We start from the raw sequence: 110,000 nt of genomic DNA, 5'->3' as shown, positions 1-110,000 counted from the left end.
CCCCCCTCCCCCCCACCCCCAGCCTGCTCTGACTGGCCACTGTCGGGGGAGGGGAGGGGCGTCGTGGGGGGTTGGGGGGAGGGGAGAGGGGGAGGTGAGGAGGGAGGAGGAGAGGTCCAGAAAACGTGACGAGGCGAGCCTGCAGTTCAGCTGCTGTCAGAGGGGGTGTGGAGGATGGAGAGATGAAGAAGAGAAAGACGAAGGGATGGCTGAGAGAAAAGAAGAGACAGGGATGGAGAGAGGAGAGGTGGGTGAGGACAGGGGAGAGGATAGAGAGACGGAGAAAAGGGGAGAGAGATGGAGGGATGAGGATAGAGGTGGAGGGAGGGAGGGAAGGTGGAGAGAGGAGAGATGGATGGAGGGATGAGGATAGAGGTGGAGGGAGGGAGGGAAGGTGGAGAGAGGAGAGATGGATGGAGGGATGAGGATAGAGGTGGAGGGAGGGAGGGAAGGTGGAGAGAGGAGAGATGGATGGAGGGATGAGAGAAAGACGTAGTGCTGCCTCTTTACTCACACACTGACTGCTGAAACAACACAATGATGGAGACACGCGCGTCTTGGAGAGAGTGTGAGAGAAAAAGGGAAAGTGAGAAAGAAAGTGAGCGAGAAAGAGAAAGAGAGAGAAACAGGCGGGAGGTTATTTTGTGCCACACACACACACACACCCTCCTCCCTTTCTCTAGAGAGGATACGAAATGTGAATAAGGGAGGAGAGGAGAGGGAGAGACAGGATGTGGGGCGGGGGCGGGGTTGTGAGAAATGGCCGAATGATGAACGCTCAAAGGCTAATTACAAAACTGGAGGCTGGAAGGAAGGATAGTGAGAAAAAGAGGGGGAGGCAGGAGAGGAGGGCGAGGAGGAGGGGCGGGGGGAAACACACCCTCCCTGCCAACGAGCAGACTGTTGGATGACGCTGTGTGTGCGTGTGTGTTTGTGAGCAGTAATAATGTTAGCTGTTAAGAAATGTGTGTGCGTGTGTTTTTAAAACTCTAAGGTACACATTGTGTATAGTACATATCTGTAAAACTGTCTGGGTGCATCTAAAACATTAGTTTAGTATGTCGGTGAAAGGGCACCAGAAATTGTTTGTGTGTGGTTGTGTGCAGTGTTTTCCATACGCATAGCTCCAGCCCCACAGTTCTCACTTCTCGATAATGATTTTTTTGATTTTCATTTCCACCAGAGGCATCAGGCACACAGTAAACACACACACACACGCACACAGTACACACACACACACACACACACACTCGCACACAGTACACACACACACACACACACACACACTCGCACACAGTACACACACACACCCACACACACGCACACGCACACAGTACACACACACACACACACACACACACTCGCACACAGTACACACACACACACACACGCAGTCCGTAGCCGAGTAAACGCTCCAGGGAGCACAGCCCTGCCCCACCTCTACCTGCATAGACCAGCACAAACTGAGACAACAACACTGTCTCCATCTCCGTCTCTCTCTGCCTTCTCCTCTCATACCTTCCCTCCCTCAATGTCTCGCTTTCTGTTTCCATCGCTCTCTCTCTCTCTCTCTCTCTCTTTCTCTGTGTGTCTCTCCATTTCCATCTCCATCTCTCTCTTTCTTGCTCTCTGTTTCTCTCTCCCTCCCTTCTGTTTTTTTCTCACACAAAGCAAATCCCTAAAAACAATGACTGAAAAATATCTTCAAGCTAATCTCTCACCTTGGTTGCGCAGAACATCCCTAAAGATGTCTCCAGCCTTCCCGACCAGTGCAGCCCTTCAAGGATGCTCCAGCCTTCACAATTCAACCCAGTCCTGTCGCTCTGATCAAGCCCAGATCCAGGCTCTAGTTTGGGCTACGGTGATCCGATCTGGCCAGCCTCTTGGCCCAGACCCAGACCTCCCAGAGCTCCCAATATGAGATGACTCTCTTGCTGGCTTTCTCTCAGCAACTGACGAGCCCTGGTGTATGTGTGTGTATGCATATATGCCTGTGTGTGTGTGTGTGTGTGTGTGTGTGTGTGTGTGTGTGTGTGTGTGTGTGTGTGTATATATATATATATATGTGTGTGTGTGTGTGTGTGTGCCTGTGGGGATGTGTGAATGTGTGTGTGTTTCTGCTCTAGATATCGTCCTATATGGCCCAGGTCTGTCTGCCTGTTCAGCTACTCTGTTCTCCTGTGTTGTGTGTGCTAGCGATAGGATCTGTCCCCACATGACTGGTGCGTGGTCATGTGGACTGGATGGGACCTGACTGAACCACACTGGATTTTCTTGGACTGGACTGGGTTATACTGGACCAGACTGGACTGGATTATACTGGACTGGACTGGACGTACGGTTATGGCTAAGAATATCAACCTTTGCCATGTCCAGGAAAAAGGTTGTAATCGGTGTCTGGGAAAACGTGTAATCTAGAACCAGGCCTAATCTAGAACCAGGCCTAATCTAGAACCAGGCCTAATCTAGAACCAGGCCTAATCTAGAACCAGGCCTAATCTAGAACCAGGCCTAATCTAGAACCACTGAGGCAGTGGATCCAGGAAAGGCAGTAGAGAGATGGAAGGAGAGGCATTAGAGGCAGTAGAGGGGAGGGATTAGAGTCAGTAGAGAAGAGAGGGAGGGAGTAAAAGTAGAGGTTGTTATTAACCAACAGCTGCTGTACCTAGATTGGTTTGCACGTCCACCTACTTACCCTCAGGAAAGAGTAAAGACGAGGCAGTAGAGAGAAGGCGGCAGAGGTAGTAAAGATGAGGCAGTAAAGAGAGCACACCCTATGTGTACCACCCAGATCTGTTTGTGTGTTGTACCTGTTTGTCCATGGTGGGCCTCCGTAGGGCCACGTCAGGAGCGGGAGCCGGGCCTCTGCTGCCTTGGCAACCACTCTCTACAGAGACACAGAACGGATGATTGACAGGGGTTTGGTTTTTGATCCACCCTTGTGTGTGAGACGTTAAGATAAAGTTGTCGTGCTTCTGACCATGCCCCTCTTGATCTGAAGGTGTGCAAGTGCTAAATAAATACATTATTGCCTGTCTGGTGTTAAGTACAAGCACAGAACCATATTTGATAGAGGCCTTCCAGAATGGATACCTGTGTCCTGGTGGTGGGCTGCTATTGGGGGCTCCAGAGAGGGTCGAGGGGCCTCTGGTGGGGGTAGGAGGGTTGGAGGGTCGAACCCAGGTCGTCACACAGCATATTCATCTGGATGACAACCTAGGCTTGGTCTGGCGGGTCATGTAGCAGAGGTGGTTTGGAACCCAAGTCTTGCGATAAATGTCTGATCGGGTCCCATCAATAAGAAATGAAGGCCTTAGTGACAAAGACTAAATGTCAATGTGGTATTTCAGTTATTTTTACCATATTTCATAATAGCAAATATGCAAACTGTTCCAAATGCTTTGTCATTGTGGGGAATTTTGGGTCAATAGTAGAGGAAAAAAATACAATGGATACGATCTCTTTCAGAGTAAAGCTGTGATGTATGAAATGTGTAGAAAGTGAAGGGGTCTGAACATTGTCTGAATGCACGGTGCATACAGCTAGCACAGCACCCGGTAATGGAGTACCACGGAGATTGCAGGGCTATAATGATTGAGTGGCCAACATGAATAACAGAATCACTGATTACAGTAGCGGGATAATGATTACAGTCATAAATCCAGGCCCAGACTGCAGAATAATACTGAGCACTGTAGCATATGGCCATGCAGCATGTAGAAATAGCCCTGGGTGTTTCATGTGCTCACTACTGTGTGTTTGTGTGTGGGTGGGTGTCTAAATGTGTGAGTATACATGTGTTTGTGTGAGACTGTGTGTGTGTGTTTGTGTGAGACTGTGTGTGTGTGTTTGTGTGAGACTGTGTGTGTGTGTGTGTGTGTGTGAGACTGTGTGTGTGTGTGTGTGTGTGTGTGCATGTGTGTGTGTGTGTGTGTGTGTGTGTGTGTGTGTGTGTGTGTGTGTGTGTGTGTGTGTGTGTGTGTGTGTGTGTGTGTGTGTGTGTGTGTGTGTGTGAGAGAGAGAGAGAGTGTGTGCCAAGGTGCAGGCCTTTGCCAGAGAGCTGTGCTGGTGTTTGCACACACACACACACACACACCAGTACACCCCTGTACACACACACACACATCTACACACACACCAGTACACCCCTCTACACACACACACATCTACACACACACCAGTACACCCCTCTACACACACACACACACATCTACACACACACCAGTATACCCCTCTACACACACACACACACCAGTACACCCCTCTACACACACACACACACACATCTACACACACACCAGTACACCCCTCTACACACACACACACACCAGTACACCCCTCTACACACACACACACGCACCAGTACACCCCTCTACACACACACACACATCTACACACACACCAGTACACTCCTCTACACACACACACACACACACACACACCAGTACACTCCTCTACACACACACACACACCAGTACACCCCTCTACACACACACACACTCACAAACAGATACCGTGCTTACACACGCACACACACATGCTCTCACACCAGACAAACCACACACACAGCTGATATGAATCAGTATCAAATGTTTTCTGCCTATTTGTCCTGCTTCTTCACACAGTCTCCAGTGTGGTAAACAGGGTTATTCCCCCATGTTAGCACAGAGAGGGGGTTGGGGGGTTGGAGACCTGGCAACGCCGACACAGTCCTCAGTCTCCAGTGTGGTAAACAGGGTTATTCCCCCATGTTAGCACAGAGAGGGGGTTGGGGGGTTGGAGACCTGGCAACGCTGACCAAGAGAGCCCCAGAAATTACTCATAGTAATGAGTCCTCCGAGTCCGTATTCCCTAGAGGCAGATGTGGATACTATGGTAACAAAACGGACCTCAGAGAGAGTTGGTGATGCTGTGTCCCTTTCACTCCCTCTCATCAGATCACACATCACTGAGATGGGCTCTGGCTGTCACCTGGAGACTGAACCTGTTGACTATTCCTATTTTCAAGTATTTGGAAATCTGAAGGGGTATATTTACTGGGGGGTGGGATAACTGGTACGGTATATTTGGTTGGAGTGAAGGAGATATTGTGAAAGTGTATGAACAGCAGTTAAGAACTCTGGAGTGGGATTAAGGTTGAACCAATATTTTCAACAAAGAAAAGAATTTGGAAGTTGTGTTGTGCGTTTTTTTTTTACGAAACCTTTTCTAAACAAAAAGTGGCATTTCTTTTTTTTACTAGACTGAATCTGCATATTCTACATAGTAACTAGGCCTTCTTATGATGATTATTATTATCCATTAACCTTCATCAACACAGCTTGGTCTCCCTGTCTGTCTTTTCTCTGGTGCCGCTGGCGGTGATGTCACAATGGGATGCTCATCCCGTCATCATGGTTCTGAACCAGCGGGTTTCGAAAGGTTGAATATTTTTTTTTTTTTTACATTTGGGAAAAAAATAGAAAAACGTTTTTGTGTCGTGTGTGGAAAAAAAGTTAACAAAAAAAGGTTTCGAAAGGTTGATGTGTATGTGGATGCACGTATGTGAGTGTGGGGGGGGTGTAATACGAAAACATATGCTTTGATTTGAATCTGTAGTGACTTGGTAGACAGTGAGTGTGCAAGGGCATAAGTTATGGAGCGTTTACATGAAAGCGTGGGAGTCGCAGGTCTGTCTTACCTTTGCTGGAGCTGTTGACGTAGTAACAGCGACCTTCAATGGAGGTGTAGCCGCTCCCTGCAACACATCTGAAGCACATTTAACTGTATCTCCACATGTGGGTGGAGATTTACTCTAATGTTGCCAATTAGTGCATCTCGTGAGTGATTTTCTCTCCATGATTACAGTTTGTCCTGCAAACATGCATGCATACACACACACACACACACAGTGTAAACATACACTCTCACCTTCAGCCACAATCACACACACAATTTAGTTGTGTAAGAAGAATCTGTTCTAATTAGGTACAAGTTCATTAAGTTGATTCAGTCAAGAAAATATTCCACTCCAGAGGAGTCCCTAAGGGATGTCCCACTCAGTATAAAGCTGTAACAACCATTTTTCACCATATAATAGTGAGCAGATGTTTACTAACAAATGTAACCGTTGCCCTTCTGACTGTGGTGCTTTAACAATGCGGTTGCTTTCCCAGCTGACAAAGCGTTTTTCCTCATTCGAGTACGGCTTCATGGTGGGGCTCCATTTAGGGAGATGATCCATCATTCACCTGGGTAAATAAACTGTCCCTCAAACCTTATCAGCTGCACACAGGAGTCTCTAAACACACAAACACAAACCAATATTCACACGCACACACAGAATCAGACACAAACTCGCTCACACACACACACACACTCAGAACCACTGCAGACTTCATGGGCATCCTTTTCTGTGGGTTGTTTAACAAAATCTCCAATGTGCAAGGTGAGACTGGGGTTTGGTTCAGTATTAGAGGCAGCAGAGGTGTCTATATGGACCAATCAGAGCCTGGAGTCTTTAAGGGCTTCTGATCCTGACAGAAATGTACTGCTGGGGAGGGAACACAGAAGGATGAGAGAGGGAAGAGGATGGAGGATAGAGAGATGGAAGGAGAGGAGAAAAAGGGGAGTCAGGTGGCTGAGCGGTTAGGGAATCGGGCTAGTAATTTGAAGGTTGCCAGTTCAATTCCCGGCCGTGCAAAAATGAAGTTGTGTCCTTGGGCAAGGCACTTCACCCTACTTGCTTCGGGGGAATGTCCCTGTACTTACTGTAAGTCGCTCAGGATAAGAGCGTCTGCTAAATGACTAAATGTAAATGTAAAAACTGCTGAAGTGACAGAGAGCGAGGAAGAGGCAGGTAAACAGAGCGAGTGGTGAGCTGGAGATGGGAAAGGAGAAAGGCAGGAGGGAGGGGGAGAGAGAGAGAGAAAGAGAGGCACTGCTGAACTTTTCTAACTCAGCAGGGTGCTGCACATCTCACCAGGACCTCTCTGTACTCCATTCAGGGGGAAGAGAGGGGGTTTGAGGGAGGGAGGGAAGGGATGAGGGGAAGTGAAAAGAGAATGACGGAAGAGGGAGGGTTGGAATGAAAAATAGAGAAGAACATGCATTCTATAGCACCAGTCCAGCTCAATAAAGGGAGAGAAAGTAATAGGGGACAAGAAGGGAGGGAGGAGATGCAGGGAGAGAGGAGGAGCGAGGATGGAAGGAGAGTATGGAGGCAGGGAGAGGGAATGGGGGGTGAGAGGAGAGAGGGAGGGAGAAGGGAGGCTATGGGAGAGGGGATGGAGGGAGGGAGGATAGGGGACAAATGATGGAGGGAGGGAAGAGGAGGGGACAGAAGCAGGAGGGAGGGAGGAGAGAAGGAGAGCGTGAGGATGCTGGTGGAATGATAAAGCAGAGGGATCCTGTATTCTACAGTGAAGCCAGAGTCATGCCAGCGTAGGAGGATTCACTCCTTTGAAGTGTAACTTAAAAGGGATTCCTCTATCTCTCCCTCTCCCCATCTTTTTTTTCTCCCACTCCCTGTCTCTCTACTTCACTCTCCCTGTCTCTCTACTTCACTCTCCCTGCCTCTCTACTTCACTCTCCCTGTCTCTCTACTTCACTCTCCCTGCCTCTCTACTTCACTCTCCCTGTCTCTCTACTTCACTCTCCCTGCCTCTCTACTTCACTCTCCCTGCCTCTCTACTTCACTCTCCCTGCCTCTCTACTTCACTCTCCCTGTCTCTCTACTTCACTCTCCCTGCCTCTCTACTTCACTCTCCCTGCCTCTCTACTTCACTCTCCCTGCCTCTCTACTTCACTCTCCCTGTTTCTCGACCCCTGTTCTCTCTTTCTCGTTTTTCTCTTCCTCTCCTCCTCTCACTCCTCCACCCACTCTGTTTTCCCCTCTCTTCCTTGTTTTGAGTAACTGGTTCACACATACACACTGATTTGAAGCTTTGGCCTTAGATTTCACAGTGACTACTACAGACAGAGGCTCAGTCTTGGCCATCTTAAGCTGCAATAGATCAGCTCTTTGACTTCACTCAGGCAGGCCATTAACTGTAGATAACACACACTATGACAACGCCACAGTTTATAGCTGCCTTCTCACACAGGGTGAACCTCAATAATCCAAACCATGTGTTCACATGAAGACTAATTATGAATAAAGAATGTGAGGACACACACACACACACACTGATTGAACCATGGCACATAAATGAACTGTTTTGCCTGTTACCTGCGACATGAATCGTTAGCTAATTGTTTTCCGCCCAGGGAAATGTAAATGAAAGATCCTTATCTGCGGATCATATCATCCTAGCTTCATCCTTCCCCTCCATGCCGACCCATTTCACAGATCCCCGTGGCAACCAGCAGCGGGGTAGGAAAAGCGTGACGGCGTCCGAGCCTTCACAGAATCCTGAGAACCCTCATATCCTGTTGATTTCTCTGCCAAACTCCCACAATCCTCCACTGCAGGCCCCAGGATAACAGAACCCTCCACCTCACCCTCCTGTGAATACCCAGAATGCACCAGCACTAGTTCCTCTCCACATTAACGACAGGGCTCAGTTCTCAACGCGGCAGGGATTCGATCCAGGAATGTCTCAAAGGCCTCGTGTCTCTGAGGGGATGGCGGTACGGTTTGAGACGGGAGTAGGTTTTCAAAACACACTCATAATTCCCCAAAAGATGACTAGATAGCGCTGATATATTCTCACAGATGGGGGTGTCTAGCTCCTAGCTGTTGGGAATGAGAGAATTACCTCCTTTTCGAATTAACTGACAATGGAAATAATACAGATAGCTGCACTGTGTTATAGGTGAGTCATTTCAAGAGATTTAGTTGATCAAAGACACTATTCAACCATGCCAACAAAATACCTCCTAATGTCCCACCATGCTTTTCAGCTGAATTCACGATTATTTTCAGGTTTAACATGACAATGAGCCAAATATTGACACTACAAAGCATTTTGTTGCAAATTCCAAAGTAAAAGAGGATACCAAATTGAGTCCATTCACAGCACACACCTCTAAGCATCGCAGCTTTCATGAGTCTATCAAGAAATATTCTAAACAGTGTTATCTACATGGCTTCAGGATATGAAGAAAATGCAGTGGAAGAGAAGCAATCCTTAGGAGGAGAGAATGACCCAGATCACCTTTCTGGGTTAGGGTAGAAAAGAAGAGGAAAGAGAGGATAGTAGGACAGGTGGAGGAGAGACAGGGAGAGTAAAGAGAGGATTGTAGAACAGGTGGAGGAGAGACAGGGAGAGTAAAGCGATGATTGTAGAACAGGTGGAGGAGAGACAGGGAGAGTAAAGCGATGATTGTAGAACAGGTGGAGGAGAGACAGGGAGAGCGGATGAAAGAGTGAAAAGAAGTCGGGATGAAGGGGAGACTGGAGGACTGGAAAGATGAGAATACAGAGGACATTGGTCGAGCTGTGAACTCTGTCCCTCTCTATCTGAATAACCAACATGGAGATGAACAATGTACACCTTCTCTGACAAAGTCTTCTCTGCTTGAGGGAGATTGGGATGGGAGCCGAGGAAGTGGAGGTGAACTAAAAGGAGATGAAAGGAAAAGCAGGCAGCAACAGAGCTCGAGGAAGGAGGGACGAGAGCAAAGGAGGAGCAGGAGGCGGAGAGCAAGGCAGAGGAGAAGAAAGAACCGAAAAAAGAAAAATATGGAAGGACTGGAAATGTAGGGGGAAGAGTACGAGGAAGATAAGGATGAAGATGTGAGTTTGCTAAGAGAGCAACACTGCTGTCAACCATCAGTCATGTTACAGATGTGATCTTTCAAGTCTAATCCGTCACCGCAAAACAAATGCCTACTTGTGACACACTGCTTACAGATCACTATAAAATTACAAATATAGACAGTTAAGAACGTGTTTGACGTAGTCCTTACCATGTCGGCCAAGCTCCTAAGCAGAGAAGTGTCTGTGCCGCGTCTTGAGAGTCTAGCTGAAGGCGACAAGCAATGGAAACACAACGGTTCTGAGGCAGGAAAGTCTTTTACACACATGGAGTCTCATAACAACCCAGACAGACCCACTCCCTAGGGCCAGGGCTAGGGATGGAGGGAGGGATGGAGGGAGGTAAGGAGGGAGGGAGGGAGGGAGGGAGGGAGGGAGGGAGGGAGGGAGGGAGGGAGGGAGGGAGGGAGGGAGGGAGGGAGGGAGGGAGGGAGGGAGGGAGGGAGGGAGGGAGGGAGGGAGGGAGGGAGGGAGGGAGGGAGGGAGGGAGGGAGGGAGGGAGGGAGGGAGGGAGGGAGGAATTGGATGGATAGAAGAACAGACAGGCTGCCTTTTCAACTTCAACCCCAGCCACAACTCTTCATTTACGCCCGACCACATCAGCCTGACAGAGACATGTCTTGAGTGCGAAACTCGACTCTCTATGAGGCTTTGTCTGGGTCTGGCAGATGTGAGAACCTCAGAAGGCCTTACCCAGATGGGACTCCTTCAGCCCTGGTCCTATCAGGCCACCAAACAATGCCCAGCAGTGTAATGCTGAGCTGGGCTCTGCTCAGACTCAACAAGGCCTTGTCTGTGCTGCCCAAACCCTCCAGTTGGGCTAAATCGGATTACCACTGTGTACAACCAGTCAATGAGTCAGTCCATCTCTGTGTTGACACTCATCCCATCACATCTCTTTCTCTCTCCCTATCAAAGGGGCAGACAGTAAGATATACAGACAGACAGTCGTAGGACCTTCAGACAGACAGACGACCAAATAAAGAAGAACGATAACCTAATCTCGAGTGAGCAGATGTAAGCAGTGCAGTCCTTCACACAGACTGACACTGACACACATTGTGACCGAGCTCAGACATTCCACATCTCTCCGAAGCCACTGACTTTTAGTGTGTCTTAGCGCATGTGCGGAACGCATCGCTTCTGTATTACTACGGGGTAACCATGGTAACAGACGGGTCCATTAGTTTGAATGCTTGCTTCCCAGTGTAGTTTGACAGGGCGGGTTCAGATCCAGAAACGCTACAGCTAACAGGCATGAATGGTAGGTTTTATGGGGGCTTTGTTCTCTATGTGGACAGAAGCCAAATCATCACTTGCAGATGGGCCTTGATCAAATCTGGATTTCCAGAAGCTCGGTAGCAGCTGTACATAAACAGAGACAAACGGTAAGTGAGTCGAGAAACACATTTGCACCAGCAAGACTTCATAGCAGAAGAGATCTGAGCTGTCCGGTTGCCCAACAGCGCCCTCTGCTGGTGAATGTGTGAAAGGCAAAAAGCAATGTGTGGATCGTAGGTACTGACAGAGGCCGGGTTTCCCAGATTCGTTAAGAAGCTCTTAACGCTAAGAGCTTCTTAAGAGCGTTCTAAGAACGCTCTAGAACGCTCTTAGAACGCGTTAAGAGCTTCTTAACGAATCTGGGAAACCCGGCCAGAGCCTGTCTACGACATTCTCTGGTACTGACCACTGCAGACGGGGAACACCCCACAAGAGCTGCAGTTTTGGAGTAGCTCTGGCTTTGACGTCTAGCCATCACAATTTGGCCCTTATCAAAGGCTCTCAAATCCTTGCCTATTTTTCCTGCTTCCAACACCTCAACTTTGACAACAAAATGTTCACTTTCATGTATAATATATCCCACCCACTGTCAGGTGCCGTAACGAGATAATCAGTGTTATTCACTTCACCCGTCAGTGGTCATAATTATATAGCTGATCGGCGTATATTACAAAGCGTTATCATTTTTTGATTAAAATGGCAATTGCCTAACTAGGAGGTGCGCTTCAAGGCCACCAATCATTCCTAACATTCCTGATTAGGAAGAAAACAGCTCCATGTCTTTCAATGCCTACTTTAGTTATTTTTGACAGTCATTTAACATAATCATATCACAGGTGAAAGAAACAGATGGAGCACAACATATTCAATATTATTCACTGATATGGCTAAAGCAGTGGTTCTCAACCCTAGTCCTCAGGGACCCCCTGTCCTGCATAGACGTTTCCCTGCTCCAACACACCTGATTCAAATAAATGGGTCGTTATCTAGCTCTCTAGAAGCCTGGTAACGAACATGCATTTGAATCAGGTGTGTTGGAGCCAAGACACATCTAAAGCATGCAGAACAGGGGTTCCCTGAGGACCAGGGTTGAGAACCACTGAGCTAAAGGCTGCACAGGACCAAGTACCAAAGAACCTCTGTGATGAAGACCAACACAAGGGTGTACAAATTCAACATTTTATTTTCTACCCGGTTACATAGACTTCTACGATTTTGTGATTGGTTTGAAAACAACTTATACAAATAAAAAATAGCATTCTTTAGATTTTCGTCTGTTCTTTATTTGCTCATCTATATGACAGCTTAAAAGCCTGTAGGCTACTATCCAGCAACAGTGCATGGAGGAAACGTCCCTGATTTATTAAAAAACAAAAACATTTCACATCAGTAAGCTCGCAGTATCTATATTGCCCTAATTGTCAGTAAAAACATAACATCCAAAGAAAGATTTGTTTACAGTTAAAGCAGATTGTTGGTGTTACGCTTAACAATATTCATAATTGTTCTAATAACAAAAAATACCTATAAAGACCAAGGTTGCAAGCATAAAGTTTATACAGCTATATGAAAAGGGATGGGGGTGAACTGGATTTGAAGCGATATTTCTTCGGGACAGCATTACTAAGGCCTGCAAAAATCTTTCACCGTCGTTTATCAATAACTTGATAAACGGGAAAACAAATAGCTCCATTATAACGTCTTAGTCAAGCTTGCTTTTACTACCATTGCAGATGTTCTACATTAGACTTCTAGATCTTAATCTTAAAGCATTGCATGAAACAACAGGTCATTTTAATTGGTCTGAAAAACATCCAGCACGACTTTAAAAGTTTCTCCTTTATTTCTATCGAATATGATTTACCAGCCGTTTCTGAATCATTAATTACTGACGCCTGCCCCCCAAGTACATCATCTCTTTTGCAATTCTCAAGTCATCAACATACCATCACTCAATCAGTAAGATCTATACCAGCTACTGTATAGTACCCATCAGAAGGCCTGGTGACCCGTCGTTCCAGCGCCAATGAATCCTTTAGTAATGACGCAATGGCAAGTTTGAGATGCACCTTCAGTTCAGTTAGTGCGAAACCTGGGTTCTCTTGCCCAAAGGTAAAACCTTGCAAATAAAATTACCATAAATGCAGTCTATCAAGTTGTTGCGCATCATCTCTTTTCACATGAAACTGTTAAATAAGTGGGTTGAAGCAGAAGCATAGTGGTCAAAGTTGAGGTACAAAGTTCTTATAGTAAACCAAAGAAAAGAGTGAATATGAAAGGGCAGTGAGAGAAGAGGGGGGGGGGGGGGGGACAGACAAAATGTCATTGAAAAAAGGAGGATAATAGAAAAGACTTGAGATCCTGAAACAGCACAGAAAATGGGTATTTCTTAGTCACTGACAGCCCACACTTAACTTTTAGTTTTAACTTTTAAGACAAATAGGAGCAAGTAGGGATGACAGTTGGTTAAGAACTCAACAATTCACATCTACGGAAAAGCAATGGTGAGGTGAAAAGACAGTGAAACATATGATGGCAAATTTCAAATAAATGGTTCTCTTTATTTAATCAATGACTTCCAAATAGACTAAACTCAAACCGTTAGTTTTTGAATCCTCTACAAAAGAAAAGAAAAAAAGAAGCAAAACTATTTCACATCCACGATTGCGTTATCAAATCATTGGTTTTCAAAGGGAAAGAAAAGAAAACTGTGTCCACCTTGCTTGCTCCAAGTGAATCCATCGACTCAAGAATCCATCTGCACTTATCCACCTGTGCTCGACGTGGTGCATGCCGTTACCATATGACCGTGCAACTTGACCCCCCCCCCTCACCCCACATACACACACTCACACACACACACAAACCTCTCAAACAGGATATACAAAAGCTTGTGTTTAGCATTAAAACAGTGCAGGGCCTTAACGTACACAGTAGACACCTTCCACAATCCTCCCCCCCCCCCCCCCCCCCATCCTTCCCCTTATCCTCCACAGCGCCTGCGTGTGCATTTACACCACTGAAAGGAAGGGCCAGTTTCATCATCAAAGTGACAGGATAACAGAGCAGGAGAAGGGGAGAACACACACACACAGTACAACAAACCCCCTCTCTCTCACACATTCATACAAACAGTTAAAAACAGTAGTTTTAGAGAAAAACAGGACTGAACCCTGGGTACTGTTTGCCATGTTGCTGTTTGGTGAAGAGGGAACAAGAAGTGGGAAGGTAGAGGAAGAGTATGGGGGTGATGGGGGCGGCTGAGGTGGGGAGAGGGGTTCAGCGGGTGTTATTTCTTGGCTTTTCCGCCCTTGGCTGAATTTCTTGGCGGAGTGACGGGTCTTCCAGACCCCATACCGCCGCCGCCTCCGTAGGAGTACAGCTTCTTGTCGGCTGGCTTGAGAATCTGGGGGACAAAGAGAGTCTCATCTTAACACAGCGCTGCTAAAGACATTCACCACAACAGACTGGAACTAAACAGGTATGCTGATGTTGACAGAGAGAGCGTGACAGTGACGGAAGGAGCATGCGAGGAGGTAAAAGCAGCAGGGAAAACTTCCAGGCTACGGCTGAAACGCTTCAGAGATTTCTGCGTACCTGGAAGGAACACATGAGGGTTTCGTCCACGCTCATCATGGCACCAGCATTGTCAAACTCCCCACAGTAGTTAGGAGCCGAGAACAGGGTAACAAGTTGTCTCTTTGCAAAGAACTCGTAGCCATCTTCTACGACCTATGGACAAGGATGGGTGGTTTAAAAACACGCGAGAGACAGAGAGAAAGACAAGAGAGCGAGAGGTAGCTCAATATGACCCAGTATTTGTTATCCCAACAGTCTTTACCTGATGTGCCCTGCATATAAGGTCCATATCGTGCTTGTGCAAAAATTTGGCCACCACATCTGCCCCAAATGTGAAGGAGACTCCACGGTCATTCTCTCCCCATCCCAGGACATCTTTGTCTGGGTCGGCCCACAGCAGGTCACACAGCAAGCCCTGGTCGGGCACGTCTGTGGGGCGCATTACTCTGCGTACCTGCTCCATGGACTGGAGGTCTGGAGACAGGCCTAGGTAGGAAACATCAAACACGTGATGAGCCACACACAACCATTTATAACCGAGTGACTCAGCTCTATTATAAATTTGATCACCCACCGATCGACAACGAACGGACGTTGCCGGGTGATACCAGATAAAAACAAGAGCATCATAGCCTCATCCCCACTCACCTCCGTGACAACAGAAGATCTTCTCGTCTACGATGGCAGCCACAGGCAAGCAGTTGAAGCAGTCTGTGAAAGTCTTCCACAACTTGATGTTGTATCGTCTCTTACCTAGGATAGGAGGTTCAACAACGTACAACCGTTAACCGGATGATGATGTGCGTGTGGTGAACGTAGCCACGGTAGAGGCCTCGTACTTACACTCGTCATAGAAGCCGTAAATGCGGTTTATAGAGGCACACTCGTGGTTGCCGCGCAGCAGAAAGAAGTTCTCTGGATATTTGACCTTGTAGGCTAGCAACAGGCAGATGGTCTCCAGGGACTGTTTCCCTCGGTCCACATAGTCTCCCAGGAACAGGTAGTTGCTCTCCGGGGGGAAGCCTCCGTACTCAAACAGACGCAGGAGGTCATAATACTGACCATGGACATCACCTACAGAGAGCACCACAAAGATGTACACCTTGAAAAACGCATAAACGCTTTGCTTGGCGTATAATGTCCCAACTTTAAAATCTAGGTCGCTGTAGCTAGCGGCGAGACGCCTGCCAGTTTCCTGCAGAACTCACCGCAGATTTTGAGTGGTGCCTCTAGCTCGAGCAGAATGGGCTGGCTGAGGAAGATTTCACGGGACTTGAGACAAAGGCCGCGGATCTCGTTTTCTGTCAGCTGAACGTTTTTGCCTGGCCGAGAGCCCTTAACTGTACCAACAGAAGACAGGGAGAACAAGGGTAACATCACGCATCATGTCATCAACCCAAGGTCAGAGAAATGCAGTCACAGCACTGGATGTGAAAAACATAAAACGTGACAAGATACACGGTACCATGTCAATCGATACCAGGGGCTTGCGTTTTGAAGCAAAGGCTAGGTCAGAGTAAATATGTGGCCCTAGTACGAGTAGGCATGCCTTCTTTCTCCTAATCCTACCAGAACATTGTCTGTTAACTCAGCCCAGCTTGCAGCCTTGCTCACTCTGAGATATAAAACACCATATATGCGCGACAGCACACTACACTTCCTCGATTTCATCCTATCAAGATTTCATCAAGGCATGCTAACTATTTCAGAGCACAGTTAGCGTGACGTGTTGGGAGGGTCACATGGGCGTCGCTGGGTTAGGCGTCGCCCTGCACTTTCAAAACATTCCGGTGTCTTCACGCCATTTCAAGAATCTAGCAGGTTTGTGGAGCAGGTGTTTTTTTGCATTCACACCCAAACCACAAGAATGGGAAATCAGAAATAAATCTTATTTAGATTAGAATGTAAATCACAAAACAAAAAAGGCACATATGAAGGTCAAGTTGTTAGTCTACAACAGACAAGTACACCGGCCTATCCTATAGCTGATTTTCCACTTGACGTCTTGACATCTGCACGATTCTGATTGAAGGACGCTTTGAGGCTTTTGTGATGCAACTTCCTGCTTTGGCTTCCACTTCCTGCCCTCACCCCAAACCAAAGCATCCACAGTACCTTGGACAGGGACAGGGATTGAAGCTCATCCACATTCAAGCAAATCACCCTATGACTGCTGTTCAAACATGTCCTCTGCTTGGCAAGTTCCAGGCCAGGGAATAGCAGCTAATGTACGTGTAATTCAGTGACTCATATACTGTGGGCTTATGCAAGACCGCGTTAGATTGGAGTTTGGAATTGGGTTTGTTTGTGTCATGACAATTCCTTCCTCCCCCTCGCCTGCACGTTCTGCTGGCTGCAACAGGTGAAGGTTACCTGACATACAACTGTACGCAGTCCTGCAACAAAAAGGACCATAAGACAAGACATTTTACTGTAAATTCTTCAAAAATGTCAAACAAAACAAATATTATGTAAGTGCTTATTGGTTTAGTCTTCAATCACACTAAGTGAGGAGAAACACAGTGTGACCATTAAACTTGTGAACTTTACACAAAAGGAAATATTAGATGACAAAAGGAACCTAATGAAACCCGGATATTACATGACAATGTCAGTCTTAATCCAAAACACACCCCTCTTATTTGTAGCCACTTTCCATGATTTAGAGATAGGGGCTTTCACCCACGCAAAACCTAATTAGTGTTTGGGTTGATTCAGGCCTGGACTGCTTGAAGTTGTGACCTGAGTGAAAAGTAGGTATAAATAGGATAGTGCTCCTTGGTCACTTTAAACCTGGATTATGGGTGGCTAAGCCTCAACAGAGCTTACTCTAAAGTTAGCCACATAGCCAATGGACAACACTACTTAGAGAAGGGGCAAGGGCGAGGAGGGAGAGGGGCAGTGGTGGGTTGAGACGAAAATATTAAAATCAGGGAGAAAATGTCGCTTCAGACGTTGCCTTTTTTTTTATGTCCAAGCACAATGTTTAATAGCACTATATCAATTGTTATGCACCACCTACCAAAGAAATATCCTCGGATGTAAAAACCTACTTGTCAACAATCCAGATTTTGATTCTAGTTTTGGGTGGTTTGGATTCAACCTCTACTTAGGATCAGGACTTCCTGGTTCTCTCCATCCTGACTCGTCATTCTCAGAGATGCTAGGGTGAAGACACCTTCTAGGAAGGCCCAGCACTATCGACTGCATACCAATCAGCTGACTGTACCCAGCAAACCGACTCAGCCACTGAGGAGGAAACTGGCTAGTATTAAAAAGGAATAAAACCTATTCCTTAGTAGCGTTAGAACATATTACAAATATTCACGGCACTGAAGTAGTGTGACCACGCTTTGATAGAAAAAAAAGGTCAGGTAGATTACATAAGATATAAATACTGCCATTATCTGGCTTGTTTATTTTCTCCTTCGCAGTGCTGAAAAGATTAGCAAGGCCCAAGTAAAACAGTTTGTATACAAAACAGGCGGCTCCAGACCCAAAGTCAAAGTCAAACTAACTGGGAAATGCAGCGTACGCCTGTATAAATGCAGCAGATTGTAAATGGTGGCATGATAGCAGTAAGTGCAAAAGAGAAAAGGGTTACACTGCTTTTGACTCAATTATTGTTTAAACTCAGAAAAAAACATCGTTATCTACTAAATTAACCTGTTTAGTCGTCTAAAACCATCTTTCCAATTCCATGAGTGAAGTGTTTGACGAACTTGTCAGTAGACAATAATAACAGGACCTATGTAACTTATCATAAAATCATAAATGTGTCCAAGTTCGTGGGTCTTATCTAATTATATATGTATAAAAAATATATACACGTAAATAATATCCAGATGATGCCTGGTTTATGAGGTTGTTACACGTCTGATCGTCTTAGATAATATTTAAATATTAAGAATACATAGGCCTACATGCTGTGTTATCCCCAACACATCAGGTTAGCGTGCAACTGAACCGTTCATTAATCTACTGGGGGGCCCGTGTAAGCGGCATGACTAACCTAGACGTACCTCACTGCAGCCTTCCGAAAAGACTCTACAAACACACCTAATTGTCCCTTGCAACGTACGAATTCAAATTGTGAACGGTACTATGTTAGCAGTTGTTTTATAAGAGCAACCGGGAAAGGCTGCGAGCTTGGTGATGATGTAGCCCCGGCTTTAGCTAAACGTTGAGCAACACAGATCTAGCTAGCTTGTGCTAAATTGCTCGTGTTAGCCACGACAAATCAAACATAGCATTTACTGCATCTAACTACCTTTTAGTTTTACAAACACTCACATTTCATTATTGTTTACTGCAAAATAAGTTTCTTCAATCAACTTAATGGTAGAATTGCAAGATATAAATTCTCACCTTCCAGGAGACGCTGAATTATGGAGTCGATGTTCAATTTGTCCGGCTCCGCCATTTTACGTATTTCTGTCGTGTGTGAAGCAGTCAAGACCTCCTTTCCGCGTTGATCCTTCGATACCTAGAACAAAAAAAATCGGTGATTAGAAAAACAAATATATAAGCAAACAATATTTTCCACAATCAATAAAACATTTATGACAGTCAGGCGCTAGGGCTGCCCTGGCTTGCGTAGCAATTTGCTACCTAGCTCGCTAGCTAGGTAGCAAACCAGCCACCATCCCGCTTATACCAACTAGCTTCCTAGCTTCATCCTAGCTGGCTAGCTTTTCTATCTACACAGGATCAAACAACGTGATACAAACAAACTTTGAATATGAAATAAACCTTTTGATTTGACAACCGTGAATCGAGGACAGGACTCCCTTTCCTCTATTTCGTCCCTTTTCTTTCGTATTTCAGTGCCCCCCTCACTCTTCCCCCGCGGAACTTTAAAAGGGCCGTGTTTTTCGGAACCAAGAAAAGAAGGAGGTAAAGGCAAAGCGTCTTCTTTACATTTACTCAATGCCGATTGGGCCAGTACTTGGCTCCAATAGGCTACAAAACACGTCGATTTAGTACTTGTGCCCCTCCTACAGTTGTACTTGGATGACGTCAAGAGAGTTGAGATTCATCCACAAGGCGGCAACCAAATTAAAATGATACAGAAATAAATGTAAAAAGGCTACACGATGTTTTTCATATGTGTTTTTAGTATGTTTAGACGCGCTTCTAAAGCATGTTGGTAAACGAACCACATGGTGGCGTTTGGTCATGAAAAATTAGCAGCGCCACTTTAATTCGGCCACGCCAATATTTTTAAAGGTAGCCTATTTTCTGAATGGTAAAGCAACTACACATATCCACAATGGCTCCTGGTACATTCATATGTTCATGTGGAAGAACTAATGTTCGTCCTGGCACAATCTCGTTTCAAAAGTGTTTGGCCATGTGATGAGTTACTAAATACAACGTGACTTTTAGAATGACATCACACTATCAGGTTGGCGAGGTACGCTTGACGGAGAAGTAGACCACAGCCTATTACTGTAAAACTATTAGATGAATGGATAGGTCCGAAAACACATGATCATTTATTGTTTTATTTTTGAAGTAGCTTAGGCTACATCTCTCAAAACGTGTGTTATAAGGTAAAAAAGGTATTTAAGGTGGTGTGTCTTTACACTCACAAGAGTGTAGGGGTGGTGTGTATGTTTATGTTTGTGTGTGTAGGTGAAATATTTTGCAACTTAATCCACTGATCTAGGTACTCTCCACAAATCCAGGCATCTCCCAATGTCACCATTACTCAATCCTCACTGCATTCCAACTCAATCAACAAGAACGCTGTGTAGTAGTGACTCATGTTTTCCTGTGTATAGAGACAGTGGGTGAAACTACAGAATTTCCTGAAACAATTAATTCGTTTTAGAAATATTTTATATTTTCATTTGCATATGTCAATATGCAAATGAACTTGACACTAGGCCATCAAAACTATACAAGCGGTTCAAAAGAAACTTGTGTTACGCGAGCAGACCCTACAAAAGCAAAAACTGTTGCAAAAAACAACTCCCAAATCCTATAGGAATATGTTATTCAAAGATGAGAGAAGGAAGTCATGATAGGCACCAGACAAGTTCAGTCTTGTTCAGAGGTACATCCTTACTACCTTACACCCCATTTTTTCCCGCTGCCACACCCTACACCTCAAATTCCACTACAAAAGTCCTCACACATCACACCATCTCTACACAACTCTACGCTGCTATACACGAGCCAAGAAGCAACATCTGGATTTGTTAAAGCAAGGGAAAAGGGAAATCCTTTCAGAAGACTATTTTCACAACTTCCAAATCAAGAACACATCAAGGTATTTGTTCATTCAGCAAATCAATTCCTTTCTTATAGCATCATTCAGAAATGTTTCATCTATCTGCATCTGTATCACAACTTTACATTTTGTTATAATTGTTTTCTGGCAAGTATTATGTTGAGGTAATGGGATAAAACTGAAATACTATGGGTTAGAAGAGGATTTACAAGATTGAGACCCCATTGAAATAATAGATTTGAATACAATAAATGTACAAATAAGAAGAAAGTGTGTATACTAGTATTTTCTCATAAAAGATTTGGCAGCAGATGAGTTGGCTCAAATGCAAATTTCCGTGATTTTTTTTTTCCTCAAACCGTTGTGATGTTGGTGCATTGGTTTCCTGACACTATTCAATGATTATAGGTTGACTGTAAATGTATCATACTCTTTTCTGAAAATACACATCTGTATAACTATTATACAGTCACCCTATTCTTATTCCTAGAAAGAGAATTCCAAATTGATGGGGATGATATCTTCTAGGAGTTTCTGTTAGCCATAGAGCAGTAGAGTGAAACGGCGCAGATAGACCGGGCCAGTCAGGACACGAGTTAGCCCCTACAGCTTGAATTTTCTCAGACTTTGTTTTTAAACATAGCTTGGAGCTAGACAATCTTGTACAGGCTTGTCACTGGGGAGTGACTGAGTCAGTGTATGTATTCATGGGGACGGTGGATGTGTTTGTGAATGTTAAGTTGTGTGTGGGTGGGGTGAGGCTAGGTTTGTGTGGTCGTACTGCCATGTTTTGTACCATGTACAATAATTGTGCTTCACCTTTTTCCACATCATTCATTTTCACAACGAATGATAAATACTCAGTGTTCCGCACCTTTTCCTTCCCACTCCAGAATGGGATCTGCTGGAGTGCAGATTGTGTGTGTGGCCCTTGGGATCCTGGGTCTCGTCGGCGCCATTGTGTGCTGTGCTGTTCCAAGATGGAAAGTGTCGTCATTCGTTGGATCCAACATCGTAACTGCCCAGGTAACAAACAGTTAACTAAATATCGACCGTTGTACAGTCGTGTGGACAAATGCAAAGGCTTGGAAAATGCATATTGACGCAACTCTTTATCCACAGAGCACTGAGGACGGCCTGTGGAAGACCTGCGTGGTGCAGAGTACAGGCCAGCAGCAGTGTAAGAGCTACGACTCCCTACTAGTCCTGTCCTCTGACCTCCAGGCTGCCCGTGCTCTGATCATCATCAGCTGCATGATCACTTGCCTTTGCCTGCTCCTCCTGTGCGCCGGGGCCGAGTTTACTACGTGTGTGCAGAACGAGAGCGCCAAGCCCAAGATCAGCCTGGTGGCTGGGATCGGCCTGCTGCTGGCTGGCATCCTGCTCATCATTCCCGTCAGCTGGTCTGCACACATTGTGATCCGGGACTTCTATAACCCCCTGGTGCCGCAGAAGAAGGAGCTGGGAGCCTGCATCTTCGTGGGCTGGGCTGGAGGGGTGCTGCTGGTGCTGGGTGGAGGTCTTCTATGCTGCTTCAGCCGAAACACCACCAGCAGCTCAGGGGGAACTGCCAAGTACTACAGCAACAGTGCCTCTGCCCCCAGCAAGAACTACGTCTAGAGCCTTCAGCGGGTTCTTCTTGCGTAAGGTTTAGGAAAATGGGCATAAGGATGGTGGTGGTGTCGAAGCAGATAAACACGTAGAAAGGTGGAACCGTTGTGAAACATTTTACAGTGTAAATATTGCTTATTGAGTAGGACTAGTTTAGTAGGTAGAGTCTTGTGAGACCTGTTCAGATAGGGTGTCTGGGTATTACACTGTCACAAAACAGCAACAGATACAATTTCGGCTTTTATTTTCCATTTAATTGTATTTTATATGTTGTACATACATAACACTAGCTTGTTAAAATCCACGTTCAGATTGATAATCAAACAGTGATTGTAATTTCAGGAATCGCAATGTTGTAACCATAGATACCATGTTTATGTGTTGATGTCAGCACCACTCACTGTACACAAGCAAACAGTTCATACCTGTAATTCTGACATTAACAGAAATAAATGGTAGGGAGCTCAGTGGTTAGAGCACTTGATTGCAGATCAAGAGGCAGCAGGTTCAAACTTCCCCTGTACTGTATGTTGCTGAATGAACATATTACTATTACTTTACTTTGTCTTATACAATTTCAAGTGTCTTTACATTTAAATGTGTCTTTAAATGTTAACCCCATTTTTTAAATAAAATAACTCAGAGTACTATCATTTTATTTTGAAAATAAGAGCACTTTTATTTCAAACTTTGTAAGCATATATTAAAACCTGTTTAGAAAACATTAGAAAATAACATATTTGAACTTCTGGCAGAAAATATTTGTCTTCTTAAAAATTCCACTAAATTGTTGTCTTATCCCCTCCCTTTATCCACCTTTCATTCAAACATACTTTAACTTTCTCTAAACTCATGATTCAGTAACTTTTTGGTTTTCTTCCTCCTTGAGCTTCTTGGTAAAATCTCCCGCTCTTCTACACTCAGCTCCACACCATCATCCCTCTTCACTAATTTCTAATTCTTGCTCTCCAGCTCGCTCACACGCTTGGTCAATTCCTCTACTGCCTCCTTCAGCGTTTTGACCTCTTCCTGCAACGCTTGTACCTAGGGAGAAAGAGGGGGAGAGAAAGGAAGGTAGAGGGACAGAGGTAAGAGTGTTATTAGGTAAACTGTAGGAAAGACAACCCACAATATCAAACTCCATTCTCCTTCTTAAACTTCATTCTGCTCCGTTGAAATAAAACATACTTTCTTTACCTCGTTGTTGTTTTGCTGATACCCAACGGAGGAACTTGTGGTCTTCAAAAGACTTTTGTTAACTTTGAACTCTTTGGGTTTGGTTACCACAAAACCGTCTTTCAAGGAGATCAGGATAGGTTGGCCGTCCTTGCCGTCAAACCACTCATTAGCTTCCACAGATGGTTCTGGACCAATTGTGTCAGGGAACAGATCGTCCTGGAAAAGATCCGACTGCAAGGACGAGACAAATAGAAGAGTACTTTGAATAAATAGAAAAGAGAGTGAGATCAGTTGACTGATCGTCTCCATGTCCTGATTGAAAGCTAGAAGATGTATTACCTTCCGTGGCACAGTCATGACAATGGGTTCACATTTCCTCTCGTGAAGTTTGTAGAATCTAAAGTTAAAATAAACACAACTGTGTTCATATACCTCGGAAATATATATGGAAAGAGAGAAAAAGAGAGAGACTGTATGGTATTAAGATTGTGTGTTGGGTCACTGTTTCAGTGTTGTTACCTTGCAATTTCACATTTGTTGACCTCAAGACCCCTCTTTGGCATGTAGCCCATGCCTTTCTGGCTGTCCTTACTGCTGTACATAGAAAGGTAGTGGACATAGGGAGCTTCATCCGTCACCTCAAAGTACCGAATACTGCTATCACCCTGAAGTCAGGAGACAGAAGATGACCAAATTGTGCATGTATACATTACATTTACATTTAGGCATTTAGCAGACTCTCTTATCCAGAGCGACTTACAGTAAGTACAGGGACATTCCCCCGAGGCAAGTAGGGTGAAATGCCTTGCCCAAGGACACAACGTCATTGGCACAGCCCGGAATCGAACCGGCAACCTTCTGATTACTAGCCCGATTCCCTAACCGCTCAGCCACCTGACTCCCCATGTATGCGCAAATATGTCTGTAATTATCGGACAGGAGAAGAAGAAGGGCCCCTGGCCTAGGCGAAGGTGCCCCTTTAAATGTACGTGTGTGCGCGTGCATTGGTTCAATCGGTTTACCTTGCCACAGAGGTAGACGACGCCAGTGTCAGGATCATAGAAGGGAAGGAGGACACCACTGCTGGTGTCCAACTCCTGCAGGGTGAGAGGCTCTCCAAAGCTCGTCTGTCAATCACACATCAATCCATGTAGGTCAAACCCACGAGCTTCTAAAGAAGCACATGACCCCTTCACAAGACGCGATTAAAGAACAAAAACACTCACCGGGTCCCAAAGTGCCACCTGCCTCTCGCTCATGCGACTGAAGCCTGTGCTGAAGATCTTCCCGTCGGCCATGAACACAGCTCTGATAGGCCTGGAGCCATCGTGGGCCTTGTCCTTCTCCTGTGGGGGCAGAGCGAGGGTCAGGCGATTCATGCAGACACGTCGCATCAGGAACTCAACACAGGCAATAAATGATTTGATGTCGCCCTTAATATACCCACGCAAGTTACATTTTCATTTACATTTAGTCATTTAGCAGACGCTCTTATCCAGAGCGACTTACAGTAAGTACAGGGACATTCCCCCAAGGCAAGTAGGGTGAAGTGCCTTGCCCAAGGACACAACGTCATTTTGCACGGCAGGGAATTGAACCGGAAACCTTCTGAATACTAGCCCGATTCCCTAACCGCTCAGCCACCTGACACCTGACTAGTTAGTGAACTAATTCAGGAGAGAGACTCACGGCAATGACAGTGCCCTTGCGCGGGTCCAGAACACGCAGCTTCTTATCCTTGCAGGAGGTGGCGATCCTGGAGCCGTCCCTGTTCCAGCAGGCGCTGTAGATGAGGTCTGGGTGAACTTCATCGATCCTTACCACCGCCTCGCCACACGCCACGTTCCACAGGATCACCACGTTATCGCATCCTGCGAGGGGCGACGACCGGCCGGACAGGCAGAGGGACGGACACGGCGTAAGGGCATGCACAAGCAGTGGTTGTAGCAATGCTTACACTCAAAACATCTCGAAAGGTAGGCCGTGGTGACTATGACTAAGAAGCCAAGTGTGTGAGTCTCAGACGTGGTGACGGTATGCAAGGGATTCCTGCTGATGTCACACATGTGCACGTGTGTGACATTTGTCATTGTCATCGTGTACTAGGGTGGAGCCACAAAAGCAGCATTCATACCTGCACTCATGAGCACGTTGTGAGCCGTAGGGTGCCAACTCAGGATGCCCACTCGTTTGGAGTGCCCCTCGAGCTTGACAACAGGGTCCTTCAGAGGAGTCACCAAACCACCGTCTGGGATCTCCCAGATCTGTCAACGAGAGAGGCTCTATTAAACTTTGCAGACGTTAAATATATGATTACACTGATCACTGATTACATCTGTAATGAAAAGCATCTGAATCCATTCACGTTGTCCTTCATGTGGCACAAGTGCATGCTGCTGTGTGCTCTTTACGCTGTGACGATGCTCGTGAAGAGGCAAAGGTCAGGATGGGATTCCTCACCATGACGCTGCAGTCTTCCGACCCACTGGCAATGATGTTGTCATTGTGAGGACAAAACTCGATTTCCAGAACTGGTCCTGTGTGTCCATTCACAGTGGGCTGGGACATGTCAATCCGACCAGTCTAGCAGAAGATGAGACCAAACGTATACAGAACCTGATTAGCTAAAAAAGACAATAGGTCAAATGCAAGCCCCTCAGATCCCACAGTAAGGAAACCACATGTTGTATTGCCAGAGGTGGGCGTGAGAGACAGCTGAAAGTTCAGGAGCAAGGAACTTGATGGTCAGCTGATGTCAATTGCATAGCTATGCCTCCAATTACCCCTAATGCCTGATAAGTGTGTTAGGATAGATGGGACTCCTATGTGTCTTAAGGGTGCACAGTTCCCATGGCACTCTGAGGGCATGCCCCTGTCCAACCCTTTCTGGCTTCCTCTCCATGGTTTACGGGTGAGATAACTGAGTAGATGTACACTTGTGTAAGACCATTGGGCCTTGGTTTCCCTTACATGGCTATAATGGCTGTAACTAAAGAACAAAGGGTGATCTGTGAAAAGGGAGGAAATGTGAGAATCTGTGTAAGTCACAAGAACAACTGCAGATGGTTGTTGAACAGGGTTTCGAAGAGCGACTTCTAACTGTATAGAGGCCACATCCTGTCAAAACTTGTGTGACACCGAAGCACTCCAAATATGGTAAAGAACTGGCATCTGCACCGAGCAAACAAGTGACACGTGGAAACGAAACACCAAACTTCCTTTTTCAGAACGAATGTGGGGTTGACTGTCAATATTTAAAAAAAAAATTGTAATGTCAACGGTTCGGATAAATCAACCTTGCAATGATGAATGTGTACTCACAAGTGACGTCTCTTGAAACTCTAGTACTATGGCCTGAGGCAACATATTTATTAACATTTCATGCCACAGTCACCGGTGATCTGTGGACAGACGCACCTTGCTCAGAGGCAGCACGATGAAGGCTCCTCCTCCGCTGGCGTCCACGATCATGGCCACAAATTTGGGATTGACCGAACAGAAGTTGCTGTCCCAGGTCATCTGGGAAATTCTGATGTCATCGTAGCACTGGTCAGTCTTCACCGCCTGGCCAAAGACGTGGCGGAACTTACTGGCCCGGACAACTTTCCTGGACATGGTGAACTGTGTGGAGAGAAAACATGCAGACAATAAAGGAAGGGTAGTAAAACGTGATTTTGAGGATACTAAGTATCAGACATTGCATTTGAGGAAATCAGAGATTAAAAAGATGTAGACTGTGATGTCTCAAGTTCAAATGACTGATGGCTCTCATACCAGACATTTCCATAAAAGGAAGTGTTGCACATTAAGGAGAGTTGCAGTGGTTCAAATTAGGAAATAGAGAAAGATAGACAGGAAGAGAGTGAGACACACAGAACGGAAGAGAATAGACAAAGAGCAGAAGATGAAGGTAAAGTCAGAGAAACTTAAAAAATGTGCGTTTTTAAATATACTGACAGTGAGTGCTGAGGGCTTCTGTTGAGTCCTAACTCTCTGATGCAATCCCTACTGAGCCCCCGACACAGATGTGTCTTGAGGAAACAAACTAACAGACACAAGAATACAGGAAGGAAAGATAATACAGGAAGGATTAAAAAGGAGAAGAGACTTTTTCACAACTTTTACTGGCGGATTCTGAAACATGCACATCGGTACTAGTGTGCAACACGTTCGATTGCTCCCAGTCAAACTATATAAATATATGTGACCGTCAAGTAAATGCTTTATGGGTTTGAGAGTTGAGAGAGAAAATGGAAGCTAAGCTGCTTGTGTAGCATGGATACAGAAGCATTCAGATGAGAAGAGTGTAAATGAAGCCCCATGCAACAGTTAAACCACTTCCTACAGAACGGATACCAATGCCACAAATACATTTTCTTCCTCCTTGATTAAAATTTTCTGTCACAGACATTAACTTCCTTATGGGATCAGTCTAAATACAAATAACATTAAACAAGCTCAAACTTCAGATTCACATAATAAAAATGTCGGTTACATTTGAAGAATGCTGTTGTGTAGTCCTGTTTAAATCCATGCAGTTCTTACATATTACCAGTCATTTACTTGCAGAAACATTATATATTTTTCAAATTATGAATTCTGGACGATGTAAAGAGAGCTAATATTTCAGTTTACCTCCATTGGCAGACCTTAGTTCCCCAAACCTGAAGCCGCGCCTAAGCATCGACTTACCAGAGTCCCTTCTACCGAGCACAGTCTTTGTTGCCACCAAGCATCACAAGACCCCTCTGACCACCCTCCAAATGTAATTATACTGTACAGAGTGATGCTTAATGTTATCAAGGACCAGATAAGCCAGATACACACACCCATCAACTACAAATTACTCCTCTTTTTCCATCCATCACACAAACATACTGGACTAAACAAACTCTCTTTAACTCTGAGTAGGTGTTTTAGAAAGCCAATTATAGTGTCACTACATATGCTGGAACTAATTATGGACTATTAAGTGTGTGTGTGTGTGTGTTGCACAAAGTCCTTGGAGAGGGATGCAGAGGCCTACCTGATTTGGGTGATGATTCTAGCTAGAGCTTGGTTACCAGAACGAGGAGCAGACTCTGTGCTGGTGCTTCAGGGCTGTAGATGTCTACATGATGGAGGAAGTGAGAGCTTCAGATAAAGGTGGAAATGGGAGGTGTCTCATTCAGTGGTTGTTTCGCATTGCGGTTGCAAAATAAAATCTGATATCGAGGGAACTGACAGAAAGCTGACTCGGTCCAAAACCGTTTGTGCCGAGAATTTTTACTGGCCAATTCTAGGTCAACTTTAATTCATTGTGACTTCAGCAGCCTACCATACACATGCTCTTCTTTATTTGATGCAGCACACAAACCGTTAAAGTGACGTGCATCTTTTAGCGCACTTAGAGGCGCGCCATCAATTTAGGAGCCGCATGCCCTTCCAGGCATTAACTAGGATCGGATAAAGAGAGGAGAAAATGGAAACATTACCTGCCACGTCGTGGACATCACTTGTCTCAGACTCTTCCGAAGACTGCTCACTGCAAGATAACGGTCCACTTGGAACAGCGCAACACACAGCTTATGTTTTCCTGGGCAGGGCATCGCAAGAGGATCACAATATCATTGATATTGAATCTATACTCTGATTGAGGACACCGTGACAAATAACACAAGAGCAAGTTAAATCCAGTACAACTCGAATTTAAATTGATGAAGATGCTTTAAATATGGCTGTAGAGGTCACACACGTGTGAAACGTAAGAGTATATTTACTTACAAAATCCCAGGCCTCATTTTACACGTGACGAAAACAAACATGGGGACCAGTAACACAAAACAGGACAAGAAAGATGGCCAGAGGCAGGATTAAAAATATAGACTTCAGTTTTATTGCACAATCGTTGCTGGAGACTGAGGAGTGAGGGCCCGTCTGTGTTGACACAGAACACATGATGAATACATAGACGAGACACGGGAAAAATAAAGTATGTGCACAAACGAAGTGTGGCAATGAGGCATGCTAGGGACTCACACATTTACTCATTTTAACACGTAATGGGACAGACAAGATGGGGTGGAAATAAATAAATATCAAACTTAGTTTGATATCCTAGTCATAAGCTCAATCACACATGGTCCATTTAAACAAAATAACTGGCTTGTGCAACCCTGAATACGCAGGGCTTGGCCACTTCGTGGGTGCTGGGAGAACATGCCACTGACAAGCAGCATGACTTGTCAATCAGTCAGTCGCATACAGTGAAATACAGTATGTTTGCAGTGGGCTGCAACATTACAATAAATGTCCACCAGGTGGGTCTATTGGACTGTCACTTTCCTTGCTAACAAAACCACGCCAAAACTAAACAAGGAGGACAGACAGATATACAGGCCCTCAAGAAACCTCTCTCCATCTAAAAGGTGAGGGGTAGTCTCATCTGTATACAAGTTACAGAGTCATTAGTAGTTCCAATTTCCACAGAATAACGGTATCAATATTAATAATAGTTATAAGGATCATCACTATCATCATTATTATCATATAACAATAGTTCTGACAGTTAATCCTTTGTAAATAGTTGTTGACAGGCTATCCGGCGCCCGTGGCCTAAAAAAGCAACCTTTTCCGCCGTTTTTGTGAGGTTTTCAAACATCATGTTGTTTAAACAGACAAGGACAATGACGGCTGGCCTGGTCACACTTCTGAAAAATGATTTTTAGTTCCAATCCTCAAGCCTCCATTCCTCCTACTCACCTCAGTATGTTCTGTAACCTATAACCCTTCTTCCATAGACAACCTCACACTCCTCAACCTCCACTGTGTTTGTACCCGGTAGGTAGAAACACAGTGACACTTCTCTTCCTCCCTAAAAGCCATGTTTCAGACAAGACGCTAGGCCTGGACGTTGCGGCTACGCCAACCCTGAGAAGCGAAACCAGGATGTTCAAGTGCAGCACTCGCGTCGAGTGCGTTCAAAAGCCCGAGAGCTCAAATGGGCCCTTGTCTCATTGTTACATTTGAGATACCAGTTTAACAAACCACTTCAGCGTTAATTAAAATGTTTTATCTGATAATGCATAGATATCCAGTTGTAATCAGAGGTGTTCACATGCCGTCCCCAGCCCACTGCCTTGTTCAGATACAAAACAATACAAACATTTTAATGATACACGCATTCTCAATAAGGTTTATCACAAACCCCCTCGGTGTTACCCACATCTACAATAGCACTGAATTGAAATTCAGTTGCTTCTGTGTTCACATACAGATGGATTTTACAGTAGGCAAGCCTCAGCCATTGCTCTGAAGCTGAGCTTGGACTGATGTACACATACTACATTACTCCTTTTTCCCTTTACAGACTTACGTACATGTATAAAAAGTAGTATCAGAGTATATATTGTTTGCACTGTATGTATACATAATCTACATACACATATTTACATTATTTATATGGACTTTAAATAAGTTTCATTATTGGTATTCACTTTGATCCAAAGCCCTTTTGAAAAAAATAAACAGTGCAGTTTATTTGATATAGTGTATATTGCCTCTGTTCTAGTCCCTCATGTTCCTCTACGGTAGACTTTTCCCCCCTAACTAAAACACATTCTGTTTCCCCGGACGCATGTACAAGCTCTTGGCTGGAGTGACAGACACAGGCTGTGTCACCGGTTTCAATGCACAAGCATTTGGCTAATACTCATCTGAAATCCTCTTATGAGACATCAGTTTCTTTTTGAGAGCTACTAACATGCATTAAATTAGACTCATTCAGTGCACTGCAATCCATTAGTTCTAGCAACGATACAAAGGGCCATGGTTATAGTATCGTCATCACGGAAATGATGACTAAGGGTTCAGAGCTGTGGTTAATCAGCCTCACACATTGGCAAGGTGGAGGTGGGGGTGGGTGGGCTGCAGACTGAAGCCAGTGAAGGAGAGTATGGATTCTCCCTCAAGCTTGACTCAATGTGAGCAAAGTAAATGCTACTCCTAAGGCCTATTTTCGAGCGTGTGGGAAAGATCAGCGCACGTGGACTACAAAAGTGCAATATCACACAGAAACCGAAACGATATAAACTTTAAACAAAAGCTAGTCCCATAGAGCAGTTGGGACTAATAAAAAGTCCCTTTTTAAAAAATATGACACAAAATGCTTGGTGTATACCTTCCACATACATTCTCAAATTACATAAATAAAATAATAACGTAAACATTGTTCTATTAATCACAACAATAACGGAAACATAAGTGCATCGTTTTGTACCAATTCAATAGTGATCTTACAGTAGGGACAACAAATAAATATGGTTGTTGCAGCTTTAAAAAAAAAGAGAGATGAATTGGGGTTCATTCTTGCCTGGTTGAGTTCTCCCTGAACTGTACACAACACACGCCGTTAGAGCTTCATCTAACTACCACAATTCAGGGTTAAAACAAAAGCCGAGTAGAGCGACGTTTCAGTGCTTTTGACCAGATTCTTTGTGCTACACAGTGCATTCAAATGACTCCTTTACGATCTATATACTGACAGCGTGCTGCTGTCAAGGAGGTTGGCATTTCTACCTGTGGCACAAAATCCCCACTTGTAGGGTGGCATCGAAAATAAAATATCTTAATAGTGCAGACTGTGCTAATTAAGTGGAAGCCTTGTGACATTTATGTTGGGGTCTTGCTGTTTGTTTTTAGTCTATTCAAATGCATAATAATAAATGGCATATTTACTAACTGATATACATGATGTGCAAAACATACAAATAGTAAAATACCTACAGTTAAAATATTAAAATCCCTTTTAGAAACTTCCACAAAAAAAGCTAAATACTGGAAGAGGCATACCATGATTTTGAACAGAATCCCTTCTTATCTTAAAGTAAGAAATGGTCCCTTTAAATATAAACAGAGATTAATAAATATATAATATAAAGGACAGTGTTTCGAAGGATTAATCAACCCATGAATGGAGTTATTAAATAACTCAAAAGTAACATAAAATAGTAAATATTAAGCATGACCTACTACGGTATTGTTCCTTATTCAACATGGCTGTCACTCAAAGACACAGGGTGTCCAATCAAAAAACAGCATTCTTGTGGACAGCACTGCCAACCTCACCATTACCAGTACCTTAAAAGCAGCTCACTAACAAACCATGAAATGAACCCCCTCACCCATTCCTAATTAGTTTCCACCAAATCACACAACAAAAACTGTGAGATAGAGACTAAAATAGGGGCAGAAAGGAAAACATATTAAAAAAACAAGTGCCAGATGAAAGACAAAAGGGCCAAGTAAGACAGACATAAATATGGACAAAACAATCAAGTGAAGACATTCCTCTCGTACGTTAAAATACAGAAACTCAAGTAGTTCCATAGGACTTTGAGACTGGACTGGGAGTGCTGGCATCACATGTGCATCACTACTAGCCTTGGTGTACCTGTGTGCAATGTATCTGTTGTAAGTATATTATGTTCATTCAAAAGCGGATATGCTGCATAGGTCACAAGAACGAGTTGGAAAGAATGAACTTCCTTCTCGATGAGTATGATATCATTTAGTCAAATGATCTTTCTGCTAGAGTGATTATGAATGATTGAGGATAAGCATCTTATCAAAGTAGTCTACTATTGCTCAGGTGGTATTTCACTTGCTAAAGATGGGAGTGAAAAAGTGTTTCAGAAACATTGATATCTAATCATTAATGTGTACTTTTGTGTCTGTTTGTTTGTGTGTGTGCGTGTGGTTACAATATCCTCTGGTCATGGTGTGTTTTTACAAAACAACTAGTAGATACACAAACAAGATTGACGGAGATATGGACATTCTATGTTTGAGTGCATGAAGTGCCAAACACTTAATCTCACCTGTCATGCACAGCTTTATGAATGCAGAACCTCCTGGTTTAGCCCGTCCAACCTTTAACTCTCCAAACATCCTCCGTCACCTAGTTTCACTGGAACACCATTTCCCTTCACCCTCAAGTCCCCTCACCCCCCCCCCCCCCCCCCACCCCTAGAGGTCCATGGTAAAACCCTGTAGGCTTCTGCTGCACCTGGGTGTGTTTCAGTCTGAGGGACAGTGGTAGCTGTTGATCCAGAGCAAGTCATCCAGCACTCCCCAGTGCAGGTAGAGGATGGACCCCACCACCAGTACATGCATGATCTGGTGGCTGTTGCACCAGTAGTCAAACAGGCCCGGGCGGAAGCGCTCTGGGATGCGCGCGATGTTGATGACACCGCCCAGTAAGGCCAGCGCGTCCATGGTGAGGAAGTGGCGCAGCGAGGTAGGACTGCCGCCGCCCACGCCCACCCAGCGCAGCAGGAAGAAGGAGAAGCGGAACAAGGCCTGCCAGGCAAAGGAGCGCAGACGACGTACGCTGCTCCGGGCCGTGATGGCACAGTAGATGGCGTAGCTGGAGAGGAGGATGTAGACTAACAGCGCCACGGAGCGGGTGAAGGGGTAGCAGAGCAGTGTGCTGTAGACGATGGGCAGAGCCCCTGAGACAAACACACACAGACAGATGGGGTCAGAAAGGGTCAGGTTTTTATTTTTATTTATTTTTTATGTATATCAAACTTTATGACACTATCCTGTAACCTGCTTTCGTCATCATTTTACTGAATGCTATCAACCCGCACAAACATTAGTCCACATAACATAAGAATTAAGATCTTTCCCTTACATAGAAATGGGCTACCCACTGACACTATGTAAATGACACTATATGTGGTCCGTCAAAATTATTTAAATTATGCAAATGTTCCAACAAACAAACAAAAGCGGGTCAAGGAGGAGACTGGAGTGGTGAATCCTTCAGGTCCCTCCTGGCTTACCTAGTGTGTTGATCATGCAGATGCCACACATGTCCAGGGTAAGGAGTGTGTGGTAGACAGGCTCCCCTCCCTCGTGGTTCATGAAGAGGTGGTAGACCACAGAGCCAAGCTGGGGCGACAGGCAGGCCAAGAAGTGGACCACGCCCAGCCAGGTGACGTTGATCTGGGACCAGGGGATGTTGAGAGGAAGGAGGACCAGGAAGCAGAGCAGAGGGATGCCTGTGGGACGGGAAGGGACAATTGGCTTGTGACATTAGGCTAACCTGTGCAGCGGCGAAGCCTATTTAAAAGGTGAAGACTACAAATTGTAAAAGCAGGTCTGCACAAAGTACGTGACAATTAGGTATACACTGGGAGCACCACGGGAACCTTCCATGTGCAGATGAAAAGAAAAAAACAATTGCCCCGGCACTGCAGTGAGAAAGGACTTCTGTAGGTTACTGTACTTGGCGCCATGTAGATGCTTTGTGGACAAATTCATCTTGTTCTCGAAATTTGATACAGACATATACACGCACATCATCATTTATAGACCCCCACCACACCCCCCTTATTTCGCTCACTCTGCCTTTCCCAAAGTCAAATCATCTGTCCCAGCCAGGTGATACTGCCACTGCCATCTAACACATCTATTTTGAGTACGTTATCCCCACACTCCCAGCTATTCAAGCGCAATACTAGAGTGCTTTCTAGGAGGCCCCTTTGAATGGACCCAACTGAGCAGACAATTGTCAATTATTTTTACTCAAATATTACTGCTATGCTACACATTTAACACAGAGTTAACTAGACATTTGTTTTTTAACTTGCCAAACAAATGATTGAACATATACTTTGGATAGTGACTTCACATGTTTTTATGTATATCTAGTCGATACATCAACACAATACACTTTAAATTTCTTGCTGGATTCTTTAGGAAAGACACTTCTCAGAATGATTTTAAAGTACATGCTTCATAATCCAATCCAGTTTAAAAGCCTACATTGATAGCAGGGTTAGCAGGGCATTTAGGACACGTGCCCAGCTGTGAGTCATCAATCATGTGTTTGTTTTAAATGTACAGTAATGAGTGCTTCCTCCTGTCAAGCTGACGTGTGCTTCATGACCATCACACTAATCAGTTCTACTATGCTGAAAGACAAATCGGTAGCTGTGTATCCTTCTGCATCTTATTGAATGAAGTGATTCACAGAGTAATACTCGATGGCAATGCCTGCATTATTTGTACAGTGGAAAAGCCTTCTGGACAGATAAGGTCACTGAAGTCAATATTATTCATTATGCTTTCTAGAGATTATGATATGGTATGTATTGTTACTGGTCCAGTCAAAATGAAAAAATAAAGAGGATTTAAACAAACAGCAAAGCAATGATTTATTCTCTACTCTTACTGTAAACCGAACGAACTGCTTTCCAGTAGAGAGAGAGGGAGAGCGCAATCTGAATTGGGATAGCCTATAACTAGTTGCATACTTGATACTAGTTGGTTATTTCGACAGCTATTGAAAATGCTATATTCCCTGCTGCCAAATGTTAAATACAGTAGTTGGCGGGCTTGTACAATACTTTGTACTACTCACCATGTGTGTAAATGTTTCCCAGTTCGTTGTGCAGATAAAACAGGCTTCTGATACAGTCTTGCACTGAAGAGATCGGTCTGTATCCAGTTAGTACGTATTTGTTGAATTGAAGATGGGGAGGTGAATTTGCCCAGTCTAATAGTCTAGGGCCATTTAAAAATGCCATAGCAACCAGGACTGTTAAAACCACGCCACCAAAAAAGTAAAAAAACGACTGTACACCTATATACACATATAACAGAATTATTGCGAATAAAAATTTATTAGACACCATTGGTATCGATCTGTGGTGTTTCTAATTATTGTGCTGCTTAAGCTGGCTACATATCTAGCCAGCTACCTAGGCTAGCTGGTGCAGCTAGCTCTAGATCGTTTCTAACTACTGTAACAACTAAATCAGTCCTCTCGTTTCAGCACCACTACCCGGCAACAGCGCTTTTATCCCGCTGTTTGCTTTTAAAAACAGTGACCGGTGTCATCCGCAGGGATGGACATATACGAGGCCAACCACACACATGGTGTAAGCCTGTGATATACATTACATGTGGCATCTAATTGTCTGCATAACACCAAACCAGTGGCCATCGGTTTTCTGAAAAAAAAGTCTTCATCGTGGTAACGTTAGGTTCTCACTGATGCCACATTCCACAGCACTTATTACCGCCATGGTAACCACGGTATTCGGTGCACTGCCAGTTAGCTCACAGGTCCAGTGATGCTAGCTAGCTAGCTAGCGTTAGCTTACTTCCATTTGTCCGTCACCTTGATACTGCTGACTACAGAGAATAGGTTTAGCTAACAGTCGGATTTGTAACAGAGGACTAAGGGGTCATAACGTTTATTGAACGCAGAACAGTACCACTCGATTAACGTACCCGACCGCTTACATTGAAACAAGTCTCCATGTTTTGCTTGGCGAGAATTTGTTGGCGACTAAAGTAACACTGCTGAGGTTTATGAGGCTAGCCAGCCGGGGTACAGTTAGCCCGCTACAGTAACGTGTTAGCTAAAATGTCAATCGGCGATGCATTGCTTGACTAGCAACTGTAGCTATCTAGTATGCTGCTGTGATTCGAACCGGTAGATTTCAAACGATCTGCACAAGATGACCCTCGAGAGCTAATAGTCCACACCCTGAATACTGATCGTTTTCTCGTCACCACACGCAATTAATCGATTTCTCCATTGACTTCGGATCCTCTGTGCCCCTGATAAGGCATGTTCACCGGCCTCGGCTAGTCCCGATTTGGGTATTGCTGATGTGATGCCTACTACGGACGCTGACGTTCTCTACCCCTCTAATCCAATGTGGGTACGGCGGCGGCACTGACTGCAGTGTAGGTTAGGTTGAAAGAGGAGAATGCAGAAAAATAACAGACTATTCCGAGTCCTTTAGGCAGGTGTATAAAAGACATTATCCACAAACTTTCAGTGTCGACCAATTATTAAGCATTGCGGTATTTTCGCACACATCGCGAGCATCCCTTTTTGGTACCCATTGAAAGCCGGTTCTTGATCCACCCATTGAAGACTCCACCCAACTCCACCCACCTTCGGCCTTTAACAATGACCAAAGGGCCTGACGACATTACATGGGTTACTACATGGGGTAAAATACCCTTTCCACCAAGGCAGTTTGAGTGCTGAGCCAGAGTCTATTTTCAATTCAGTTTTTTCTCTGGGGCACGTGCCCCAGTCTAAATCTGCTGTGCCCCAGTAAAATCTAAAGTTTGAGTTTTAACAATTTTCTTTATTAGTCAGTGCATTAATTTAGATAGATAATCCCGGAAAAAATAAACGCAGTAGGGCCTATCCCAATCAACGCTTGTAAAAGTGTTAAACTGAAAACACAAACCGATGCACGCAGAATTCCATGTCAGCGCGCTGACAGTCACACAAGTCAGAATTGAGGTAGGCTAAGAAAACATTACAAAACTAAAGATCGTTTCTAAATGATAGGCCTACCGATCATCTTATTTTGACTAAAACATAAAAACAATATTAGCCTACATGAAGCTCAAAAAACAGTAGGCTTGCGCTCAAATGAATGCGAAAAAAATGTGCGAGCTCGCATTAACTATTGATGTCCCTGCCAAAGCTGATATCAAACTTGCGTCCCTGATCTGTATAGTGGGTTAAGCAAGGGGAGTTTCTATAGCCGAGTCGTGCATTGTGCTCAGCAAGCTTGTAAGAAAAAAAAGGGATATGAATATGGGGCCTGTGCCCCAGGAGAGTTTTATGCCTAACAACGCCTCTGCTTTGACCGCCCTTTCTATGACAAACACAAATTTTGAGTTTGTTTTGAACTTTATTAAGTATGAGCCTATATTTAACACACATGTAATACACAAGCACTATACAGCAGGTCGTCCAACAAACTGCTTTTGTGCGTTCCACGGTCACGTTTGAAGTATAAAATAAATCGTGCCTTTTCTGTTGCTGCTCCAAAGTTGTGGAACAGCCTACCTTTATATATTAGGTCCTCTACTAGTAGCAACGTTTTTAAATCCCACCTTAAGACCTATCTTTTTTCTTTAGCATTTGAGTCTGCAATTGGGTAGGAATTTTTATTTATGTTCGTCATGTCCTATGAATATGTCTAGTTGGTTATATGTTTTGACTGTAGGCCTACAGCACTTTGGTCGACATAAGTTGTTTTTAAATGTGCTTTATAAATAAATTTGACTTTGACATATCTACCCAAATGGTAATGTGAGTTTTCTTTCGATAAAAACATTTCTATTGAAGAAAATGTGTTTAAACTACAACTACAGCCTTCAGCTTACCTTAGCAGAGCCTTGGGGCTGGGGACGCGAGTGAGAATTTATTTTGGGGCTTAAAGCTAAGGGTTATTTTTAGAACAAAATAAAGTGCTTACTGTATTGTGCACAGGATGCAAAGTTCTTATGAGCTATTTGTCTTTTTTACTTTGTACTTCCACAAGAATCTTGTACTTTGTGGAAGCAGCGTCAATAATCATACCAGGGTAAATACTAGCAAGGATGCTTGCAAGACCGTTCTGGATGCTTGCAAGAACATTCTTCAAAAGAACCTACTTGCGTTCTTAGCATTCTTCGGATTGATAAACATCCTTTAAATCGGTTCTACCCCCTTTCCACCAGAATAAACCGGGTGCTAGTTCAGAGCTAGTGCTATTGCCGGTTCGGAGTTGGTTCGATTCAACGAGCTTCGAGTTTACTCTGGTGGAAAGGGGGTAGTCTTCCTCACGACCGGTTCTAGGGTCAAACTCCTAGTGTTTGATGTATGCAGAGCAAATGTCTACAAATGGAAAAAAAATTATATATAGATTATTAATGTAGAAATGTGATTGGTTTAACATTCATTTTAGGGTGAAACGTTCAAATTTGCAGATGAGAATAGAATCAAACATTTCTATTCTCTTTGTCGGCAGCACAGATATAGGCCTACCAGTAGACTGTTTTGTAAATGAAAGTATTGAAATGACTGGGTTTCGCCCACCAATATCTTGTTCTTAGTCTGCAAGTTTCATTTGTGTCAGACATGACCAATCCAAAGTTCCGAAGGACAAAAACCTTATATTAATATATTAAATTCTTAAAATGACATGATAAATGGGTTTACAGCAGACGTGTGCCCTATACATAAAGGTTGTGATACTGAGGTGCACTCTAGCACTTTCGAGGATCATGTTGTTTAATTGTAATTTGTTTAACTATATGCTCTTTTGGTTCTACCCATTGGCACTTATTTGCTTTTCACAATGTATGCTTTATGTTTTGGCTACCCGCAATGTATTTGGGGCTATCTCGCTGTTTATGATCATTGACCTTTGCACTTTTTTGTAAAGCTCTTTCTTGTAAGTCGCTTTGGATAAAAGCATCTGCTAAATTAATACATGTAAATGTGATTTGAATAAAAAGGAAGTTCAATTTCCTAATAACTCACCTCTTCACTTCAGAGAAATTAGCTTGTGTGACAAACCGACAAGATCGAGTTTCCACTTAACTCACACAGACCACCACTCCACCCCCCAGCATCTTCTTAGAAACCACAGCCCTGGTAATGACATTTATAGGAACACCACAATCTACAGCTTTAGTGTCTCCCTCTGCTCAAGATGCAAACATCTTTATTTGTTTGAATGAACTGAAGAAACTTACTGCCTCTCACCAACTATCACACATTTATTCACATTGTGAACAAACTGGTCGAAGGTAAGGATTTGATTTGCCATGCAAATTTAATTTTTACCATGTGCGTAAAAGCTGCGCTGTGTTATAGCTGTATGAAGCATATGTTGTTGCCAGCGCTTGACAGTAACTTTTTGGGCTCACCAGCCTTTGTGCCAAGTGGTTTTTCAAAGTTACTGGCCACTCAGCATTTCCATTAGCCACAATTTTGTTGTTAAGAAATTATGTTTTATTAGATTAAAATTTACAATGGCATGCTGCAATTTAGTCAAATAACTGGATAGGTAGTAGGCCTAAGACCAATGAACTAGAATCAATTTCATATTGTGTATTGTGTTATTCTCTTTGCTTGAAGAGTCGATCACTAAATCCACATGTGCCTGACCCTAGCTTTATATAACTCAACTTCATTCAAACCAGTAGCTGTTGCGTATTGTCATCTCATCCAGATACAGTATGCTGGCTATCACCGTCTGCCTGTGGGCAGGACATCTGCTCTCCCTGACATCTTTAAGTTCCCAAGCATGCACCGATGGTTCGGCCAAAGAGTGCAAAGAAGCTGAATTTGTTCCAGGATCCAACTTAGCTGGAGAGGGCTTTGACATCACCAAGATGGAACGCAAAGGAGCCTTTGTCATCGACATGAATTTCTGGAAACGCAAAGACAAGACTTGCACCCTGTGCCGGAACCCCTATCTGGAGGGCAAGATGCAGAAGCTTCCCCTGGCTGTGGTGGACTGGAGGCCAAGCCAGACATGTAGCATGAAAGTCTCGAGTAAACTTCACCGGTCCAGTGAGTCTCTCGTTAGCTCCGCCAGCTCCTCAGTAAATAATAACTGGAAGATCAACTTGGATGTGAATGTCGCAGATAAAAGTGGGAAATTAATGATGGCTGGGACAACGTCTAGACTGTCTGAATACTCAATGGAGAAAACCAAGAGTGACAAGTTCAGTTTTACAAGCCACAGCATAGCCTGTGGTTTTTACAGGTAAACATGGTTCCATAACCTATGTACTTTCCTCATACATCATCTATGAATATAGTTATATTACATAATTAAATAAATGATTCATAATTATTTGTGTTTTCTGAAACAGCTATCGAGTCTCCAGCCAACCGAGGCTCCATAGAGAATTCCACAAAGCTGTGAAAAATCTCCCCAAAACATTTGATCCAGAATACAAAGCCCGCTATTACAAGCTTATTGACAACTTTGGCACCCATTACATCACTAAGGTGAGAGAGTGCTTGTTGTAAATTGTCACTTAGTTGCCAATTCACAAATTAAAGGCACACGGAAATGTAAGAATCAGACAGTTTTTGTTAAGATTCCTTGGAGTGCAGCCAATACGGTCCTTGCTTTTTGCCACAGCATTGCATGAAATCTCCCAGGTCTGATCTATAGAGTTTTATCAGGTGAACCTTGGTGGAACGGTGCAGTCTGTGACCAGCATCAGGCAGTGCCAGGCCAGCCTACAGGGCCTCAGTGCCGAGGAGGTGCAGGTGTGCCTGGATGTGGAAGCATCAGCCAGTGTAGGAGGCAGCAGTCTGGAGTCCGAGTTTAAACGCTGCCAGGAGGACAAGACAAAGACAGAGAGCAAAGCCAGTTTCTCCAGCATGTTCAATGACAGGTAAGCAATAGATTGTGTGTAATTAATACCGTTACACCCAATATAAGAATAGTAAAAGTGTGTAACTGTAGCCTTCCTGACACAGTTTCTTCCTCGCTCTCCCACATCCATTATTACATCATTTCCCTTGTCGATGTGTGTGTTCTCTGTTCTCTCTGTGTCCAGGTTCACAGAGATAAAGGGTGGCCACACTACTGAGCCAGAGCTTCTCTTCTCTGCTGATAAAGATCCAGCATCCTACAAGGAGTGGCTGAGGACCCTCCCCACCCACCCAGACATCGTTTCCTACTCACTTGAGTCCCTCCATGAGTTGCTGCCCACCACCAACCCACTGCGGAAGAACCTGCGCAAGGCAATCAGCCACTATATCTTAGAGAAGGCCCTTTGGAAGAACTGTTCCGAACCTTGCCGGGAAGGCATCAAGAGAGACTTCAAAGACCAGTGTGTCTGCAGCTGTCAAAATGACCCTGCTGTCGGCTCAGACTGTTGTCCTAGGAAAAGGGGATTGGCACGTGTGGTCCTCACCGTGCAGAGGGGTGTGGCCCTGTGGGGAGACCACTCCACCGCCACGGACGGCTTTGTAAAGGTGATCGTCGAAGGGCACGAAGAGAAACGTACTCATGTCATTTACAACAACAACAGCCCTCACTGGGCTATGACCTTTGACCTGGGAACCATGGATCTCTCAGTAGTTAGGAAAGTGAGATTTGAGGTTTGGGATGAGGACAGCAAATGGGACGACGATTTCTTAGGGGAATGTGAGAAAGAGTTTACTGCTGGAGTAGGGGAGGACCTTTGCATTCTTCAGCACGGAAAGATGTTCTACAAATGGGAGGTGACCTGTGCACCAAGCTTGAGTGGTACCACTTGCATGGACTACAAACCCTCTCCAATGAACCCACACCTTGAGAAGGTGTACGTGTCACGGCATGCCCACCCTGTTCCCAGAGAGATGTTGGCGAAAATGGGGGTGTTTGTGGATGAGCCAAAGCTCCAAGATAACCAAAGCTTTAATACCGGGAGCGTAGAGTGAGGTTGATTTTCAATGTATCTATTAACCTGCACGTCAACCAAAATGTTACATTTCAACTCTGTAAATGTTCGAAGTCAGATCAATGGAAATTTCTTCTGTCCTCTTATTTATGTGATATTTATGTATTATTTTGGATCGTTTTGATTTGTGTAGCGTACACTTGTATTACAGTGTCTTTCTTTATTGCCTCTGGCCTTGAAAGTGTGAGCACATGTTTATTAAAAAAGCTTTCAAATCAGAATTGTCCTGAGAGCTTTCTGCGTCGACATACCCTTAGGTCGTCCAACAAACTGCTTTTGTGCGTTCCACGGTCACGTTTGAAGTTTAAAGGACATCGTGCCTTTTCTGTTGCTGCTCCAAAGTTGTGGAACAGCCTACCTTTATATATTAGGTCCTCTACTAGGAGTAACGTTTTTAAATCCCACCTTAAGACTTATCTTTTTTCTTTAGCATTTGAGTCTGCAATTGGGTAGGATTTCCCCCAAAAAATTGTCATGTCCTATAAATATGTTTAGTTGGTTATATGTTTTGACTGTACAGCACTTTGGTCGACATAAGTTGTTTATAAATGTGCTTTATAAATAAATTTGTGGAAGCAGCGTCAATAATCATGTAGTTCATAGTTCCTATGAACTATTTCACGGAACTGCATGCAAGCACATTTGTTATTTAAATCTATACACACACAACACACGCAAATTTTACAGGAACCACATGTTTTTGTTTGTCTGAGTAATTTGTTTAAGGCTGACTTGACCTACATGAGACGGGAAGTACGATGGTTTCCTGCACGTATGAGGCTTTTGTGATGCAACAGAGGGAACAAAGTGTGCAGACAGATTGACATTGTCCATTGTTAGATGCTACACGTTAATTGACTATGAATTGATATAGTCTGTTGAGTTATGTGTGTTTATTTGATGGGTGATTCAAAGTTCCTAAAACCTTGTCTTAACCAGACATATTAGCATGAAAAGGAGGAAGAAGCCATCATACAGGTTATGTGAGCTTTTGACTTTTAGTGTTGATACAGACACAAATATACAGGGGTGACACAATCTGTAGAAATAAGCAGGCAGGGGGCATTGGGAAGAGAAATAACAAACATCAACAACAACAACAATAGAAAAGACAAAAACCACAAACATGTAAACAGCCAAACAACAATGGACAAACAGAATGAACATGGAATCACAAAAATACAACACAACAAAACAAATGACATCACAATGAATACATTATGGTAAGGAAAAATATTCACTCAAAGTTGCTCTGGATGACTGGATTAACCTGGAGTCAGATTGTGAAAGAGGGAATGGATAGGCAGAAGTGAATAAAAGAGATTCAGTAAACAGTTGAACACAACCACAGTGCATGGAAAATCTACATCATGAACAGTAGAAATAACAGGCAACGAACCTTTTAATCCATTTCCAAAGAATCCATTCAGTCCACCTCCATATTTGCCACCCTGCCCTCCTGTAAAAGGAAAACCAGTCAGTCGCATAGAATCAGGGTTTTGCAACAAACTTTTTTTCCTCACTGTCCCAGTACTGTCCCGAAGTGCAAAATGAACCGTCCCAAACTGAGCTTAACCTGTCCCAAAATGTACATTCTTGTGTTTTTGCATTTTGACATTCTGACATTGGTCTAGGTTATTTGCAACACTATTTAAGTAATCCATACAGTTGTATGGATTCCGATTTTTTCATTTTGTTTTTTTTCCCAGTCATGCTTAGACACAGCATTAACTAGCAACCAGAAACAGCTGCTGGAAAGCTGACAACAGAAATGAGATAGTTGTGTCAAGAAGTGGTGCTCTATAGCTTACCATATGCACCCTGAACTTGACCAAGCTGTCCACCATAACCTAAGCAGTCACATGCCAAGGCAGGTCACAACAATCATTATCAAACAGAATATAAAGTATTATGTAAGAAACAGGATGAGTTTAAGGCACAGAGCATGCACAGACATTGAGACATGAGTTCCTCATGCAGCAGGTACAAGTCGTGTCTGCATGACAGAATGTGAGTTCAGTCACCTGCTGGTTGCACTCCGCCATAGCCCCCGCCATTTCCTGAAACAACAACCGACATTTATAAGAGAGGAACTAAAACCACAATCAGACACTGCCGTATGTGGTACAGAAACGACACCCAAACATGTGTACAGCGACAGACAGACAGGCAGACAGTCAGTCAGTCAGACAGACAGTGAGGCAGACAGACAGGCAGACAGACAGACAGTCAGACAGACAGTGAGGCAGACAGACAGACAGACAGTCAGGCAGACAGACAGTGAGGCAGACAGACAGGCAGACAGACAGACATGTACCATTTTTGCATTTGGGTTTCCCACCACCACCTCCACCACCACCACCTGTCTCCAGTCCATATGATTGGGAACCCAGTGCCACCCCAACGTCCCCTTAGAGAGATAGTCGCAGGAAAAGGCCCAGAGAGACAGCAAATACAGATTTAAATGGAAATTACATGTACACAACAAACACACAGACCTGCAATCACACAGAGAGTCACTGAAATACTGCATGCCGTACACACGCATTCTTTGTTTTACCTCACATGCTACTTTCCCTCTCACCATATTTGCTGGCAGATTTGCCGTCACCTCCCGTGCTAAGAGGCTGTGCGCCGTAAGGGTAGCCGCCATCACCTGGAAGAAGGACATAAACACCCGCATCTATTAGTACGAGTCCTTATTAACATAACGATTTTAACACACACACACACACACTCACGCACATTTACTCAAGGACATTAAGCTCACCATCCAGTCCAGCAGGAATGACTGGAGAACCATTGTACGGAAGCTGACCAACTCCTCCACCTGTATGAAAAACAACCAGGTCAGCAACAAACCTGAACCACACAGTGTAAAGTGAATCACTAGAGCTCACCATATTTGCCACCTGCAGGTTCCATTCTTACACCCAGCGCCCCTGGAAAAACAACAATAGTGGATTCAAAACTCAAATACAAAAACCAACTTAAAATTCAACAAAACGACGGGATCGTCCGCCCTTCGCACAACACATCAAGGCACAAGCTGAATAAAGTTAATTTCTTAACGTCCATTGCTTCTCTCTTGTTCTTTGTTGATTGATTCAAAGTTTTCTGTCTTTGGCTCTCTTCCCTGTGGGTGTGTCTACCTAAGCCAGTGTCGGGGCCCAGACCCAGGGGTTGAACGCCTCCATAGGGCCCTCCGCCATATCCTCCAGACTTCCCATCAGCCCCCAGGCCAGCTGGCACCACAGGCTGTCCTCCATAAGGCAGAGCACCAGCTGGACCAGCGCCCCCTACAAACAAAGACAAGGTACTGCATGTGGGCATGACCAGGCCGGACAGAGACCAAGATTCAAACTGCTTTGGTTAGGTTTAGGGTTAAACTAACCCTAATCCAGAGTGACACAATACTGAGCACACACCGAAGTGTTAGTGACCCTTCCTCAACGTGAACTGCCCCCCCCATCTTTTTTTATTTATTTTTAGAGAGGAGTCAGATGGCTGAGCGGTTAGGGAATCGGGCTTTTAATCAGTAGTTTGCATGTTCGATTCCTGGCCGTGCAGATTGACGTTGTGTCCTTGGGCAAGGCACTGGCCTCGGGGGAATGTCCCTGTACTTACTGTAAGTCGCTTTAGATAAGAGCGTCTGCTAAATGACTAAATGTAAATGTGAAGAAGTTGTAGCCACTGCTGTTCTGCCCCTTCCCAGACTCCTCCATGAGAATTCTCACCGTATTTCCCAGACATCCCCTGGCCCTGTCCGGCGTAGGCTCCGCCTCCAAGGCCTAAAGCACCAGAGAGGAACACTGGAGGTTAACTCTGGGGTCACAAAGCAGTGAGGAAGACTCTGCTTCAAGAAACAAAAGATCTACAGATAACCACAGATAACCTACAGATAACCTACAGATAACCACAGATAACCTACAGATCACCACAGGTAACCTACAGATAACCTACAGATAACCACAGGTAACCTACAGATAACCTACAGATAACTGCCTGCATCATTTCCATGTTGCACATAACAGTTACACTTAAGGGGCACACTGACACACTACTGCCTGGCCTAAAATGTTAAGATTCGTAAATCTTACCAGAGTCAAAGCAGACCATGTTAGTGTAGCTGTCTAAGACAATATGCCTTCGCCTATAGTTAAAGTTGTTTTCATGACTGGGATATTTTTGCTGTTGGGTAATTACCTCCACCCTTCCCTGCTTTGCCTCCCAGCCCAGCACCATCAGCCAACACTGGGTAAGCATTTCCTGGAACATAAGTAGTAACCATCAAATGTAATCATGCGTGAGTAAGTGAATGAATGAGTCAATGCGTGAGTCCTTGAATGAGATACTGGGTAGTGGAGCTGCCACTGTGACACCCACCTGCACCGTAACCAGCACCGCCAGCGCTGTAGCCGTTGCCATAGCCTGTAGAAAGCAGAGAAAACGTCATATCTCAGATCGGAAATCCTCCTACACAGCCACACTGCTTAACACACACTGCAGAATGACTTTGGGCTCTTCTGGCTTTGCTGTCTGGCCTGTGGTCCTTGCCTGAGAGAGGTTTCAGACTGTTAGATTTGGAGGGCAGGATGATTAAATGAGAGAGGGTAGGGGGGTTGTGGGATGGGGGAGGGCAGGCATGTGCATTACATGCATGTACACAGACACTCATGCCGACACCCTGATACCTGCAGGCACTGCTTTGGCCCCGCCCGCTTTGCCCTGGCCTGTGGGGGAGGAGCCAAGGAGACATGGTTACTGGCTGACTGCAGTAACCTAAGTAGTATCTCTCTCTCTGTCTGTCTGCTGTGATGTAGCTGGCTCCTGGCACCAGACAGGTAGGGTAGAACCCAAATCCTTGTTTGTCACTCCGGAGATAAAGTACATCTGTCTGATTCCAGATATTGTATCATCACTGTCTTCATCTCTGCACTGTCCTTGATTTGTTGGTTGTATTTCAGCATCCTTTGCAATTGGACATTGGAAGCTTTCTAACTAACTCAATTTCTACAGCCGCTCCCAATCTCTTCCTTGGCCTCAGGCCATGAATATCATCCCATCCAATCACCATAACATGTGGGGGTGATCCTAAACAAAACACAGTCCAGTTTGCCTTCACACACACAAACAGACTCGGAGGACCAGAAGACGGACATATTGAATGAATACCGTACACACAGACATACAGAATGCAAGAGAACATGGTGAGACTTAAAAGCCTTGCCTGTAGGTTTTCCTGCTCCACCCTGTGGGTAACCCCCTTGTGGGTAGCCCCCCTGTGGGTAGCCCCCCTGTGGGTAGCCCCCTTGTCCCAGACTGGCACCTGCCGGGGAAAAAAGAGTTTAAAAAGAGGAGGAAATGACAGAGCGGAGGAAGACTGAAGACGGCATGAAAATAAGCTTTTTTAGTTGTGAACAAGCCTCACCAGTAGATTTTCCTGCTCCACCTTGTGGGTATACCCCTGCTCCACCTTGTGGGTAGCCCCCCTGTGGGTAACCCCCCTGTGGGTAGCCCCCTTGTCCCAGACTGGCACCTGCCGGAAAAAAAGAGTACAAAAATAGGATGAAAATGGAAGACAGCAAGCATGAAAATACGTTTATTTGGTTGGAGGTAAACAAGCCTCACCAGTAGATTTTCCTGCTCCACCTTGTGGGTAGACCCCTGCTCCACCTTGTGGGTAGACCCCTGCTCCACCTTGTGGGTAACCCCCTGCTCCACCCTGTGGGTAGACCCCTGCTCCACCTTGTGGGTAACCCCCTTGTCCAAGACCTGAGGCACAGAGCCAACCATTCATCTCAAACTGACATGTAAACCTCTACTGCAACAGCTAACATGGGCATGATGGTCATCTTCACGTCTCTTATACCAACATTCTTCATTACCTGCCCCGTATCCATTGCCAAGGCCTGCGTTGCCTGGGTAGCTCCCAGCCCCACCACCGTAGCCTGTGGAACATGTCAATAGAAGTTAGCAGGTGCCCCTTTGATTGGCTTTGAGCCAGAGAAACACAACCCCTTGGCCTATTGCACTACACCAACACTAGTCTGAATCCTGGGGGGTGGGCAGTGCTCATCACACAATGCTGCTGCTGGTTCACACCACAGGGACAGACAACATCCATGCACCTGACACATCCGTGTGACTAGGCTGTGGCCTGTTACAGACCTCGTTCATGCACAACACATAGCTGTGACCAGGAAGAAAGACGTTTTTTGCAATAAACTCAGCCAGACTGAAAACAAGCCAAAAGTGAAAGTAAACCGTGTCAACAGTAAGTTACATTTACGGCAACGTTTTCACAGTGATTTGAAAAAAGAACCGAGCGCATCGAAAATGGTGGAGAGATCCGATGAAGGGCATCATCACCTTTGACATGCAATTATAAGCATGGATGTAGGCCATGGAAGGTTGGAGTTACCGTTGCTTTTGACTCCCTGATCACTGGGACCTCCGGCTTCTGCACCATTCCCTGAAGACCGCAATACTCATTTACACCTTGTCCATTTCATTGTGTTAAAAAATCGGAATGAGTCAACTGTAAAATAAGTTTACCGTTCTGAGTGCTTGGGCTGGCGAATCCTACACAGAGTATAACACCGATAAGATTCTGCATCAAACCTTAGCATGCACTTTGAAACTGCTTTCCTTCCACTATGACAGGCAGAAAGAGAGACATGCCAGTAAAGGTTTACCATTGCTTTTGGCCCCCTGACCATTAGGAGCTCCCAGACCAGCGCCTGGACCGTATCCTAGAGGTCACAACAGCCATACATACTTAACCACCTTCTCAACCGAATTCTTACATGAAGAAAATAAACCACAGGGTAAAAGCTGTCTGACAGACAGACTGTCAGACAGACAGACAGACAGACAGACAGACATTCAGACAGACAGGCAGGCAGACACATACACAGACAGACAGACACATATTCAGACAGACAGACATTAAAAACAGACAGACAGACAGACAAACATTCAGACAGACAGACAGACAGACAGACAGACAGACAGGCAGACACATATACAGACAGACAGACACACATTCAGACTGTCAGACTGTCAGACAGACAGACAGACAGACAGGCAGGCAGGCAGGCACATACACAGACAGACAGACACATATTCAGACAGACAGACATTAAAAACAGACAGACAGACAGACAATTACAGACAGACACACATTCAGACTGTCAGACAGACAGACAGACAGGCAGGCAGGCAGACACATAGAGAGGGCAGAAAAGGATTACCATTGCCTTTAACACCCTGACCATTGGGACCTCCTGCTCCAGCACCATTTCCTGAAGATCGCAATAAAACTTTATTTACCTAAACAATTACATGATCCTCCTGAAGATCGCAATAATACTTTATTTAGCTAAACAATTACATGATCCTCCTAAACTCAACTGTGACAGATATAGACTTAGCCAGCAGACATTTACCATTGCTTTTAGCACCTGAGGGACCTCCATTTCCTGGACCATATCCTGTAGACCATAACATTTTACAGACATTTATAATCTATTTCAGAATGCTTTCGACCAATCAATCAATGAGAGCACTAGACGTGCATTCAGAGATTATTAATTTGACAGATTATGATTACAGACTATTGACACATCGAAAAGAAAACTGAATTCGCGATTCTTAGCAACAATTACAATAGGCACACCAGTTCTCGGAAAATATCTTGCAGACCACAATGGTTTGGTTTAACCATAACCTGCCTGACTAACAATGACTCACAATATGCTCTTTGAAACTGCTTCCCTTCCACTATGACAGGCATAAAGAGAGACATGCCAGTAAAGGTTTACCATTGCTTTTGGCCCCCTGACCATTAGGAGCTCCCAGACCAGCGCCTGGACCGTATCCTAGAGGTCACAACAGCCATACATACTTAACCACCTTCTCAACCGAATTCTTACATGAAGATCAAGGCAGAAAATAAGACACAAGGTAAAAGCTGACAGACAGACTGTCAGACTGTCAGACATTCAGACAGACATTCAGACAGACAGACAGGCAGGCAGACACATAGAGAGGGCAGAAAAGGATTACCATTGCCTTTAACACCCTGACCATTGGGACCTCCTGCTCCAGCACCATTTCCTGAAGATCGCAATAAAACTTTATTTACCTAAACAATTACATGATCCTCCTGAAGATCGCAATAATACTTTATTTAGCTAAACAATTACATGATCCTCCTGAACTCAACTGTGACAGATATAGACTTAGCCAGCAGACATTTACCATTGCTTTTAGCACCTGAGGGACCTCCATTTCCTGGACCATATCCTGTAGACCATAACATTTTACAGACATTTATAATCTACTTCAGAATACTCTCGACCAATCAATCAATGAGAGCACTAGACGTGCATTCAGAGATTATTAATTTGAAAGATTATGATTACAGGCTACTTGACACATCGAAAAGAAAAAATGAATTAGCGATTCTTAGCAACAATTACAATAGGCACACTAGTTCTCTGAAAATATCTTGCAGACCACAATGGTTTGGTTTAACCACAACCTGCCTGACTAACAATGACTCCCAATATGCTCTTTGAAACTGCTTCCCTTCCACTATGACAGGCATAAAGAGAGACATGCCAGTAAAGGTTTACCATTGCTTTTGCCCCCCTGACCATTAGGAGCTCCAAGACCAGCGCCTGGACCGTATCCTAGAGGTCACAACAGCCATACATACTTAACCACCTTCTCAACCGAATTCTTACATGAAGATCAAGGCAGAAAATAAGCCACAGGGTAAAAGCTGACAGACATGCAGACAGACACAGAGAGGGCAGTGAAGGTTTACCATTGTTTTTGGCCCCCTGACCATTAGGAGCTCCCAGACCAGCGCCTGGACCGTATCCTAGAAGTCACAACAGCTGTCAACACACTTAACCTACTTAGCCAACTTCTCAATACAATTGGTTGCAGAGTTCTTACATAGAGATGGAAGCAGAAAATCAACGATTATAAGCATTTACCAGTTGTGGCACCACCTCCATTTGTCTGAGCAGCTCCTGGAATATATCACAGAGACCAAAACAGTTTTGGTTTTACCATGTCCCAACTTGCATGATGTTCAGGTGTTTCTTGACAAATATTTTGTGTCGTAGTAACAGAACCAAACTGTTATCCATAAACAGTCAAAGCTTAACTCTGAACTAGCTGAGGGTTACCATTGACTGAACCCTTGAGATCACAACAAAAGTCAACGCACTCAACCTTTTTGAACTACCCTCTCATTGAGATTGAAGCAAAAATAGCCAAATAAGTTTACCATTCTTAGCCCCAGTTCCAGCAGACACACCTGCTCCTTGATCATATCCTGGTAAAGGCCACAACATCCGTTATATAATACTGTCTGAGGGATGCATAAACGGCCGTGTTCTAACATTTTGTTTTATCATGCAAACACCAGTCAAAAACTAAAATGCAAGGTAGTCTTACAATTGCTGTTAAGAACTGAAGGACCTCCAGCTTCAAAACTATTTGCTGAAGATCACAACTAATCTTATTTTGACCATTCAAAAGCAAAGACAGCAACTAGTCTGTAACGAGTTGAGATGCTCATTCCAATCACAGCTTAAAACAACATGCAATAATGTTTCTAAAACTCATTCGGTGGAAATACATAGAGGTTCTCTTTGAAATGCAGAGAAAGAGAAGTTAGCAGGCATTTACCCAGAAAACCACCATAACGTTTGTTCACCACTAGCCAATAACTGAGACACTGTCACAGACTCAGGCCTCACGTTCAAACATGCTCATTCCAAACAGGGGCTTGGACGCATGCAACAAATACCGGTAGTCACAATCATTGCTTCTAGCACCAGGTGACCCTTATGCTCCAGGAATGTACTCTTGAGACCAACAGGATCTCTGTCAACACTCTCAGTGGCAGCAGTACATTGCCAAACATGCTCCATCCAATAAACATGGTAAAGACATGCTTTTCATTGTTCCTTGTAATATGTAATAGTAGCATCTCCATACATGCAACACAGGAACTTCAGTGGTTTCCACTAATAGATGCACTAAGACAGGCAGAGAGACAAGGTCAGAGGTCAGAGAGGTCCACCATTACCTCTGGCTCCCTGACCATTGGAACCCCCAGCTGCTGGTCCATATCCTGAAGATCACAACAGTGGTTACTTTTGTTCACACAACCCTTTTCAATGGCATCAAGATACTTCTGCTTTCGATTGCACCCATAATAAACACATAAAGAGTGCCGAAGACCATCGACATGCTGTGTAAAGGCCGTGTTCACACTTGACTTATTTTTTTAGAAAAAAGCGCTGCCTTCAGCGCCTTTTGAGCGCCTTTTGCCTTTTCAGAAAAGCGCTGGCTGACGTCAAGCGCCTTTCTGACGAGAATTCTGTAACCTGAACCGGAATCATACATTCTAGCGATACATGATTATCCGTTATTTTCCGTTGGTTTCTTATTGATAGCTAGCTACTATGGCGAATAAAATGCAATTACTTGCTTTAGCTTTGGCGTTTGAGGAGCCATAGCCTGGTAACTAAGGTAGAAGGTTACTAGGGAAGGTACACTCGTACCTACTCTCCTCGTCCTGATTGGTCAGCTGTCAGAAATGCGCTTGACGTCACCCAGCGCTTTTCTAAAAAGTTGAGAGAATTGAACTAAAAACGGCGTCGGGTGCTGCGCTTTTTTAGAAGTTTTTAAAAGGCGGCCGCTTTTTAAAAAGGCGTCCTTCTTTTTCCTTTTCCCATAGGGTTGCATGTAAAAAGGCACTGAAGGCAGCGCTTTTTTCTGAAAAAAGAAGTCAAGTGTGAACACGGCTAACAGAGAGAAACTGGTGGTCGTGACATACAGATATTCTTTACCATTCTTAGCACCAGCTCCAGTGGGCACCCCAGCTCCTGGACCATATCCTGGAGACCACAACAGCTTTACTGAAATCTGGTTACTACACATAACCTCAGACTAGATGATCAGCTTTGCAACTCAGCAGAAAAGGTAAACACATTTGAGAATGCTGAGGCAGTTGTTCTTAACACTACTGAGACCTCGAGTTCCTGTACCTAATCCCAATAAATGCATTACTACTCATGCAATCCAGATGCTCAGGCAAGGAACTTTGAGATGGCACTTTGAGATGGCTTTCCTAGCATGCCACAAGCAATGTTTATATCTGTGTCCCACACTCAAAACCAAATCAGTCAAAAGCAAAAAAAACAGGAAGGGAGGCCCATATTCAGACATTGTTAGATCTTGAGCGCTTCCAATCGTGAAACAATACGTTTTGAAACCATAGGCACCTGAGGGCATCCATCGGAAAGGAGAAAGACAGACACATGGTCGTTCTTGAAACTGCCATTAGAACCTTGAAGCCATTAGAACGTTCAAGTGGACTGTCTGCTGCTTCACCATTCCATAATTCCGTCCACGTATACCGTATTTCTTCGATTAAACGCCACAGCGTTTATTACACAATGTTCATTTTTGGTGCGGCGTTTATTCGAGGGAGGCGTTTATTTGAGGGCGGAGTTTAAACGAAGAAATACGGTAATCAAACATCTGCTACATAAACAGATACGACACATGCAACCATCTCAGTCAAAGAAATCACAGAAACAATAGTGGGTGCAGGCTCTTTGTCACGTCCACATTCATTCATCAACTGACACCATGAAACGCATGCATCATCTGCCTCGAACATGTCCAGTTTGATCCCTGATGTGCATGTCTGGAACCAAAGAAAGAAGCTACAACTTTTCTCTGAGGTCCACTCATTGAAGACGTAAAACTGGAGGAGTAGGCTAAAGGAACAACACATATTCTACTCAAACACATGACAGAAAAATGGCGACACATCCCAATTTTTCCCAGTGGGCTGATTGATAAAGTTTATGCTGGGTGAGCCTAAGGGCCAGACAGTTTAGATGGAACCAGTTATAAAGGATGGAAAATAAATTATGAAAAGACAGAAACAGATATAGAGTGAGTAATGAAAACGTTACCCTTATTATTCGACTGGACGCTCTTCCCAGCAAGCAATGTGGACTCGCTTACTTTGAAGCCTGTGAGATCTTGCTGCACAGGGGTAAGAGTTTTTGCGCCTTGTCCAACAGCGACATCATCTTTAGAGCCCCGCCCATCATGAGCGACAGAACCTAGACCTTTGCTTCCCTGACCATCTGGGGTTGGGGTTTCACTGTTTTGGGCTCCTTGTGGTGGTTGAGCCAACGGGCCGAGACGAACCCCCCCTTTCTTAGCTGAACCCTGGGGCCCCAGGCTCCAGACTCCCATCTCGACTACGACCGAACTACTAAAACCTTTGACCTTTTGGGATGGCTGCTGAACTCCGGGACCAACGCTTTTGGACTCCTTTCCGAGTGGGGCTGCTGGTCCCAGACCCTTTCCAACCTGTGGTGGAGGAGCAACAGGGGATCCAAGGCCCCCTTTGGCCCCTTTGACCCCTGGCACTGCAGGTCCAAAGCTGCTGGCACCGTCTTTGACAGCTCCTTGGGTTTTCGCTCCTTTTAAATCCTGTGTCTGAACACGTCCGCCCTCATTGCCTTTCCCAGGACCTCCTAAATCTGCCGCAGACACACCTGGCAGAGAGACATCATCACCATGCACCGGTGAACTGCAAGGGACCTGGAGACAGCCTCTGTTCTGGCACATTCTAATGGGTAAGAACTTCAAAACGTTCGCAAAGCTGAAAATCCAATTAAACTTAATCAGCCGTTCTGTCTCCAGGTCCCAAAGCACTCATTAAAAACTAAATGAGGAGAGCTCCTCAGAAGTAATGAACTCTCCTCAGAGAGACAGGACTGGAAGAGCAGACGCAGACAAGGAACACTGACGAGACGAGAAACGAGGGTTTAACGTGGGCTGAAGATGGCCTGGGTCACATGACCCTTCACCACCACATCCCATCGAGACACAGACAAACAGCAAAGACGACTACGACAACCCGCTGAGCCGCGAGGGCGGCAATTAATCACACGGACACTAACACAGAAACACACACACGAGGACAGCGACGGAGACAAAGCAACATCGACAGGTTTTACGCAACATTGAAACACAAGATACTGCCACCATATCTTGCACACACAAGACAACAGTCTGTGTGGCCTGGTGGGACAAAGACACGACATTCAGCCAACATCGTTAACTGACAAAGCCAGGGGATGAACGGTGAGAAACAGAGAGACAGGAACGCCACAAACAGATTGAGGAATAGGAGACCTGAAGGGACAAGTCCCTCAAACACCTGCACCTAAACCTTATGGATATTGCTTAAATCTATCTGCAGAGGACACACAGTAGTTGAAATGTAACTTCTATATCTCAGAAACTCAGCACACGTTTAGAGAAGAGAAGGCTTTACCAGATTTGGGTGGTTTAACGCCTTGTCCAGTAGGCCCACCGGCAGCTCCACCATAGCCTGGAGACCACAACACTCATATTTAAAATAGGTTACTCCAACGGAGACAGGAAGAAAACCTCAATCGCTTACTTCAGACGACAACATTGTAAAAATTATCCAGAGAAGCGCAAACATTTATTGAAGTAGCTTAACACACTTCATACTGATGATGACTCAATACTGCTTCGTCCAACATGCCAACACAAACACGTGCTGTTAGAGGGAACCCAATCATGTGATACACACGGGCCAGTTAGAAACAGAACCGCGCATGTGAACGTCAACAAACGTCTTCTGTTGTTGCGATGTGACATGTACAGTATTTCATATGATAGATCTTGGCATGCTGTGTCAACATCACATGCGAATGAATTATATATCGCACCATCATACCCGCCAGGATCCATATCAGGCAAATCTATTCCCATAGATTAATATCAAAGTACAGTGCATGCATTGTGCACTTTGCGTTCCCGTTAGAATGGGTGGGGCAACAGGCAGAGATGTACAGGTTTACCGTTGGATCTAGCACCCTGTCCATTGGTTCCACCAGCTCCTGCACCATTGCCTGGAGACCACAACATTAATATTACTCAACCCTGCATAGTAAATACCGGTTACTTTATGCTTATGGGGTTGGAGGACTCACGGGAAACTCATTTAGACTGTATGTGCTCATGCTATGCTTACATACAGTCCACTAATCCTGTTATGAGACACAGCAGGTGTTAACATGATAACATGGGGGATCTCTCCTTCATGCGTAAAATGCATGTGCAACCCACATGCATTTGTTTCATGGCTCTTGCGGAACACAATGTATTGCGCAAAGATTATGGATGTAACTGGTACGGAGTCAACCCACAGGCACAGACAGACCGATGTGGACGATGACAAACATACATGAACGTAGACAGCAGTGATGGAATGTTTACCCGGTTTAGGAGCCTTAGCCCCCTGTCCAGCAGGGTACCCACCTCCAGCACCTAGTGATGTCAGAGAGGGACATGGTCATAGGAGCCAGCTAAAGCAGGGGATAGCAGGAGGCAACCTGCTACCCCCTGGGCAGGTTGGAAAGGGGCAGGTGGAAAGGGGCAGGTGACCTGGACTCTGAGAAGGTCTCAAAATTGGTTAAGTGACCAAACTCTGGCAGTTCCTTTGTCACCTCTGTCGTGGGGGAGATTTCATGTTAAATCCATCCACAATGCACACAGCCAAGGGTGAGAATTTGTGGTCTCTTGGGTGAATTGAAGGGTTTGAGCTGTGTGAGAAATCTCTCCCCTTGATAAAGCAGTTTGGACTTCAAGGCAGTGGGAGCCATGTCAGCTGTGATTGGTCAGCTGTGATTGGTCAGCTGTGATTGGTCAGCTGTGATTGGTGAGCTGTGATTGGTCAGCTGTGATTGGTCTTACCAGGTCTGGCGCCCGCTCCTGGTCCCACTCCAGCCCCGTATCCTAGCAACAAGACCAGCAGCAAGGTCAAAGGACATCTACACATGTCTGCAAATCTCAGCTAAAACATACAATCATGTTCTACCATAGGGAACCTGGCACTGTTGTCATGTAATTCAAGGTCACATTGTGATTTGGCAACTAAGAACCAATTGACAAGATATCCCAAGGTTACAGATAATGACAAACTTCAGTGTTGCTGAGATTAAATCTGACAAACAAATATGATGGAGGGTTATAATTAAAGAGATCACAAATTAATTGTGTATTCTGGTCTGTGCAAACGAACAGCAGAATCACAAAGCACACACTCACCTGGCTGGGTTCCATAGCCACCATAACCTGACAAAAACACACACACACAAGCATATCAACCACTTTGCTGAACATGAATAAATTCTGGTGTTGGTCACATTTTACTCACCTCCACGTTTCCCTCCCTGAGTGCCCAGGCCCATTCCCAGTCCGTTCCCAATCCCCACTCCCATCCCCACGCCTGCTCCCATCCCAGCTCCAAGACTGGCACCTGCATTGAGACAAATAGAATTGAGCAGTGGATGCTTCCAAGAGATGTGATGCTTTTTCCACGAGGAGTGAATCAAGACTCAAGCATTAATATTCGGACTTCAGTTGGTCTTAGATACCCAGAAGAGGGTCTGTCCTTACCCCCACCTGCACCTCCCTGGGGCCCATATCCTGGCTTCACTCCTCCTCTTCCTACTGGGCCTCTGTAGCCCGCTGCGGGAGAAACAGCAGAGACACAAAATCACAAACTCATGACATCAACATACATGCGTGTCGAGAGTGAATGCTTTCAGTGAGACTCCACACACCACTCACCTCCTCCGAGCTGAGCTCCTGGATAACGACCTGAGATTCCCCAGAAAACACAAGTACGATAAGATATCCAAGAGCGTCCAGATAATGTTTTACACGTGTGTAGTTGGCGTGTCCGGCTTACCTCCGGCTCCACCAGTTTTCCCAGGTTTGGCACCGTAACCTCGACCTCCTTGCATCCCCAGAGAGCCCGTGCCTAAGAGACCGATGAAGCAAAGAGTGTTAGACACCGCCAGGACTTACCACAATGAACTGAAACAGATTTGGTTGCTCTGATTAACTGTGTGGTGATGCGAAGCACAGGATGTGAGTAGCTCCCAGCCACTGACCTCCAGCTCTGCCCCCTCCCATCCCTGCACCTGGGCCAAGACTGGCACCTGAGGAGTAAGGAGAAACAGAGATGCGATGAGTGGTTATGAGGCACAAACATGTATGCAAACACAAACACGCTCAAAGTCAGTTATTGTGGAAGATTTGATTAATTGTTGGTTCCTACCCCGTCCTGGCATCATTCTTCCCATGCCTGCACCAGGTTTCACTCCTAAGAGGAGGAAAACACAATCTTTATGTTGAGCTGGATGTCTTTATGTGTCAGTGACAACATGTTGCTCATACACGGTTGTCACATGCACCCCTAGCCAAGACAACCAATAGAAATGCTGCTCCACAGCACATCTACAAAGGACAGAAACTTAATCCTAAGGTGTCAAACTCCTCGATGCGATGGCGCATGACTCACGTGTATCCCCTTGCAAACACTCTTGGGACAGAACTGTATCTCTGCCAGATCTCTTACCAATTTAATAGTTTGTCTATGTATATTATACATGTTTAATTAAGAGCTTGTTTAAAGTTCAAATCTGAACCATGCAACAAGCTACAGTATCATGATAGTGCAGAAATACATTGCAGTGATCATGCAGAAATTGACATTCACATGTTAAAGATTTAAAACATGTTCTTCTTGTAATAATTTACAAATTAAAGTACTCTTTAAAGTAGAGTTTCAGACAAGTGTGGACGTTTTTTTTTTTACAGGCAAGGCCCTCTCAGACTGTGTAGGGTTGAACATCGCCTAACATACATTTTTATGTCTCATATGAAATTACTGAAATAGTTAAAAGTAAGGAAATAATTTTCTGTTCAATTTAGAAGTACAACATAATAGGCCAACATATTTTGTACCTGGGATAGCATTCCCCTGGTCCCAAACTACCAGCACTGATATGTACTGAAATTCTTAGTCATATTGGTTGTACCATTGTTACTTAACAAACCCAAATTATTTACTATGTATGTATTATTTTAAATTTAAAAATTTGAAATGCCTGCAAAATGTCATTCAGACAAGAGTTGCTTCATGACATTTAATGGGAAATCTCAAACCTTGACATCTGATTAAATATTGGGTGACGTCAAAGGGTGGCTCCGATCTCTCTAGACTCAGCTTTCGCTGTTTAGTAGGAGAGAGAAACAGACAGCCATTGATGGAGGGCAAAGAGAGACAAAATGAAGAGACTGTGCGTCAGTTGTAAAGACTTCGCTCGCAGCGGGTCGTCACATTTTGACTGCCGTTGCCACTTCACCGTTCAACGCTTTGATTCCAAACTATTTGACCATATTAACTTCAGAGACTTGCCAAGAACGCTGGGCTTGGGCGGACCAGGTTCACATAGCTGAGCTCTAGGAACTAGGTACTTATTTTTCATATACCTGATCTGTCATAGTCATCAAATATTTGACACATCAATGCTATATTGGAGACATTCAGAAGAGTATACCAACTGTCGGAGCTTGATATTCAAATAGATTTTTAATAGCTTTAGACACATTGTAAAATCATGTACTGTACATCAGTCATTGCACACAGCATGTCCATATGAAAGCCATGCCATCTAGAGTTGATGTAGTACAGTACATGTTCAATTATGTTGAATAAGTACAAATTAAACATGATAATTTGTACAGGATAATGTCTTGTCAAAGCCAAATAAAAGATTGGGAATGTTATAGTAGTTTTAGTGACTTTCAGATTATTACTTTTATTACTTTACTTGGGATTAACCAAACTCCCACTGAAAACCTGGATCATCCAGTAAAAAAATATTGTAATTCATTTTCAGACAGTTTTTCAGAACACGTAGGTCAATTGTTAAGAATGGAATGAGCTAGTAATTTCAAAATATTTGTTGAGGATATAATTCACAATCAATATCAAGAAATCATGCACTCTAGATGCAAAAAGCTAATTAATTATGTGATTTAAAAAAATCATTTTGAACACATTAACCATTAATTCAAGATTTCTTTTTTTCTTCTGACACCGTTTCACTGAGTAGGAAAGATCAGATCATTAATTTGCAGCCACGTGCAAATTAGCTTAATTTCTGGAGCCCCCTTTTAAAGATGGCAAATATACATGCATCATCATTTTAGACAGGAAAGTATGCTTAGTCTAATCAATCAAGTGTTAGTTTTCTCTCCTCTCTCCCCTCCCCTCTCCCCTCACTCCTGTCTTCTGTCTTCTCTCTCCCCTTGGCCTTAGTACAGCTTTTGGCCTACAGTAATTAAAATAATTAGATTTTCTCTCGTTTATGGCTATGTCACTCCATCGCACATATTGTTCTGTTTGTCTTACCTCCTTGCAGAGTGTGCTGTGCCAGCCAAAGGACCAGCGAGGTCTGAAGGAAGGCTCGTACCAGCATGATGGGAAGACCTGGTCCGAGGAAAGACAGAAAGATGAACAGACAGACAGACAAAGAGACAAGAAAAGAGACAGAAAGAGACAGGAAGGGGAAGACTGGCTGGCTGGATAGGGATACAGCACAACTAGACTGCCCCAGGGTTTGTCCCGGTCTTTTATATGCTTCTCTCACTCACGCCCTCCCCCTGATCGGGCCTGCCCTCTACCATGCAATTGGGCATCACTGAATCAAGGCATCCTCCACATCTGCAGACAGTCAGACTCAACTTTTTACCTCTCTCTCTCTCTTTCTCTCACACACACACACACACACGCGCACACACACACACACAAAGCGGCTGATCAAGAAGAGGGCAACCAGTCTATTTACACTGATCTGTTATAAATGTGTGTTGAGGACATGACTTCTTTGAACCATCTCTTTGATTCAAGAACACATGGATGACATCATGGCAAGGTATGGGCAAAGAAACAGAGAACCATTGTAACTATAGACAGCAGTTAACATTGGCTAGATGGGAAAGGTTTATAGGCAGTTGAGGTGCGTTGCCAAAATATATTCTCGTCGTAGTTGTCATAGTGATACATTATCATACAATGTATCATAGTGATACATTGCAATACAATTTTTTCCTTCATTGGCATTCACATTAAGTCAATCATGAATTTGCAACCCCTTGAAAATGATCTTCATTCCATAAACTCCCTTTTGAGAGGGTATACAGGGTTAAACCTATTGGTAGCCCATCCAAACTCCTCTGCCCCCACTTTTCATCCTGATAGATCAAATCCCATTTCCCAGAATTCCCCTTTTCCTCCTAACAACCTCCCTGAACCCCTCTTCTAAACCCAATGTTTGTGTAGGTCACATGGTCACATTACCTCAGCACACAGGGCGATTTACAGTCACCACAGTATAATGTATGGCTGGTTTGGAGCAGATTTAAGGTCAATGGAGACAGACAGACGTAGAGGACCAGGGTGAACTATGACAAGGCCGAGGCCTGAGAGAGACTGGAAGTTGAGAAATAAATTCCTGCCCAAGGGAGCGAAGCTGAGGATGTTGCCCAGAGCAAACACCCTCTGTCTGCCTACCTGGCCTCTTCCGCACTTACACACACACACACACACACACACACACACACACACACACACACAAATACAAACGCAACACACACACACGCGTCCACGGTCCTTCGCACTCACGTATCTTTCGCAAAACACACATGCTCATGTAGACCAACTCGTGATGCTCAAAAAAAAGAGAGTTGACAAGTTGACGGTTGCAGCGTGAAGCATAGATGGACGAGGATGTTTTTGTAGAGAGAGAGAGACAGTTTTATGAGAAAACTGTTACAAAAAACAAGTGGAACACTGAACCTGTGAGACAGAAATAAAGGCAGTCTTGTTTTGACCAAACAAGCATGACTTTGCACCTCGTAAAAAATGAGAACAGTCAAAGAATAAGAACAAGCAAACAGAATGTCCTAAATGCACACAAACAGCCTAATGGGAAGAAGGGTGTGCGTAAAAGTGACATCATTTTGGGGGTGACTCCTATGCCAGGTGCTGTGCGACTGAGAAAAGAACACGCTAGCATAAATGTTTAAAGTGGAATTTTATGTTACCGGTTTGAAATATTCCTCATCTGTTCACAAAACCCAGGGACTTTTTCATCAGCCTCTAACAGAGGGACATTGTAATCATGTCCATCCAAATACTCAGAGAGCTATTCTTCAGCTCTTTGTAAGGCTCAACGTAAGTTTTCCATCTCAGTCCTAACCAAGAGACGCTGGTCCATGCACCTGTGGCCCTTCCAGCAGGAGCCAACTTTTAGCTTCCTCTCCAGGTGGTCTTCAGGCTCACTGTCCACCTACAGTAAACATCTAAGCGCACATAAAACATTTAGTAAACAATATGACTATCATCGTCTTGGAAACGTCTTCTTCTCAGCTCTCTGTATCATAACAAGGTGCTATCCAGGACTATGGCTATAAGTTGCTCAGTCAACTGTTACAGCAATGTCAACGTTAAAATACAATGTGGGACTTCTTTATTCACCACCCCCACACCACATAGCTTAGTCTTCAGTAGTTGTAAAGGGAATAACAAACCCCACGGCTGACTCATCTGTGATAAAATGTACCTTTACCACCCAAGTTCTACCTCTGAGTGTCTTCTATCAACATCAGAGTAGCGTCAATCTTAAAAACACCACACCACAACCACTGCATGCACCTTGTTGAAAACTGAACAACTCTGGTGTGTGGTCTTGGTTCTGAGATTCTTTAGAGAGAACGTACAGGTGAGGGGAGGAGGAGCGTGGTGGTTCAGACGGTGTTGGCTCGCTGACTGAGAGGAAGTGTGAACAGGGGTCGCAAGGTGTGGACAGACATCTGGACGGCTGCTTCTGTGTGGTCAGAAAACACTTTGCTCTACTGAACTTATATATTCAAGTGTGGCTAAGATCCCCAAAGGTCTACAGGCCAAAGCAATCTTTATCGTTAACCTTAACCGTTCATATCATGCGCTCACACACAGAGAAATTCACATGCATTTAAACAGAGGAACACACACACCATCATTTCAGACAGGGAAAACCAAAACATGTTACATCTGCGGCACTGCCACCACAACAGTGGCAAAGATAAATAATTGCCGGCAACTTCAATCTCGCTAACAGGACCCCATGCCCTCTGGTTGTGTCTGACAGTCTGGGCAGCCTGTGCCCTCTACAGAAGACAGGCGGAACTCCTCCTCTGAATACCAATAATCTGTCTCCTTAGACACCTTGATCCTGGCGATAAACACCTGGGAATACTGTGCGCTAGTGCGTCACATAATCCCAACTCGGGATCACATTCCTGGCACCGCTAGACAAAGCCAGGTTCTGAAATATGTTCGTGTTTGTCTCATTCTTTTCGGGCGACCCGCTGCTACCTTGTGAGCAGCTCTGGTCGCACAGCTGGAGGTCCTAATATTAGTGCGCTGCCCCGTGTAGCGTGTCCAAAAGGATAGACCACACAGACCACTGAGAACACAAAGACCACCTGACTCCCAGACTCGGCTTGTCTGGGCAGGTGCAAGAGACAGGACGAACGAGGAACTGTACCAACACAATATTTCGAAGACTGACGCCCACTAACTGACACCAAATCAATGCTTGTATCAGAGATGAACGAAGCCCTTGACAAAATCGATAGAGACATACTCTTCAAGGACACAGGGGTCTCGAGACTGACAAAAACAGAGATGAGAGAGGGCCACATTTACAAACACATCAGTCTGCCAAATCACCATGACTGCTGAAGAGACAGAGAACGGGGGGGGGGCTTGGCTGCTCTGATGATCTATTGTTTCCTGCCTCACAGGTCAGGCAAGCAGCAATGCTAAGGTCCACTGACACTAGCGATCAGCGTGGTAAGTACTGAAACTCTAAATCATTGGCATATGGAGACAGTTTATCTGGAAGGGGTTGGCGCCTTGAGACCCCTTAACGATTAAGACTCTTTTGTCTGCGTGTGGGATCACTGTTCAGATGTGGTGGATCCTAAATGGATACCACTGCTCTCAGAGGATGTCAGAGTATTGATGTGATTGAGGCTGTAATGTATGGGGATGCTATATGAGCCCTGCACGGTACAGTGAAAGTAGCCACGCTGGTAGCCTCAGAGGTAGACCACACTGGTCTAGTTAGTTTCTAAGCACTGGGCAGCAAAACTCCACCAAAGTGTAGATCCGTTATGCTCTGTTAGCTTTGAATTTGGTCATCATATTATAGTCATTAATTTAAATGGAAACAAAACCGAAAAAGACAGTTGACACTATGCTGCCTTTCCATCGACAATGGACCCTGTTAATCTGTTGACTGGAGAGACAGAGTATGGAAGATTCCACTGTAAAGACATGTCCTTCCTTTTGCATTACTTCTCTGTCTCTCCTCCCAATCCCCTGCTGTCTGACTCAGACAGTGACAATATTGATGGTGGATTCTCTGTGTTGAAGGTTTGTTCAAGTGTCTACAGCCAGGGTTACCCAGCCCAAACCAGACAGGCCCAGTCCCTGTCCAGCACAGACACATAAAAAACAGAGGCAGAGACACACATCATATCCTTCAGAATGTGCTTTTGTGGGAGGGCCCGGCCCTCGCTGCCCTTTACTCCAAAAGTGAAGTAGGGTGAAGTGCCTTGCCCAAGGACACAACGTCATTTGACACGGCCGGGAATCGAACTGGTAACCTTCAGATTACTAGCCCGATTCCCTAACCGCTCAGCCACCTGACTCCCTGCCACATCTGGGTTAGTACAGCCACCCCGTACGCCGTTTGTAGTCACCGCTCTCCTAGAATTTCACATGAAGGTGTGGCTGTACAAAGCCTCTCTATCTCCTCTCCAACTCAGTGATAGGAGGTGGCAAAACAGAAAGGAAATCTCAGATTTGAGCAGATTTTGCACAGAAAAGATATACTAGGCTCTCCTTCGAATGATAAAACTACTTTCTGATCTTATTTTACGGCCCTAAACTTGATTTGGCACCACAGAAAGAAATGAATGGTTTTGTACCATCCAAGGCACTGATGCGGACTGATGTTTGAGTTCAGTTCAAGGTTGTATAAATAACAGACACTCCATTTGACAGATTAGGCGCCCTCATCAAATGCTCAGTCAGTATACTATGTTTTGAACATGTGGTAATGTTTGGATATACAGTGTACCAAGTTACTGCGACAGATAGGATTTCGCAATAACGGCCCCCGCTCTAAGAGTGTCACTGAGAACTTGAAGCAGGCTGCCATGGCAACGTTGGGGGGAGGGAAGACTAATTTAACCCTTGTGTTATCTTCGGGTCATTCTGACCCATCAGTCATTGTTGACCCACCGTCGTATTGCGACAAATTTACCTCATACAAAAACAAAGTGAAGCATTTTCTTTTAACTGTCGGGCTGTCTCAGACCCCCCACATTGGAATGGTTAAAAGAAAATTATTTTAATTTGTTTTTGTATTGGGTAAAATTGGGTAAACACAACGATGGTTCGTTATGAACCTTTGGGTCATGTGACCCGAAGGCAGCACGAGGGTTAATGGGGGGAAAAAACAGGTAATGTCAACGGATTAGGAGAAATGAAGCTCCAAAATGTCTACAAACTATCCTGAAGCAGACATTCCCTGTAGAGCATGACCTGCTTTGACCCAATCCAACCAGACGCACGCACTCACTAACTTTGTGTCCACGCCAACGTGGCACCTACAGCCATCTATCTATCTCCGTCTTTGTCTTGGCATTAGGAAGACATGCAGTAGAAATGTGAGTGTGTAAGTGTGAGTGTGTAAGTGTGTGCATCGTGTATGTGCACTGAGCAGTGTTGAGTCTAGATGTCTCTGAACCTGGGCGCTGCGTGCCAGGTTAATATAAACAGGTGTATGTGGTACAAGATGTATAAAAGCATAGGAAATGATCTGCATGAGTCAGCCTGTCTAGTATGGGTAATAAGCTGGTGTGTGTGTGTCTTTGTTAAACCTTGATGAGTTTACACACACGTACAGTAAGACATGGGCTGTGCCCATAATAACACTGTCCCAGACGGCCCAGACAGCCCGACTGCCTGCCCAGCTGAGTGACTAACCCCGGCCCTGACACACTGACTTCACGCCTGGCGATGCCTGATGTTTGCATTGGACCTGGAAGCTGCTCAGACACAGACCGTTCACGCTCAACAAATAGTGTGAAAATGCAGGATTCACGTAAGAAATCACAAATAAAACAGTCCTAAACACACAGAGCAGATATGTATTACATACATACACGCATTACAGTCTGTATGCCATGACATGACAGTAAACCATGACATGTTCGAAATAGGTTTTTGCTGTAAATTGTAATAAAACCTTTTTTTTTTCAGTATTACACAGCACTTTTCTAGCCGTTAATGCTAGTGTGTGTGACCTAATGAGAGAGAGAGAAAGAAATACAGTAAGAGAAGAGAGAGAGAGAGAGAGAGAGAGAGAGAGAGAGAGAGAGAGAGAGAGAGAGAGAGAGAGAGAGAGAGAGAGAGAGAGAGAGAGAGAGAGAGAGAGATAGAGAGAGAGAGAGAGAGAGATTTGTGTAGTGGGGCAGTTACACGGAGCTCGACAGCACGTGTTATGGCGACATATTAAGAGCTATTCCTGAACAGTAATACAGTCCAACTGGAATTAATTCAAGTCAGAGACATCAGTTATTTAAAGGGACAAGCAGTCCACTAGCAGATACACTTATCAGCCGTGACTAAGTAAACAGAACTAGGATAAATATTTTACAATGGCTTTGGCTTATACAAGCCTATGATTCAGAAAACTTAAAGGTCACTTTGTTTTTGAAAATAGTTTCATTTACAGCAACCACACTCAAAAGCTTTTCCTAAAATCACACAGGCCAAACTAAAACAGCAGAATTATCAACGAGTCTTCCGCTTTCTCTGCTTTCCTCGAACACATTTCGCCTGCCTTTGCACTTGACCAAATATAAACTTCATGATTCTTGGCAGAGCGACAGACAGTGGGGAGGAGCCTCAGGGCAGTTCAGTTCAGGACAGACTGAAGGACAAACACACGGAAAGGTGGAGAAAGAGAAAGCAACAGGAGGAAAGGCCTAAAAAAATAAACAAAGGTTATTACATATTAAACACCTGCTTGAATCTAGGACGGTAAGTTAGCATTTTGATTATTTCGTACCATATTATGAGAACTGAATTAATATCATGCCTTTTCTTGCATATCACCTTTAACAGACTTAGGCCTCCAACTCAGCCTGTTTTTTTTGCTTAAATTTCTTTTATTATAATGCATTCGACATGTTTTGACCATTTTTTCAGTCTGAAACGTTTGAATGAGATATGCATAGCCAGTTTTAAAATCGCAATAAGGTGACTCGTCCTGTTATTTATAAAGAACCTGGTGTACGTGACGTGGTGAAGCAGTGGTGAAGCAGTGCCCGAGTGGACACCCTCAACATGTAGATAAGGAAGGGGCTTGCGATCATAAATCATTTAAGTCTCCTAGCCTGTGTGATATGGCAATAAGATGTTACAGAGTTTTTCAAATAATTTCAGCTTTGCAAGTGGGACAAAAAAATACAAATTATGGGGGTCAGATGGCTGAGCGGTTAGGGAATCGGGCTATTAATCAGACGGTTTCCGGTTCGATTCCCGGTCGTGCAAAAATTACATTGTGTCCTTGGGCAAGGCACTTCACCCTACTTGCCTCGGGGGGAATGTCCCTGTACTTACTGTAAGTCGCTCTGGATAAGAGTGTCTGGTAAATGTAACTGACAACTGTGCATCTCTTTCTCACTGAAACACACGACAAACTAACACCCTTCATTTTTCATGTGCTCTTTTTCAAGATATGGCTCTGTCTCCTACCGCAATGGTGGCCCGCCGGGTGATTGCAGCCGCATCAGAGGGAAGCCATGAGCAAGCAGGTCGGTCTGTCTTCCTCAATCCCAGTCATATAGAATGTATCTCTGTCGCTAGCTATTGGTCAGTGTGACCATTGTGATCTGATAAAGTGTCAAATCCCGCAGCAAAGACCTGGAAGATCCTGAGCTTTGTGTTGGCCTTGCCTGGTGTGGCTGTTTGCATGGCCAACGTTTATATGAAGACACAGGCACACACCCACGAGAATCCTGAGTTTGTCCCTTACCCGCACCTTCGCATCCGCACCAAGGTGAGACACAAGCCACAAGGGGTCATTCCACGGCTAGAGCTTAACTGCATCTGTTTATCATTCAGTAACTGTACATTTTACAGTTCAGAGAGTCAAATGCCTTTGTTGGTTAAACTATCTTGGAAATGTTGACTCAATTTATTTGTCTATTCTCCATTAGGCATGGCCCTGGGGCGATGGAAACCACTCTCTATTCCACAACCCTCATACAAATGCTCTTCCTACTGGTTTTGAGGGCTCCGACCACTAATAGGACCTATACAGGACTGTGTTCCCTGTACTGTTTGCAACATGCCTTGCTTGATCACACTGAGCCTGGGGCCAGTAAGCACCTACAGCATGGTGTTCCCTGTCAGATGTAATAAAATGGAGTTTATCCTACTTACTACTTGATGCTATGAGTGCCATTTCCTTTGTTCATGTCTGATTACCTGAAATCAATGACCACTGTGTTGGTAAAATATCCTGCCACAGAAAAAAAAGGTAAATACACTTTAAATTGACTGGGTCTAGATTTGGATCAGCATCTCAGAAGTAAGTAACTAAATGTGACATGAAACTAGCTTTCATAGTAGCAGAAATCGTAGCAGAAATTCAGATGGTGTTAAGATAGTATCAAAGACAGACGTATTATGGTAATGCAACTGCTTTAATGTTACCAAACATTTATTTAGGTGTGTGAATTCACATTAGGGTGAAATCTATATCTCTGAATCAGCTAGCAGCTTTTAGAACCCTTTATTTACAGCATTCACAAAATGGCACTCAGTCCATCCCTGATTGTTTCAGTCATACAAGCTTGTTATTCGTCTTCTTAACTACTTTATGATGTATTTACATTTCAAATTCTAAAGAAAAATTATAACGGAAAACATTTTCTAAATTAAATGTCATTAGCATATTACATGAAAATACTTTCAATAAATTATAATATAGCAATATATAACCATTTGTTACATTTTCCATTGTGCGCTCACTGGGCAACTATCATTTTACATGGCAGCTAGATCCTTTGAAATCTACATGTAAATGCTGGATTCTAACGGCCAATTCATTTGTAAACATCAATGCTATCAATGCAAAATCGCTTGAATGAAAAAAAAGTAACGAAAATTTAACGTTTTTAACGCGTTTCTCTTTCAGTCCCGTCATACCGTCTCTTTCAGCCTCTCCATCCAAAACAAGCTCCCCCCCCCCCCTTTCCCCACTGCGTCCGTCAACAAACTTGACGGCCTCCTTCCTCTCCTCCCTCAGCTCAGTGCCGTTGTAACCAGGCTTACTAGGTCTCGTTTCAGAAGGTCAGTACAGTCTGCCTCTCTGGCCAGTCTGCAGAGGCAGTCTCCTGCCCAGGAGAACGGGAAAGGCTGCATGGAGCTCTGGGACCCCAGCAGCACAGACAGACAGGCCCTGCCCAGCCTGGGGTAACTATAGACCTGGGAAAAACAGTATATCTGAGGGAGGAGGGCTCCCAGGACACCGCGCCTATGGACGGCTTTAGAACAAGAAGAGTCCAATGTTGAATTTGTGTCATGTTGCAGATGTCCTTCAGAGGGCGTTGATGTGAGCTTCGATCCTGTAGGGGGCGATGTTTTGCCAATTATAGACCTGGGGTTTGATCTTGGGGTTTGGTTGACGATTGAGGAGACTGTCTCTATGTCTGAGATTATATTTGATATAACTTTGGCCTTTGGTCTTCGTACAGAGGCAGGTTTCAGTTCACCCTCTGTCTGTAGAGGAGAACAGAATCCTGAGACATGTAACTTATCCACCTGCCCGACTGTCCATGGTTTGGTCTGGGACTTGGCGTGGACCTCAGAACCACTCAGATCCAGCCCAGATGTGCGTTCTGCCAGGCTCTTATCAGCGGACTCCCCCTCTGGTCCATTTTGGTCCATATTAGAAGACGCTTTCTTTCCAGCCTCTTCAGAGAGATCAGGTGCAGTGCGTCCAGGAGACAGGAGCACGGCGACACACATATCCTCCACCTCCCTCTGCAGCTCAGTCACTAAAAAACGGCACGCTCCAATCATCACCTCCGCCAAAGGCGTCTTCTGGAAACCCGGTTCCTCCACCGAGTTGCCCTCTGACCCCTGTCTCCACATATCAATCCCCTCACTGGCCAACGATCCCAAAACTCTGCAGTGTCCCCTCCCGGCCTTCCCCTCCCGTTCCTCTGCGTTCTCCACGGCAGCGTTCAGACGGCAGCCGTGCAGGTAGTGAAGCACCGGAAGCAGCATCCCTCTGGTGACATCCTTGATAGGAATGGCCTCCGCGGAGCCGCTGGCTGCTTCCCCAAAGCCCCCCGTCAGCAGAGCCCTGAAGTACTCGGACCCCACGTCAGCTCCCTCAGCTCCAGACACCACCTCGCGATTGGCTGAGACCCGGGTCCCGTCGTCAAGCAGGAAGAGAAGGTCGAAGGCGTAGTCTTCATAAGGGCACGGGTTGGCTAACCGGGGCTTTTTTAAAGGAGGGGGTGAATTTTCGACGGTTTTGTAGACTGATGGGGTCTGGGTCGTTTGTTGGTGTGTTGTGGTTTGGGGACGATCTGGTTTGGGGCAAATTATAAGGCTGGAGAGACAACCAGTCAGCAAGGAAAAGTAGAGGGAGTTGAGCTTGGAGGCGGAGAACTCTTGAGGTGGATTGAGCCAATCTAAAAGAAATCTTTTGCACTCGTTGGTTTGGCTGTGCCCCTCTGCACCACTGTCCTCTGGGCACCCCATGGGTTCCAGAGCCAGAATAAGACCACCGTTGTCCAGCAATAGCTTCTTCAATAGGACCTTGTTACTGAGGAGGAACAAAACGTTATTCTTTTATACCTGTTTAAAATAATTGGGTTTCAGAGCATTACAGTGGATCCGGAGTAGGTATGAAACTTTACTGTCTGACTCACCTGTTTATAAGAGGCAGAGACAGAGCACAGTTCAACTTGTCTGACTCGGAGCCAGACAACATTACGTGGGAGAGGACTCCAGACCCAAACCCAGACTCACACTGGACACGAATATTACTGAGCAGAGTCAGACCTGTAGAAAGACATAATTGTACACTCTAAATCCAACCACAAAAAACAATACATCACAACAATGGCAACATACAAAAATGAAACTTACCAAGCTGTTTAACCTTTGCTTTTACTCTGTCTGTCTGCCTCTCTCCTTTGTCTTCCTCTCTCTCCATGCCTCTTTGGCAGAGATAGTGGCGAATCAGAGCCACTGACCCAGTCCTGACCAGCGCCTGCAGGCAGTTTGGGTTGCAGCTCAGTCTGCACAGCAAGCGGAAGCACCTGCCACTGGGGTCCTGATGTTGGCTGAGGTAAAATAGCAGGCCAGAGATAATGCCTGAGTTGACCAGAGCAGAGCTGGGGTCTGTGGCGTGGGAGAAGCGCGAGAGCAGGAGCAGGATGGGGGACTCAGGGGCCCAGGGTTCAGGGTGGTAGGGGTGGTGGAATGCCAACGTGCGTGGTACCGAGGGAGGGGCATCAAGAGGAACCACATTCGAGCAAACAGCTGTTTGAACACGAGGCCTCTTCCTTGGAGGAGAGGAGAACTTGGATGGGGAGAGAAGGGTGTGAGGTGTCTTACTAGGGGAGGAGAGAGAGACAGAAGAGGGCTGGTGACTGGGGGCGGAGAGAGCTGCATCTTTACAAGGAGACGGCTGGTGGAGTGGAGCCGCAGGGTTGACCGAGGTAGAGGAAGTGACTTTAAACAGGGTAGCAGCTCTGGGGGAGGTAGATGGAAGAGACAAGGAAGGCGAGGAGCACTTAGAAGAGGAAGGACCATCAGAGGAAGGGCTTGGGGAAGATGAGGAAGGGGTATGAAGGCTTCCCCAGTCCCCTTCCACACACCCAGCGGACTCAGGAAGATCCCCTTCGGATGAGATCAGACCCTCAGTCACCAGCCAAGACCTGGGTAAACAAAAATGAGAAAGGTTTAGCTTTGGGTAGTGGTAAAAAATAAAATAAAAACACATTTCCACAAAAATGTAAAAACCTTTGACTCAATATGATAATACACAATAATAGTATATTCTACTGTACCTCAGACTTAGAAAGCTGGATGAACCAAGACCCTGATCCTTCCCCGCTTCCTCTTTCCTGTTTCCTTCTGGTGGGAAGTCAAATGAATCAAAACAAGATGCAGAGAGAAGCTCTGATACAGACATAGTGGAGGTCAGGCTCACATCCATCTTTCCAGCAGAAAACTCTTCTCCTTTAGCCAGCTCTACTAGTCGGGCCACAAGCAAAGGAACCAGTCCCAGTTCCTGCAACTGTTCAAGTGCAGATTCATCATAGACAAAGTCAACAAGCGCCGAAATAGTCAATCGTGAAAGAGGGTGACTCCGGTGGGCATCCATGAAGCCAATCAGCACCTCCAAACCACCACTTTCTTTCACCTTGGCACGGTTCACGGCCTCTTTGCAGCATAGACAGAGGGCTTTCAAGAAAACTCCAGATTTCAAGGCATCCTTTTTCACCTCCTCCGTAAACTTCTGAATGGCCCCGAGAGACCCTACTAGGGGACGTAGGCATCCTTGAGAGCACAAGTTGGCCAGGGTTTTCAAAGCAAACTCCTCAAAATGTTTCCCAGTCTCACCTGACGCCATGACTCCAAGTTGAGCAAGGACCCCAGAACGTGAAACTTCCCTGGCACATTCCATCCCACATCCCCTTGTTAGCTCGTGGAGGGCTCGGAGGACTGCCCGCCTCAGCCCAAGGGGGTATTCTGGGGCAATGAGCGGGGCAAGAGCAGACAAGGTGCCCTGGGTGACCAGCAGGAGGCGGTTAGCGGGCGTATCAGATAGATATAGAAGCGTGCGGGCAGCAGATTGGGCGCACTCCATTTTGGGGCAAGGGGCTTTGCTTGGATCAGCTGAGGGAGAGGAAGGGGCAGATGACAGGGACACACAGAGTAGAAGAAGAGGAACGCCACCTGTGTGAGAGAAAATATCATTCATTCATTACAAATAAAAACTCTTCCGGAGTGTTCCTCTTAATAGTATCATCAGTACAATAACATCAACTGTCAAACGTGGCACACAGGCCCCCAAAATATAAACACCACACAATAATGCAGCAAGACAGACAGTTGTCGTGAGACTTGCCTTCAGAATGGATGAGGGTTGAGCTTTCTGGATCCATGGCCAGGTTCCCCAAAGCTCTGGCCGCCCTGTTCTGGACCGTTACCACAGCAACATTTCTCTTCAAAATATCCACTACGAAGAACAGAGTACATTTTCAGCAATGAACGACATATCACTAGTCATAATTAATGTGATTATAATCACCCGTCACTTACCTACAACCGATATTCCACCCAGCTTCCGTACCTGCAGAGGTGGAAAAGTTGGAAGGGATAAGATATCAAATGAAATCATTTACATTTTCATTCATAGTCATTTCTTGTTCAGTTCTTTCACATTCAAAGCTTACGTATAGATCTTTCATCTTTAAAGCTTACCACAAACCGAGTCTCCCTCTCCGTGCAGCAGTTGGCCAGGATACTGAGCGCCAAGTCCAGGGTCTTCCTCGAACATTTAGGATCCTTGATCAGGTTTAGAAGGGGCTTGAGTCCACCTTTAAGTCTAAATCGGGTGATCCCACTGCCACTTCCTTTGATGTGCTGTGTGCGGATGGCCACCAGCGATCGCCACTGCCTGGCTTTGGTCTTGGTGTCCGTTTCTCTGCCGCCACCACCTGTGTCTTTCCCAGTCATTACTTTTGTTTGGTCCTCAGTTGCTGGTCCAGGTTTTGAGAGTTGAGATAGGCACCATGTAAGTGACGATTCAGGCAAAGATGAAGATGCTTCTTTCAAGGTGCTTTTTTCAGTTGCTTCCATTGTTGTGGTGATGCCACAATGGCTTGACCCCCTTACTCAAGTCACTTCAGTTCAGAGACTTGGGATTTCATTGAGAATGAGAGGGGGTGTTGATGACAAAATTGTTTTTAAAGTTCCCTATGATCAAGTCATAAGAAATTAAATATGAAAAATATTTAAACATCAACCGTAATCTATTTAAGATTTTAGTAAGTCCAATAAAAAGGTAATCAAAATAAAACTACAAATACCGTCATGTCAAGTGGGAAAGAATTACAAACTGACAACCCCTCAGCAATGCTGCTGGGAATTGGAGTTCGTGTGGCTTTGGTCCACTCCCTAAAAAACAGGCCTACATATGTGAGAAGGCCAACCAAACGATATAGTTATTTAAGGTGGGAATGCAATAGGCCTAACTTTATTCTAAATATTTTGAGTTTTCGTCTCAAGAATAACTACCCTTACTGCTGCATTCTTCCTCTCACCCGCATTAATTTAATCAAACAAAAAACAATCGTCTCGGTTAGCCACTAACGCCATCTTTAGCCGAGCAACAAACGGGGAGGCGGTCACGAAAAGGGGGAGGGATGTAAGGGGTGATACGTGTGCTTATTTAACCATGGGTCCTGTAGTAAATATTGTGTGAATTCTTTATCTATATGCCTTTTCGGAGCTGGATTCTTGCCGTTAATGTTCTCTCTCTATCTTTTTAAAACACGAGCAGTAACTCTGTGACATCAGTCAAATTTAAAACATAACTGTTACCATGTGTAAAGTTAAATGTGTCCTCTACAGAACTACATGTCCCGTATAATGATAGCACGCTTTCTCATTTTGAGGGGTAGTTCTTAAGGTCCAGGGATTGTAGTTCACAAAACCAATCTGCCCAGCGTTTATCAATCCTCTCTGAACTACAATTCCCAAATTAGTAAAGGCTCGAACGATTGCATTAACGTCGTCATGAAGTGAAGGTTGTTATACTCATCGTTTTTGTTGATGCGGAAAATTCATCGGTGCCACACGGAGTTGTTAAAGTCTACGATAGAATCGGTTGATGAATACTTACATTAACAACAGCATTGTTGTTGTCGCAGGGTAATACAATGGAGGTTATGGAGGGCGAGACAATTGTAACAGAGACTGTTGAAGTAGAAGAAAATCCAACAGTGTCCAGTGTGGATTCTGAAAAACCAAATGCAGGTCAGTGCTTCGTCCAACTCTTTTAGTCTGTACAGCGCTCATCAACAGAACATGCGAGGTTCAGATTTCTCATCAATTTGGAGGAAACTATATGCATTCTCTGAAATTACACTTAAGGTGTAACTGTTTAGCACCTTTTACAAGCAATATACCAGAGGGCTATGTCAGAAAAAAAAAAGAAACAAAAAAAGAACTTTTCATTCATTTAAAAAAACAGACCCAGTCAAACTTAAGACCTGTGTTTATTCATGTTTTTCCATTGTCACTGTTCTCAGAATTTGTTTGGACTTTGCAAGCTACATGGCAACTTGCCCACACCCGACTGGAAATGGACCAGGCTTTCGACCAGCCAGTGTGCAAGAAAAAGAAACTATGGGAGACTGTAGCAGAGAGGGTGACTACCAAGCTGCGGGCCGCCGGGAACCCTGACGTCACAGTCAAGGCCTACGAGTGTGACCTCAAGTGGAGGAACATGCTAGCCACATACAGGAAGAACGCGGAGAGGGCCAAGAGACTAGGTGTAGGCAGCGTCCACTGGGAGTTCTTTAAGGCCATGCACGAGGTCCTCGGTAAGAGCCGCGAGGAGATCGAAGCACAGCGCAGGGCTAAACTATGCGGAACAAAGTTGGGGAAAGCTATCGCCAACAAGAGGTTCACTCCCATCCTCCCAACCCCTACTCTTACAGCTGCACCCTGCCCGGCCCGGCCTCCACAGGATGTGCTACAGTTGTACATGGAGCTTCAGGAGAGGAAAATGAACATGTGGGCCCAGCAGAAGGCTTTGGAAGAGAGGAAGATAGAGGCGATAAACAACTTAGCTCGTGCCATCTCAAGTTTGTCTCAAAACAACACTACTCCACTGACAAAAGAGTAACAGCAATATCCAGAGCATGGATAACCAATGACTTGATTGTAAACTTGACTTGTGACCACATGGGAAGGACTAGAAAAAGATACTTTTGATTTGTAACGATTGACTGGATCTCGTCACTCAGATGATGAGAAAGCATTGAGTGATCTTCACTTTATTGTAAGATCCAAGTGTGTTTTATGTACAGATAAAGAAATACACAAATAGTTCCTAACGTGGTCAAAATATTGTAAATTGCTTTTAATAAAAAGAAAACTATAACAGAAGGGATGGGTCAAAAAAACATCACACATTACTGAAATCCAGAGCTTGATAGAGTAAACCTGCAACGGCTTCTCTTCTCTCCACACCTTCAATATCGGTTTCACCCTCTCCCTCCTGCACACTTGCTTCCTCCTCGATCTCCCCTCTGACCTCTTGACCCATGTCAAGGAAAACATTGTGTAGTATGCAGGCAGTCAGGACAACTGCTTTGGCCCTCTCAAAGTTACCCATGTCCAGATACCGGAGCCTTTGAAACCTCGTTTTCAGGTCAGCTATGGCCTGGTCGTAAGCACAAAAATGAACCCCCAACGTCCTGTTATAGAGATTCTCTCTAGGACCATGAGTGATCGTGAACGGGGTGAGAATCTGTGTACAGACAGGATATCCTACTCGAGCAACAAGGCAAGACCCAGGAGGCATCATTTCAGGGTGCTGTTTGAGTTTGTCTTTAAGAGAGCTGCCTCTGGTGGTGTCTGATCCCTTACTGATCCTGCAGTGTATGAATCTGCCTCTGAAGTCACACACCAGCTCCAGGTTGAGCCAGGAGTCAGGATGGACCTCTTTTTTCATCTTTTTAACCTCTGTCACCACACTGTCAAAATCTTGTTTCCCAATCGGTAGGCGGATAGGTATGCGGGTGTTGCCCAGGACCCCCAGGACCGTGGGAATATCCTGCTTCTCCGGTCGGACGGCTTTCCCCAGCAGGCTGGACAGGGGCTGGTGACTTCCTCTTTCAGTAGAGCCTGCTAAGAAAATACAAAAAGATGTGTACATTGGTTGTAGCCTACATTTATGCACGTTCTACTGTCAAAACGACACAGGATGGATTGGCCAATCGGACTAAAACATTGAGATATTTCAACGAGTAAGAAAAACCTTGAGCATTGTTTTAAATGTAAATTCATCAGTTCACCGTCAATAAGCCTATACCTACCAACAGGCCATTTGATGAGTTGGTCTTCAAGCATGTTGACACGCTCACAGAAAGAGAAGAAAATCCTATGGATGTTTCCTTTCTCTAGACGGAAACTGCTAGAAACAGAGCGATAGCTGATGCGCTTAGACAGGAGAGTGAGGGACAGGACAACAGTGTGGGATAAGGAGAGACGAGCCCGGCCTGACAAACGGCTCCTGCTGTAACTTGAATTGGAATTCTGCAGGAGGTCTGTAATACACTAAAAGATCGCACACTCAAAAACAGCACAACATTGCATCTTGTCAAATTATCGCTGATAAACTTGTGGCTAAAAAGATTAGATTTACATCTTTGGGTTCAAATATAGTAGCTACTATGCTTACCTTCACTGCAATATTGTCCACAGAGTCACTCGACTGTTGTGTCTCGGACCCCTCCTGTTGTTCAGGGTGAAATGTACTCGATTCTGTTGATAGGACCGTTTCAGCATGCACTTGAGGTTCTACCCGCTGTAGGCACATAGGGGCAGGTTGGACCCGAACCTGGGATAAAAGTTCTGTTTCCAGGATTTTCTCAACTGCCTGGTCCAAGCTCTGTTCAAGTTCACCTTGGGAAAGAGGTTCCCATTCTCTCTGCATCATCTCCAGCACTGCTCTGCCAGCAGACTCCACGTACCCACTGTACATTACGTGCTGCTGGTTACAATCAATGTATGGAAACTAATCGGACCTTAAAGAACTAGGTAGGTACCAGCTACCGTTACTTATTTTCTCATTCTAACGTTTCTACGTAGCTAGCTCGGTGCTACAGTCCAAGTTGACAGGTCAGGTGCCACGAAAAACTAGCCAGCTAAGCACAACGTTGATATTGGTACTAAACCTAGTTGGCTATACATCTTGCCAAGTTGTCCAGGTAGCAGTCAGTGATGTTCACCAATAGTCGACAAACTGTTCAGAAATCCACAAAATTAGATGAAAAGTATGTATAGGCTAGAAAGCTACCTAGCAAGCAAAAATGTGAACGCATGTTTAACGTTCGCACACTGCGACTGCGCGCTTTGTATTTGTCCGCAGGAAGCAACCGCACTTAAAGCCACCGGGACCAAGCTCCGGACGGGGGGACCTTCTCAGTCGCTACACCCTCGCTCTGGAATGTCGTCCCCAGTCAATCACATTCGACAGGCAACTACCCTGACATCATTCAAACAGGCCCTCAATAACTACCTTTAAGTTTTTGTTCAACAATTCACCTCCATATCTCTCCCTTCCCCTCTATGATGCCTCTAGTTTTTAACTATCAAGTGGCTACATGTCTTTTTGTCCCTATGAAACGTTTTTGAGTATTTTAAAAAGCACTATTAACATTTAATGCAGGCTATTGTTAGCCTATATTATTTTTCAAATAATGTTCGTGTTGGAGTTGGATCTAAGTAGCTTCACATAATTCCCTGTGGCACTGTGTAAAATAGGCCTATGCCACAGTCAGTCACACATTTTGCATGATACTACTTCACTGGATGTATGCTCTCATTTGTATTAAATGACATGCATTTCCAAGAGCTTGCAAAACAACGATCAGCCAAAACAATTACACACCAGTCATGTAGTCATGTAACACAGTTAGCAGGGGGTGCATTTCATGGCAAGAAGGAATACAACAAGCCTGCCATGAAATGCACCCCCCTCTATTGTCTGTTCTGTATATCCCAGCACCAAATGATTCTTACTGTACATTGAGGGAACTAGTATGAGTAACCAGAGTAAGTTTCAGGCATGTGACACCTTCCTAGTCAGAGTTAGCAGGGGGTGCATTGTATTTACGTCAAAAGGAAAACAAGGCCTGCAATGAAAAGCTCTCCCCCCGCATACTTTCTTCCCTTCTACCCCAGCATCATGTACATTTAATAAGCATGCATTTAATACCAATACTGTGTAATGTGTATGTATAGGTTGGACAGGTCTGAAAACAGAATAGTCCATGGTAGGTCAACGTTGGTTTGCGTTCTTTACTATACGGTTTGAATGACGAGTTTTAAGGATTTTATTCTCAACAGATAACCGATATTCTTCTCTTGAATTTTATAAACAACAAAGTATAATGTGAGACATCTGTCTCCCCTCCGTTTGGTTGCGATATCAAGACGAGGGGGTGCCTCTCATGGAAGCCGTGCATCTGATGGCACAACACCGGTAGTTCACACAAAATCTTCATTCTCTTCAATCGGAAGTACCGACCCTAGGGTATAAAATACATAAATGTTGTGCACTAAAAGGCCACACTTACAAGGTTGAAAGAGACATTTTTTAATATTAATTCAAGTTTTATACAGGAACTTTATAAAGTCCCACATTAAAAAGGGCTTAATGGTACACCATCTCAACGTGTCTTTATGATTGACACCTTTTCAAATTTAAGTAGATTCCTGCTCTTTTACAATATCTTCTGTGTTTCATTAGACTGAGAGATCAAGTCTTGTCCTGGACTCCAGGATTATACCAAATCTTCGCTACTTAAAAAAACATACCTTTTAGTATAGACCTTAACTGGAGACTTGAGATTGGGTTTTTGAACACAAAAGAATATCATTTTAGGGGGAAAAATAAGCGTATTACTCAAATGGATGTACAAACAAGACAAGGACTCAAATGAAAACAACAGACAAACTCCAGTGCAAAGGTAAAAAAAACAGTGGAAAACTAAATACCTTCACACCATAACTACAAATGATACCAATTGTAAATCTTGCGTGTTTTCCACTACACTTTACATTACAATCTGCCATTAACAGGTTATTCTTTTTTATTTTATTTTTATTATCGGAGACCTATTTCATGCACATGTTCTCTAGATAAGCTATTAACATACAAACACACAAACCCTGCTGTTGCATCAAATGCAACCATCCAAAAGTAAATTTTAAATGCTAAATCAATATTAATACTCAATAGAAAAACTAACATTTGCGGTCAGCAACAGGGATTTCTAAAAATGAAATGCACACGCACCCCAAAACCTCCATCCCCCCAAAAACAAGCAAACAACTACTTTTGCATAAGGCCAATCACCCACCCCCTTTCCTCACCCCACCAAAAAAATATTGAAATTAAATAAGAGATCCGATTCTCGTCTTCTCAACGAATCCTTTTTCTTTTTTTTTTACAGACAGTGGTGTGTAACAAATCAGTAAGAAATCTTTGATAAAGGATATTGAGAGCCGATTTAAACGTGCGTGAGCTTAGCTGAGGAGAAATGTGGCAACAAGTTATAGAAAGTTCCCCTCTTCGTGAACAAGGGGGTTTTTCCTGCAGAAAATGAAGATCTCACAAGTATATCTGCATGTAACACCACTAGTCAGTAAATATGCCCACCAAAGCACGACTTCCTGGATTTCACCCCTTCCCAAATCCCTGTCCCTCTCTTATTGGTTGCCCCCTTCCCCTCACTGTACGGCCTGCTCATTGGCTGTGCTGCCAGAGTCCTGAGGCTTCATGACGTCGGGGAGCTCAGGGGGGCTGGAAAAGGGCTCAACCCTCAGCTGTTCAAAAGCATCATCTAAGAGACGAAGGGGGTTGTGGCAGTTAGAAAAAAAGCCATGTGGGTATAAAGAGTCCATGTACAGTATGAAAACCAAAAGGCTACTGACTAATGTCATCAAGAGATATATTCAAAAAAAATAAGTGTCACAGACAATGTGCAGTCACACAATATCTTAAAATCACAATGGGTGCATGTAAACTAGGGCGTCCCTATCGGTTACTCACCACTGAGGCGGAAAGCTAGTCCAACTGTAGCTGGGGCCTGAGGTCTGGCTGTCTGGTTTGTAAATCCACAGTCTCCAAGAGTCTTGCTATCCTCAAGCAACATGTCATCCTGAAAACAGAGACATAAAGAGGGGAGGTGAAGGAGATGATTTGGAAATGATACAGATTAAGACCCTGTTTTACTCATCAAACCAAGCTTACAAAACTGATTGTAAGACAGATCTTGAAAGTTTTGAATCAGTTTTATTACACAAATACGTAACATTCTTAAACGGCTAGCGGCCTACACAGTGACAGGGTCCAATATAAATTTACCTTATAAAGTCTTTGCTCCTCTGGTGCCTTCTTTAAGATACCCTCAACAATGCGCTTCAGTTCATAGACAGTGGTGGACTCTTTTGCGTCAGTGAAGATGGTCGTCTTGTGACGCCTGATCATCAGAAACACATCCTATAACAACAGAAGTCAAGACATTTAGGAGTTTGCTAAAGAAAGCACTGCTCTTATATACAGTTTACTGTATGTTCTTACATACAGTAGACTGACATGTTTTATTGTGAAAACGTCCATCTATTTCAAAAGCGATCAAGCACTGTGCTGTGAACCAAGTGGAGGTGGATGCTAGATTCAACAGCTATAAGAGCCTCATTGCATAGCTTTCTGAGTTCTGTGGTACTCAGTTCTAGTTGTATATAATAATAGCAACTTGTATGTAGTCTACACAAATATATGGGACCCAATATATGAAATGAGCCATTCTTTCTATCGTGAATGTGGAACGCTCTTCGTTTTACGCCCAAGCTAGTCATTCAATTCAACACTTGACATCTGCAGAATTTAACTGCTATTAAATGAGCAGATCTCCAAGCTGTATCAGTTAGGTGGGCTCTAGTAGCTTTGTGCACTAGCTGGTGAAAACAATTTAGGCTAGCTAGCCAGACAACCAACCAACAACAAATAGCTAACTCAGCTCCATATCACCAGCTAGCTAGTACGTTAAGTACGTTCAAGTCCATTTCTAGCTAGGTGGCGGACCGCCTTGTTTTATCTGAACCGGTGAGGTCAAGTTTTTATTTGATTTTATATTAGCGAACGATCCTCCTACTTTTACTAGCGACATTATTCCGGCTAAGACATTTAATGACAGTGGCAAGAAAGTCACTGCCTGTTTTGGTAGCCGCATTTGTTGCTAGCATCGGTTAGCAAGAAAGCCAACTTGCTAGTTGGACCATAACAAACATATGTTCATCTGGTTCGTCGGTACTGACACTTGCTTATAGCATCTACGCTAGCAAGATTAGCCTAGTACAGTAAGGTACTTAGCCTAGCCAGCTAGCTAGCTAACTAACGATATAGAGGCGAAACAAAGAGATTTGGCTTCCGCCACTCACAGATCGAAATGTAAGATCTTACATGCAAGTATACATTTAGTCTCGGTAGCAAATACATTCATGAGAGCCACGATGACCGAATCCGTTATAAAATAGATCATTTATAGCAAGCTAACATTAGCTAGCCATATTCCACTCACCATTTCTCTCGCGCTTGGTTGCACCTACACCTCCGCTATCCCACGCTGCACAGCGACAATCACAACAGCTGTCTGAATGCGGAAAGTGTGCCGGCAGGGAGCAGGCAACTACCTTTTTTTGCAAATAACTTGCACCCACCGTCATAATACATTTCATGTACTCATTAAGTGTTCTGAATTAAACTCCAGATTTGGAACAGAGAAATTGTTAAACCAATAATTCTTTATTGACTTAATTTCATTTTTTCCCAGCGCCACTACCAGAACGCGTAAGCAATTAATGATTTTTTTTTTTTTTCTGAAACTGGGCTTTCACCATAGATTCACCATATAATCTCTCCCCCCCCCCCCCTCCCCTCCTGCTCATGCAATGCAACTGAGGCAGATGCAGGTACAATATATAATCGTGTGACAATTCCTTAAAGTCACTAACACTACCCTTACCTCTCACTTTCTTGACAAGATCAAAACTAAGCATGATTCCTGCATAACCAGGTTTTGATCATGGGGGTGAAGTTAAAACATTCGACAAAAGTCTGTGTTTCAGTTTCAAACAAACAAAAAACATTCACTGTTGAACGATGAAGGCCACCCGCATGAGAGTGTTACTTTCAGATATTTCCTTTTCACATTCCTTTCCAGCAATACCTGCAACATTTTCAGTCAGTCATTTTTTTTGCAAAAGATCATTTCAACGATTAAATACATAGCATAAAAGACGAAAAAAAACAATACGATTTCACCCAAGTATGTGTTGAGGCTTAGGTTCCACTCAAGACAAAAACATAGGTCTTTTGTAGGCAATCGAAGGTGTGCAATAACACCTGAAAGCATCACATTACCAGAAAACTGCTTGTATCATGTGTTCCTAACTCACCATGTACATCAGTGTCTTGTTTTTGATTAAACTGGATTACAAAGATGCTCTCTCGGATCTCTGCAACACAGAACTGTAGAGGAGAAGAATAAACAGCATTCCTTAGAGCCCTCTATAAACAAACACATCATGTTCATTTTATTGATTGCATCACTGTATGAGGCAACAAACACCTTTCACGTACAGGCACATGTCTGGGTACAGTGTTGGGCTGCAGCCTCTTACAATGCAGGAGGGATAAAGGCCTCTCCTTTGTTGTGGAGTGCTCTTGAAAGCACAGACTGAAAACCTTGGCAGGTAGGAAGACATCCCAGTTGTGTCCATGTTCCTTCAAAAGATCAGTCACCATCCTGTTGAAGTACAGGGTGACTCAGTCTTCAGAGTATGAAAACTACTAGATACTTTTAACAGAAAATTAAAAAATCTTGTGTGTTGTTAATGTTAAATCACTAACCTGTCAATCACGTCCTGCATTTCCAGATCCAGTATGCCAGTTTGCCGATGAAAGACTACAAGTGGCTCACATAGCCCCTTTAGTTGTTTTTTCAATGCGTCATTGATCTGAAACATTTACGCCAAATTATTTAAACTCCCAACGTTTTGAAGAACGTAAAGCACACTAAATATTTAGTGAGTCTCACATAGACATCCAGCAACCTGTAAAGATACAGGTAGAATCACAGACTAAACCATCTATGAAAACAGTATACATCCCCAAAAAAGTTTTTACTAGAACTTTCTTTGTTTTCAGGATCTTTCAAACATATATTACAAATAAATGGGGGCCTGTGGGAATGTAAATGTAAACAACAAAAGCTAACAAAGTCATATTATGTATGAGATTTGAGTTGTGTCTCACTTTTTTAATAAACTTCCGGGTCAGACGAGATAGTATTTTATATGGGAAACCAAAGTGGGAGATGATGTCAACGATATGGCTTGCAACCTCCACTGAGGTGTTTACTCTGAGGGGGAAGGCTTCCAACCATTTGGAGTAGTAGTCAGTCACAGTCAAAATATACTCGCTTCCATTCAGTGTTGTGGGCATTGGTCCCCTAATATCCAAACCCAGCCATTCCCACGGACCCTTCACCTGAGTAGAAATAATTAACATAATGAAATGAAATAATTTAGATCAAAGACAGGACACAGAAACGTATCAATTAACTAAACAGTGAGTTGACTGCCAAGGATTACAAGCTCTTTGTGATGCATGCAGGATCGATATGGACTCCTTACCTCTATTATGTGCTTGAGAAGTAGGTCATTTTGGAGTTCTTTGTTTTCAGTTTCCACCTGTAGATGAGGGTTAGGGTCTGATCAGGATGACAGAGAAACCAATGAGCCATTAGAGGTATACCGAACTACTCACGTGAGAAGAGTTTACACCTGCCCATCGGATACTCTGCAAAAAAAACATGCACGATATTACAAAATATCTGTATCTCTCGGCTTAAGCAATTTTCTTTACTATGAACTTTACAGCAACCATGGAATACAACAACAAACATTCGCATTAAGTAGATTGAATAAACCGAAACATAAAGTCAAGCATCTTACATGTGGCAGACAGTAGTCCCCGTGGAAAAAACCTGGAAAAGACTCAATCGTTTGGATTGAATCGTCCATCAAAGTTACCCAGGTGCCACCCTCATCAGAGTATCTGACACAATGAAATAATTACATTTTATAGGCTAAATATTTATTCAGCTTGTTCTAAACAACTGCTTGGACTATCCACGTTTTTATTCTCACTCTCATTAAACACCAGGAGCTAATACAAAGAGCAGAAATTTCTCCTGTATTAATTAACTTGCCTTTTTGGTGTCTTTGATTTATCTGATTTGGCAGGTTGGGCAGGACTTGACTGTGTTGGTATTTCAACAATGGAACTCTGCAGTTATAATGAAAATAAAGGGCATGAGTAATAATCACTCATTAGAATTGTATTTGTGAGAGGAGTAGGCCTATGCATTACATACGATTTGAAACCAAGGCACTACATTGGCTTTATGACACTACTAATTCTTAATTTAAAGTTATTGCTTACCACTGCTTGTTTGCTTTTTTGGCTGAGAACCACCTGGAATTACAGATAAAGACATAATTCATAACATAGGAAATTACAAACTTGCTTTGGTCAGAAGGCAGATTGGGACATTCAACAAGTGGCAGGCTATTGACAAAATCTGACATCTAAATACAACGATCAATTATTCATCGCTGTGCTGAACTAATGTTGTTCTGAAGAGCACCTTTTTCTTTTTCATGCTGCCTGAAAAGTTGAAAATGGTCGGAACTGCGTTCGCTCGGATTCGTGCTCGTATATCTCCACCTATAATGTACTTCGGCTCAAAATGACTGAGACACAGGACCGAAAATCGAGAAGGAGTCCAGCCCTTCCACCTCAAATTCACAAGCCATTTCTTTAGCCGTTTAGGATCTTTGAGTGGGAATCTGTAAAGACAAGAATAAAAGACATACATTGCCATAACATAAATGACTAAATGTAAATAACATGGCATCAAAATATTTGGCTTTATAGATTTCCTTAGCCTCTTGTGTTGCTTGATGCTTTTCGACATGCTGGCATACTGTACATGAACATGATGAATACAGGCGCTAGGCTATCCTGTATGTGGTCGGCTTGTCCGTGTCAACGTACGACTACAAACCCTTACCTTACAAATTTCATGCCGGCTTTAGTGCGATTTTCACAATTGTATGCAGAACATTTTACTTTACCCATTTTAGCTATAGCTTATTTTAGCCTGCGCTAGCTAGCACAAATGTTCCAGCAAATGTATTTGGAATTGTTCTAGGTCAGAACAGATCTTTTCTGGTCCGACATATTTACAAGCAGATTCAATATACGAGCTAGCTACTGTAGCTATACAAGTTAAGTTGTTCTAAATAGTTTAAACAAACTGGCAAGACAACCTCACGTCATCGGATGTTATGGTGTACAACGAACTATAATTTGCATGTGGAATTTTGTTGACTGCACGTGCGCCCCACTTGACTCGGACTGGAACAACAGACCTAAGACTACCTGCCGATACCTCATTTCGCACAATGCACTACTTTATTTTTTTGATTTATAAATATTTTTAACAATTTTGCATTGTTCATAAATTTAAAATAGAAACGCTGTATTTTGTTTCATCTGTGGTTTCTTAAGAATTGGTGATAGCGTACCCACCATTAATTGTCATGTTGTAGATGAACTCTAATGGGTTATGTGGGTTTCTGTTTTGAAGCAGGTGAGGCCTCTAATTAGTTGTCTTTGGATGGGTTACAGGTGGGAAAACCTTTACCCACAAGGGTTGTAGTGTGGTTAACATGTTGAGAGATGGTCTCAGGTAAACTACTTACAATGGTCCTAAGTGTTTCCTGGTGTGAACACTATGATTATAGTTTATGTCTGGGACAAGCTTCCTGTGCTTCTGGTAACTTGCCAATGTTGCTACTTAATTTGCTGAATAGGTAACAGAAATGATATAATATTAAGAGAGCAGCACATGCTTACATTTATTAAACAAATAAGTTCTCTGTGTGAAATTGAACCAACGAGACAAATGTTGATAAAAAATGCAATCTATGTCCAAAGCAACTTCAACTGCTCTTCTTTTTCCATTCAACCCTCCACTCGTCCCAGTCTAGGAGGTTTCTACTGATTTGCCATCCAGCTTCTTCCAAGCCTGTAAAGTGTCATGAATCAGCAAATATTTAGTATACTTTTTTTTTTTTTAACTTTACAATGAAGAAGAATCCCATTGAGGTCTTGTAAATTGGCCATTTGTCTTGCACATGAACTATTTTCATCACCATGCATTCTGGGATGTATATTTAACTTACTGGTCTAATTAGCAAGACAACTACACAATCACATTTCTGAGTTGTATATGTATTTCAGGTTTCCAATGTATACCATGCTGAATATTTGTACTTAATTTATAGCTTACCTTTAAGGAATGGCTGGAATATTTGGTCCATTAGCTTGTCACTCTCATAGACAAGATCCCAATGGTCTAGTGGTAAAAAAATAAAACGATTGTGAAGAGGAATTGTTTGACATGCCAAGCTATTGTATTGGAACATACATATCCTGATGTGATGAATGGATAAAACAGAATAGGGCACACCTGTACCTTTTTTTTCCCCATGTGAAATTGCGAGTTGCTTGAGAGCCCCCTCTAGTGGTGCTACAGGGCGTAACACAGTGCTGATACAAAGTGCTTGGCACATGGCCCAGATCTCATCACACACTGATGCCTCTGGTCCCAAACAAACACATACGCAACCTGTGTAAGGGTGTAAATTAAATTACATTACATTTAGTCATTTAGCAGACGCTCTTATCGCGACTTACAGTAATTACAGGGACATTCCCCCCGAGGCAAGTAGGTTGAAGTGCCTTGCCCAAGGACACAACGTCATTTGGCACGAACCAACAAGCTTCTGATTAATAGCCCGACTCCCTAACCGCTCAGCCATTTGACCCCCCAATGAATGAACTACATATACTATTAACATTGTTTTAAACATGTAAGACATGAAAAGTTATACATACCATGTTTGACTCCTATGAGAAAAGGTCTATTACTGTTTTTCATAGCCGCTTGTAGGTCCTCGAAGCTAAACAAAGGGAATGACTTATATAATTGTGGACAAATAATATATATACAACAATGCAACACAAAGCGACCCTTTCCCTTTACCTGTTAACAAGTTCCCCAAGTCTCACCCCAAGTCTGATGGGAGCAGTGCTTGTGAACTCTGTAAAACAAACCATTCTACTCCATTGAATACATTATTGTAGATCATTTTCTAACACTGTACACAACTTCGATATAAAAAACAGTATTGGCATCCCGCATTGGGAACGACAGCCGTACCTAGAAACACAGGTTCTCTGTGGTTAGCCTCTTGTGGACTTAGGACCCGTCCATCTCTCAGGTACTGTCGGAGCAAAATGGCCAGTCGAGCTTCGTTGAGGGTTTCCATGACCACTGAGCGTACAGCTTTGTAATTGGCAAACAAGTGTAGGATTGTGAAAACTGAGAAGAGGATGAATGTCAGCCTAAGGAGCAGAGATGGGAAATACTTTCACCCATTTAACCCAAGATGTCAATTATCGTGAAAAGATGTCCATAAAAACAACAACTATGAATTAGCTTTATTTTGTAGCTTTATCAAGCACTTGGGTTGAAATGCACGTAATGCACTGACCCTAAACATAATGTAACTAATTTAAGACTTACAGTGGATTATCAGTGACCAGAGGAATTAGACCCAGACTGATGAGCAGCCCTGCCAGATTCACCAAAGTCTCCTGCACAGAAGACAACATACAGCAAGACAAGCATGTTAGTAAAGAGAAAGCCATGGTTATGTTAGGGAGTCAGTTGGCTGAGCGGTGAGGGAGTCGGGCTAGTAATCCGAAGGTTGCCAGTTCGATTCCCGGTCATGCAAACTGACGTTGTGTCCTTGGGCTGGATAAGAGCGTCTGCTAAATGTCTAAATGTAAATGTTACCTGTATATCAACAAGAGAAAGATATATGACGTGCCTGACTGCCATCTTTGGCAGAGATGTCGGCCATGTTGTCTCTGCGAGCTTGGTGCATGGTCAAAGCAGCTCGGGTAGCCCCTCCTGCCACACCCACGACCGACTGAAAATGTAAAGAGAAAGAAAACACAAGTCATAATCAACAGTGTGTTATCATGTGTCTTCCTGGTACTTAAAGAGTAATATATCCCTATCTACAGCTCTGGAGAAAAAAATTAAGAGACCACTTCACCTTTTTCTTTTATTTACAAAAACAAGTTGAGAAGGACAATTGTGAGTGAGCAACAGAAGGGTAAAATTTGCAGTGGCCTCTTGAATTTTATCCTTCTGTTCCTCACTCAGAATTGTCCTTCTCAACTTTTTTTTTTAATGAAAGAAAGAGGTGCAGTGGGCTCTTAATTTTTTCCAGAGCTGTATTATCATAGAAACAAACACACCTTGAACACTCCTGCAGTGCACACAATTACAGTGAAGCAAGGACGAAAAATGGGAGCCAGAATTTCCATGAACATGGCAATGTCATTGAGAACATCGGCAAAAAGTCTGGTGGAGAAAACAAGTAGCATCTTAAATAGCCAGCAAAATGTACTAAATCAGTCTGCCCTTTAAATGTTCTGTGCTTGCCAACACTACCTCCATTTTTTGGCTTCAGAGTCCAGTTTGTTCCTAGAAATACAAATGTGATATTGACATATTACTAAAATATGATGCGCAAAAGATAACAGTAATGTGTAATATAGATACTATAACACCCACCCTTTATGCCAAGCAAAGAGTATTCTTCCTAACATCCCAGTGCCATCTACAAGAGACAAATAACAAATTCAAAAAAAATATATATACCAAAAAAAAGTTGGAAAATTGGTAATTTTTACATTTTCAAGACACTCACCTCGAAGTAGCCAGGTAATTGTTGCAGCAGCTACCGTTGCTTCTTGGTTTCCGACACCAATTCCTCTTAAGGAAGCTTGAGTGGCAAGTGTACCAGAGAGAGAACTGGCAAATGCCTGTGATGTTAAGTATGTGTGTGTGTGTGTGTGTGAGAGAGAGATGGGAAGGAGAGGTGGGGGGTTATTGAAACGTATTAGTCTGGTAAGAACCTGAGGAGTTGTGCAAGTGTGAAGTATGGCTTTAAAATCAACTTGTATTTGACATGATTTACCTGCAGGGTGTCCCAGAATTGATACTGCAGGTAATCCTGACTGACACTGTCTGGATAGCCCTGAGGCAGGAAGACACTCTGCAAAACCAAGAGAATGGGATCATTACAAATGATCTATTTGAGCTATATTTAGCGATAAAATGTAGCTGCTATGCACCTTAAACATGCATTTATTCAACGCTAATAGCTTGATGGTCTTTCTCACTTTGAAAACGCCTGTTATTGAATTGCCTACAGTCCCATCAATCCCTTTTCCGTCTCTTTTCCTTTCCAACGCTCCACAATTCAACTCATAATTCCAGGACTCAAGAGACGCATATTTTTCAGTTGCCAGAAGTATGGGTTTCTCCCTCTCCATTGTGTCCACAACTATAAACTGTCCGATGATTGTTTCAGCAAATATTGAATGGATATTATATTCGGGGTTTGCTCGGGTATTCTCTCAATCTGAGCTGCATTTCCGTGTTTATATTAGCCACGTCAACTGTGCTTTGCTATTGGTTGACAAATGTTTGACGTTTATAAGCCTGGGCAGCCCGATACTAACGTTTGCGGTACTTGTCGATTGAGAAATCCACCCACCTCAGCTCCCCTGGCTTATAAAACAGAGTTGCAATGTGCGAGCGCAAGAGAGAGAGAGAGAGACAAGAGAGAGAGAGACAGAGACAGAGAGTACTGTAGGCTATTTGAGTATTTGTCTGTTTATCTCTCTATCGCCATCAACTTTTCCTTCGAGTATTTCACAAAACTGTTTGTAAAATTAGCATGGTGATATGTTTTCGCTTTGGCACAGTTTCTGCGACTTGCATTTGTATTAACTTGCACTGAGTGAAACTGATTCGGTTTGTGACGTACCGGCATAAGAATGTTGTCAGCTACTGCCTAAACCTGGCAAAAAAAAACAAAACCTGGCCGGAAAGAAAAATTCCTTATCTACGGTTCAAGGAAAGAAGGTGGTTTGGAAGTCTTGACTCAGAAAGTGCACATTAACTAAAGGTCTTCAGCAATAATGATTACAAAGGGAAGGAGCGTGACATATTAAAGTGAAGGAGGAATATTTTACAATTGTATTAATGGCATGGAGTCAGATGGAGCATGGTTACAGAAAGACACAACAAACAAGCAAACATTCTTTGTTTAGTAATTATGATGTTGGGAATTTATATTTAAACTATCCTAAAATCAAGTCTGCTCACTGGCAAGCCAGGACGTGTTTAGACTCAGGTATCGGAAATTCCCAGGAATGTTGCACTGTTAAAGGGACTGGAGACATAGCTGAGAGGCTCTAGTCATAACCCTGTGATTGATGTCAGGATAGTGAGGAGCAGCAAAGGTGCGGTAGCTGCGGAGGGAGGGGGGAGGAGTACCGTGTGGTGGGAGTGTGCGGTAGCAGGGCGTGGAACTTACACACACGAAAGAGTTTCGCTATTTGTTCCTCCGTCATTCACCAACTCTCGGTGGACAGAATCAAAGGACAACACAGATAAACCCATTAAACAACTTTCTTGAGGAAAACAGTATAATGGAATCTGCTGGGAGAAAAAGAGAAACAGTCTTTGGATAAATAGCACTAAACTTGAACCACAGTACTCATATCTTAAGAAAGAAGCCACTGTGACTATAGAACAAATCACATCTCAGAGAAAGATTATGGGTATGTACAACTCCATATATCAGCCATGTGAATAGAGCTGCTTATGTACTCACACCTGTAACATAAGGTTTGATTAGAGGGTGGACTGAGGCATTCACCTGATCCTTTTGTAAATCTAGTCTGGACATGCACAGTGTTAGTAAAATACCTTTGACGGTGTCATCAGTTTATTTTTCTGTGCCATATGGTGCTCAATCCTTATGTGTTACAGAGTTGATCGGTATTTAGACAGTCCCATTTCGTTTTTCAGAATGAGAAAGCATTCAAAACTTCTAACATGTCTAATAAGCCTAATGATCAAACCCTTGATTGTAAGGAGAAAAAAAAAGTGACTGTTGCGAAGAAAAACAATGACAAGCCTAAGGGGCTAAAATAAGGAAACCACGGTTACCAGACTGGAACTAAGGATTAGTTGTCATACTACATTTTTCTTTCGTCTTGTTAATCATTTGTATCAGGTTGCTTAATATTCTTTCACCATTTCATTCGTGTTCTAGACCAACAATAAAAGACCGAGCAAAAATCATGGTATTATCACTTGGGCAGAGAAATCATACCAGTTATTCAGGCTCTCAGTAAACAAGAAAGCAGACACAATGCATAGCCTGCCACATCACTACATGTCCCAGGGAAATCCCTGTGCCCTAAATCAGACAGGCCCGTATCGCTGCATATCACCCACTTGTACTGTTGTAAAATTCTCCCTCTCTGGGCCTTTCAACCATCTTCCCTCAGAAAAGGATCTTAAAGAAATGGAGGAAATTGCTCTGAAAACTAAACTTCCAACCTCAGACAAGACAAATGCTTCTATTGACAGCACCTGCATTGAAGTGGGTCAGGCTTCTTCCACCAGAGACAAGGACCACAGGATACTAGCTATCGCCAGTATCATTTGTGGATTGTCCTGCATTGGCATCGTGGCGCTGATCAACTCTGTCAAGGTATTTCTTAGTGCCCTCTTTTTTCTAAACGCCGATCGACACAATTATCTGCTGCCACCTAACACACCATATAAAGCACAGGTAGCACGTCTTCAGACGTTTCGGTCCGTTTGAATCATGATCTCCTTCTTTCCTATGACAGGCTGAGACAACAAGAACTGCTGAGGGAAACACAGACAGAGCTCGTCACTTTTCCTATCGGGCAAAGAAGCTTGCGGTCATTTCTATTTTGTTGTGGATTCTTTTTCTGAGTCTCACACCAGCACTTCTGGCACTTGTGTCATATTTGCTGACTCTAATAGACTGAGCGTATCGTGACATACGAAAACAAGCTGAAACAATGCATTTGTTTTGGTTAAATTGTTACCAACTTTATTACATAATTTATTACATAATGTAACTAAATGTGCTTTATTTTTGATAATTGCATTGCATGTTGTTTTTTTAGAAAAGGTAAAGAACTACTGTAACAGAAATGTCTACTTACAAAGATTTTTGTAGAAAGCTCTGTGTCGGGGTCATTAATATACACACATTCATTCTTTTGTTCTTTCTCTGGTTGCAATAAGAAATACAACCAATGTGTACCACATCATGAATTATCATGGTAAACCTTAAGTTAAAAAAACAACACTTTCATGTATCACAAATAGGTAAAGCAAGCAAACATAAAGGTCTCTGGAAATACAATACCTCACACACTTAGAAAACCACGAATGACAAATATACAAAGGCAATAAAATATAAAAAAGCAGTTATGAAAGACAAACTAGTGATGAGACAATGGGTGAATGACCCATTATTTATAGAACGGACGGCTTTCTTCAATTATTATTTATACAATCAAAAAACACACAGTTAAAGATATTAAGGCTGAAAAAAAGCTGTCATCTTAAAGCACGAAAAAGCAGCAAATTACTTTACATGGTCAATGGAGTAAACGCATGTCACTCAAGACAAGTGAACATAGCATGTTCTCCAAGACACAAGGGCAGAGTTTTGACTGAAGATTCAGTGCAGCTTAGCTATTGAGCTCATTGATTATAGAAAGTTTACATCCACAAGCTGTGATTTAGGTGAAAAGGAACTTATACTGATGTATAACCCCCATGCATCCATCTCAATAATGAGACATGAAGGTGTACCGGTGCAGGTGCCGTATAATAAAACGACCTAAACCGGCAATACCATTTGCATTAGCGCATTGGCCCAGTGTCTTGTGCACCATATTTTCTACTAACAGTCTCATCAGCCCAATACTCCTTCACTCCATAATCCATCTCAAATGCTACAGTACACAGGGCAATAATGCAATTCTTCAATTATCCATTTAATAGCAATAATCCACTAAAACGGCACTGATTGTAAACAAGGTCACAAAGACACTGAACAAGATGGAAGTGCAGCTTGATGTTGGTTGAAAAGCACCCGTTTAAGAAAATGTGAATGTGCCACCGTCTGCCACGACTTCTCCCTGATACTTGTCGATTGTCAAGATGTTTCCTGGTTGAGAACTAACCAGTAGTCCAGTTCGTCAAGCTTAGAGCAAAGTAGTGAGTCAATGTCTTGCAAACTGATGGGGGGATCATCTTTAGAGTTGGGGACATTTCCTCGTCGTGGTCTACCAACAGTAGAAGTCATTCCAACTTTCCCAGCACCTACAAGGGACTTCCTGGGCTTTCTGGCCACTCCCACCTCTGGGAACTCTACAAAACGCTTCAAACGCTTCTGACCAATGAGGGACTGAGAACCATTCCGACGATTTAGTGGCAACTCAAAAATGGTCTCCAACCGGCTAAGATAAAAAAAATACAAGAGAGAGAGAAATGACAGACAGTTGGACAAAAGTGAGTACGATGATCGTTAAGTACATTTATAATAATATGCAAGGAGGAGCAATAACACTTTTAACACTCTTACCCCTCAGGGGGCTTGGTGAAGTTTTGGTTGGTGTAGATCTCCTCTAAACTGAACTCCTTCTTTTTCAGCCTGTAACGAGATCCAACGATAAAAGAACAGCAATAAATACAGAACATCCCACCTGGGGGGTACAGAGGTGGACCACTTACATTTTACATTTAGTCATTTAGCAGACGCTCTTATCCAGAGCGACTTACAGTAAGTACAGGGACATTCCCCTGAGGCAAGTAGGGTGAAGTGCCTTGCCCAAGGACACAACTTGATTTTGCACGGCCAGGAATCGAACCAGCAACCTTCTGATTACTAGCCCGACTCCCTCACCGCTCAGCCATACTTCCCTGTCAGTCCCTCCTGTGAACCACGTACCTCACAGGCCTGGGTAAGCCCATGGGCGTTAGGTTCTTCTGGGGTTTGGGTAACGTTTTGCGAATTCTAATGGATGACACCTTTCCCCGTTCCTCATTCTTGCAGCTCCCCATCTGTTATGGGTAATTAATAAGTTACGATTCATTCATCTATTCATCTATTTCTTGTTCAGTTATCATAAGGTCTGCAGATACCTTGATTTCGGAATCAGACAACGCTTTCTCCTCCCTCATCCCCATTGATTCAAACTCTTGACTGGAGCAGCTTGTGTCCTCCCCATCATCATCATCACTTTGCTGCCTTGTCTCACTCTCACCCTCCAGGGGAATCTGTGACAAGGCACTGGGAGAAAGGGAAGAATTCATGAATTCTCCATTTGTTCAATAAAAATCACTCAACATCATTGTAGAACCGCACACAAATCAAAATGCTATCCAGTTTCTTACTTGCAAAGGGAGGAAACTGAAGTTGAAGATGTGGACCTCGAGAGGGTGGTTAGATTCGAACCAGGAAACTGGTGCCACAGAGAGGAGCATGAAGGCGAAGAGCTGGTGAAAACACTAGGGGGGAGAGAGGAAGCAACAACACTTTTATCCATTTTCCTGGAGAGGAAGGCCAGGGGGCTGGACAGAAAACGTGAAGCCTGGGCTGAGAGGGAGATGGATGGGGAGAGAGGTACACTGGGAGACAGGAGGTGAACCTTGCTGCCGTAAGGACTGCATCTTCTTGTGGGATACACCTCCTTTCGCAAACACAAAGGGGCGATCTCCCGCTCCACTTCCACACTACAGACAGTGTGTCTACGGGCACGCCTGGAGGATCTGAGAGGATGCGGGGCATGGGGAGACGGGTGTCGGTGTAAGGGGAGTGTCCAGGCTCGGTGTGGCGACAGCGAGGAAGCGTTCCAGGGAGAGTCGTGGTGAAGGAGGGAGAGGATCTCTGGACAGGAGTGGCGACGCAGCAGACCCCTGGTCAGGACGCCAGGATCTGAAGAACATGCTCCTACTCCGACCGCATCCAACTGGTCACCTGACACTCCATGCATCTCCTCCCCCTTTCCCCCCGCCTCTACTTCTTCAACCTTGCTCGTGGACAAAGCCCTACGCCTTCTCCTTTGGTTATAAGCTTTCCTTGGCTTCTTCCTGTGCTCCCTCACGTGGCGTCTTAGTTCGGCAGCAGCTTTGCCAGGTTGTTCATTACCCTCTTCCTCTTTTTTATGCTGCTTCACGTCAACTGTCACTTTCCGGCTGTGAAGAAGCACTACCTCTTCCATGCTCTCCTTACTGCAATTTATTGCGTCATCAATGAACCTTTGCACTGCATGCTTATTCAATTTGACTGCCAGTTGAGGACAAGCACCACAAGGTAAAGACTGTGTCCCCTCATCGTCCCCTGACGATGGGTCAGACTGCATGGCTGTGCAACATTTCCTTCCATTCCGAGAGGGCTTCATTTCATCCGTTGCCAAGTTTCTGTTCTTAGGATATACATTTTCTAGTGTTCTGGATGTCTCTGATCGTCCCTTGGTATCCTGGCCAAAGCCTCCAGAACTTGGGTCATTCAGTGTGGGTTTCACCATCGGTGTAGTGTTCGGCTCCATAGAGCCAGACTCACTGTGACTGTAACAAGTGTTCTTTTGTTGCTTTAATCTTTTGGTGCTTGAAAAGCATTCCTGCTCCTTACTGATCATATTCCTTTTACCCTTTGGGTTACCCCTTGTCAAACTGTCAGTGCTTTTCATAACTGTGGGATCCTCTAGATCAGTTGTACTTGTTGTTGCTTTTGCTGGGAGGGCCACATTTAGCTTCACATGACCCTTTCGTCCATTTCCTTTGTCTTTTTTTATCACGGCTGTGATCGTCTCAGGAAGTTCCTGAATTACCACATCCACGGTAGTACTACTTGCAGTTTTGGGAGTCAACTTTTGATACTGAGATTTGGCACTCCCTTGTTTCCTTAACATCCTTGGCCTGGAATATTCTAAATGCTCTTTGTGGTCTAAGGATGCCAGAGTGCAACTTTCAACCCCAGCTAACCCTTCCCTCTCCAACTGCCCTTTGCATTCCTCTCCTCTCACAAGCTTCACTCTTTTCCTTTTCTCAACATTTCTCTCAACATCTGTCAATGCAGTGACTTTCAATTTCCTTTCCCTCTTTGTACTTCCCACTTCACGCTTTCCCTCACTCTCTTCTACCTGCTGTGGAAGTGGCTTAAAAGAGTCACCCATATCCGGGGCAGTGCCTTTTCCATTATCTGTCGACGTTTTCTCAGGACTATTTTTGACAGATATGTGTGACTGTGCGACACAAACCAACACGTTGTGGTTTCCATGCAACTCAGTATGTTTTTTCCTACTGTCATCCAGAGAACACATAGAGTCAGGGGGGGTGTAATACACAGAGGACAAGACGGAACTCTGAGCGTCTTTAGAATCATTCGTTGTTGACTGCGAGTCACATTTCAAAGCAAACCGTTCGCCACCGATTTCAGGCGATCTGCTGGCAGAGTGCAGTTCTGCAGCAACAGCAGAGTTACAAGGCATATCAGATGACACAATCTTAGAAGAGCCGCTCTTAGTCGTAGATTTGTGACTGACGTGTCGTTTTCTCCTCGACGGTTTCCGCTGAGCGCCCGCCAGACCCACCAATTGAATATTTGGCTTCAGCTTGGATTCACATGAGGCACCTGTGTCGTCAGAAGGTTGCGAGGACAGAGAAGGAGAATTTAATTCTGTTGATTCGGGGCCTGAATTGATGCTACTTCGACTGCGTTTACAAGGTACAGAATCATTGTTGTTCGTTTCCTTTTCAGTCATCGAGTCATTCGGTTCATTTGATGCAAGTATGCTCTGTCTCCTCTCAAAGGCACATTTATCTTCCCCTAGAAGGTGGTGGCTTTTTAAGTCGAAACTTAATTTTTGAACCACAGGGTGTTTCTGGACGGCAGGGTGTTTTTGAACCACAGGGTGTTTCTGGACGGCAGGGTGTTTCTGGACGGCAGGGTGTTTCTGGACGGCAGGGTGTTTCTGGACGGCAGGGTGTTTTTGAACCACAGGGTGTTTCTGGACGGCAATCCGTGCTCCCCTTCGTCCTCTTGACCTATGGAAGTGCTTCCCTTGAGCTTCTGGTCCACCTTGGCTAGAGTCCAGAGATTTACAGGATCCAGCCTTGTCATCCAGGTCCTGGTTCTGGAGTAGTCCTGTCTCTGTATCTGCTATAATGCATTCATTCTCATCCGGCTTCTCCAAATGACCTTTTAAGTTTACAGTTTAATAGCGTTTACTGTTTACGACTTGGTCAGTATCCAGACGCTCTGGGAAGTCCATATTTACAGTTGACTGCGGAATGTTTGTGGGTTTGAAGAGTTTGACCGGACTCATGACAATCTCTGTGAAACTGGCCATCTTGGATTTGAACGACTGAAACAATGGGCCAATCACCCATCTTTTCACAGGGGATGGACTCTTAGGGATAGGACCCATATCTCGCTCTTCCTCCCCATCTGATTGGATGGCTTCGGGGTCCAAAGCAACCTCTCCAGCTTTAGATTCATCTACATTTTGTGCACAGGAGGAAGGAACAGCTCTGTTCATTCTGCATTCCTGATCCTCGTTCCTGCAGTAGAGATGAAGCCAGACAAAACAAAAAACACATAAGAACAGAACTCCTTAAGGTCCAAGAAAGTAATATCACTACAGGTTGAGAATGTGATTATGTACATCTGTATTTATTTCTCCAAACACTTCACCTGCACCATGGTTATCATGTGTATTGATACTGAGTTAGCCTAACTCTACATTCTCTTTAATCCCTACCTTCGACTACGGAGGACGCGGTAGGAAAGGACAGAGAACCCTTCCCCCCATTTTCAACTGTTGATTTTGTTCACTCAATGTCTGCCTCTCCATTTTGTTTCATCTACCTTTTCCTCCATCCGTTAGAACAATCAGGCACCAACCTATTGTACTTCTCTTTGTTTAACTTTAATTTCTTGTCTTGGCCAGGGACCAAAAGAGTAGCTTCCATCAAATAACAAATTCAAAGCATGCATATACTCTAATGACAGTGATAATAATAGTTTGGCTGTAATACTTACTTATGTTCATGCTCTGGCACAAGGCTGAAGTCTGAAGTGCTCTGTAAACACAATTCTCACAATTATTTGACGAACACACAACTGCCGCGACCAATATCAATAGTGAACATTGAGAAACTAAAATCGTAGAAAATGTAAGCAAGCATAAGCCATTGGAAAGGAATAGAACCGTGAGTGGCATTTTATCAAACAGTGCAGGCTTCAGTAGGTCACAGGCAGACAGTCATAATAGTGTCAGTGAGCGCCTGCGTCAGATGCAACAGAGCGTGAAGGAGGATTATGACTTCCCCCAATTAACCCCAACACTACAACACTGTCTAGGTCACCATAGTCTTCATAAACATGCAGTAACAAGGTCATGTTGGGGGGGGGGGGGGGGTATTATAAGCCTAAATGAATACAATCTTAACAGGGGAGAGGGGGTGGTTACCTTTTGGAGGTTTTGTGGTTTATGAGTCATATCAGCTTTCATCAACTTTACCGACAGGGATTGAGATACCTGAACCTGTGGATCACAAAGGAGTAAACATTACCCTGTTCAAGACAGTTTAAGCATGTATGCTTTTTTGCAAAATGCATAATGTACCATGCTGGTCTCCCTCTCTCTCTTAGTGGGGAAAACGTGTCGCCGAAGAGAACTCGGAGCTGCTGTTCTGCGGTTCAGTCCTTCTGGTTCCTTTGTCTTTGGCATTTTCTCATTGACCTCTTGAATACATCCACTTCTGTTTGCAGATTTTCCATCATGATTGCGGCTATTTAAACATTTGATTATCAAAACGGGCTGCATTGATTCCTCAAGACACAGAACATGCAAACAGCAAAGGTGAATAAATACAAAGCACAAGCATTTGAAAAGGGTACAAATGATCTACGGCATAAGGAACCCAAATACCTGGTGTATTGAGAGAGGTGGTTTGTTTGAGGGGCTCTGTGAAGGAGAGGACCGCCACTGGGAAGAGTTGGAGGATTCTTAGGATCTCCCTCCATTGGACAGACTAAACTTTACTGTACCAATGCTAACCCTCCAGTTGAGTCTGTATTTCTCTACAACAAAACAAACACATGGTCATGGAAAGCACAGACACAACACCATAACTCTTAACAACAAACGTGTGTCTCAACTAAAGACAATAGCCTACAGATTAGCTCGCTTGCTGGATTCCATAATGCAAAAAGCTACCTGTAGCTCCATAAAACTAAAAGATCAGTAGGCACCGGGTAAAGCCGTTACAAGTGGCATAGTGTGCTTTGCTTTCGTTTTGTTCCAGATCATCTTCACACAATTTCAAACACATCACGTTTTTGTCGTCATGGGGATGCATTAACAAATCAAAGCTTTTGTTTCAAAGAAACAGTGTTCGCAAAATGTATAGCTCGTTATGAATCAACAAGCTGCCTTGCCCGCTCGATTACATTGCAATGGCAGAGGTGAAACGAACCCAGCAGCGTGTAAATCGGTTTGAGTAACGATGATGCTGTTTGTGCGGTGCAGAGGCAAGAAGTTTCCGTGCGCGGTCTTTTAGCCTCTATGCCGATACTGTAAAGCTTGCAATGTCGCACACCGAGTCAAGTAGGCTATGTTTCTCGTGCTCGTTAAATCATACTAGTGATTATATTATGTCTGTTCGCTACAAAAAAATATCTAAATGGATACATACAAGAGAACTCTACTATGCTATTGTACTGTCACCTGTAGACGTACTACGCAGTAATTAACGTTAGCTAGTAGAAAGCTAGGCTAACTTACTAGAGTACTTCGAGACATTCCGGCTACGTATTTACCTCTAGTTCAAAACAACATATACTCCCAATTTGCTGATTACAGTAACAGCAAGTCCTATTAAAATATTAAAACGGAAACTCACCATACTAATCCGGTTATTGTGAAGAAGCAGCATGTAGATGGCTAGCAGTAGCACGTACACTGAACTTGTATTGTAAATAGACGCCGGACGGCGCCCTGCCATTTCGTTGGATATCCGTTCTTGAAATCCAAAGAATTAACATATCGATTAGCCAATCAGGGCTAAGTTTCATGACAGGATACCCTGTGGTCCTGAAATCTAACCAATGGATGCGCAAAACAACTACACGGACCCGTGCTCAGTACGGTCGACCAATGACAATTTGAGCATGCAGACTTCGCGTAGGCATGTTTTGTGTTTATGGGTCCTTCGAGGTCAGCCACATCGCGACAGTATTGGGAAATGTTGGCCCGTTACGAAGCCGCTCCATCCGTCGTGCGTACTTTGTAATTAATACGTGTCAACCCCTGTGGCCTTAAACTAACTCAAATGTTAAGTTAGGTCTAGGATGAATATATAATTGACCCTTGGTTTAGGTAGGTGTCCATCCTGCATGTGAGTCATACTCATAAACATTTAAGTAGAAGGGCTAAAATTAGTAGTACAATTTAGTACTTTCACATTCATAGATTTAACACTTTCAGCCACACCCAACCCACCCCTGCCACACAAAACACACACACACACACACAGCTTAATCATGCTGGAATCAGTCAAATCATTGATAGATATAATTTGTTTATTAAAAAAACCAAGAGGGGTAGTGTGCAATAATGGACCAGCACACTTTATATTTTCAAAGGTAATGGAGGGAAAACCATGTGTAAGGTATTAGCATGTCAAAGCATGTCAACAGTTCATGTATAAAGCTCAAAGTCGAGTCTCTTTGAATTATAGAACTGAGAACCTCCATCATCCACCTTCCTGCAGTAAACACCATCTTTGAAGTAGCCTTCATCCACCCAGTCCTGAATAACAGACGGAAAACATTAACGTGGTCACACAGCCACATATACAGATATATTTCTGAGTTAAGACTGGCAAGCTAAACATACATTTACGTTGATTACATTGCATTGTTTGAATACTTTCTTTGCCATTAGTACACCAAGTTAGATAAACCGTCATACCTGCATCTGTTGGCTGGTGAAGGGGCCATAGAGTTCAGAATTGTCCTTGTTCTCCCATTTGTACTCCCACATTACTTCATCACTCACTGGAAAGAAAAGAATATTTGCAATTTTAATTACACCAGTCTTTTCATTATATCACAGGAAAACTCACATCTACGTTAGATTTTTACTGACTTTTCTCATCTTCCTCTTCTTTGTCCTGTGATTTGCTACTGCGCTTCTCGTCAATTTTGTCTGCAAACATGTCGAGCTCATCTTCCTCCTCGCTCCCCTCAAGAGTAGCCCTCTTCTGTGACTTCTTGTTCATCCCCTTCAGTATGTAGGCTAGTTTTTCATAGGTCTGCTGGTATATTTCAAACATGCCACTCCCGACCAGTCTGTCTGCGAGGGCAGTGAGTCTGTCAAGCTTCTCTGCATCCCTGTTGGCCACTTCTAACTTGTCATCGATCTCCCTGAGCTTGCCCTTCTTGCGGACCCCTAGACCTCCGAGTCGACGGAGTCCCGCGGCAACGGTTTCCCCCGGTAACAGCATTCCCAGCAGAGCCTCGGTGAGCTGGTACTGCGTGAAGGAAGCCAGCGGGTCCTCAGCAGGTTCCTTCTCCCCTTCTTCCTCTTCGTCGGTGTTCGCCTGCTGCTCTTCCCGCTGTTTTTCCTCTTCGGCTTCGTCTTCATCCCCGACTCGACGCCTCCTCTTGGCTGAAAGGCCTTTCTTCTTTCGCTTAAAAGGCTGTTCTTTGATTTTGACCTACGAAAGCGAAAACGAACGAATCACCGATTTGTATTTTCACATTTCTAAAAGTGTTTAGCAAAATGACTATGAAATCTACTCACCCAATCAATGTTGTCAAGCCAGTTGTCCCTGATATCCTCATCTTTTTTGATGAAGTAGTTTCCCTCAGAGTCAAAGTACCCTTCCTCCATCTCTTCATCCAAGTTGAAGGGAGTGATGGGAACCCCTTCATCACAATCGATTGTTGCAGACTCCTGACCTGAGGCCAAAGCAAAACATTTTGATGTAACATAATACAGAACTTTAATATACATTTACATTTAGTCATTTAGCAGACGCTCTTATCCAGAGCGACTTACAGTAAGTACAGGGACATTCCCCCGAGGCAAGTAGGGTGAAGTGCCTTGCCCAAGGACACAACGTCATTTGGCACGGCTGGGAATCGAACTGGCAACCTTCAGATTACTAGCCCGACTCCCTCACCGCTCAGCCATCTGACTCCCTCAATATGTGCTTTATTGAAGGCTAAAGGTGTGTTGGTGCATATATTATTCAGTCAGGAAGATAAGATGTACAGTTGAGGTCACATGGGTAATATATACCTTCTACATCATCACTGGCTAGTATGTTGTATTTGCTGGTCTTCTCACTATCCTCTTCGTCATCCTCTTCATCACTGTCCAGGGAGTGTTTACCCTTAAACCTGGATCCAGGCCCACTAACATCCTCGCAGATCTGTCAAGATTTCATTAAAAGATTAGTGCATATTAACTAATTATATCCAAGTAAAAACGGTCTGTTTTGGGATTTCCTTTCAGTCACTTCATCTCTCAGGCAACAAAATATGTAGTTATTCAAACAATCTCATTCTGATCTAAGATACATCAGGAAAAAGGCTTGATAAATATCGTGACACACTGTTATTAAGGGACCACAAAGTGATGGAAAAATATGTTTACAAAGCAGCACCTTTTTCTTTGGGAGTTCATCAGCTTCAGCGAGCTCGCCCCCCTCGTCATCCTCGAACGTAACTTTCCTTTTCGACATTCTGTTGAAGATAAATACGCTAAATACGCTCCCGTTTAGTTCTATATATCTTATATAACACACACACACTTTCAAATTTCGATACACAAAAAATAAAGTGATACGAGATCGGAATTTTCACAGAAACATATAATTGGTTTTGTTTGCAGATAAACAAGAACAGCGTGGACGGCTAACTAGCTCTAGCTACGTCTTGCTGCATTCATAGCACGACAGGTAACATGTATAGTAACGAAAGTACACAAAGGCCGCCGTGCATGTTAATACAAGTATTTTGAACTTAAATATGTACATACATGTTGTTAGCAGCAGAACAGCCAATTAACCAAGATTACCTAACTAACTAGACGGAAAGATATCTGTCTGACGCATAATCTTTAACGGGCGCCATTCATCTGTGAGTGTTTCGGTCAGATCCGGGAAGTGATGTAACGAGTAAGAGCATATTCAAAATCTGCAACGTTCTAAAACGTTTCTAACTGCGTGTGCAACAGCACATATTGTGTCATGTAATAGTCTACTGTAATGCAGATATTGTTGTCTAGTTGATGTATTATTTTGCACCGTGCCAGGCACTGTAGTTGAGATGCATCATGTGTGCCTGGTAAATAGTTACAGACCGTTAATTGACTGACCACCAAAAAACGTGTACTTTTGAGAATTTTCTGCAGGACTTTTTGGAGGACCCTTGCGCCATCTGTAGGCCTAAGTTTCTTTGGATATCATCTGCCAATGAGTAAAATGTTCAGCAAAATCATTGAATCCCCTAACCCTGGTAACACAATAGTTGAAAGGAAACTAAATCTACAAAGTAATAATGCGCTGCCTATTCGGCTAGGTAGATGTGTGGCGTAGCGGATGTAACGGTGTGTGTCTGTGTGTGATTTAACCTTACAGTCTATGGTTTTAATCTTTAACTTCACTTGAAAAAAAATCTGTCAAAAACATTGACGGAATATAATTAAAATACTTGGAACAAACAAGAAAAAACTAAATTGTAAGTAAATGAGTAAATGCTCAAATATTTTGTTAGAGAATAGGGAAGTTAAAGAGACCACCTCAAGTGACAGGTGTACTGTGGGAATGTGAGTAGATTTGGGTCTGAATGAGTTTTGTCCATCAACACAGAGTGGACTCCATGCATACAGGATGGAGAATATAGAGTGACAAGGTTTTGTTACCAGGAAGTGGGTCAAGTTATTTATATTTCAACACTCGTCCTCTAGTACCCATGGGAGGACCAGTGTTCGTAACCTGAAACTTTATGTTTAAACATTGTCTTATGTTCCAGACGAGCACCAACCACTGTGCTCCCAAGATTGAAAAGGAATCAAATGAATTATTACCTAATGGCAGAAATGATCAAATCTACATCTTGTCGTCGATGCAGCAGGATATTGTAAGTCGTGCAACATTTGTACACAGGTAAGCTTGGATAGCAGACTGCTAACAGTTTAGGATGGATCCTTTCCAGAACAGCTTGCAGTGACTGGGTGACAGCTCAGTCCTTTGAATGAGCTTATAGCAGAAAGAGGGAACTACGAGAGGATAAGACAGACTGTTGTCATCATCATGTTCTACGGATTGTGAATCAAGAGCCTTGTTCTATATCCACTAATCAAAGGAGTTCAATGAGACTTAATGATGTGCAACTGTATCGTGTCTGTGTGTGTCTCTAAATTGTTGACTCTTGCGTTACATGTTCTATATTTTATTGTGTATTAATACGTACTGCTGTGTCTTGCGATGCAATATGGCCTGTTATGGGGTCATAAGGGCTACCTTCCGTAACAATTTTCTTTTGTAGCTGAAATTGAGATGAAGATCCACAAGAAGATTTTAACTCATTACCTATCCTGCACCTCACCTGTTGATAAAGAAGGATATCTCTACAAAAAGGTATTGCCAAATATAACAGTTACAATTTCAGGCTCGAGACATCTCCCTTCAAATAATAATTTTGTCTTTGACTTTCTCCTTAGCTAAGGATTAACTACCTATCACTATCTCTGTACTGATTTATTTGAATAACAGTCATAATTTTAATATCAAAATGAACGGCATCCAAAACAATATTCTGATACTGTCTCTTTCACAGAACCGTTTAGTATTCTCCCTTTACACTGTTTTTCCACAGAAAGAGAGGAATGCTTCTTACCAGAGACGCTGGTTTGTCCTGAAGGCTAATCTGCTGTTCTACCAGGAGAGGCCAGCAGATCGACATCTGTTGGGTGTGATTTTCCTCGAGGGCTGTGCAGTCCGACACTTTGAGTCTGATGGACAGTTTGCCTTCTCCCTGGTGTTCAGAGGACCTGGCCTGAAGACCTACAGACTAGCAGCAGAAGACCCTCAGGGCCAGGAGAGCTGGGTAAAAGCCCTGCTGTCTGTCAGTCACTGCTACCTGTCACTGCTGGTGAGGGACCTGGGGAAGCAGTACGAAGGTGAGTCATGTCTGTTTGTGTGCGGTGTGCTGGACATTTGATCATAGGTGTGCTTGTGTTTATGCCTCATGAAGTAGTGGTTCTCATACACCCCTATCGCTGTCGCCAAGCAGAGGCCAAACGAGAAACAGAACCCGGAGATTCACACCAGCGCCCTACTGTGAGTGGTCTGGGCACGAAGGGTCTTAACCAATCCAGGGTCACCCTCAACTCAGGCTCATCCTTCCCCATGCAGGGGGCGGGGCCACTGGTGAGGGAGGGAAGGAGTTTCAGTGCCACTCAGATGTTGCAAGGACGCAAAATGCCTGCTAAAGGGCCCAGTAAGAGATCGCCAAAGCTTTGGCCAAAGAGAAATGCACATGTCACGCCACTAAATGGCCCAGTTCCAGCCTACGGGGAATGGCCTATGATTGGCCTGGATTCTCTGGAAGAGTTCAGCACGCTCCACGACTACTACGGCCAAGAGGTGAGGCAGCTGAGGGAAGACTGGAGGAGGAGGAGGCAAGAGGAGAAGGGCCAGATTGAGGACGATCTCTTTGGTCTGGGATGAAAAGTGACATCTCGTTTGAAACGTTTGAATCACACACAAGTCCAGTTCTTGCATTGAGATATGTACAGTACAATTGCATTTGAAAGTATTTTAGTATATGTTAACTTGTTTTAAATATTAAATTATAAAGGAATGTGAAAGATGTGAAAAATAAAACATGGATTGAATGGGTTTGTGTTAAGTGATTTACAACTTCCCATCATCAGCTCCACAAACAAACACCATTGACACTGTTACCTCTTTATTTGTATATTGCTGGACAGTGAACACTTAATATACTGTTTGACTATTATACGTAACAAAAAAACATTTCAAACATTTCCCAAATTACCAGAGGCCCACTCACACACTACAAACACACCAAGCCACCCCCCCCCCTCCCCTGCTGTAGATTTAGAAAGCAACCGTTCAACAGTGAGCTCACAAAAAAATGTAGATTTATGAGGTCCACTAGTGTAAGCTATACTAGTGAGTTGTGAGAAGAAAAAGAAACAAGTTAAGATTTCTAGACTCTCAGATTCTCCCCAGAGCATTGGATTTCATCTTTAACCTTTCTGCTGGTGGAAGTGCATCCCCAAACCATAGCTCAACCAGAGGCCTCCTCCACATACCGTCCCCTATGGACAGGCTTGCATTCCAATCATCCAAAATGTGATAGATGGGTTCTGTGGAGTGTGTCGAAAAGTATCAAATTTCCCTGAATGTGCAGCCCATATTCAGTCATCTGTATATTAACACCTCCTCACAGTGACAGGATGTAAACAAAGGGCAAGGTGAAGCCTATATATTTTACAACCAAGTTGGTACAATGAGCATACTACTCGAGCTACGTTGGAGAGACTGACACAAATCTCCGTTGAGTTAATTAAATCACAATTGATTACTTCAGACAATTCAACAAACAACCAATGACAACAATGATCGTTTGTTTACATCTCATCTCAATTTCCTGTCAATACAGACTTTTTGGCCAACTGGTCTTGAAAAAATAAGTCGTTAATACATTTAGTTTCTTCAGCCGGATTGGGACACAGGCATGACAACAAGAAGGATACAGGGAACATTCTTGCACCAGCGCGGCGTTAATGAGGGAAGAGCTAAGGTCACACATGGAGGGAACAACTCAAAAGGCAGGCAGCGGGGTGACAGGCCTGGTAAAGGAAGAACAAAGTCTCACTAATCCGAATGATCAGTGCCCCGGAAACCAGTAAAGATCAGACGCATGACGAGCCTCCACATTCTGACATGGAGAAAGCTTCTCACCTGCAAGAACTACACGAGGCAGAGTCATGCAGATTGATATAATTGCTGTAAGACACGGACATAATACAAGGACAAAGGATACTACTTTGGGAAGTCCTTCTGATTAGAGGCATTTTATATGACAGATATTTTAGTTTCTTTCTGTGTGAGAAAAGGGTTAGAGACAAGTTTATTTTAGCTATTTCGGTCTCCCTCAGCTGTCCCTCATCATATATGTATATTAACTTCAGAACGTCTGCTGCCCTTAGCCTGCTCCCCTCCCCTCCCTGATAATCCTCTTCCACTTGAGGTTGAAAGTACATGTAGGGGGTCTGAGAGAGGGTGAAACAGAGTAGGAGAGAGTGAGAGTGTGCGTGTGTGCGTAAGTGGGAAAGTAAGAGGGAACAGGTGGCAATGTTCTCTTGTTTGAAGCCATAACCACAGAGGAACTCAAGCATTGTGTTTTTGACTTGCTGATTGCCACCCAAAAAATTTGTGAAAGTGAAATTTGAAAGAAAAAAAATCGCCAATGATTTGCAAAGCTTTTTCTTATAGTATAAGCTGAATTCTTTATCAGAATCAGAATCAGAAAGGGATTTATTCGCCATGAAAGTTTGCACAGACAAGGAATTTGCTTTGGCAGGAAGGTGCATACAATAAACATATAGCTAAAATTTAAATATGTGGACTAACTTTATTGCAAATGTTGGACTCGTACAGCTATGATGAAAGTGTAAATACAGAGTGCACCATGATACAGTAAATATTATAATGCAGAAGAACATTCATGCTATGTGGAATCATTATTTTCAGTCAAATAGAAACAGAACACGAAATGAGAAAATTAAATGGTGTGGATACACAAAACCAAGGAGAAACATTTGAATGAAAGATAAAATAAGCATTTCCAAGTTGCCAAGACTACGAAAAAAGAGCGTATTTTAATCTGCAACCAGGACATCACATGCCAAAAATAAAGCCAGTGAGTGGCTTATGTGCTACCCAACAGGGTGATGGAGATAGAAGATTTGGAGGGAAGGGAGGGTGGCAGGATTGTGTCCAGTGGCCTAACTAGTCTCCACGTCC

General features: G+C 43.9%; 16 protein-coding genes across 24 annotated transcripts; 5 read left to right on the top strand and 11 right to left on the bottom strand.

Annotated features, from left to right (window-relative positions):
* Positions 1-12,185: 12,185 nt before the first annotated feature.
* ppp1caa (protein phosphatase 1, catalytic subunit, alpha isozyme a) lies at positions 12,186-19,492 on the bottom strand. 4 transcript variants are annotated; one of them, XM_067232536.1, is made up of 8 exons: positions 19,352-19,492; positions 18,968-19,085; positions 15,808-15,939; positions 15,443-15,673; positions 15,248-15,352; positions 14,862-15,085; positions 14,618-14,752; positions 12,186-14,426 (listed from the first exon to the last, which is right to left on the bottom strand). In XM_067232536.1, the coding sequence occupies exons 2-8, from the start codon at positions 19,020-19,022 to the stop codon at positions 14,310-14,312; spliced, it is 999 nt and encodes a 332-aa protein (XP_067088637.1). In that variant the 5' UTR covers positions 19,023-19,085; positions 19,352-19,492; the 3' UTR covers positions 12,186-14,309. The 4 variants fall into 4 exon arrangements, with proteins under 4 accessions (XP_067088637.1, XP_067088636.1, XP_067088638.1 ...); XM_067232535.1 differs by having other exon boundaries at positions 15,808-15,949; positions 18,969-19,085; XM_067232537.1 differs by having other exon boundaries at positions 15,808-15,949; positions 18,969-19,085; positions 19,368-19,482.
* A 1,269-nt stretch (positions 19,493-20,761) lies between these two features.
* cldni (claudin i) lies at positions 20,762-22,692 on the top strand. The gene is made up of 3 exons (XM_067233820.1): positions 20,762-20,876; positions 21,731-21,863; positions 21,960-22,692. The coding sequence occupies exons 2-3, from the start codon at positions 21,732-21,734 to the stop codon at positions 22,455-22,457; spliced, it is 630 nt and encodes a 209-aa protein (XP_067089921.1). The 5' UTR covers positions 20,762-20,876; position 21,731; the 3' UTR covers positions 22,458-22,692.
* A 409-nt stretch (positions 22,693-23,101) lies between these two features.
* coro1a (coronin, actin binding protein, 1A) lies at positions 23,102-28,737 on the bottom strand. Of its 2 annotated transcripts, XM_067233819.1 has the most exons (12): positions 28,654-28,725; positions 27,585-27,672; positions 27,045-27,248; positions 26,088-26,210; positions 25,762-25,891; positions 25,317-25,498; positions 24,854-24,973; positions 24,650-24,754; positions 24,147-24,292; positions 23,967-24,024; positions 23,646-23,858; positions 23,102-23,492 (listed from the first exon to the last, which is right to left on the bottom strand). In XM_067233819.1, exons 3-12 carry the CDS (start codon positions 27,240-27,242, stop codon positions 23,403-23,405), a joined length of 1,365 nt encoding a protein of 454 aa, XP_067089920.1. In that variant the 5' UTR covers positions 27,243-27,248; positions 27,585-27,672; positions 28,654-28,725; the 3' UTR covers positions 23,102-23,402. The 2 variants fall into 2 exon arrangements, with proteins under 2 accessions (XP_067089920.1, XP_067089919.1); XM_067233818.1 differs by lacking the exon at positions 27,585-27,672 and having other exon boundaries at positions 28,654-28,737.
* A 4,946-nt stretch (positions 28,738-33,683) lies between these two features.
* On the bottom strand, positions 33,684-36,262 carry paqr4a (progestin and adipoQ receptor family member IVa). The gene is made up of 3 exons (XM_067233502.1): positions 36,037-36,262; positions 34,454-34,672; positions 33,684-34,117 (listed from the first exon to the last, which is right to left on the bottom strand). The coding sequence occupies exons 1-3, from the start codon at positions 36,200-36,202 to the stop codon at positions 33,684-33,686; spliced, it is 819 nt and encodes a 272-aa protein (XP_067089603.1). The 5' UTR covers positions 36,203-36,262.
* A 3,881-nt stretch (positions 36,263-40,143) lies between these two features.
* prf1.1 (perforin 1.1) lies at positions 40,144-43,076 on the top strand. The gene is made up of 5 exons (XM_067233257.1): positions 40,144-40,232; positions 40,658-41,197; positions 41,307-41,445; positions 41,626-41,840; positions 42,006-43,076. Exons 2-5 carry the CDS (start codon positions 40,665-40,667, stop codon positions 42,871-42,873), a joined length of 1,755 nt encoding a protein of 584 aa, XP_067089358.1. The 5' UTR covers positions 40,144-40,232; positions 40,658-40,664; the 3' UTR covers positions 42,874-43,076.
* A 702-nt stretch (positions 43,077-43,778) lies between these two features.
* On the bottom strand, positions 43,779-47,425 carry LOC136941132 (uncharacterized). Of its 2 annotated transcripts, XM_067233545.1 has the most exons (12): positions 47,280-47,425; positions 47,100-47,162; positions 46,631-46,684; positions 46,046-46,192; positions 45,794-45,835; positions 45,664-45,723; positions 45,478-45,549; positions 44,918-44,953; positions 44,705-44,743; positions 44,293-44,352; positions 44,135-44,163; positions 43,779-43,932 (listed from the first exon to the last, which is right to left on the bottom strand). In XM_067233545.1, the coding sequence occupies exons 1-11, from the start codon at positions 47,347-47,349 to the stop codon at positions 44,159-44,161; spliced, it is 648 nt and encodes a 215-aa protein (XP_067089646.1). In that variant the 5' UTR covers positions 47,350-47,425; the 3' UTR covers positions 43,779-43,932; positions 44,135-44,158. The 2 variants fall into 2 exon arrangements, with proteins under 2 accessions (XP_067089646.1, XP_067089645.1); XM_067233544.1 differs by having other exon boundaries at positions 43,779-44,163.
* Positions 47,426-67,845: 20,420 nt separating this feature from the next.
* On the top strand, positions 67,846-69,418 carry cox6a2 (cytochrome c oxidase subunit 6A2). Its single transcript, XM_067233358.1, has 4 exons — positions 67,846-68,004; positions 68,703-68,780; positions 68,883-69,025; positions 69,186-69,418. The coding sequence occupies exons 2-4, from the start codon at positions 68,705-68,707 to the stop codon at positions 69,273-69,275; spliced, it is 309 nt and encodes a 102-aa protein (XP_067089459.1). The 5' UTR covers positions 67,846-68,004; positions 68,703-68,704; the 3' UTR covers positions 69,276-69,418.
* A 246-nt stretch (positions 69,419-69,664) lies between these two features.
* Positions 69,665-74,859, bottom strand: armc5 (armadillo repeat containing 5). Its single transcript, XM_067233359.1, has 7 exons — positions 74,482-74,859; positions 74,320-74,350; positions 74,126-74,236; positions 73,062-73,953; positions 72,136-72,929; positions 71,916-72,048; positions 69,665-71,809 (listed from the first exon to the last, which is right to left on the bottom strand). Exons 1-7 carry the CDS (start codon positions 74,857-74,859, stop codon positions 70,276-70,278), a joined length of 3,873 nt encoding a protein of 1,290 aa, XP_067089460.1. The 3' UTR covers positions 69,665-70,275.
* Positions 74,860-75,888: 1,029 nt separating this feature from the next.
* On the top strand, positions 75,889-77,140 carry si:dkey-66i24.7 (uncharacterized). Its single transcript, XM_067233208.1, has 2 exons — positions 75,889-76,038; positions 76,314-77,140. The coding sequence occupies exons 1-2, from the start codon at positions 75,942-75,944 to the stop codon at positions 76,910-76,912; spliced, it is 696 nt and encodes a 231-aa protein (XP_067089309.1). The 5' UTR covers positions 75,889-75,941; the 3' UTR covers positions 76,913-77,140.
* Positions 77,122-79,067, bottom strand: LOC136940877 (putative nuclease HARBI1). Of its 2 annotated transcripts, none has more exons than XM_067233206.1 (3): positions 78,473-79,067; positions 78,108-78,348; positions 77,122-77,919 (listed from the first exon to the last, which is right to left on the bottom strand). In XM_067233206.1, exons 1-3 carry the CDS (start codon positions 78,773-78,775, stop codon positions 77,195-77,197), a joined length of 1,269 nt encoding a protein of 422 aa, XP_067089307.1. In that variant the 5' UTR covers positions 78,776-79,067; the 3' UTR covers positions 77,122-77,194. The 2 variants fall into 2 exon arrangements, with proteins under 2 accessions (XP_067089307.1, XP_067089308.1); XM_067233207.1 differs by having other exon boundaries at positions 77,122-77,916.
* A 1,309-nt stretch (positions 79,068-80,376) lies between these two features.
* On the bottom strand, positions 80,377-83,514 carry elob (elongin B). Its single transcript, XM_067233285.1, has 4 exons — positions 83,382-83,514; positions 82,166-82,300; positions 81,851-81,959; positions 80,377-81,641 (listed from the first exon to the last, which is right to left on the bottom strand). The coding sequence occupies exons 1-4, from the start codon at positions 83,382-83,384 to the stop codon at positions 81,529-81,531; spliced, it is 360 nt and encodes a 119-aa protein (XP_067089386.1). The 5' UTR covers positions 83,385-83,514; the 3' UTR covers positions 80,377-81,528.
* Positions 83,515-83,584: 70 nt separating this feature from the next.
* On the bottom strand, positions 83,585-87,225 carry zgc:153292 (uncharacterized protein LOC100003014 homolog). Its single transcript, XM_067233284.1, has 12 exons — positions 86,940-87,225; positions 86,514-86,715; positions 86,309-86,341; positions 86,076-86,152; positions 85,819-85,921; positions 85,631-85,663; positions 85,498-85,554; positions 85,118-85,351; positions 84,713-84,819; positions 84,443-84,608; positions 84,259-84,331; positions 83,585-84,029 (listed from the first exon to the last, which is right to left on the bottom strand). The coding sequence occupies exons 1-12, from the start codon at positions 87,005-87,007 to the stop codon at positions 83,950-83,952; spliced, it is 1,233 nt and encodes a 410-aa protein (XP_067089385.1). The 5' UTR covers positions 87,008-87,225; the 3' UTR covers positions 83,585-83,949.
* A 541-nt stretch (positions 87,226-87,766) lies between these two features.
* Positions 87,767-91,437, bottom strand: rusf1 (RUS family member 1). Its single transcript, XM_067233202.1, has 14 exons — positions 91,196-91,437; positions 90,991-91,068; positions 90,721-90,835; positions 90,585-90,630; positions 90,462-90,494; positions 90,266-90,371; positions 89,830-89,931; positions 89,523-89,593; positions 89,157-89,341; positions 88,980-89,037; positions 88,832-88,896; positions 88,410-88,562; positions 88,224-88,289; positions 87,767-87,959 (listed from the first exon to the last, which is right to left on the bottom strand). The coding sequence occupies exons 1-14, from the start codon at positions 91,346-91,348 to the stop codon at positions 87,874-87,876; spliced, it is 1,317 nt and encodes a 438-aa protein (XP_067089303.1). The 5' UTR covers positions 91,349-91,437; the 3' UTR covers positions 87,767-87,873.
* Positions 91,438-93,920: 2,483 nt separating this feature from the next.
* prr14 (proline rich 14) lies at positions 93,921-100,995 on the bottom strand. The gene is made up of 9 exons (XM_067233466.1): positions 100,859-100,995; positions 100,553-100,718; positions 100,397-100,471; positions 99,967-100,007; positions 96,318-99,485; positions 96,066-96,213; positions 95,872-95,984; positions 95,506-95,574; positions 93,921-95,380 (listed from the first exon to the last, which is right to left on the bottom strand). The coding sequence occupies exons 5-9, from the start codon at positions 98,684-98,686 to the stop codon at positions 95,077-95,079; spliced, it is 3,003 nt and encodes a 1,000-aa protein (XP_067089567.1). The 5' UTR covers positions 98,687-99,485; positions 99,967-100,007; positions 100,397-100,471; positions 100,553-100,718; positions 100,859-100,995; the 3' UTR covers positions 93,921-95,076.
* Positions 100,996-102,489: 1,494 nt separating this feature from the next.
* cd2bp2 (CD2 (cytoplasmic tail) binding protein 2) lies at positions 102,490-107,138 on the bottom strand. 2 transcript variants are annotated; one of them, XM_067233455.1, is made up of 7 exons: positions 106,840-107,138; positions 104,604-104,682; positions 104,237-104,369; positions 103,736-103,893; positions 103,079-103,649; positions 102,902-102,987; positions 102,490-102,739 (listed from the first exon to the last, which is right to left on the bottom strand). In XM_067233455.1, exons 2-7 carry the CDS (start codon positions 104,679-104,681, stop codon positions 102,629-102,631), a joined length of 1,137 nt encoding a protein of 378 aa, XP_067089556.1. In that variant the 5' UTR covers position 104,682; positions 106,840-107,138; the 3' UTR covers positions 102,490-102,628. The 2 variants fall into 2 exon arrangements, with proteins under 2 accessions (XP_067089556.1, XP_067089555.1); XM_067233454.1 differs by lacking the exon at positions 106,840-107,138 and adding an exon at positions 104,978-105,093.
* Positions 105,942-107,836, top strand: pheta2 (PH domain containing endocytic trafficking adaptor 2). Of its 2 annotated transcripts, none has more exons than XM_067233456.1 (4): positions 105,942-106,106; positions 106,489-106,580; positions 106,819-107,122; positions 107,236-107,836. In XM_067233456.1, the coding sequence occupies exons 2-4, from the start codon at positions 106,500-106,502 to the stop codon at positions 107,670-107,672; spliced, it is 822 nt and encodes a 273-aa protein (XP_067089557.1). In that variant the 5' UTR covers positions 105,942-106,106; positions 106,489-106,499; the 3' UTR covers positions 107,673-107,836. The 2 variants fall into 2 exon arrangements, with proteins under 2 accessions (XP_067089557.1, XP_067089559.1); XM_067233458.1 differs by having other exon boundaries at positions 105,943-106,080.
* Positions 107,837-110,000: the final 2,164 nt, after the last annotated feature.

The sequence above is a fragment of the Osmerus mordax genome, chromosome 3 (assembly GCF_038355195.1).
Source record: "Osmerus mordax isolate fOsmMor3 chromosome 3, fOsmMor3.pri, whole genome shotgun sequence".
Classification (NCBI taxonomy): Eukaryota; Metazoa; Chordata; class Actinopteri; order Osmeriformes; family Osmeridae; genus Osmerus; species Osmerus mordax.
This window is presented reverse-complemented; position numbering and strand designations above follow the sequence as displayed.

Excerpts from the sequence above, each read along its gene's own strand:
- elob (XM_067233285.1), bottom strand. Across the intron at positions 81,960-82,165 it reads AGGAGCAAAGACTTTATAAG|GATGACATGTTGCTTGAGGA; the intron begins GTAAATTTATAT and ends CTCTGTTTTCAG. Across the intron at positions 81,642-81,850 it reads ACTAGCTTTCCGCCTCAGTG|ATGATGCTTTTGAACAGCTG; the intron begins GTGAGTAACCGA and ends TTCGTCTCTTAG.
- LOC136940877 (XM_067233206.1), bottom strand. The coding sequence starts at position 78,775 with ATGTACAGTGGGTACGTGGAGTCTGCTGGCAGAGCAGTGCTGGAGATG. Across the intron at positions 78,349-78,472 it reads TGGACAATATTGCAGTGAAG|TGTATTACAGACCTCCTGCA; the intron begins GTAAGCATAGTA and ends GCGATCTTTTAG. Across the intron at positions 77,920-78,107 it reads ACTCATCAAATGGCCTGTTG|CAGGCTCTACTGAAAGAGGA; the intron begins GTAGGTATAGGC and ends GTATTTTCTTAG.
- armc5 (XM_067233359.1), bottom strand. The coding sequence starts at position 74,859 with ATGGAAGCAACTGAAAAAAGCACCTTGAAAGAAGCATCTTCATCTTTG. Across the intron at positions 74,351-74,481 it reads AGAGGGAGACTCGGTTTGTG|GTACGGAAGCTGGGTGGAAT; the intron begins GTAAGCTTTAAA and ends CCACCTCTGCAG. Across the intron at positions 73,954-74,125 it reads AACCCTCATCCATTCTGAAG|GTGGCGTTCCTCTTCTTCTA; the intron begins GCAAGTCTCACG and ends TCTCTCACACAG.
- ppp1caa (XM_067232535.1), bottom strand. The coding sequence starts at position 19,022 with ATGGCGGAGCCGGACAAATTGAACATCGACTCCATAATTCAGCGTCTC. Across the intron at positions 15,950-18,968 it reads TAATTCAGCGTCTCCTGGAA|GTTGGTACAGTTAAGGGCTC; the intron begins GGTGAGAATTTA and ends TCCCTGTCTTCT. Across the intron at positions 14,427-14,617 it reads CCCTCATGTGTTCCTTCCAG|ATTCTCAAGCCAGCCGACAA; the intron begins GTACGCAGAAAT and ends TTTGTCCCCCAG.
- paqr4a (XM_067233502.1), bottom strand. The coding sequence starts at position 36,202 with ATGGCATTTTTAAATGGCCCTAGACTATTAGACTGGGCAAATTCACCT. Across the intron at positions 34,673-36,036 it reads GGGAAACATTTACACACATG|GCATCCCTCTGCTCTGCTTC; the intron begins GTGAGTAGTACA and ends CCCGTCCCACAG. Across the intron at positions 34,118-34,453 it reads CTGCATGATCAACACACTAG|GGGCTCTGCCCATCGTCTAC; the intron begins GTAAGCCAGGAG and ends TGTTTGTCTCAG.
- si:dkey-66i24.7 (XM_067233208.1), top strand. The coding sequence starts at position 75,942 with ATGGAGGTTATGGAGGGCGAGACAATTGTAACAGAGACTGTTGAAGTA. Across the intron at positions 76,039-76,313 it reads TTCTGAAAAACCAAATGCAG|AATTTGTTTGGACTTTGCAA; the intron begins GTCAGTGCTTCG and ends CACTGTTCTCAG.
- coro1a (XM_067233818.1), bottom strand. The coding sequence starts at position 27,242 with ATGTCCAGGAAAGTTGTCCGGGCCAGTAAGTTCCGCCACGTCTTTGGC. Across the intron at positions 26,211-27,044 it reads TCGTGCTGCCTCTGAGCAAG|ACTGGTCGGATTGACATGTC; the intron begins GTGCGTCTGTCC and ends ATCTTCTGCTAG. Across the intron at positions 23,859-23,966 it reads TCATGACTGTGCCACGGAAG|TCGGATCTTTTCCAGGACGA; the intron begins GTAATACATCTT and ends TCGTCCTTGCAG.
- cd2bp2 (XM_067233455.1), bottom strand. The coding sequence starts at position 104,681 with ATGTCGAAAAGGAAAGTTACGTTCGAGGATGACGAGGGGGGCGAGCTC. Across the intron at positions 104,370-104,603 it reads ATGAACTCCCAAAGAAAAAG|ATCTGCGAGGATGTTAGTGG; the intron begins GTGCTGCTTTGT and ends AAATCTTGACAG. Across the intron at positions 102,740-102,901 it reads TCACCAGCCAACAGATGCAG|GACTGGGTGGATGAAGGCTA; the intron begins GTATGACGGTTT and ends TCTGTTATTCAG.
- zgc:153292 (XM_067233284.1), bottom strand. The coding sequence starts at position 87,007 with ATGGGTAAAGTAAAATGTTCTGCATACAATTGTGAAAATCGCACTAAA. Across the intron at positions 85,555-85,630 it reads CAGGTGTAAACTCTTCTCAC|GTGGAAACTGAAAACAAAGA; the intron begins GTGAGTAGTTCG and ends CCTCATCTACAG. Across the intron at positions 84,820-85,117 it reads CCCGGAAGTTTATTAAAAAA|ATCAATGACGCATTGAAAAA; the intron begins GTGAGACACAAC and ends TAAATGTTTCAG.
- prr14 (XM_067233466.1), bottom strand. The coding sequence starts at position 98,686 with ATGACTGAAAAGGAAACGAACAACAATGATTCTGTACCTTGTAAACGC. Across the intron at positions 96,214-96,317 it reads TCAGTTTCCTCCCTTTGCAA|TGCCTTGTCACAGATTCCCC; the intron begins GTAAGAAACTGG and ends CCTTTCTCCCAG. Across the intron at positions 95,575-95,871 it reads GGCTTACCCAGGCCTGTGAG|GCTGAAAAAGAAGGAGTTCA; the intron begins GTACGTGGTTCA and ends ATCTCGTTACAG.
- cldni (XM_067233820.1), top strand. The coding sequence starts at position 21,732 with ATGGGATCTGCTGGAGTGCAGATTGTGTGTGTGGCCCTTGGGATCCTG. Across the intron at positions 21,864-21,959 it reads CCAACATCGTAACTGCCCAG|AGCACTGAGGACGGCCTGTG; the intron begins GTAACAAACAGT and ends CTTTATCCACAG.
- rusf1 (XM_067233202.1), bottom strand. The coding sequence starts at position 91,348 with ATGGAGAGGGAGAAACCCATACTTCTGGCAACTGAAAAATATGCGTCT. Across the intron at positions 90,836-90,990 it reads AATTCTGGGACACCCTGCAG|GCATTTGCCAGTTCTCTCTC; the intron begins GTAAATCATGTC and ends TTAACATCACAG. Across the intron at positions 90,372-90,461 it reads TCTGAAGCCAAAAAATGGAG|ACTTTTTGCCGATGTTCTCA; the intron begins GTAGTGTTGGCA and ends TTTCTCCACCAG.
- pheta2 (XM_067233456.1), top strand. The coding sequence starts at position 106,500 with ATGAAGATCCACAAGAAGATTTTAACTCATTACCTATCCTGCACCTCA. Across the intron at positions 106,581-106,818 it reads AAGGATATCTCTACAAAAAG|AAAGAGAGGAATGCTTCTTA; the intron begins GTATTGCCAAAT and ends GTTTTTCCACAG. Across the intron at positions 107,123-107,235 it reads CCTGGGGAAGCAGTACGAAG|AGGCCAAACGAGAAACAGAA; the intron begins GTGAGTCATGTC and ends GTCGCCAAGCAG.
- cox6a2 (XM_067233358.1), top strand. The coding sequence starts at position 68,705 with ATGGCTCTGTCTCCTACCGCAATGGTGGCCCGCCGGGTGATTGCAGCC. Across the intron at positions 68,781-68,882 it reads GGGAAGCCATGAGCAAGCAG|CAAAGACCTGGAAGATCCTG; the intron begins GTCGGTCTGTCT and ends CAAATCCCGCAG. Across the intron at positions 69,026-69,185 it reads ACCTTCGCATCCGCACCAAG|GCATGGCCCTGGGGCGATGG; the intron begins GTGAGACACAAG and ends ATTCTCCATTAG.
- LOC136941132 (XM_067233544.1), bottom strand. The coding sequence starts at position 47,349 with ATGACGTTTTCTCTGCTTTCTACAGGCTATGGCAACGGCTACAGCGCT. Across the intron at positions 46,685-47,099 it reads CAAAGCAGGGAAGGGTGGAG|GCCTTGGAGGCGGAGCCTAC; the intron begins GTAATTACCCAA and ends CTGGTGCTTTAG. Across the intron at positions 45,724-45,793 it reads ACCTGCAGGTGGCAAATATG|GTGGAGGAGTTGGTCAGCTT; the intron begins GTGAGCTCTAGT and ends TTTTTCATACAG.
- prf1.1 (XM_067233257.1), top strand. The coding sequence starts at position 40,665 with ATGCTGGCTATCACCGTCTGCCTGTGGGCAGGACATCTGCTCTCCCTG. Across the intron at positions 41,198-41,306 it reads ATAGCCTGTGGTTTTTACAG|CTATCGAGTCTCCAGCCAAC; the intron begins GTAAACATGGTT and ends TTTCTGAAACAG. Across the intron at positions 41,841-42,005 it reads TCCAGCATGTTCAATGACAG|GTTCACAGAGATAAAGGGTG; the intron begins GTAAGCAATAGA and ends CTCTGTGTCCAG.